We start from the raw sequence: 121,896 nt of genomic DNA, 5'->3' as shown, positions 1-121,896 counted from the left end.
TACATAAATATGAATATTAACATACTAGGGTAGTAGAAGTGGTAGCTGTGGGAACTGACATTTCTATAGTACCTTAAGGTTTACAAAGCATTTTACATACATTACCATATTTTATCCTTATAGCAGTTTCATGAGGTAAATACCTCATTGTATTCTTATCCCCATTTTATAGATGAAGAAACTGAAGTTCAGAGAAATTAAGTAGAGTGGTATCTCCTTAGTGGATTGTAAGCCACTTGAGGTAAAGGATTATTTTTCTGTTGTTTTTTTTTAAAAGACTGTTTCTCCCTCTCTCTCCCAAGATGTAAGTACAGGTGTTTCTCACTGGGTCACCGTTGGACCTGCCCCATTGCCACTATGCTCCAGTTCTCTCCTTAGGCAACCTGGTTCTGCCTTCCCTTTCCTGGAACTCACCATATTAATGCCAAACAGTGCAGACACACAATGAATGTAGCTCACTACAGCTCAGAACTTCTGAACTCCAGAGCTCTATGAACTTCAGCCTCCCTGGTAGCTGAGATTATGGGCATGTGCTACTATGCCCAGTTCATTTATTTATTAATTCTATTTATTCGTTTGTTTATTTTTCCTTTACAAGTCCTGCACCCTGCAGTGTGCCTTGCCTTAGCTGAATAAATGCAAGATAGATTTGGGCATGCAGAAAATGAAGAAGGGATTGGTCAGTAGTGATTCCTGTCTCTACAGACAGGACTGTTGCCATTCTGAGACAAATTGCCTTCACTCGGGGTATGCCCTTGACAGAGGTTAAAGACACTTCCAGTGATACCAATGATATTGTTCCTTATCCACATAAATGCACCTATTAATTATTCTCTGCTTAGAGACCTTACAATCTGACAGAAATCTATTTTTGCCGCCTGATTGGACATTATTTTTTTTTTGATTCCGCCAAATTGGCTCACACATGACTCTCTATGTCCTGTTTCTTTCTTTGCACTGGCTGTCCCCTGTGTCTGAATGCGTTGTTTTCTTACTTCTCTCTTGTAGAATCCTCCTCTTCCTTCAAGACACAGCCCAAGCACCACTTTCCAGACAAAATCTTTCCTTATCCCTTTAACACATAGTTCCCTCACAATCTGCTTCATTTTCCCAGCATGACTCTTTTTTTCAGACTTCTGCACCTTCTGACCATCTGTTATCCTACCCTGGAGAAACCTTGCCCTGAGGTCCACTCACTTGATTGATGACTTTCTATCTTAGACCACTGTTTCTTGTGGGGAACGGGGCAGACATGCTCACTTTACTCTAGTAAGACATACTTTCTGGACTTCTCTGTCCCTTTGTCAGCCACCTTGCCTTCTTCCTACACCCAACTTCCCTCTCTTCCTCTCTTATTTATCTTTCCCCATTAGAATGTAATCTCCTGGAGAGCAAGTACTATCTTATTTGCGTCTCTTTTATTCCCAGCACTTAGCACAATTCCTGGCACCGTAGGGTAAGTGTGTAATAAATGTGCTCTCTCTCACGTTCTCGCTCACTTTCTCTTTCTCACTTTCTCACTCTTTCTCTCTCTCACTTTCTCTTTCTCTCTCACTTTCTCTTTCATTCTCTCTTTCTCTCTCTCTGCCTCCCTCTCTGTCCCTCCCTGTTCCTCCTCTTCGTTCTCTCCTTTCTCTCAGTTTACCTATCTGCTACTTGTATTTGTATTTATTCTTTTTTTGTGCATTCTGTATATATTTAAATATTTATTTAATGCCTTCTCTATTAGAGGGTTAGCTCCTTGTGAGTTGGAATGACTTCATTTTTTTGTCTTTGTATTTCCACTGTAGCTCTTCATAAATGTTTATTGATTATTTGTTGCACAGTTTTTGACACAGAGGATGCATTTGCTCATTTCTCCAACTGGACTGTCACTCACAGGTAGCTATTTCCCATGTGGGAAATACAAGTGGGTTTTGTGTCCCATGAGGGAAAACGTCAAGTATGTGCTACTAATAAGGCATACCCCCAGCCTTAAGAAAAGACAATTCCACCTGTGGAAGGGAAAATGAGGGTACAATTTAGAATGAGAGCAAACATAAACTGAAAATCCAGGACAGGTCATCACTAGGATATCTGGACAGTCCAAGATCCATGAGACTGAGATTAATGGCAAGACCTATTGTTGGAGTAGCAATTCTGGACTAAGTAGCCTGAAACAGATAAGAAAGAAAAATTGCAAGGAGTATTAGGGAATCTTAAATGACTATTCTTTAGAGAAAAAAATTCTCTTTTTTTTCCTTTAGCTTCTTTCTTGGCCCACCTTTGCATGACACTGGTGCACATACTTGTGTGGTCATGAGTAGGGTGTCCTGACTCAGTCATACGAGGCAGGCCATGAACTTGAACCTCAGTGCCTGGGAGCTATCCACAGTTGTACTTTATTTGGCCATCAAGTGCTATTTGTGCCATCCCCCCTGGCTGGCTAGCATCACATGCCTGAATTGAAAACACCACAAGGACACCTTACGTTGAATGTGACAAATTGTTATTTGAACAGTTTGTTCAAGCTTAGACCTTGTTGAGTACACACTTTCTTTGAACACTAACCTGACCTCACACTGAGTTTCCTGCTTACCTCTTGAATCTCACAGGTTCCTTATTGCCAAACTACTCTTCTAGTTCCTGGACATGCCTCTTGCTGCAGGCTTTTATTGACTTTGTATTTCCTGCTCACGACTCTAAACCTCCACTTTTGTATGATCTGCTTCTTGCTTATCACAAAATTACAGAAACTAAGAGTTGGAAGGAACCTCACAGACCATCCAGTCCAAGAGGCATCACCTTTACAACCTTTGCACAAGGTCATTCAGACCTCTAGTGATGGGGTCCTTCTTGGGATGAGACTTTATGCCTAGAGAGTGTCTTTGCCCAGCCTTCTTGATGTTTTTCCAGGAACTCAAAGAGCACATCTACGAAGATGCCAAGCAGGTGGTTGAGGATACTGATGCATTGATAGAGGGGCTCCCCATACTCTTCAAAGCACAGATCCAATTCCATCTCCAAGCTGATCACTCATTCAAGAAACATTTAAGCTCTTACCATGTGTTAAGATACGAGCATACAAATACAAGGCAAAAGAAAGACAATTTCTGCCAATACATGAAAGGAAAAATGAGAAGGGGAAAATGTAGGTATTGTCAAGGTGACCTGGTGGCTGAGTCTGGAGAATGAGGGAAGATGGACTAAACCCTTAAAATGGGGGTTCTTGGAAGAATTTACCAATGGGAGAAGAGGCCTACGTGAGCTAGTGACATGGGGGATTCAAATCCCCAGCTTCTGCATAGTCAATACCCTGGGTATACCCTATCAGAAATATCATACAGATCGAGGGATCACCTTTGCAAACCATCATATGATAGCTGACTTACTATCTGAAGATAGCTGAAGAAAATTTAGGCATTTCAGAGACCCTGATATTTTAATGGATACTGATTTTTACTTGGGAAAACATTATCATACATAATATTTTTATCCTCCTAACTTTGGTCACTTTTCCTATTTCCATACACACACCCACACAGTGGAATATACACAGGTACAGACAGATGCAAACACATACACATATACATATGTTTGTTTATGTGTGTATACAACCATATATGTTTGGATATCTGTATACATACATACATATATATACACACATGTATGTATACATATCCCTACCTCATATGTGTGAATGGTGTGTGTGTCTGTGTGTGTTCCTTGTACCTGGGTATACAGGAAATGGATATATAGATATAGATATATACATACTCACATAATATGAGTGTATATATGTGCATGCGTATATATACACACATGCACACACATATATGGGATAAACACATGTAGCACTTATTATGTGGCAAGCTCTTTAAAAACATTGTCTCATCTGATCCAAACAAAACCCTTGAGATGTAGGTGCTGTTATTACACCCATTTTATAGTTAAGAAAACCGAGGCAAACAGAGTGTAAGTGATTTTCCCAGGGTCACATAGATATGAACTGTTTGAGGCTGGATATGAACTCAGGTCTTCCTGACTTCAGACCCAATGCCCTATCCATCGTGCCACCTAGTTTCCTGTATATATGTGTCTAGATGCATATGTGCATTTATATTTGTATATATGAACACATAAAATTTGATTATATACTCATGTTAACTCCCAAGTCCTTTTATAATTTAAAGGTTGCTTATTAGGTAAACAGAGTTTATTGTCAATAGAACTAGATTTGTACTGCTTTGGAAGTTATGAGCTACTCATCACTGAAGGTGCTGAAGCAGAGGTTGATAAATCACTTATTGGGAATATCACTGAAGGGCATTCATGCATGAGGGAGGAATTGGATTAGATAGCCTTTTAAATCCCTTCCAACTTCAATCTGCTCTGACTATGAAATTCCTTGGCATCACTTTTATATCTAAGAGAAATCATATTTTAATTTGATATATTTTAATTCTCACTCATCATCACTATAATAATTATAGTTAGTCCTTTTAGAATGGGATATTCCACAATTTATCTTAATCAAGACCAAATCTCATTTATAGCCATATGCTGCTGACCATGCACAGGTTGAACTGGTTAAAAAAATGTTTCTTTGCTAACTGAAACTGCCTGGGAATGTTACCCTACAGTTAATTTTTTACAAATTGTCAGGGTCATTAGTGATTCCCAAGTTGTGGCTTGAAACCATTTCCTGTACACCCAAATATAGCAAATTATAGGTGGCAAAAATGATGTCATTCTCTTTGGAAAAGAATTCTCAATTTCCCTCAAGTGGAGCAAGCTGCTATTATCCTTGATTTACCAGTGGGAAAATGGAAGAGGAGGTTTATGCCTTGTCCAAAGCAATTATCTAGGATTAGACAATTTCTGAATTCCTGATGGCTTCCTCAGGGCACAGATTCCTTGTTCTGCTGCCCTATACTTCATGCAGTGAGGATCAAGTTAAACAGGATATAATTAGGAATATATTTCCCATGCCTTTCCTCTTGTCTCACTCTCTTCTACTCCCCAGGCGGCATCTAGTCCCTGAGGCTCATGCCAACTTTCTCAGCTGTTGTCTTGTGTCTCTAGACAATTCTGCAGTCACTGTGATTTGGTCGAAAGAGTCCTATCCTGGAGTTGAAAGACACGAGTCTCAATTCCTACCACCCTGGCCATGGTGCATCCTTGGTAAGGGCTAGAAAGTGAGAGATCAATGAAAGCAGTCATGTTGACACTTGTCTGGTGTGGAACCATAGTGCTTCCTGGAGCACTAGATGCACCTGTTTTCTGTCTTGCTTCTCTGAAATCAGCTGCACTCCTGCTGTTGTTGCCAACAGACACAACATCATGAATCCTTCCTTGTTCACTCTGGCTGAATCCAGTGAGGAACCTGAAAATAAGAGTGTGTTATCATCAGACTTAAATTTGGAAGGGATGTTAGAAATCCTGTTATCCAGGCATCACCGTTTACACATGGTAAAATTTAGCCCAACAGAGGACGAATGACCTGGCCGAAGTCACACAGGTAGTGAACAGTAAAGATTGGTTTTGAAATCGGGTTCTCTGAGTTAATATCAAGAGTAGTGGTAATGGTATTGCAAATAACATTGAACTGGACTCAAAAGATTTGGGTTTTAGTCTTTGCTCTGCCATTGATTTGCTCTTCAATCTATTTAATTTTTTTTCCTAAATTGTTTCATCTGTAAAGTGGGGATGGTGATGAAGAAGAAGAAGATGATATCTTGCTGACGTAAAGATTTGTATATGAAAAATTCTTTCCAGCTCTAAAATCTATTTGAATAAAGATATTTTCAATATTCATATCTTAGAACACATTCATGAGCAAAGCCACTGTAGAGGAAATGATTCAGGAAGACAATGTTTTTGTGCCCCTTTAAATTTAGCAGCATATTAGAAGACCTTGAATCAAAGAAAACATATAGGATGTTATGGAATGGATGTCTGGTGGGTGGATGAAAGAGGAATATTTCTATTATTGTCTGAAATATCTCATTTTTCTGTTTCATGGCTCTTAGAGGCAGCTAGGTGCTATAGTGAATAAAATATTGGACTTGAAGTCAGGAAGGCCTGAGTTCAAAAACTTCTTTAGACATTACTAGCTATAGCCGTTACGTGACTTCTCTTCCTTAGTTTCCTCATCTATAAAATGAGGATAACAAGAGTACATACCTCTCAGGATATTCTGAGGTTCAAATGAGGGGCCAGACATAAAGGAATTAGGTATATTTGGGGATCAATTTACTTTTTCTTTCTAGTTTATTTGCCCTACCTACGTGAAAGCTGGGAATATTAATATTTAGTACTCCCTAAAGAGTGGCTATAAATTCACTCATCTCACTAATCAAAGTTATCTTTCCCCTACAAGTCACATGAGTATATGACAGCCCTCATAATATAAGTTTTAGTTCCTCTTATAAGCTCTAAAGCTCACAAGGCATCAAATATAGAATGGTTTTCATTTATGTAATAAAGATCACAGAAAGTACTCGTACCTAAGCACATAGCCAGTCAAGGTAGTCTCTCCATTTTTCAGTAGCCCTCGTCCTCCCACTAGGGACTTAGGACCTGGGGCTTTTTCTTCTTCAGGAGAGTGTTACAGCCTTTTTTTGGGAATGAAATAATCAGAGCCAATATACCTCTGGGTCATTGAATATCTTTGGGCCATTTAAGATTTTCTATTCTTTCCCTGTCAGTCCCTATCCAACATGCAAAAAAAAAAAAAGAGTTAGATAGATGTAAGAACCTCTTCTTTTCCTGCTCCACTGAGTCTCAAGTTTTGACATCTAACTTATGGGGAGTCCTTCCTTGTTTTCCCTCCTACTCTGTTTCTGAGTAGAGTACATCATACTTTGTCTTTTCTGAAGGCTTGGGTTTCTGAGGTTTGGAGACGGGATTTTTACTCTTTCCTGTTTGTTTTCCATACCTATTATTCTTCAGGAACTGGGTCAGAATGTGCCAATTAGCCTATGATTACCTTTAGAAAGTACTGGAAACAAAGTGAAAGAGGAGCAGTAGCTTCTCATACACAAATTGGGAAAACAGAAGGTTAAGGGGCTAACCCTGCAGTAATTTTGGAGATTCATATCTCTGCTTAATTCTTAACAATTAGCACTCAAAATGGAAAGAGCTGCCTTGAGTAAAGGAGTGTGCTAATCTTAAATTGCTGTAGAAACATTCACTATTAATTAATTGATTGGTAAATAGTTGGTTCCCATCCTGTGGAATTCTTTTAGCTAAGGCAGGTTGAACACATTGTAGAGATATGGAGGGTATTCTTAGGTATAGACTGTACTAGAAGACTTCTAAATTCTCTTCTGATTCTGAGATTCTGTAGAAACTAGGACTGTAAGGGTAGTGTGTGTGTATGTGTGTGTGTGTGTGTGTGTGATGCAGTTTCCATATGGGAGAGTTTATAGAACCTGCTTCTGGAAAGGCATGATGTTGTGTAATAGAAAGACCCTGTTCTCCAATTTGGAAACCATGGACATTCTGTAGTTAATCCTAACTACCTAAGGAGATGGAATATTAATCTGCTAAGTAACCAGAAGGGGCATGAATTCCTAAGGCACTCTTCAGATTGGCCTTTGTACTGTTTCTGGCCATTTTACTGACTATCAGCTGTTTAGGTGAGAGAGACGATACGTTGGTTCCTTCCCAATTGAGGCTGATATGAAGTCTATGAATACAAGTCTCTTTTTTTTCCTTTTCGCATTTGTTTTTTCCTGTTTTTGTGAACTTTGAAAGGTTAGAGGAACTTGAAGTATTAGAAGTCTGGGAGCTGGAATTTATTGGATGTGCTGGAATACAGACAGAGATGAGTTAAGTCCCCAGTGACCTGTCTGACCCAGTCCAGCTGTAGCCAAGATTCAGACTCATCCAGCTATCTCCATTTCTTATTTGGAAATGAATGTGATGGCTCAAAAGTTATGTAAAAACTTAAATTTGAACCTATTCTTCCCAAGGACTGAGTTGGTATAGAAGAGAATGTGCCTCCAGGTATTGGGGAGTGAGGTGGTGACGGATACTTATACTTCTGTTCTTGCTCTATCTTCAAAGTAAATATCCTTTTGTAAAGGCTTGGTGTTCAGTTTTGTCCAACTCTTTGTCTCTCCATTTGGGGTTTTCTTGGCAAAGATACTGGTGTGGTTTGCCATTTCCTTTCCCTGTTCATTTCACAGATGGAGAAACTGAGAAAAGCAGTCATTAAGTGACTTGCCCAGGGTCACACAGCTGGTAAGTGTCTGAGGCCAGATTTGAACTCAGGAAGATGACTCCAGGTCCAGCACTCTATCCACTGTTCCACCTAGTTGCCACTTGTAAAAGTTAAGTGATGTTAATTGGTTAAGTAGAACTGGGGTGCTAATCACTGGTGGGTAAGTAGGAGAGACATCTTGGAATGGGGACTTAATGACATTAGAAATACCCCAAATGTCTCAGAGACACCCTTAGAATCCTGAGGGCATGATGATAGGCTTCCTACTGGAAGAGGGAGTCCAGTATTCATTGCTATATGGATGTGAAGTAGCAATGGAAAGTTATCTCCTTGAGGGCAGGGGCTATTTGATTTTTGCTACAGGGCTTGGCATATAGCAAACACTTAATAAATGTTCGTTGATTAATAGAAATGTCAAAACTTAACAACATGCTATATGACCCAAAGGATCATAGGAAATTTGAAAGGAGGGGCACTGCCAATCCCCTGAGAGATACGAAAGGGGATTAATCTTCAAGGCAGTTGTTGAAAAGGGGAAATAGGGAGACACATGGAAGAGGGAACATTGTTGGAGCTACCTGAAGTATGTTGTTAAGGTCCACCATCCTTTTGCCTGATCTCTGAACATCTTGCTTTGTTATGTTTATTTACTTGATTTTTGTTTCCTGTTCTGTGTATACTTGACCTCAGACTAATAAATAGTTTCTTTGATCTTGTAGGGTCCTGAGTGATTTATCTAAGACAAACAGATTGAGGGACTTTTCCGGTACCTAAGGAAACTGGGGGTAGAAGCTGGCAGCAGCTTTTGGTTAGGGGGAACCCCTGACTCTTCATAGTAGAATCTGATCAAACTCTAGAAAAGATTATTAAATAAATCAACAGATGGAATAATCGAGGCATAGAAATGCAGGTTTCTGACTTGAATCACAGTATGTTGGAATTGGAAGGAACCTCAGAGGATATCTGTCCCAATCCATACCTTATCAAGAATTAAAATGAGGGGAGCCAACTATTTCTGGAAACCAATCTCTCTCATATTTGGATCATTCTAATTCTTAGTAAGAGAGTCCTTAGATTGAGCTCACCTATCTCTTTGCATTTGTCATCTTTTGTTTCTAGTTCTGCCTTCTAGGGCCAAGAAGAATAAATGGAATCCTTCCCTAACATAGCAGCCCTTCAAATAAATACTTGAAGGATTTTATTTACTCCTCTGAAGACTTCTCCACACTAAACATCCCCAGTTTTTTCAGCTGATTCTAATAAGGCATAGTCGGACTCTTGTTACCATCCTGGTGGCAATCTTCTAGGAACATTTTGTTTTAAAAATCTATTTGTATTGTTGTTGAGTCATTTCAGTTATGTCGGGACTTTTTGTGAATCCACTGAGGGTTTTCTTGGCAAAGATACTGAAGTAGTTTGTCATTTCCTTCTCCAGCTCATTTTACAGAGGAGGAAACTGAGACAAACAGTATTAAGTGACTTGTCTAGGTTTACATGGCTAGTAACTGTCTGAGGTCAGATTTGAACTCAAGAAGAGGAGTCTTCCTGACTCCAGGCCCAGTTCTCTATTCACTGAGCCACCTATCTGCCCACTTTGTCTATACTTTTCTTAACTTTGGTATAAAAAAATTAAAAACAGCAAGTGTCTGGCCTTGAGGCCGAAGGGCTACCCAAGTCTTTCCTTACCTGTCGCAGGTCTTTGGCTGGCCAAACCAGATAAACGTGTGAGAGAAGAGACTTTCCAGAGTTGAACAAGGGTTAGGCTTTATTCAGGGTCTTGGTTACATGTGCAGGGTGAATTCTTCCTCAGGAGAGAGGAATCCTCCTCCTCCCAAGGAGGCAAAGATTGTACAGTAAGAGAATGGGAGTGGGAGAGGGGAGGGACCTTCTGCCCTCTAAGGGCCCCTCAGCGCTAAGAGCACCTTCAGGCTTTCCTGACCCTACTTAAGCTCTCCCGCCGCATAGTTTGCACCTGAATACTATGCCTGCTCTCAGCCCTTAGCTAGACAACAACAGGTGTGCTCAGACCCTGGGCCAATCTCAAGGGTGGGATGCTCTCCCCAGCATGTATCCCACGGAGAAGAGGCAGAGATGCACGAGATAGCCCGTGTTTCATGCCTTAATTCCCAGCTATTCCCTGGAGGGCCTCATGAGAACTATGAGGTTTAGAAGTCCTTACCTTTTACCTGCCCGAGACTGTCCACGTGAGAACTGAGCTTACACCCCCAACAAGCAAGGACTCTAGGTATGGCTTTACCAAGGCATAGAAGAAATGGAACTATTAATTCCTTGTTTTGGACACTATATCTTTCTTTTTTAAAAAAAATTATTTCATTTGTTTTCAGTGTTCTACAATCACTTCCATGTATCTTAGATCTTTTCCCCTTCCTCCCCCTCTTTCCCATCTCTCTTCCCCCTCCCTCCCCAAGACAGCACGCAATCTTATATAGGTTCCACACATACATTCCTATTAAACACATTTTCACCTTAGTCATAATGAATAGAAAAATTAAAATGAATGGGAGAAACCATAAAAAAACAAAATATAATACAAAAGAAAATGGTCTGCTTCATTCTGCAATCCAATTCCATAGTTCTTTCTCTGGATGTGGAAGGCATTTTGCCTCAAAAGTCCATTGGGAATGTTTTAGGTCCTTGCATTGCTATGAAGTACTAAGTCTACCAGAAAAATTCCTCGCACACTGTGGTTGTTGCTGTGTACAAAGTTCTCCTGGTTCTGCTCCTTTCACTCAGCATCAGTTCATATAAGTCTTTCCAGGCCTCTCTGAAGTCTTTCTGTTCATCATTTCTTATAGCACAATAATATTCCATTGCATTCATATACCACAACTTGTTCATTCCCTAATTGATGGGCATCCCCTTGATTCCCAATTCTTGGCTACCACAAAGAGAGCTGCTATAAATATTTTTGTACATGTGGAACCTTTTCCTATTTTTATGATCTCTTTGGGATGCAGTCATAAAAGTGATATTGCTGGGTCAAAGAGTATGCACATTTTTGTAGTCCTTTGGCCATGGTTCCAAATTGCTCTCCAGAATGGTTGGATCAGCTCACAGCTCCACCAACAATGAATTAGTGTTCCAACTTTCCCACATCTTCTCCAACATTTATCTTCTTCTGGTTTTGTCACATTACATAATCTGACAAGTGTCATGTGGTACCTCACAGTTGTTTTGATTGGCATCTCTCTAATCAATAGTGATTTTTTCACTAGCATTTTTTCATATGACTATAGATAGCTTTAATTTCTTCCTCTGAAAACTACCTGTTCATATCCTTTGACCATTTATCAAATGGGGACACTATATCTTTCTTGATGAAGCATAGAATTGTACTAGATTGGGGATGGGTTAGGGTGGTTGTTATGTCCCACTGCTAATTCATATTGAGCTTGTAGTCCATCAGAACTCCCAGAATTTTTTTACACTTGCCCAGTCACATTTACCTACTCTGTACATACGTTGTGGGACTGTATATAGATACAAACATATCTCCATCTCTATCTATCTATCTATCTATCTATCTATCTATCTATCTATCTATCTATCTACCTACCTACCTATCTTATCCACCTGTATTACTTGTCTATCTACCTGTTTGATCTGTCTGCCTGCCTGCCTGCCTATCAGTCATATGTCTATCTATCTGCCCTGGTCATTTTATGCATCCATGAAAATGTTTAAGCACAGCCTCATCTGCTCAACAGCAATACATCTCATACCCCCTCCCCACAGTGTTCCCTCTCCTACAACTGGCCCATGAATAACTTCAAGCTAGAGAGCTTACCAAACTGTTGGCATCAATATTAGTAAGACAAAGGGGCAGCTGGATGGCACAGTGAATAGATGACCAGCCCTGGAGTCAGGAGACCTTCAGTTCATATCCAGTCTCAGACATTTGACACGTACTAGCTGTGTGACCTTGGGCAAGTCACTTAACCCCAATTGCCTTGCCTTCTCTCCTCTTAAAAAATATTAGAAAGATAATTTGATCTGGAATTAGATGACCAGTGTTCAAATTCTAGTGTTGGCACTTAGTGCCTGGGTAATCTTGGCAAGTGATAGTCTCCCTGGGCTTCATTTTCCCCTTTGGGTAAAAAGAGGTGATTGAACTAGAGAGCCACTGTGTTCCTTTCAGTTCTGTATCTTTGCCCTATGCATCCCAAACATAAACTTTGGGCCTCCTCCCCCAACCCTAACTATTGGCAGGTATGGTTCCCAGAATGGACTTCTTTTGATATTATAGTTACTGTCCTCTATGGTGTGTTTTCCCCAACATAATCACCAGTGATTAGCATACCAATTTTATTTAACCCATTGATATCTCCTTGATAACACTGAAAATCAATTATCTTTTGTAAAATTGGTCAGCAGGCATTTATAAGCATTTACTGTGTGCCAGGCTCTGTGCGAAGGGTAAGATATATACTGAAAAGATATAAAGAAAACCAAAGAATAATGACTTCTCAGACTGGAAGCACCCTTTCCTACATAAATAGCCCTTTGGTTCTTTGGGGAGAGCAGGCTCAAACCTAAAGAGAGTACAAAAAAAAAAAATTCCACCACTGAATTTACTTTTAGATGTAGTGTGGCTAATGGACACATTGCTGCTTTGTTTATGGTACACCTTGTCTTAACTGCTGGATTGATTGACTGTTGAGGTAAGTCAAGTAGGTTACTTTTCAGAGATAAAACTTTCCTGAGTTTAACTGCTGGATCTTTGTTGGTTCTTCTGATCTTTCAAAGCTCACAAAGTCTCAGTCTAGTTTAATGAATCCCTAGATAGTCACTCACCTACCAAGAGCAAAGAAAGACAACAGGGAAGGGAAGGAAAGGAAATGGAGAAAAAAGGGAAAGGAATAAGTATTTACATAGCACCTACTACATGCTAAGCGTCAAGTGTTAGGCCACTTCTCAGCCTAGATGGGCAGATTAGACCATTGATGCTACTACCTCTCTCTATCCTGACCAAGAAGTTTACAACAGTTCTTGTCTTCATCACCACAAGTAAAAGACAGAAGTTGAGTTCCTCCCATTTAGTTTTTTTTTTTTATGTACACTTATTTTCAGCTCCATAGACAAAGAAACATTTAGTCACCAGACAGTAAGTGGTCAGGAGACAGTCACAGAACACCTGTGCATGCTTTGAATTACAGGAAAAGTCCCTTCATTAAGTGTCATCACACAATTCCAGATGCAAGTTCAGTAAGTCTTCCATGTGAGTTGCAGCAGATAGGGCTCCTTGTGCATAGCAGGAGTCCTCAGCCCCCATTGGACAATCCCTTGTTATGCCTTCATTATATTCCATAGTAACCTTGGACACCATTGGGCAGCAAACAATAGACAAGACATTTTGGGAGATGTGCATTTCCAAAAGCCTATAAAGGCAAAGTACACATGAGATCATCTACTCCTTGAATGCCCAAGAAGGCTAAAACTATTTTCTGGGTTAAAAAAGGACCTGCTTTTTCCCACATGGCATTTCTTTGAGGAGAGATTGTTGCAATTTCTGGTCAGACCCTACCTGTAGTATTGTATCCAGTTTTAGGGACCTCCTGAAGGATATTGACAAGCTGGAGATCATCGAAATGGAGTTATTATTATTACATAATAATGAGTTATTATCACATGAAATAGACAAGAGATTCTATAATAAAGACAATTGACATTTACATATGTCTTAAGTTTTACAAAAGTCTCTTTTTCCCTTTATCTGCTCTAAATTTTATGTTATTCAAATGAACAAAAACCTTCCCCACCATTAGGGGGAAAATACCTTTGCAACAAATATGTATTGTCAGTCTAAACAAATCCTCACATTAGCCATGTCCCAAATGTATGTCTTACTCTGCCCCTTGAGTTAACTACTTCTGTTAGGAGGTGGGTGGCATTGTTCATCAACTGGCTTCTGGGATGGTAGTTGATCATTGTGATAATCAGTTCTTAGATCTTTTAAAGTTGTTTGCCCTTATAGTTGTTATTTTATTATATTGTTATAAGTTGTTCTGCTCTTTTCTCTGCCTTAGTTCTTCCAAATCTTTCCAGGTATCTCTAAAACCACTTTGTCATTTCCCATGGCACCATAGTATTCCATTCTCTGGAATTCACATACCATAATTCATATGCCATACACATGTACTATAATTAGATCAGCCATTCCAAAATTGATGGGCATCCACTGAGTTTCCAGGTCTTTTCCACCATAAAAAAAGTTGTTATAAGAATTTTTTTGTATATGGGCCTTTTTCTTCTGTCTTTGATCTCTTTGGGGTATAGGCTTAGTAGAGATGTTGCTGAGCCAAAGGGTATATAGTTTAGTGATTTTTGGGGTATCAATCCAAATTCTTTCTATAATGGCTTCACTAATTTACCATTCTACCACAAATTCATTTATATTCCTGTTTTCCTGTAGCTGCTCCAAAACTTACAACACAACTTTTTGGCAAAAATTGTCAATGTTGTGGGTTGAAAGATACAATCTTAGAGTTTCTTTAGTTTGCATTTCTCTTAATTATTAATGATATGGGAAATATTTTTCTGATGGCTATTGATAACTTGTGTTTCTTCTTTTACAAAGTCTTTTGCAAATATCCCATTCATTTCTCACAAGTGACAATGTGTCAATGTGAATAACAGTGATAAACTCTGTAGCTCAGATGATATAAGGATAGTAACAAAGGATTTGGACATAAGTGAAAGGCCATTGGAATTAGGAGATCTGAGGTTGGGGCTGGATCTGCCACTTATCAGCTGCGGGTGACTTACTAAACTTCTTTGGGTCTTATTTTCCTCCCCAATAAAATTAGGGGGTTCAATTAAGTTAGATTTTAGTTTCATTCTAAGAATCTTCAGTTTGTGACTCCATCACTCTGGACTGAAGGATTTAGAGAAGAGTTTTCAAAGGAGATAGAACTTAAGAAATGTCTTGAGAGTTCTTTTGTAAGAATTGACTTTGCCATTAGAGGAAATCTTGGTTTGAATCCTCATCTTGACTCTTACTAGCTATATTCAAGTCACTTGCCTTATAAGATTCTTAATTTTCTCATTTGTAAAATGATGGTGCTAGACTAGATGGCCTCTCTGTTGGCTTCCAATTCTAAATCTATGTTTCTATGACTTAAGTATAGGTATTATTTGCACTGACAGAGAGAATGGAGGAATGACTCTGATCTAAGGATATGTTGCATAGGCAAATGCATAGATAACTGGGAATAAGTAAGATATATGCTGGGGAAGCTGAGAAGACCTAGTTATAGTAGGGACATTCTCAAATATGGGAAGATGAGTTATGATAGCACTGGGGTTGGAATCAGGAGGACCTGAGTTCAAATCTGGCTTTAGATACTTACTAGTTGTGCAACCCTGAGCAAATCACTTAACCCTATTTGCTTCAGTTTGTTCATCTGTAAAAGATGAAGAAGGAAATGGAAAGCCACTCCAGTATCTTTGCCAAGAAAACCCCAAATGGTATCATAGAGAATTGGATACAACTGAAACAACTGAATGACAAAAAAAGTTAGGATAGGTTGGGTGGAACCAGTTAGTGAAGGACCTTGAATGCCCATCCTAGAAATAAATTATAATTATAACAATTTTATATATATATATATATATGAAATCAATTATATCTGTATCAATTGTATACATGCATGTATGCATCAGGAACTGTCTTTTAGCTAGGGAATTTTAGGAAGATTAATATGGTGGTGGTATGCAGGATATCGCTAAAGAGGTCTTATCAGACCCCATATAGACCTCTCAGTTTCTGTCCCATCAGAGTACAGGAAAAGAAGGTCCTGAAAATCAAACAATGAGCAGGCTAGGTAAAAGGGAAGGTGAGGGTGACAGGGAAAGAGGAACAGCAAAAGGAGGCTGAGGAGAAGGAAATCTGCCAGTTAATTGGTTCCATCAGTAATCAGAGCAGCACAAGGCTAATGATCTCTCTTGGTCTGCCTCATAAAGCTGTCCCAAGAGCCCTTACATAATCTCACATCTAAATATAAATCTCAGAGACTCACTAAGTGGGTTTCACAAGAATGTGAAGTTTGTTTTTAAAACTACTTTAAAAGCCTACGTCCTTAACGTACAGGGACCAGGAATAATTTACACACTCACTTGTGTGCGCACACATACACGCACATACACACATGTGGCCTAAAATTTGCCTGGGCATAAAAATAAATATGAGGTAGATTAAAAGCAAGATAGAATGTTCTCTGACTTTTTTCTCTTTTGTTTTCATGAAGATGTTGATTAAAACGTGAATAATGCTTTTATATGTATCTATCTATCATCTATCTATCTATCTATCTATCTATCTATCTATCTATCTATCTATCTATCTATCTATCCATCTATTTATCTATCTATGTTGGGGGAAAGGGAGTATTGACCTATGATTTTATCCATGTGGGGAAAGTTCTTTTGTTGATAGAAATTTACTGTTGGTTTATAACATAGTCTTAGAGAGTTTGAGGATATAGAATGTGATTCCATCTTTCTACCCAGAGATATAGAGGCAGAAAACTTGAACCAAGGTCTTTCTTATTCCAAGACTTACCCTCTATCCACTGAACTACATTGCCTATAGGTATTAGGCATACAAAGATAAAAATGAAATAGTCTCCTGCCCTCAGTCTACTGGCTTATGATGATATTGGGGAGATGGCCAGGGTAGAGAGTGGGGTGTGTAGGTGGCAAGAGAACAATACATACACAGATAAGTAAGGACAAATGTACACAAAGAAAATAATTTCAGAGCCCTAGAAATCAGCTGATTTGCCATAGGCTTTATGTACAAGATGGAACTTGATCTGAGCCTTGAAGGAAGCTGCAAGTTTCCCTTCCAACCTCATCACTCAACTGAAATTGAGAAGGGAGTGCATTACAGTCATGGGATACAGCTTATGCAAAGGTATGAAGACAGGAAGTAGAAAGATGTGTATAGGGAACAACAAATAGGACAGTATACCTGTATCTTAGAGTGAATTAGGGGGAATAATATACAGTAATCCTGGAAAGGTAGCGTGGAGCCAGACTATAAAGGGATTTAAATACTGTAAAGAAGAGTAGAAGAGTTTTATTTTACTCAAGGGGCAATAGTGGAGCTTCTTAAGCAGGGCCTAACTTGTGCATTAGGATTGTCAGTCTGGCAGTTGTGTGGAGGATGGATTTGAGAGTGGAGAGATTGGAGTTAGGAAACCAGTTAGAGAGCTACTGTAATTATCCAGATAAGAGGCAGTAAAGATGTGAATTAGATGTTGGCCATGTGAATAGAGAGAAGGGTATGGATGTGATGGATGCTGTGGAAATAAATTGACATGTCAGCAACTGTTTGGAGCTGAGAGATGAGAAAAATGTGTTGAAGATGATTTTGAAGTTGTGAACTTGGGTGATTGGAAGGATAATGGTCCCCTAAAGAGAAACAGAGAAGTTAGAAATAAAAGATGGTTTAGAGAGAAAGAAAATTAGTTCTCTTTTGGAAATGTTGGGTTTTATATATTTATGGGATATCTAGTAGGAAATGTCCAATGACCAGTTAATGATAGAGGATTGTATGTTGCTGAAGATACATTCCAGAGCTGGCTATATAAATCTGACTATATATATATATATATATATATATATATATATATATATATATATATATATATATATATATATATATATATATATATATATATGTATGTATGTATATATGTGTGTATATATATGTATTAGGCATAGAAATTATGTTTGAAGTAATAGGAACAGATGAGATCTATGAACAAAAAAGAGTCTAGAAAGAGAAAAATGAGAGGGCTCAAGATAGAGTCTTGGGGTAAACCCATGGCTAAGACTGAGACAGAGAAGATGATCCTACAAAGGAGACTCAGTAGTAGCTTCTTGGTGTGTAGGGAGAAAATCAAGAGACAGTTGTTATGTTTTACAAAAAACCTGGGGAATATCCAGAAATATCAGAATATCAAGAAGCAAGTGGTGGTCAGCATTGTCAGATGCTGTATGGAGATCAAGAAGGATACAAACTGAGAAGAGGCCATTGGATTTGACAGTTTAGAGATCATTGGCAACCTTGGAGAAAGCAATTGCATTTGAGTGATGAGGTTGGAACCTAGATTAAAATTAGTTGAAAAGTTAGTTTAAGAAGAGGAAGTAGAGGCAACCAGTTCAGGTAATTTTCTTTCTTTTTTTCTTTTCTTTTTTCTTTTTTTATTTAACTTTTAACATTCATTTTAACAAAATTTTGGGTTCCAAATTTTCTCCCCTTTTGTCGCCTCCTCCCACCCCAAAACACCGAGCATTCTAATTGCCCCTATCACCAATCTGCTCTCTCTTCTATCATCCCTCTCTGCCCTTGTCACCATCTTCTCTTTTGTCCTGTAGGGCCAGATAACTTTCTATACCCCTTTACCTGTATTTCTTATTTCCTAGTGGCAAGAACAGTACTCAAGAGTTGTTCCTAAAACTTTGAGTTCCAACTTCTTTACCTCCCTCCCTCCCTACCCCTTCCCTTTGGAAGGCAAGCAATTCAATATAGGCCAAATCTGTGTAGTTTTGCAAATGACTTCCATAATAGTTGTGTTGTATAAGACTAACTATATTTCCCACCATCCTATCCTGTCCCCCATTACTTCTATTCTCTCTTTTGATCCTATCCCTCCCCACGAGTGTCGACCTCAAATTGCTCCCTCCTCCCCAAGCCCTCCCTTCCATCATCCCCCCCACACTGCTTATCCCCTTATCCCCCACTTTCCTGTATTGTAAGATAGGTTTTCATACCAAAATGAATGTGCATTTTATTCCTTCCTTTAGTGGAATGTGATGAGAGTAGACTTCATGTTTTTCTCTCACCTCCCCTCTTTTTCCCTCCACTAAAAAGTCTTTTGCTTGCCTCTTTTATGAGAAGTAATTTGCCCCATTCCATTTCTCCCTTTCTCCTCCCAATATATTTCTCTCTCACTGCTTGATTTCATTTTTTTAAGATATGATCCCATCCTCTTCAATTCACTCTGTGCACTCTGTCTCTACATGTGTGTGCATGTGTGTGCATGTGTGTGTGTGTGTAATCCCACCCAGTACCCAGATACTGAAAAGTTTTAAGAGTTACAAATATTATCTTTCCATGTAGAAATGTAAACAGTTCAACTTTAGTAAGTCCCTTGTGACTTCTTTTTGCTGTTTACCTTTTCATGCTTCTCTTGATTCTTGTGTTTGAAAGTCAAATTTTCTTTTCAGCTCTGGTCTTTTCATCAAGAATGCCTGAAAGTCCTCTATTTAATTGAAAGACCAACTTTTCCCCTGAAGTATTATACTCAGTTTTGCTGGGTAGGTGATTCTTGGTTTTAGTCCTAGTTCCTTTGACTTCTGGAATATCCTATTCCACGCCCTTCAATTCCTTCATGTAGAAGCTGCTAGATCTTGTGTTATCCTGATTGTATTTCCACAATACTTGAGTTGTTTCTTTCTAGCTGCTTGCAATATTTTCTCCTTGACCTGGGAACTTTGGAATTTGGCCAGAGTGTTCGTAGGAGTTTCTCTTTTTGGATCTCTTTCAGGCAGTGTTCTGTGGATTCCTTGAATATTTATTTTGCCCTCTGGTTCTAGAATCTCAGGGCAGTTTTCCTTGATAATTTCATGAAAGATGATGTCTAGGCTCTTTTTTTGATCATGGCTTTCTGGTAGTCCCATAATTTTTAAATTGTCTCTCCTGGATCTATTTTCCAGGTCAGTTATTTTTGCAATGAGATATTTCACATTATCTTCCATTTTTTCATTCTTTTGGTTTTGTTTTGTGATTTCTTGGTTTCTCATAAAGTCATTAGCCTCCATCTGTTCCATTCTAATTTTGAAAGAGCTATTTTCTTTAGTGAGCTTTTGAACCTCCTTTTCCACTTGGCTAATTCTGCTTTTGAAAGCATTCTTCTACTCATTGGCTTTTTAAACCTCTTTTGCCAATTGAATTAGCCTATTTTTCAAGGTGTTATTTTCTTCAGCATTTTTTTGGGTCTCCTTTAGCAGGGTGCTGACCTGCTGTTCATGCTTTGCCTGCATGTCTCTCATTTCTCTTCCCAGCTTTTCCTCCACCTCTCTAACTTGATTTTCAAATTCCTTTTTGAGCTCTTCCATGGCCTGAGCCCATTGAGTGGGCTGGGATACAGAAGCCTTGACTTCTGTGTCTTTCCCTGATGGTAGGCATTGTTCTTCCTCATCAGCAAGGAAGGGAGGAAATACCTGTTCACCAAGAAAGTAACCTTCTATAGTCTTATTTCTTTTCCCTTTTCTGGGCATTTTCCCAGCCAGTGACTTGACTTCTGAGTATTCTCTTCACACCCACTTGGCCTCCAGATCCTCCCAGCCAGCACTTGGGGTCTGAGATTCAAATGCTGCTTCCCAGCCTCAGGGCTTTCAGCGGGGGCGGGCCTGGTATTCAGTGTGAGATCAAGTTCAGGTGCTCAAGTGGGGGCAGGGCTGCCTCACTGGCTCAGTTCCCTCAGGGGGTTTATGCAGAGACCTTCAACAATGGATTCAGGCTCCTGCCTGCTTGGGGAGCCCTGGGTCTGCTCCTGCCTCCACTGCTGCCTTCTGAGGGGGCCTCTCGACCCACCAGAGAGACTCTCTCACTGACCCCCATCATCTGGGAGTGGAGGGACCCATGCGGCTGCTGGAGATTCTGTCCCCGAAGCCCACTTGGATGTGCTCCTCTTGGCGCTGCGTGGCCAAGGAGGGCTGGGCTCTACTCTGGGTCTGCAGCACGAGGCACCTTTTGCAAGAGGTTTGCAGGCTCTCTGGAACAGAAATCTCCTCCGTTCCACCATTCTCTGGCCTCTGCTGCTCCAGAATTCGCCGGGAGTTCTTTTTTAAAGATATTCTATGGGCGGTGGGTTCGGAGCTAGTGTATGTGCGTCTTTCTACTCTGCCATCTTGGCTCCACCCCCCCAGGTAATTTTCTTTAAAGAGATTGACTAGGAAACAGAGAAACAAGGAAGATAGAATGATAACTTGAGAAGATGATTGGGTCAACTAAAATTTCCTCAAGGACCAGGGAGAATTGGAAATTTCTGTAGGGAACAGGGAATGAGTCAATAGATTTGGAGAGATTGAAAATTAGAGAAAGGGAAGATTGTGGGGGCTCACCTTTCGAAGACCTGATGAGATAATGGACCTATGTGGTGGTATTAGCCTCGGCAAAGTGAAAACTGCCTGTTCCTCAGAAATGATGTCAAAGGATTTCCAGATGTAAAATGGAAATAATGTGGTGTGGTGGAAGGGGTATTTGTGTTTAGAGTCACTTTGGAAGGCTTCAGCTATAGTACTGAAGAGACTACTGATTAGAGAAGAAAGCCATCAATTTGTGGATTTGCCGAGAAAAAAATTGGAAACCTTTTGATTGGAGGACCTCGTTTCAGATATCATCCTTCAGTGTGAAAGAGGCAAAGCCTCTCAGAGTAGTCTGTTTGTTTGTTTTCTGCCCACTATGGTTTGAAAGGGAAAAGTAGAGGCGAAAAGATAGGTTTTGCATCTGATTTGCTTTAAGCATATGTTTGAAACTGATTGGATGACTCAAAGTTCATTTGAATGAGAGGCTGACTGGGCTTTTCTGCATTTCCTAGAGAGCCAACCTGAGGAGTTCTATAATTCTCTTTGCTTAATGGAACTACTTATCAATATAATAATGTAACACTTTCTCAGTGCCCCTTTAAAAATGATTGTGAGTTAAAAGAACTTGCCATTTTGCTTCTTTAATCTGAGAGCAGAAGAGTAGATCTGTCTAGCTGAAGCGTGGCTGTAACTGGAATGGGAGCAGTCATCACAGAAATACCTTACTGTGATTCTGATTGTTCCTGAAGGGGTATTGGACATACAGGCTGGAAGTTCTAAGTTGAGCAGCCCTTAGCACGTGGGTTATCCTCACTTATATGTCTCTCAGGTTTCTCTGAGTATGTGACCATTCCCTTTAAAGGAAATTGATTTTGTTGGTGAGAAATTATGACCTAGGTTTATATGTGGACTGTGATGTATTGATTATTCAATATTAATTTGTTTATTGAGGAACTACAAATATTATTTATTTTACTTTATTAAGTATATGTTTTATGTTTGAGTTAATTGTATCATCATTTTGATTGATTTTGTATATATAAGAATGACAATAGTGGGGACCCAAGAGCTGTAGTGGTGAGTAGGGAGAGCATATTCTCTCCATTAGAGACAATGGAAGAACCCTTGGACAGTTTGAATTATAGCCACTTGGTGTTAGTTCTTTGTGAACTTAGCCAACTGCTATTGTGAGGGCAACTGAAGGTGAATCATTACATAGCATGAGAGTAGTAGCCTTGTCCCATGCTAGGGGTTATACTTGGAGCTTACTCCAGGTGCATCATGCTGGTGTTACTTTTGTACTGCCTTTCTCACTGGATGGTTTATTTTAAACATTAGCTATCCTTGCCAAATTTTAAAAAATATATAATATAACCTAGGGTTAATAAGAACAATGATAATAATTTCAAATATGTTTAGCAATTTGCAGTTTATAAAGTATCTTCATATCCCTTAGGTCAGTCTATTTTTGAATCAACAACACCTCAGTATTTATTCCATTTGCATGCTTGGTATTTTCCAAAAGAAATGACATTTCACATCATCTCCTGCAGTTGATTGTTCAACAGACTTTTATTGAGTACCTGCTATGTATAAACCAGCCTGCTAAAAACTGAGGAAGAACACATGTAGATAACAATGTAGGTCTTCAAAGAATCTACATCCTAGTTAAGGAGGCAATAAGGTAGGTATTATATACATAAAATACATAAAGTTTTTATGTATGTAAAAAACATTAACTACCAGTATATAAAGCAGTATGTGATGAACCAAGAGTGCTACTGATAATAAATGCTTTAAGAGTTCAGAGAAGGAAGAAATCAAAGTTGGCTCAGAATACTCAGGGAAGCCCTCATGGAGGAGGTATCTTTTCTGATAGTCCTTGGAGAGTGGATATATAGGTAGAGAAGTCATTTTATGTCAGGAACAGAATGCTCAATGGACCAGTGGTGTGGTTTGCTTTGCATACCATGAGTAGACCAGTTTGTCTGTAGGTGAGGGTTCATACAAAAAATGATAAGTCTGGATAGTCATATCCCCCTACTCTTCCATCTCTATTGGAAATACCTGCTAATTTGTCAAATAGGAATAGAGAGTTTACAGTTATTTATTGGCTTAAGGTTTACCGGTAATCTTTCTCTCACTAAAATTCTCTGAGGTAGGGCATTATATCCAATTTATCAGTATGAAAACTGAGATTCAGAGAGAGAAATTGATTTGCCTAAGGTTATACAGTTTGCATTTAGCTAACTTGGGATTTGAACTTATGTCTTCTGACTCCAAATTCTGTGCTTCTTCTGCTAGGCTATGTTTTCTCCTTTCTTTTGCCTCTAACCTCTTCCCTTCCTATGCTCTCTCACATAGTTGGCAACAGAGCTAATGATTTGCCCACCTTATGTGCCAGGTAAGCAATTAGGAGATTACACAGCATGCAATTCCGTGGTGCCAGTCTTCTAAGTGGTTTTCTAGCAACAGAACCTAACTCAGCCTGACCATATCAGATTTCAGTGATCATGACGGAAAGTAGGGGCCACCTTGTGGTCATGCCTCCATCTTGCCAACCATCTCTTTTTGGGGATAGGCATAAATAAACAGGGATACAAGGCAAGTTTTAGGCACCCTTGAATTTCAGTAGTAGTAGTAAAACAGTCCCCAGAGGTCATATAGTCCATCATTTCTTGTTATGCCTTAATCCACACTATCAAATCCCTAGCAGATAATCAATCACCTTTGTCTTGAACACCTCTAGGGCTGGAGAGCATCTGAATCTTTAGGGTATTCCATTCTCTTTTTGGATACATATAAACTGTTCATCTTGACCCTGTAGGGTAGAACTAGGAACAATGGGCAGATTTTAGCTCCCAGTAAGGAAAATCTCATATGCTACCTTCTGCAAGAAGACTTTTCTGGTTCTCTCAGTCATTAATACCTTCCCTTTTAAGGTGAACTCATATCTACTTGCACTTACCAGTAGAAATATATGTTGTCTTCCCCATTAGATTGTAAGCTCCTTGAAAGCAGGAATTGATCTTGGTTTTTCTTTTCATTCCCAGATCCTGGCACATAGTAAGAGGTAAATAAATGCTTCTTGGTTAATTGAAGTAGAATGAACTGTCTTAGGAAATGGAGTTCCCCATCACTGGAGGTCTTTTATTGTAGGTATGACTATTTGTCCAAGTTGTTGTAGAAGGATTTCTTGTTCAAGTATAGGTTAGTGTCGTTTCTGAGATTCCTTCAGACATGGAGATTTCATGCCTCTATAACTGCTGTCTGAGGCACATTTAATATGGGACACTGTCTCATTCTCTCCTCCCTCCACTCTTTTCATAGGGATGTGGAGAGAATAATGGATCAACTTAACCATGACTGACAGGAGGTCATTCCACTCCTCCTACTGTTTTCAATCATCTATTGTAACTTCTGGGGGCAATTCTCTTTACTCTTCTTGCGATTCTCTTTTTTGTAAAGTTTCTTTTTTCCTGTTGCTGGGATTTCTCTTCAAATTACAAAGAAATCCTAAAGTGAATGCTACACCATAGCTTCTAATCAAATCAATAGTGCTGGGGAAAATGGTAAAAGTGATTCTCTATAGCTGGAAGGGAACTTGAGAAATCATTTAATTCTACTCTCTTTATTTTTTACAGATGAGAAAACTGAAGTTCAAAGGTGATAAAATTGGTAGGTGGAAAAACTCAGGCCTCCCAATTCATAGTGCAGTGGTCTTTTGCCTACATTATAAAACCACTTTCATAGACGAGAGAATGTTAAAGTTGGAAAGGATCCTTAGTAGTTGAAGAATTAATTAATTCATCCATCCATCCATCCATCCATCCGTTCATCCGTCCATCCATCCATCACTAGGTGGTACAGTGAATAGCATGCCAGTGCTAGAGTCAGAAAGACTCTTCTTCGTGAGTTCAAATCTGACCTCAGACGCTTACTAGTTGTGTGAGCCTGGGTAAGTCCTGTAAGGTTGTTTGCTTCAATTCCTCATGTGTAGAATGAACTAGAGAAGGAAATGGCAAAACACTCCAGTATCTTTGCCAAGAAAACCCCAAAAAGAGATGGACATGATTGAAAAACAACTCAGCAATAAAATCCATTTATTTGTTGGTCTATTCTAACTGTATAATTTCCTTGACTTTTGTTTACTCTTTTGTTTGGATAGTGGGTTTACTTCTTATTCACTATTTATGATGGTCTTTTGTATAATCAGTGTTTATTGGGAAAGGACTAAGACAAAAAATATAAGCCAAAAGTGATTAACTCCACCATTAAGAGTGATCAGGGAAGCATCTTTTGTTCTGAATATATCATCTCCTGAGCTACCAATATTTTATGGGAGCATATAGCTACAATTCTTGCCCGATACTCATCTTAAAGACTGAAAGAAAGAGCTTGCAGCCTCAGTGGAACTCCTGGGCTTGCCTCTCCCTCCTCTGGCCCGCAGATAGCAAGATGGTCTTCCCAGACACTGCACTTGGCCTTCTCTCTGCAGAAGAAGATCAGGACTCAGATCGTATCAAATCATGCCACCAACAAGTCACACGTATATATTTAGAAAACTTATGTGAGCACAAAAATATTGCACATTGGTTCAGATTCATTCAATTTTAAAGGAGAACAAAAAGTTAAAAGAATTAAAAAGAAAGTAAAACTTCCAGGTCTTCAAGACAGAAGTGTTACTTCTTGGCTTATAAACTTATATAATGGACAGAAGTTCCTTAGAAAATGTTTACAAGTGATATTGACAGTTTCTTCAAAACAAACAAAAAAAAAGAGTGATAACAGATATTGGCTGGATAACAACTCTGAAACTGAACTTTACTACTTCTTTTTACATTTATTCTTTCTTTAATCTTGAAGTATACTACCCTTTATACAATATGTACTTTAAAAAGCTGTGTATAAATAAGAGTGTTACTTTGCTGTTTTGGTAAATCAAGTTTTTGAAGTACTCAGCAAAATTGTGAATGGAATGTAAACCATGGCCTAGGGCTGAGAGTTTAGTAATATAAGTGATGAGAAAGATTTTCCCCATTCATACAAAGGCGCATTCTTCCACAAGTTACTTAACTAACATTGGGAGCTGGCACACATACAGGGAGTACACCAAGGAACAGGTGTAACAGGACACAGTGGGTGAAACAGATGGCTTGGAACATGCATGGCTGGGATAACTCACATCTCCTCTGCTGTAGTGCTGCCAGTGTCATCGGGCTAGTCTCTGCCAGGTGTCTCCATGGAACTGATCTCTTATATTCTTAACTGGGCATCCATCCCTAGATGATGCTTTTCTCTGGTGCCATCTTCTGGTCATTACATGCAATGTAGCATCTTTGTTGAGCCACTGCTTTCTGATACCATTGGCTTTTCCCCCATCAAGATTCCTAATTTTTTTCTGTTATAGACCCTTTGGTAGTCTGATAAAGCCCATGGATCCCTTCTGAGTGTAATGTTTTTTAAATAATTGAAAGAAATGCTAAATTTCAATTAGAGGTTAGTCAAAATTGAGATATGTATGTATGTATGTATGTATGTGTATATATATATATATATATATATATATATATATACATATATATATGTATGTATTTTTCCCCATTCCAAGTTTATCCATTCCCTGAAATCTATCCACAGACCACTGCTGTGGGTTCCAGATTGGAACTTCTGTTATAGAGAGAAGGTTCTGTTAGTTTTCTAGATTGTGGCTCAAGGGAAATATGTTTAATTTTTTTTTAATTGGTGACTTTTCTCTTGTTGATTTTTTAATTGTTATTAAATAAAATATGCATTTAACAGAATTTGAGAAAAAGATACAAAATGAAAACAGTAATGTGCCACATACCAAAATAAAATACTAACAAAATATTACATAATTAAAGAGAACTGTATATTAAACTCAGTGCACAGCTGGTCATCTTCTAAGAAAAAGAAACGTAATCAGAGTAATGTCGAATTCTAGAGGTACTCCCATTCCCTTCATTAAAGGGAGGAAAGGGCCTCAGTTTGGAGTAAGAGGACCTGATTTTAGTTCTGTTTTGATGTAGACTGAGCTACTACCACCTACTCTCTAGTGGGAGAAACTTTTAGTCATTTGAAAGTCTGTTTTTGAGGTAATTTTCCTCTTATTCCTAGCTAGATTCTTTCAGCAAAAACTCTCATTTGAGTTATGGTCCTAAATTCCTTTTAATATCTGATATGACATCAAGTCCTAATTATGATCCAGGAAACTTTGATTAACAAATCTGCAAAAGATTTGGGTGGAGCTGGGGCAAGTGTCTTCTGCTAAATATTTTACAATTAACTCTCAGGGGAAAAAAGTAGACATGACACACGGTTGAGTTTAATCTGTGTTGTTAACATTTTCTGTTACTTTCTTAAGTTTAGATAATTGACAAAATGATAAATCAAACCCTGATTTGTAGGTTATGTCAATTTCTGAAGTGGCAAAAGTCACAATAAAAATTCCTCAATTCTTAAGAGTCTGAATGATCTAGCTTCTGCATTGTACTGAACTGGGGCAAGGAGAATATTTGCATCCCATATAAAGACCCTTATTGTCATGTAATCAGTTAAGGAGTAAGGCTGAAGAAGTCTAGGTGGAGCCAAAGAAGCTGGCAGTCTTTGTTCTACTTCTCTCCAGTAACCAAAATCACTGTAGGGGAAGAGAAGGGAACAGTATTTATTTAAGTATTTATTAAGCACCTACTATGTGCCAGGCACTGAACTAAATGCTTTACTATTAACTTACTTGATCATCACAATGAGGGAGCGGCAGGTGAGTCTTTTTCTTCTTCTTCAGATTTAAATGTATTCATTTATTTTTAGTTTTCAACATTCATTTGCATAAGATTTCGAGTTCCAGATTTTCTCCGCATTTCCCCTCCATCTCACCCTGAGATGACATGCATTCTGATTATCCCTTTCCCCAGTCTGCCCTCCCTTTTATCATTCCCCTTGCCATCCCCTTCCCCTTTACTTTCTTGAAGGTCAAGATGGATTTCTATACCCCATTGCTTGTACTCTGCTTCCTGCCTGGTGTGAAGGACCCTTCCTGTCAACTTGCAGGTTGTCTTGCACTGGGGATATTTTCACTCTGTCATCTTATGAGCCTCATAGCTCTAGAATTTGTGTAGAGTCGTTTTTTACAGGTATTTGGAGGACTTTGGGGGAGAGTTCAGGGAAGTCCTTGCTTTTACTCTGCCATCTTGGCTCTGCCTCTTCTTCTTCTTCTTCCTCTTCCTCTTCTTCTTCCTTCTTCCTTCTTCCTTCTTCCTTCTTTCTTCTTCTTCTTCTTCTTCTCCTTCTTCTTCTTCTTCTTCTTCTTCTTCTTCTTCTTCTTCTTCTTCTTCTTCTTCTTCTTCTTCTCCTCTTCCTCCTCCTCCTCCTCCTCCTGTTTTTTCTTCTTCTTCTCATTTTTCATTTGAGGAAACTGAAGCAGATGGAGATTAAGTGACTTGCCCAGGGTCAGCTAATTTAAACTCAGGTCTTCCCTACTTCAATTGCAATGTTCTATCCACTGCTCCCCCTAGCTGCCTACTCCTTACACATTTATTCTTCCTCTAGTTAAACTGTAAGAGTCATGCCTCTTCCATGTGAAAATTTTTCAAATACTTAGAGGGCTATAGTATCTTCTTTAAGCTTATTTCATGCTAAGCAGTCACAGTTCCCTCAACTCTTCCGTATATTTAATGGTTTCAAATCTCCTTCATTATTCTAGTTACCTTTTCTTGAAATATTTATAAATTTATAAAAATTTGGCATCCATACATGGACATACTCTTCTAAATGTGGTCTGACAGAGGAGAGGTCCAGCAGGACTATTGCTTGCTTTATATGGACCCTATAGTTTTGTGAATACAGTCAGAGTTCCTCTCAGCAATTTGGGCTATCATGCCACCAAGACTGACTGATGATGAACTTTATCTCTACTTTAGTACCCAAGCCTCCTTTACATAAATTGTTTTCCAGTTCTATATTCCCCATCTTCTACATATAGAGGGGTTTTTATAGGCCTCCTCCTGGTTCAGTTTAATCACAGCAACAACTTTGTGGGCAAGAGGCAGGAAGTATTCATTGTCTGGGGGACAACATTGAAGACCTGGTGGTAATGATGTCATGAACATCAACAATGAATGTGCATGTAAGGGAGAGGAGGAGGTGGGGAGAAGATGAAACTCTTGAAGAATTGCTTTTCTAGTAATTTTGTTAATGTCTCTCTCTAGGGCCCACTTTCTAGGGTCCATGTGAATAATTGGGATAGAGAAACTGGAAAATGAGATATTTTGCAAAGCTTCCTAGTATATAGAGGTGTAGCATATCTAATTTTTCTTTGTTCCTTTAATTTGTTTATGATACCAACATTTATGCATCCATTTAGAGCTTATCTTGGAATATGGGGACCATCTCCAATTGTCCTGACCTATATCTTGTCACTGGACCAGATGACTCCAGAGGAGAAAGTGAGGCTGGACTTCGTACACCCTCTCTCACTTAAATCCAATTCACTTGTAAGTCATGGCATCACCTTCTCAATGTCATGATCCCCTTCGAGAACAAAGGACAAACACCGACAATCTTGGAATATGGTGTGAGGTTCTGGTCTATATCTAAGTTCCTGCTAATCTGTTTTCCAGTTTTCTCCTAGTTTTTGTCAAATAATGAATTCTTTTCCAAGTAGTTGAGAGTCTTTAAATTTTTCGAAGGTAAGGTTATTGTGTTCATTTGCTTCTGTATGTGTATATTTACTGTTGTTTCATTGATTTACCTCTCTATTTATTAATCAATATCAAATCATTTTAATGATTACTCATTTATACCCCAATTTGAGATCTTGTACTGGGTCTCCTTCCTTCTCAATTTTTTTTTCATTATTTACCTTGAAATTCTTGGTCTTTTGTTCTTCAGATGAATTTCATTATTTTTTCTAGCTCTATATAAAGTAATCTTTGGTAGTTTCATTGATATGGCACAGTGTAAGTAAATTAATTTAGGAAATATTGCCATTTTATCATTTTGGTGTGGCCTACTCATGAGCAACCAATATTTCTCTAATTACTTAGGTCTATATGTATGTAAAAAGTGTTTTGGTCTTGTATTCATGTAGTTCTTATGTGAGTCCTGTCAGGTAGACTATCAAGTATCTTATAAATTCTATATTTATTTTAAATGGAATTTCCCTTTTCTTTTTCTTTGTGCTTAGTTTTATTGGTAGTCTACAGAATTCTTATGCATTAATGAGGATTAATTTTTATATCTTGAAGCTTGCTAAAGTTGTTAGTTGTTGCAATTAAGTTTTTAGTTGATTTTCTATGGTTCTCTTAATAAACCATCTTCAAAAAAAGTGATTGTTTTGTTTCCTCTTTGCTTACGTATATTCCCCTCTAAAAAAAATTTTTTTTTTGGGTTAGCTGTACAGCTAGCATTTCTAGGATTAGTAATAGTGATAATGGAAATTCTTGATTTGTTGTTGTTGCTCAGTAACTTTATTGGTGTTTGACTCTTCTTGACATCACTTGGGGTTTTCTTGGCAAAGATGCTAGAGTGGTTTGTCATTTTCTTCTCCAGTTCATTTTACAGATGAGGAAACTGAAGGAAATAGGGTTAAGTAACTTGCCTAGGCAACACAGTTAGTGAGTGTCTGAGACTAGATTTGAATTCTGGTCTTTCTGACTCTGGGCCTAGTGTTCTAGCCACTGTGTAACCTGATTTACCTTGATATTATTAGAAATAATACAATGTCTCCATTACATATAATTCTGACTCTTGGTTTTTAGATTATTCATAGTCATTTTGAATGAAACTTACATTTGTTATTTCCTATAAAGTTTTCATCTTCAAAGAGCTAGTTTTCAGTTTAGCTGATCAATTCTGTAATCTTTTTGATTTTCAGTTTTGTCTATTTCTCCTGTTAGTGTCAAAATTTCCTTTTTAGCTATTTTTTGTTGATTTCTAATTTTTAAAATTGCATTTTTAGTTTATTAATTTTTTTTCTATTTTGCAAATGTGACATGTGCTTTAGCTACAGACAAAAATTCTGGAATATAGTCTCATTATTATCTTTCTTTTATGAATAGTTATTAATTGGTCCTATGTATTGTTCTTGGACTCACTAATTCATGATGTCATTACTAAGTTTCCATTTTTCTGTAACTTGTTTGTGTTCCTTGTAATAATTACTTATTATTAAACTTATTCTTTTCAAATACTGCTTATCATCATGTTCTTGCATTGAACTTATTTACAAGTGACCTGAAACCATTTTTCATGTGATTGCAGATAGTTTGGAATTCTTTGGAAAATTATTTGGTCATGTCCTTTGACCACTTATTCGCTTGGGAATTCATTTCAGCTTTCGTATGGGTAGAATCCTAAGATTCCATTGTGTTGGAGAGAGACAGAACTGATAGACTGCTGGCTAGTTCCATGCCAGGGAGGAACTTACCTAGAGTTTAGTCTTGGTGGAGAAATCTTGCCTTCTTATAGCTTCCTATTTTATTTTTTAACAATATTATTTACCTTATTAAAATTAAAATATTAAAAATTAAAAATATTATTAAAATATTATTCAACATTCACCTTTACAAGACTTTGAGTTTTAACTTTTCCTTCCCTTCCTTTCCCTCCCCCCACTTCAAGATGGTGTGCAATCTGATATAGGCCATACATATACAATCGTATTAAACATATTTCCACATTAGTCATGTTGTAAAGAAGTAGAAAAAGCATGAGAAAAAAACACACAAAAAAGGAAAAATATTATGCTTTGGTCTGCATTCGAACTCCACAGTTCTCTCTCTGGATGTAGATAGCAGCTTCCATCATGAGTCCTTTGTAATTGTCTTAGACCATTGCCTTGAGGAGAAGAGCCAAGTCTATCAAAATTGGTCATTCGATGTTGTTGCTTCCTCTTTTAACTAAGTATTCTTACTAATTGGCTGCTCCCTGTTGGTTGGTAGGGTTTAAGTACAGTAAACCTTCTAAAGTACAGTAAAACCTTCTATTGTGAGGTAAAGCCCTTATCCCTCTGCTCTATTTACTCTCATCAACCAGGCCAGCTGCCACACCAGTATCACAGACCTCTCCTGCCAACCTCTTGAATTGTCTTACACTAGAAAAAATGTCTCACTCTGAACTTTTTTTGGTTCTGTTGTTCCAAAATTTGATTTGACAAGTTATTTTAAAGTTGTGTGGAGGAGAATGTCACCATGTCCTTTTCCAGTTCATTTTACAGATGAGGGAACTGAGCTAAACAGAGTTAAGTGACTTTCCCATGGTCACACAGACAGTAACTTAGGCCAAATTTGAACTCAGGTCTTCTTGACTCCAGGCCCAGCATCCATTGCATTACTTGGCCAATATCATTAGATCATACTATAAATCAGTTAGTGACACAGTATATAGATTACTAAGCTTAGAGTCAGAAAGGCCTGAGTTCACATCTGGTCTCAGATATTTACCAGTTGTGTGACACTGGGAAAAGTCACTTAAACAGTTTCCTCATCTCTGAAGTAAGCTGGAGAAGGAAATGGTAAGACCACTCTAGTAACTTTGCCAAGAAACCCCAAAAGGGGTCACTAAGAGTTGGATGTGACTGAAAATGACAAAAAAATAAATAATGTAATACCTCTTTATGATGAAACTACATAGCTGGAAGACTCCTGAATTCCTAATAGTTTTCTTTGTGTGTATTGTGTTATTGTGTGTGTGTATTTACATTTGTGTGTGTTTTGTGCATATGCAGTATGGATGGATTTGTGACCTAAGATTACTCCTCTGGGCTAAGCCTAACCTAGCCCACACCAATGACTTAGATGCAGGGGTTAATAACCAGTGAGGTACTCATGGACCATAAAATGCAATAACATAATTTTATTGATAAGAGGAAAAAAACACAATTTCCATAGTTAAAAATGATATTGAATTAAATGATATTTGACCAAATATCACCACTCCCTTCTTAACCACAGCAATCAGTCCCTCTAAGTCATGAAGATATTGCCAGCAGGGCAGTAGAAGTTTAGATAAAACCACTGACTCTAATTCTCCTTAGACTGGGCCCTTTATGTGTCAAGTGGTAAGGAAACCAAATGGTCTTCCTGCCCTACTTAAAAGACCAGTTCTGCTACATGATGTCAAGCTGCTTCCTAGTGGGTAAAGCAGTGGGTGGGGTTTCAAGGACCAAGGGCAAGAGAGAGTAACAGGGCAGGGGTAGAAGGGAGACAAGGAAGGAGTTTCTTCTCCATTCTCCCAGCAGCTACACTGGAAGAATAAGTGAGCTCCTAGCCACAATGGTACTAGACATAGCAGATTGTTTTCTCCTCTTCTGCTATGGTCCTTCAGCTATTTGCATCCTTGGTGGATCTGCCAAAAGGAGCAGCAGCTGAATGAGTCTTATCACAGCCTTATAGTGTTGTCAGCACATAACAGGTGTTGCTTCTAACTCAGACATTCCTTCCCTTTTCCTTTCTATCTCCCTAAGTTTGAGGTCACAGGGTTCTTCCATGGAGAAGACTGAAGGGAAATGTGAAAGCTGTCTTCATGTATTCAGAAGGGCTGCCATATGGTAGAGCAGGGCATCTTAACCTTTTTCTGTGTCATGGACTCCTTTTCAAAACAATGTTTTGAAGTCTATATTTCTAATTGCAGGAAAGAAATGCTAAATTTTAGTTAGAGTTTAGTGAAAAATAAAGATGTATTTTTTTTCCTTTCCAATTTCACAGATCCCCTGAAATCTATCCTTATAACCAAGGTCAAGAACACCTGTTTAGAGGAATTCACCTTATCCTCCTTGACTATTGTATCACACAGCCCTGACGGCCACTCTGAATATGCTGGCATGGTTCTGAATCTCAAAGTATAACAGACTCTCCATATAGTAGGCAGAAGAAAAACATTTATTCAGATTCCAGAAAAGTCAGATCCCAACACCAGATAGCCAAATCCATCATAGTAACCAAGAAGTCAGTACACATTAGCACTGCATGAGACAATGCCATTCCCAAGCCTCCATCCTCCCACCCCCCACACTACACTTCCTACAAGCAAACACTCACAAGACTAACTGTGCCAGCCTGTGTCCTCTCACTCCTAACTGCTCTCATCAATTCTTTCCAGATCTGCTCTACCCTTCCTGTTCCACCTGTTCAGCAAGCTCCTCCTACCACATGTGGTAGGCTTCCATGTGATTTAAGCAGGGCACATGGACCTTTTAATGGGTGGGAAAGGTCTTCAAATTAAGTACAAATACATTAACAATACAACCACAGAAGGAGAAACATATACACTGAGTTGGGTGTAGAAATCTGTCTTACCATACAGGTAAGGAGGGGAAGAGGATAAGGGAAACAGAGGATGGTGTGGGAGAGTAGATGGGTGATAAAAGGGAGGGAAGATTGGGGAAGGTAAAAATCAGAAGTAAAACATTTTTGAGAATGGATTAGGTGAAAGGAGAGACAAAGTAGGATAAACAGGGGCAAAATAGAATGGGGGGAAATACTTAGTAATCATTACTGGGAAAAAAATTTATACAGCAAGTTTCTCTCATAATGACCTCATTTCTCAAACATATAAAAAAGTAAATCAAATCTACAGAAATAAGAGTTATTCCTCAACTGATAAAAGGTCAAAGGACATGAACAGGCAGTTTTCAGATAAAGTAATCAAAGTTATCTGTAGTCATATGAAAAAATGCTCTAAATCACCATTGATTAGAGAAACGCAAATTAAAAGAACTCTAGACTCTCACCACATGCCTATCAGATTGGTTAATATGACGGAAAAGAAAAATGGCAAATGTTGGAGAGGATGTGGGAAAAATAAAACATAATGCCCCATTGATAAAGTAATATGCTGATTGAACCATTCTGAAGAACAATTTGGAACTATACTCAAAGGGTTGTAATGCCACTACTACATCTGTATCCCATAGAGATAAAAAACAAAATTATATACAAAAATATTTAGAATAGCTCTTTTAATGATGGCAAAGAATTAGAAAGAGAAGGAACGTCCATCAGTTGGAGAATGGTTGAACAAGTTGTTGTATATGATTGTGATGAAATACTATTGTGCTATAAGAAATGTTGAGTATGATGCTTTCAGAAAAACCTGGAAAGACATAAATGAACTGATGCAAAGTGAAATGAGCAGAAACAGGAGAACATTGTACACAGAAACAGCAATATTATATGATGATCTTCTGTGACTAGCTTAGCTATTCTCAGCAAAACAACAATCCAAGACAATTATAAAGAATTAAAATGAAAGGTGATGTCCATTTCCAGAGAAAAAACTGGTAGAGCCTGAATGCAAATTGAAGATACTTTTTCTTTATTTTTCTTTTTTTTGGGGGGGAGGGTGGTTTTCTTTAATAGTATGACTTACATGGAAATGTGCTTTGCATGGCTACACGTGTACAATCTATGTGAAATTGCTTCCCCTCTCAATGATGGAGGAGAGATGGGAAGGGAGGTGGGAGAGAATTTGGACTAAAAATTTGAAAGAAAAAATATTAAAATTGTTTTTACATATAATTGGGGTAAATAAAAGTAAATGAAAAATAATGTTAAGAAAAAAAGAAAGCCCCATGGACAATATTGGCTTGCCATGGTTCATGGGGTCATGAAGAGTCGAATATCGCTGAACAACTGAGTAACAAAAATAATCTGCGAATAGTCACAAATAGTAACTCACATTTCTGTAGTTTTAAATTATTTTTAAAAATTCTATTTTATTATAAACCAAATCATCAATAAACATTTCAATATACAAAATATGGATTGTGTATAAAAACATGAAACCATGTTGCATATTAAATGTTATTAGGTAGTAACAAAATTGTCTTATTTGTATCCGCTGAACTCCTTTTTTTCTATGCATTTTAAAACTTTTATCAGTGTTTTTTTCTTTCTTAAAAAATACTCCATAGTTATTGATTCAACCCCTTCTAAGCCCTCACTTGTAGCAAATTGAGTATAGTTCAGCAAAACATAAGCCATGTCTAAAAATGTATGTCTCATGCTACACACCTAGTCTATCACTTCTTTTCCAAGAGGTGGAAACATACTTCATTATTAGTCTCTCAAAGTAATATTTTGCCACTTTGTTAATCTCCATTATGACATCTTTCAAGTACATTTCCTTCACGTCATTGTGATCATCTCGTAAATTGTTCCTCTGGTTCTGCTGATTTCATTCTTTATCAATTCATATCAGTCTCCCTAAGTTTATGTGAATTCTTCACATTCAGAGGTTTATGGTTTATGGTTTACATAGTTATTCTCCCACAATGCACCTTGGGGGCCAGGGAGTTCAGGTCTTGGGATTACTTTATCTCAGTTTTACAAATGAGGAAACCAAGGCTCAGAAAGTTGAAGTAATTTGCCAATGACCACTTCACTAATATATATGTGTAGGAACCAGCATTACACACCAACTTTCCCGATTCTAAACCCAACACTCTTTCCATTATACTAGGTTACTGTAATAATGTGGTATTATTATTACTATTATTAGCCCTCTAAATACTTGGGTTTGGCTAACCACTGCGATTTTCCAATCAGTCAGAAGTTGCTGGAAAAAAAATGTTATTTTTAAATCCAAAGAAACTAGCCAGTGCCTCCTTGGGTTGATGACTAAAAATTGTCTGATTATAGAGAAAGGAAACATACTCAAAGTGGACAAGATGAGGTGTTTCCTCTTTGTTTGTTTGCTGTTTAATGGAAAGGGACTTTGCTTCAACCTGCCTTATGAAAAGTCCAATCACATTGGGGTGCTTTGCTGTGGGCTCTACTAATGCATATCAAACTCAGGGATGGTTTGATTGATATTAGTAATTTTCCTTGGAAATCAGCTATAATATTGGCAGCTCAGCTGGATGTACATTAAATCTTTTCCATGGAGTCTTTACACAGTGCCTTGAAAGAGAGTGATGGAGTTTGAAAAGAGGTGAGCACATCATAAATAGCTAGAAAGGAAATGTGTTTATTTTCGTTTTTTGTATGGCAGTACCTCCTGCTGTTTAGGAATGGTGAGCATTCATAAAATGACTTCATTTTGAACACTGGAACTTGCAATTTGTCTGCTACAAAATAACTGAACAGCCAAGAAACATACAAATGCAAATTCAACAAACATTTATTAAACGTTAAATTTGTACGAATTATGTATATGGAGAATGTTAGAGCTGAGTGGGACCTTAGAATAGAATGTTAGAACATTGAACGTACAATGTCACAGCTGGAAGGAGGATACTATATTAGAATACAGAACACAGCATGAAAGAAATGGAAGTGACCTAAAGAAAAATAATTTTAGAATATAGAATCATAGGAGAGCTAGAAAGGATCTAAGTGTAATAAATATGTCTTTTCTGGTCCACTTTCCCAGAGCCAGACCAGCTACATCTTCTGCCTCAGAATTTTAGTGGTGTGTGTATGTGTGTGTGTGTGTGTGTGTGTGTGTGTGTGTGTGTGTGTGTATGTGTGTGTGTGTGTGTGTATGTGTGTGTGTGTGTGTATGTGTGTGTGCATGTATGGGGTCAGTGAGTACTACCACCTCCAGGGTCAGGGATTACCAACTCTTTTTCAGGGCGGTGTATCCACTTTTGGTGTCCATCTGTTATATAACTTTCACTTGTGGCCCTTATGCCCCTTTGGGGCAGCTAGGTAGTGCAGTGGATAGAGCACCAATGCAGGAGTCAGGAGGACCTGAGTTCAAATCTCACCTCAGACACTTGGCACTCACTAGCTGTGTGACCTTGGGCAAGTCACTTAACCCCAGTTGCCTCATTCTGGGTCATCTCCAGTCATCCTGATGAATATCTGGTCACTGGATTCAGATGGCTCTGGAGGAGAAGTGAGGCTGGTGACCTGCATAGCCCTCCCTCACTCAAAACAAAGTACAAGTCATGTCATTATTTTTCTGATGGCATGGTCTTCTTCGGCAATGAAGGACAAACACACTTGTAGCTCTAAGAAGAGGTAGAATGGCTGAGGGTAACCAGTAGACCTTAACCCATCAATGAGTTAGGGGGATGTTTTCCCCAAGCATGTGAAGACTTCCTCTGGCAGAATGAGCATATGAGAACAAGCTGTTCCAATGACCATGAAGGTGGCCAAAGCAGGCCCGTGGAAAGCTTAGAGCTTGGTCAGACATAAAAGATGCCAAGGTCACCCACTGCATCTCAAGCCATTGCCAGTTGTCCTGACTTTTGTCTTGACCTTGGATTTTGATGAGAGAAAATGAGGCTGGCAATTCTTGTGTAACTGTCTCAATTAAATCCTTTTTATGAGCAAGTCAAGACATTATTCTATGAGGTCTTTAGTTCTCTCTGAAAAAGAAGAATGGGGAGAAGATTCTGGGACGATGGCAGAGTAGGTCAGAAAACTTTAGATTCTCCAAATTTCCTCACAAAAAAAGGCAGAACATTGCCTCAAAACTGCAGAAATAAACATGGCGTAAAGCAGTTCTCCTAAGACAATCTGACAATTCTAAGGAAAGACCCCACCTTCAGAGGCAGAGGTTCTGCTGGAATGAAATACAGACACCTTGAGGCCAATTCTGCAGAGTCAATAAGCAAGCCCTACAGACAGCTGGGTTGAAAGTCAGCCTCAATCTTAGAAACTTCCATTTTGCAGACAGTGTGGGGTTCTGATGGCTATGTAGGAGATTTAAGGACCTTCCACTGTCAAGGGATGTCAAGCACAGCTATGTTGACTAGATGTGTCCTGGGCTGTGGCTGTCAGAAGAAAGAACTAGCACACATTTGGTGAGTGCAGTAGTGAAGGGTGGGGACCCTGCTGGCTATGGGCACTTGCAGGAGAGCAGAGTCCTTGGTTTCAGTTCCAGGGTAGAGAGGAAAATGCAGTTTGCAGCCACCAGAGCAAGCTGAAGGAAGTAAAATCATTTGTGGGACAGTGTGGTGGAGAGTTCTAGCTGTGGCTTAAGAGAGTAGAGTAGAGCCCAAGGTTGAACCCAGAGACAGACCTCAGAAAATAACATGAAGAAGGACCTGAGGCTTGAGGCATCATTCCCTACACCTCAGGACTAGAACTTGATTGCATTAATAGCTGCTAAAAAATAAAATAAAACAAAATAAATAAATAAGAATGAGTAAGCAAAGAAAAATGAAACCAACCATAGATAGCTACTATGGGGATAGAGAAGATCTGGGTTCATATTCAGAGGAAGATAATGGAGTTAAAAAAGCCATTTCTTTGTTAATGGGAAACATCAAATAGTCCCAGTCACTAAAAGAGTTCTTGGAAGAACTTTAAAAGTATTTTTAAAAATCAAATAAAAGAGATTAAGGAAAAATTAGAAAAAAGTACAATCCAAGAAAATTGAGAAAATTAAGAAAAGAATGTCAACTAATTCGAAATAGAGACTCAAAAACTTAAGGAAGAAAATAATTCCTTGAAAACAAAAATTGGGCAAGGGAGGCTAATGATGTTCTAAGACACCAAGAAATCATAAAGCAAAATCAAAAGAATGGAGAAAATACAAGATAAGGTGAAACATCTCATCCAAAATATAACTCATTTGGAGAATAGATTGAGGGGAAATAATATAAGAATAGTTAGACTACCTGAGAATTAAGATTAAAAAAAAAATCTTGATATAATGTTACAAGAAATTATCAAGAAAAATTGTCCTGAAGTTCTTGAACAAGAAGGCAAAATAGAAATAGAATAAATTCATGGATTGCCACCTGAAAGAGAATCTAGGAGGAAAATTTACAGGACTATCATAGCCAAGTTTCAAAGCTCCTAGATTAAGGAGAAAATATTGTAATCAAAAAGAAAAAAAAAATCTAAATATCATGAGACTACAATAATGATTACATAAGACCTAGAAGCTACTATATTGAAGGACTGTAGGTCTTAAAATACTGTATTTCATAGTACAAAAGAGCTGGCATTATGACCAAAAGTAACTTGCCCAGCAAAACTAAACAATAACCTGAATTTAAAAAATTGAACATTTAATGGACTAAAAGTTTTCAGTTCTTTTGTGACATAAACCCCAGAACCTAAGGGAAAATTTGATCAATTATAAGGGATGCAATTAGGCTAAATTGTTTACTTTATATATATGAAGATATTAGCAGTACTTTTATGATTGTCATTATCTGGGTTGTTTGAAAAAAGATGGGCTGAGCTGAGTATGATGGAGTGATTCTAAAAAAAGAAAACTGTAGGGAGAGATAAAGAGGAGTAATTATCTTATACAAATGAGGCATACAGGGAAAAATTATTACAGAAGAACTACTATGAGGAGGGCAAGTAGTGCTGGACCTTACTCTTATTGGGAATAGGGTGAGGGGAGAGGATAAAAAAGGAACTTTTGAATAGAAGGACAAGGTGGTGGGTAGAAGTAAAGCAGAGAAATCAGGAGAGACAAGGTAAATAGGGTGAGAAGGATAGTGAGGAAAACTAGGAAGGAGAAAAATACACAAATAATTGTATGTTAGAATGTTAATGGGATGAATTTACCCACAAAACAGAAATGGATAGCAGATTTAAAAAATTCAATCCAACAAAAATTTGAATTTCAGGAAACATAAAAATGAGAGATACACACAAAGATAAATGGCAGGAGTAGAAGTTATTATGTAAAAAAAGCAGGGATATTAATCATTACATCAGACAAAATTGAAGTTAAAATATATTTAATCAAAAGTGAAAAATAGAGAAATTACAATATGTGTCAGCAACATTATTCAATATTGTTTAGAGCATTTAAAATACCTAGACCATATAAAATACTTGAGAGTATACCTTCCAAAACAGACACAGGAACTATATAAACATAAACATAAAAATACTTTTTATAGAAATAAACTCAAATATAAATAATTGAATAAAATTGAATGAACCATAATGTGTTGTTCATGGGTACATAAAGCCAATATAATTTTTAAAATGACAATTTTACCTAATTTATTTATTCAATGTCATCCCAATTAAATTGCTAAAAAAAATTATTTTACAGAGTTTGAAAAAATAGTAAAGTTCATTTGGAAGAGCAAAAGGTCAGGAACCTCAAAGAAACAAGGAAAAAAGATGTAAAAGAAACAGATTCAGAAGTATCAGACCTTAAACTTTATCATAAGGGAGAGCATTGTTGAACCATAAAAAGTACAATTTTTATTATTTTAAACTAAAATTTTCTTGCATAAATAAAACCTATGTAGCCAAGATAGAAGGCATGCAGAAAATTGGGGGGGGGGGGAAATTTTCACAGATAATCTCTCAGATAGGATGTGATTGGATTGGAATATTGCTATGGTGTAGGAAATGATGAGAGCTAGTTGATTTAGAAAAACATGGGAAGGCTTGATCCTATGAGGGAAGATACTATCCACTTTTAGAGAAATAGATGATAGGAAGAAATAAGCATAGTACAGTCTTACATATATGTGTATGAGTATATAAGTCTATTTATGTGTATGTTTATAGATATCCATGCATATATACACCTATACATATGTGTATATGTATATGTGTGTGTATATACATATGAGCATAAATGTATGTTTGTGTATATATATATATATCTATATATGATACCTACTTACCTACCTACATACATAAGTGCGTGTATCCATGCTTAATTGTAGCCTTCTTTGTGGTGGAGGGGAAGGAAGAGAAAAATAAAGCAAAATTTCACAGCAGAGAACACAAGAAAATCAATAAGGAAGAGAGGAAAATCTGGGCAGCTTTGAAAATAATGTGTGGTATTTATTATATAGGTTTTCTTGAAGTCAGCTGTGTACATGGCAATGTTTACTTTTTCTTTTCTCATTTTGTATTTAAGTTTAGCTTAAAAAGATTTACCAAAAAAATCCAAAAGAAAACAAAACAGAAAGAATGAATAACGACACTATCCACTCAAGCTTCCACTAGCTGTACTCCCAGTGATTAGTGCCCCAATTCCATTTTACTACTTAGCATCAATTAGTTTTTACAAAGGGATATTATTAATGAAGGCAGTAATTAGCAAAATGAACAAGAACAAAGGTCCATACATTATCTCCTCCCAGAACCTTGAAAGGCAAACTACCCTCTATATCTCCTTGATGTCTGGGGAGTAGTCTGAATTTTTACATAGCACTATTTCTGTTCAGTTCATATCTGAATGTAGTTTGTTTGCTGTGTGAGTTCCTCTGTTGGACTGGGTCCAGAAGTCATTTCTGAAGAAGACATTCTGTTACTCAGGGCATCAAATCTACATTCACTGTTTCTGGAATCCAGGCTCTCAGTGAGATTCCGGGAATCTGGGGCATCCGCTTGATAATATTCTCACTCGTTACATTATTAGACTCCACTTCAGGGATGGTAGCTCTCATCACCTTCATTTTCTAATTATTTTATGATGGCTATTTGGGTAAAATACCTTAAAAGTCTATGACAGGACTTGGACTTGCTTATTGGAATGGTAAAGACTATCCATGCCTGGGATATGTCCAGATGAGCTTGACATTTCCTAAGGAAGTTGTTGGGGTCAGTAGAAAAGTGGACGTTGTACCTGTAGTCTGGTCAGACCCTCCAAAACTCATGGAAGTGTCAGAGTTGATTGGAAGGATGCTTGTATCTTATTTTACTGTTATCTCATTTGGCCACATTTTGTTCTATGTTCATGCTATTGAAATGCCTGTTTGTTAATTGTTATGCATATTTGCTTCTATTTAGAGTTATTATGTTTTTTATAAAAAGGCCAACTAATAATGTTATTGTTGCTGCTGGTTCACTTTGTTTTGTTAGTTATCCTTGTTTCTTCCTGACTGTTACATATTACCAGCATGCATATACTTAAAAAATATGCATTGTATGTGTTATATGCACATGCAATTAGACATGTTATCACTGTATATCTTTCCAGGTGATACTCTCTGTGTAGTGCCATGTCTCCTGTATGTACACTTAATGTACATTTACTTTATTTTATTTTCAACAGTACTGAACATTGGTTTCCTGGGAATCGTTCTTTCAAAATGCTGATGTTTGTGTTTATACTGCGAAGTTACAGGTTTTGAACTTGCCCCAGCTGATCTTTGCAAGGGATCACAGAGACTGACAGCCCAGGGGAGGAATGTAACCTGAATCACAAAGCCCGTTAGTATGAGACTCTCTCTTCATTGATGGAGATCAATGCCTTGAACATGAAGTGGAGGACAGACTTGGTGAGAGTGGGAAGAGAGGAGATATTTGGTTTCTTCAGATTCTTCGGGCTCTTCAGGATTCCAGCTCTGAGAGAAAAGATACATGAAATTCCAACCTCTCTTTAGGGCCACAAAGGAAGAGAGACTATGGGAAAATGGCCAACATGCAAAATTGTGGTACTGTTCTTATTCTTGGATTGCTACAGTAGAGACTTTGGGGAAATTCCCCTTGAAGTGAGATCTGGAACTCTATTGGTTGGGCTTAGTTGTCTTGCTCCCAATGGGAGAGTTCTTTCACTCTGTACTGTCTAGCTTTTTTTATATATATATATTCATATGAATACTTTCTGATTTCTGTTTTTTTATTAACTTGGATAAATGGGTTTATTTGCGAAGAAAACAACACAACAAAACACAGAACAAAGCAAACAGGAAACCCAACTACGTTGTCTCTCAGACATTAGTCATAGAATAAATCCATGGGTTGGTACTTGAAAAGGCTTCATTTGGCAGGATCTGCCAGAGTCTGAGCTACACTGGTAGACTCTTGAGAACATAGGGTCCCTTAAAACCACAATGAAGCATCTGGGGAAGTCTTAAGGCCTCACAGGGCCATCATATCATACTGTCTTAAGTTCTGGTTATTCATAGAGTCCAAAGGGTGGTTTTGGAAGTTGCCTGAGGTGTCACTGTGTCCAACTTCCTGTTTGCTACATTCAAGTACATGTCATATTTCCCCAACTAGATGCTAAGTACCTTGATAGTCAGGACTTTGTCATTTCCCTTTGTATCTTCCTCATAGGCATTCATTAAATATTTGTTGATTTATGATATGAAATCAAATCATTCTCTTGGAGCAGTGGAGCTGTTGTGCTGCACTGTCCTCTAGTGGCTATAGCTTAAATGACAAACCATAAATTCCCTGTCGTTCATTTTTCTCAATCTCTCAAGGTGGGGATTCAGCATTACTGGCAAGTACCTGCTTATTAGAAGAAGAGACTCCTAGGATCTAGTGTTATGTCATCACCACCACCATTACCACTATCATTGTGTAAAATACTTAAAATTTGTGTGACCTGAGGCAAATCATTTAACCTCTTTGCATTTTTGTTTCTTTACCTGTAATTTTTGGGGGGAAGAGCAAAGTTTGACTAGGTGATCTCCAACGTTCCTTCTGGTCCCAAAGTCTTAAATTTCTCTAATCTCATGACCACTGTGAAAAGGAGGTTCTTCCCCTGCCCCACCTCACATTCCCTAACCACCACTCTCTTTTTTTTCAGGACATTTTTCCATCTTTCTTTAGGTCTCCAGGGCTTCTGTATTCCCCTAAAATTTCCAGATTTCTTTCCTATTCCCTGCCCCCCAGGTTCTAACTCTAGCTGTGCCTCTAGCTTGCCATATCTCTTTGGGTCAATAATATAACCTTTCTGGGCATCTGTGTCTTCCTCTGTCAATTGAGGGGTTGGGACCAGAAGTTGGCTGCTTTTTTCAAATGTTGGGTGCTAATGTTTTCAATTATAAGGTTGCCACTCCAGACTCTAAGCATTTCCCTGACTACGTTCCACTTGTATTGATCCTTAGCTCTGATCAACTGGGGAAAGTCTCGTTTGACCTAGTTCAACCTCCATACTTTTGTTCACATGATTCCCCCCTAACCTGGGATGAGTGTTCATCTCAGCCAATGTTCATCTCTGCCAAGCTATAGGGAGCCCTTTGTAACTGTAAAGTATCACAGATCTATGTCTCTTTAGGGATTCTTTTCATTGTTGTGCAAATCTTATCTATCCTTCCAGAAAGATTGGGAGTTAAGGAGATGTGGGTTTTGGTCTTGTCTCTGTGAGTAACCAGTGACCCCCTGTGTGACCTGAGACTAGTCACTCCCTTTCTTTTGGTCTCAATTTCATCATTGGTCTGGCACTAGTTTCCTAAAGGGAGACAATTTACTTGATACCATTTATTGGAGAAGGATGAGAACTTCTAGTAGGCTTACCCTAAAACTGAAAGACTAAAGTTATTCCATGAAGGGTTGGGGATAGGGTGGGAAGAGAGTGATGTCTGGACTTTGCTCACCTCTCCATTTCCATGAGTTGTTTTCACAGTACAGATGTCATGCAAAGGAGAATTTTTGTTTAGCAGGTTTGAACCCAGCCTTCCCCATTTGTTTACCTTGGGAGTGGGGGTGGGGAAGGGGAGGAGATGTAGCTTTTACTTGGCTATTTGAATACTCTTTTAAAAAAAATTTATTCATGAGTTCCAATGAATCTTTTGCATTTTATCTATTTTCTGCTACAGGCTACTCCTTATATTACTCAATACCCATATTATATATTAAAGATCTATGTAAGATTTGAGAATGCCAATTGCTTCCTTTTGGGGTTCCCTAAGCAAGAAACATTCATATTCATTATTTTAGACATTTTCCTGGAGGATTCTGGGAGGGAGTAATAGCTAAAGAGAGAAACTGAAGCTTTGAGATAAGGCACTCATTGAATCCAGTCCCTGTGAACCCAGTGTCTATGAAGTGTCCTGGGATATTGGACAAAATCTAAAGTTCCCTGAAAACTAATCTGCATTTTCTGCCTCTCCCGTCTCCTGATAATTTGGTCTAAGTGCAGTAATGGTCCTGAAAGTTCTACTTCATCATTCATTGACTCATAAAATGTTAGAACTGGAAGGAATTTCAGAGCTCATTTAGGTGAGCATGAACTGTCCTCTAGAAGAAAGTAATGGAGGAAATAACCTAGCTCAAGTCTCTCTTCTTCTATGAATTTATTTAATTTTTTTTTAATTTATGGAATAAAATAAGCATTTTCTTAACAGTAGAATAAAAAGATGATTGCACATGAAATTGCAAATCTATTATGAACAACTTGCTAATTCCTTTTAGATATAGAATAAAATTATAATGTAAATTTCTTCTTTTTTTCTTTTTTTTCTTCTTCCCAAAGTCTTCCTTGGACACTAGCTTCAGTGATTTCTTCCTTCTTTTAATTCAAGTCATAAGATGCATGCTATAATTATATACGATCTAATAACTGCTTCATATATATATTACTTCTGTCTTCCTGATGAGTTTGTTAGCTCCTTGAGAACAGGGGCTTACTCTCTCTACACCCCCCAGTATAGTGCAAGGAATATGAGAACAGATCAACAGAATCACAAAATCTCAGGGTTGGAAAGGACCATAAAGGTCATCTAATTTAAGCTCTATCAGAAGAGTGAATTCCTTTTCCTTCAAGGGTTCTTAATGTTATGGACCCCTTTGGCAGTCTTGTGAAACTCCTTTGACAATTCAGTGAAACCCCTACTCCGGATAATGTTTTTAAATGCATAAAATAAAATATATAGGATTATAAGGAAAACCAATTATAATGAAATACAATTATATATACATAGTACACACTACACACACACAAACACACACACACATATGTTCAGGGACCCTGCTTTAAGATCTCTTGCTCTAAAGCATTCTAAACAAGTAATTATATTGTCTCTGTTGATCCAGAGACAGGCTGTTCCCTCCCTTGTAAGACTACTGCACTGGTATGACTAGAGCTTATGCTTTCCCCTCAAATCTAGCTGATATAGAACCTAACTGTGTCCTGTAATCAATACTAATTTTTTTTCAGTATGTAGTTATGTTTATCCTTTCAAAGAGGTTTTGTTTTAGGTGGGCAGTCAATAAGTTGATTCTAGGATTGCATGAGTATGATAATATGTTAAGATCATAGAATTTAGAATTGGACAGGATCTTGGAGACCAGTCTCATCAGTCCAAGCAGTCACTCAATCAGCAAGCTTTTATTAAATGCCTACTGTGTGTCAGGCTAGGCATAGGGGACACAAAGAAAAAGTGAAACTTTTCTCAAGGAGCTTATACTCTATTGGCAAAGACAGCAATGCATATATAAATGCATCCTAAATAGACGTGTTTTTAAAATTTTGATAGTTTGGGGAGGAAGGACATTGGCAGTTATGAGAAAGGTAGGGAAGATTCGTGTAGAAGGTGGGATGTGAAATGAGTCCCAACGGAAATCAAAGATTCTTTGAGGTAGAGATAAGGACAGAAAACATTCATTACACGAGTATGGGAAGATAGATAGGAAATGGAATTCTATGTGTGAAGCAGATTAAGAAGGCCATGGTAGCTGGTCTAGAAAGTGTGAAGGACTGCAGTGAAATTATAGTGAATGACAATGAAATTGGAGAGATAGGTTGAAGACAGGTTGTGAAGTTTAAAATTAGAACACAGGTTCTTCTATTGATTTTATCCTAGAACCAATAGGGAACTGCTCATTTTACAGAAAAAGAAACTGATTCCCAAGAGGGGAAATGGTTTGGCACAGGTCATATGAAATAGTAAATAACAAAGCCAAGCAAAGGCTTATCATATTGCAGTGAGTTGGTGAGGCCTTTTGTCCCTGCAATTAATGGATGTCCCACTATGGGAGGCAGAATGGGCTCCTTATTTTCTTTCTTAGTCCTTAGACCAAAATGAAATTCTGGTATGTGAGTGATGAACTAAAAAAAAAAAAAAAAATAGATAGATCCCAACAACTCTGTTCCTTTGCCATGTGAAGGCACCATTATCATTATGTTGTTTTTCTCTCAGCAGACTCTAGTTCTGCTGAAGACTTATCACTCCCCTCTAGTGATTTCTGATGAAACCAAGTACTACATTCTTTACTCCTATTAATGTCATGTTTTATAGTTAGTCTTTCACTCCTGTTTTCTTTCAACAATTCACTGGGGCTGGGTTATCCATGAAATGCCCTTACAGTTGTATTACAAATTGTATTTTCCAAAGTGCACTCACGTGGTAGTGTAGTGGAAAGAGCCCCAGAGTTACCATGTGAACACCTGAGTTTGAGCTCTAGCATTTATTTCAGAATGGTATAACCTAGGGCAAATCATTTCACGGTTTCATACATCTAGGGCTGGAAATAAAGTCTAGCCAAGGCAAGGAACATTTACTGAGCACTTGCTATGTGCCCAGCACTGTGCTAAGCAGTGGGAATACAAATACAATCAGAAAGAAAGAAATAGGGGGGCGGAGCCAAGATGGTGGAATAGAAAGACACACATACTCTAGCTCTGAACCCACAGCGCATAAAATATCTGTAAAGAAGAACTCCCAACAAATTCTGGAGCAGCAGAAGCCACAGAACAATGGAGCAGATGAGATTTCTGTTCCAGAGAGCCCTGAAAACTTCTAGCAAAAGGTCCTTAACGCTGCAGACCCGGAGCTGACCCCAGCCCTGCCTTGGCCGTGCAGCACCGAGAGGAGCAGATCCAAGTGGGCTTCAGGGACAGAATCTCCAGCAGCCACGCGGGTCCCTCCACACACGGGTCCCAAAGGTTGGTGAGAGGGTCTTCTCGGCTTGCCGAGAAGGGAGTGGGGTGCCCCCATAACTCAGGCCCCCTCAGGAAGCAGCAGCAGAGGCGGCACCAGACAAGGGCTCCCCAAGCAGGCAGGAGCCTGGATCCATTGTTGAAGGTCTCTGCATAAACCCCCTGAGGGAACTGAACTAGTGAGGTGGCCCTGCCCCCACCTGAGCACCTGAACTTAATCTCACACTGAATAGCAGCCCTGCCCCCGTCAAAAGCCTTGAGGCTGGGAAGCAGCATTTGAATCTCAGACCCCAAGAGCTGGCTGGGAGGATCTGGAGGCCAAGTCCTCCAGAATATTCAGAAGTCAAGTCACTGGCTGGGAAAATGCCCAGAAAAGGGAAAAAAAATAAGACTATAAAAGGTTACTTTCTTGGTGAACAGGTATTTCCTCCCTTCCTTTCTGATAAGGAAGAACAATGCTTACCATCAGGGAAAGACACAGAAGTCAAGGCTTCTGTATCCCAGCCCACTCAATGGGCTCAGGCCATGGAAGAGCTCAAAAAGGATTTTGAAAATCAAGTCAGAGAGGTGGAGGAAAAACTGGGAAGAGAAATGAGAGACATGAAAGTAAAGCATGAAAAACAAATAAACACCCTGCCAAAGGAGACCCCCAAAAATGCTGAAGAAAATAAAACCTTGAAAAATAGGCTAACTCAATTGGCAAAAGAGGTTCAAAAAGCCAATGAGTAGAAGAATGCTTTCAAAAGCAGAATTAGCCAAATGGAAAAGGAGATTCAAAAGCTCACTGAAGAAAAGAGTTCTTTCAAAATTAGAATGGAACAGATGGAAGCCAATGACTTTACGAGAAACCAAGAAATCACAAAACAAAACCAAAAGAATGAAAAAATGGAAGATAATGTGAAATATCTCATTGCAAAAATAACTGACCTGGAAAATAGATCCAGGAGAGATCATTTAAAAATTATGGGACTACCTGAAAGCCATGATCAAAAAAAGAGCCTAGACATCATCTTTCATGAAATTATCAAGGAAAACTGCCCTGAGATTCTAGAACCAGAGGGCAAAATAAGTATTCAAGGAATCCACAGATCACCGCCTGAAAGAGATCCAAAAAGAGAAACTCCTAGGAACATTGTGGCCAAATTCCAGAGTTCCCAGGTCAAGGAGAAAATATTGCAAGCAGCTAGAAAGAAACAATTCAAGTATTGTGGAAATACAATCAAGTTAACACAAGATCTAGCAGCTTCTACATTAAGGGATAGAAGGGCGTGGAATAGGATATTCCAGAAGTCAAAGGAACTAGGACTAAAACCAAGAATCACCTACCCAGCAAAACTGAGTATAATACTTCAGGGGAAAAATTGGTCTTTCAATGAAATAGAGGACTTTCAAGCATTCTTGATGAAAAGACCAGAGCTGAAAAGAAAATTTGACTTTCAAACACAAGAATGAAGAGAACCATGAAAAGGTAAACAGCAAAGAGAAGTCATAAGGGACTTACTAAAGTTGAACTGTTTACATTCCTACATGGAAAGACAATATTTGTAACTCTTGAAACTTTTCAGTATCTGGGTACTGGGTGGGATTACACACACACACATGCACACACACATGCACACACACATAGAGGCAGAGTGCACAGCGTGAATTGAAGAGGATGGGATCATATCTTAAAAAAATGAAATCAAGCAGTGAGAGAGAAATATATTTGGAGGAGAAAGGGAGAAATGGAATGGGGCAAATTATCTCTCACAAAAGAGGCAAGCAAAAGACTTATTAGTGGAGGGAAAAAGAGGGGAGGTGAGAGAAAAACATGAAGTTTACTCTCATCACATTCCACTAAAGGAAGGAATAAAATGCACACTCATTTCGGTATGAAAACCTATCTTACAATACAGGAAAGTGGGGGATAAGGGGATAAGCAGGGTGGGGGGGATGATGGAAGGGAAGGCATGGGGAGGAGGGAGCAATTTGAGGTCGACACTCGTGGGGAAGGATAGGATCAAAAGAGAGAATAGAAGTAATGGGGGACAGGATAGGATGGAGGGAAATATAGTTAGTCTTATACAACACAACTATTTATGGAAGTCATCTGCAAAACTACACAGATTTGGCCTATATTGAATTGCTTGCCTTCCAAAGGGAAGGGGTGGGGGGGGAGGGAGGTAAAGAAGTTGGAACCCAAAGTGTTAGGAACAACTGTCGAATAATGTTCTTGCCACTAGGAAATAAGAAATACAGGTAAAGGGGTATAGGAAGTTATTTGGCCCTACAGGACAAAAGAGAAGATGGAGACAAGGGCAGAGAGGGATGATAGAAGAGAGAGCAGATTGGTAATAGGGGCAATCAGAATGCTTGGTGGTTTGGGGTGGGGGAGGGGACAAAAGGGGAGAAAATTTGGAACCCAAAATTTTGTGAAAATGAATGTTAAAAGTTAAATAAATAAATAAATAAACAAACAAATAAATAAACAAACAAATGCATAAATAAATAAATAAATAAAAGAAATAGTCCCTTCCCTCCAGAAGCTTACATTACAATTCTTTTAACACATAAAATGAAGCTGAAAAGTACAGGGAGGGCCTGTGAAAGAAAGTTGAAGAATCAGGAGGGCAGCCTGGAGAAGAATGGGGACAAAGCCTGCGCATTCTCCTTCAAATAGAGATTCCAGGAGGAACTAGTCAATCCGATGAGGAAACCACAGGAGTGGACAATATTTCCAGTGTGAGAAGAGGAGGGGTGTAGTGAACTTCCAGTGTGGGGAAACTCAGAGGTCATCAATCCCTTCATTTTATAGTTAGGGAATCTCAGGGAGAGGGAGTGACTTGCCCCGTATCTCCTGGGTTGTAGGTATCAGAGCTAGAGTTTGAAATTAGTTTCTCTGTCTCCAAAGACATTTGAAATTCAAAGCACTTCCCATTGTAGTACCCATAGGGATGTAATATTTGCTCTACTTATCTCGTAAGGTTGTTCCTGTTTTACATGCTCCATCAAAGGATAAAAGTCTTACTCTTTTGTCTCATCATGGTGTGCAAGTGGCCCTGGGCTCATAGAATCACAGAATTTGGGAGTTGGAAGAAATATCATTACCCAGGGGTATGCTGGTAAATATTTAACAACTGGTTTTCCAAAAAAAAAATCTGACATTAATATTAACATCTGTATCATTGTTTAAAAAGTCCAGACAATCAACAAAATAATCAATCAAGACCTGTTTTTTAGCATTTATTAATTTTCAAGGTATGAATGGTCATACCCAAAACTTAACAGTTGGCTGTCCCAAGCTTGTTTCAGTTGGCTTCAGCAGACATATATGGGTTCATGTGGCATCAATCCCTTTTTAGAACAATGGTTTTAGAGGGGGGTAGAACCAAAATGGTGGAATGTAGTCAGCAACTCAACTGAACTCTCCTAACATTCCCCTCCAAACAACTTTAATTCCTCAAATTGAATGCTGGAAAAGAAGAATCAACAAAAAGCCAGAGAAAAATTTTTTCTCACCTCAAGATAACTCAGGGAATTGACAGTAGAGGTCTGTGACACTGGAGTAGGAGCAGACCCAGAGCATAGCAGCAGCACCAGTGGTGGGGTTTGGAGGTGTCTGTGACTGTGGCTGCAGCCACAGCAGAGACAGTGAGGGGGTCAGACAACTGGTCAGAAAGAGACTACAGTGGACCATTTACTGGCATTGGTATAGCTAGTGCTGAATGGTAACTCTATTGACCATAAGCAAATTTGAGTCACAGTGCTGGGATGGAGAGGAACACTTTTGGTCCATCACAAGGAAGTAGGGGCCCTGCTCACAGTTCCAGGGCATAGATGAGTGCTAGTGCTAGTGTTTGTAGCTGCAGGGGAGCAGGGTTCCTTCCTAGGTAAAGACCAGAGGAGTAGTGACTACACCTCTCCTCAGATCACAACATTTAGGAAGTAGTGAAAGCTTTCAGATCTCTAGAACTAGTTCTGAAAATGGCAGCATAAAAGATAGTGCCTAGGTGAGCAGAGCACAAATTTACATAAAGTTCAAAGTTATGAAATAGGTTGGAAAAATGAGCAAACAATGACATAAGAACTTGACCATAAAAAGCTTCTATAGTGGTCAGGAAGGCCAAAATTGTAAACTCAAAAGAAGACAACAATGTGAAAGCAGCTACAAGCAAAATCTTAAAGAAAAATGCTAATTGGATCCTGGAACAGTTAAAGAAAGAGATAAGAATGGTAGAGGAAAAATTAGGAAAAGGAATGATAGTGATGCAAAAAAAATCATAAAAAACAATTAACAGCTTGGTTAAAAAAAGGCACACAAAACAATGAAGAAAATAGCACTTTAAAAAACAGAATTGGCCTAATGGTAAAAGAGGCACAAGAATTCATTAAAGAAAAGGATGCTTTAAAAAGTAGAATAGGCCAAATGGAGAAGAAGGTACAAAAATTCACTGAAGAAAAGAATTACTTAAAAATTGAATTGGCTAAATGGAAAAAGAGATACAAAAGCTCACTGAAGTAAGTAATTCCTTAAAAGGTAAAACTAGGCAAGTGGAAGATAAAGACTCCATGAAACATCAAGAAACAAATAAAAGCAAAGTCAAAGGAATGAAAAAATAGGAGAAAATATGAAATATCTCATTAGAAAAACTGCCCTGGAAAATAGATGGAGGAGAGCTAGTTTAAAAATTATTGGACTCTCTGAAAGCTATGACCCAGACATCCTCTTTCAAGAAATTATCAAGGATAACTTCTCTGATATTTTAGAACTAGGGAGTAAAATAGAAATCAAAAGAATTCACCACTCACCTCCTGAAAGAGATCACGAGATGAAAACTCTCAGAAATATTCTAGCCAAATACCAAGTCAAGGAGAAAATACCGTAAGCAGCCAGAAACAAACAATTCAAATCACAATGAGCCACAGTCAGGATCATATAAGATTTAACAGCTTCCATGTTAAAGGAACAGAGTGATTAGAATATGATATTCCAGAAGACAAAGGAGATAGGATTACAACCAAGAGGAACCTACCCAGCAAAACTGAGTATAATCCTTCAGGGGAAAGTGATATTTAATAAAATAGAGAACTTTCAAGTATTCCTGATGAAAAGAACTGAATAGAAAATTTGACATCCAAACAGAAGGATCAAGAGAAGCATAAAAAAGGTAAAATGAAAGAATAATTACAAGGGACTCAATAAAGGTAAACTCTTTATATTCCCATATGGAAAAATACATGTAATGCCTAAAAACTTTATCATTATCAGTTAGAATGAGTTTACATAGACAGAGGACATGGGGGTGAGTTGATTATGGTGGGACGAACTCCAAAATAAAATGAAGGTGTGAGAAAGAGGGATGCACTGGAGGAAAGGACAAGTAGAATGGGGGAAACAATTCTCACATAAAAGAGGCATACAAGGAAAAACTTTTATAGTGGAGGGGGAAATGGGGGTTGTTGGTGGGTAATAGTTGAAACATTCTCATTGAAATTGATTTAAAGAGGGAAGAAGACACACTCAATTGAGTATAGAAATCTGTTTTATCAATAGAGAAATAAGAGGGCAAGGGGAGAACAGATATTGGTGCTGTGATAAAAGGGAGGCAGTGATCAGAAGCAAAATAGATTTTTGAGGAGGAAATAGGATAAAAATAGAGAGAGAAGGATAAACAGAAGAATAGGATGGAGGGATATACATAGTAATCATAAGTATAAATGTGGATGAGATGAGCTCACCCTTTAAAACAGAAGGAGAGAGCAGAATAAAGTAAAAACCAAAATCTGATATATTTTTTTTAAAAGAGACACATTTGAAACAGAGAGATACATATAGAGTCAAAGGGCTGGAGAAGAATCCCTTATGCTTTAGTTGAAGTAAAAAAAGGGAGATGTAGCAATCATGATCTCAGACAAAACAAAAGCAATAATAGACATAATTTAAAAAGATAATCAAGAAAGTGACATTTTGCTAAAAGGCACCACAGACAATGAAGTAATATAAAAAGTATATAGCAAGTTTCTCTGATAAAGGTCTCATTTCTCAAAGATATAGGGAATTGAATAAAATTTATAAAAATAAAAGCCATTCCTCAATTGATAAACAAAGGATATGAACAGGCAGTTTTCAGGAGAAGAAATCAAAACTATCTATAGTCATATAAAATTGCTCTAAATCACTATTTATTAGAGAAATGCAAATTAAAACAACTCACACCTATCAGAAATGACAAATGTTGGAATGGATTCAGGAGTATATTGGAGCCAGCTCTGACTGGCTGATGAGAATTGATTGTTGAATTTTCAATTTATACCTTGTAAATTGGCAAAGACTTAATTTATTGTAATTAATTATCATTATCAATTTAAATTAATCAGGGTTTAATTTATTGTTTCATTGATAGCTTAGATTTAAGAAAGTGAAAATGGAGAAAATGTTTTTTCAGATTAAATTTAAAAGGGTGTTCTGAGAACTAATTGTTTAACATTTTTCCAGCATGCCTCTATTTAGAGGGCACCTCAGAAGTCATCTAGTTCAACACTCTCATTTTACTGATGTGGGAACTGAAGCCCAGAGAGGATGCTGCAGTTCACACAGCTATAATGTACTTAATGTGAGATTAGAACACACTCTTCTTGCATTCAAATTCTATTCACCGCACTATGCTGCCTCAGCTCCTGGAGGGTGAAGAAGTTCTTTTCCCATTCTTAAAGGCTACATCTCAGAACCAAGTAAATAAAACTTTGAGCAAGGTCCTGGTGATAGACTGGATTTGTGCCAAGCACCAACTGAACTTGAGTAAGGAGAGGCTTATCACTCCCTCTCTCTCTCCTTCTCTCTCCCTCTCTCTCTCTCTCTCTCTTTGTTTCTGCCTCTTTGTCTCTCTCTGTCTGCCTCTGTCTCTCTTTGTCTGTCTCTGTTTCTCTCTCTGTCTCTGTCTGTCTCTCTGTCTGTCTGTCTGTCTGTCTCTCTCACACACACACACACACACACACACACACACACACACACACACACACACACACATTGCAATGAAACAGAAGAATAAATCCAGGTCTATATTTTAGCAACATCTACAGATACTAATTTAACTGTTGGCAAACTAAATGTCAATTTTTTTCCCCAGTGATAAATAGATCGACATACTACTGGAGAGTGAACCATATCAATATAGGCCACTTATTTCTTGTGTGTGACCTTGGCCACTGATCTCTGTGCCTTGGTTTTCTCTGCTGTAAAATGAGCAGGGCTCCTTGACAGCTAACATTTGCATAGTCCTTTTCTTTTAAGGTTAAGGTTTGCAAAGAATTTTACATATACTATCTTCCCACAGCAACTCTGTGAAATAGGTGCTATTATTATCTCCATTTTTACAGATGAGAAAACTGTGGCGGAGACAGATTAAGTGGCTTAATCTAAGTCACACGGTTAGTAAGTGTCTAAAGAAAGATTTGAACTCGTCTTCCTGACTCTAAGCCCAGTACTTTGTCTAGCAACTTATTCTAAGGCTATATCTCTGAGCCTATGAATCTATGATATTTTTTGCTATAAATGAAAGTAGAAAACAAAGAAGTTGCAGCTAAATGGAAAAACACTACACAGATTCTTCCAAGAGAGCAAAAATAAGCATTTTCAAGAATACTGTGGAGACAGCATAGTGCAATGGAAAGAGTACGGCATTTAGAGTCAGAGACTCTGGATTCAAATCCCATCTCTACCTCTTTCTACTCTCTGTCCTTGGGTAAGTCATTTAACGTCTCTAGATCTCAGTTTCTTAATCTGCAAAAGGAGGTTGGATCACTACAATACTTTCCAAATATAAGACTGTGATCCTGTGTAATTTTTTGAATTACTTTTTATAAAGTAAAAAGCAAACATCCTTTCTTGGTCATCTCATCTTGTTGAAGACCTTGGAGATAGAATTCCCAAATTGGGCAAGGATTTGGATAACAAGACACTTTTAATGTCTTTTTTAACTCTGAGATTCAATGAAATGTTGCTCCAAAGCTTCAAGTATTATCATCTTTTCCTCTATTTTGAAAAACTTCAATCTGAATTAAATGCTTAAATATGATTTTAAAATGTTTTAATGCTCCCAAAGTCTCTTAATTGTATATCCCCTTTTAAAAAAATAATAACTTGTAAAACAATTTTTAATATTTGTTTTTAAAATTTTGAATTCCAATATCTTCTCTTCCTTCCCTCCCGTATACCCTCATTGAGAAGGTAAGTATTTGATATATGTTATACTGGTGCAGTTATACGAAACATATTTCCCTATTGTTCATCTTTTACTTTCAAAGAGGACCACTGACAAATCTTGACTTGAGCATGAATTGGATTTAAACAAGGCAGAGTTACATAGTATCAGTCTCATTCTCTCTTCCTAAATCATCAAAATCCAATGGCAGGATAAAAGTCAAGACAACTGATGATGGCCCAGGACGCAGTGGATGACCTTGGTGTCTTTGATGTCTGACCAAACTCTAAGCACTTCACAGTCACCTTGCCAGTGGAACAAATTGTTCTCATCCACCCATTCCACTAGGGGAAATCTTCATATGCTTGAAGTAGACATTTTTATAATTCACCAACAGGCACAAGACCTGTCAATTACCCTCAACTGGTTTAGCTTATCTGTTGAGTCAGTTTTACTGGGTGTGACTGCTGCACATGCTACAGTTTCTTGGAGCTATAGGCCTGAGTTGGATGACAGGTGGACATCAAAGATGGATGAGCAGCCATGAAAAAGGTTTGGCAAACCCTCCTATCAGAGGTGCTAGTACTTTTTGAAAACCCCATACACTCAGCTAGGTAGCACAATGGGTAGAACCTGAAGTAAAATCTGGCGTCAGATGCTTACTAGCTGTGTGGCTGGGGAAAAGTCACTTAACCTTGTTTACCTTAGTTTCCTCATCCGTAAAATGAGCTTGGAGAAGAAAATGGTAAACTACTCCAGTATCTTTGCCAAGGAAACCCCAGGTCATGAAAAGTTGGACTTTTGAAAGTTTGTGACTGAATGACAATAAATTGTTGGAAGGTGTTTATTTTTTAAAATTTTCATGTTAGTAATGTTAAAGAAAACACAGAGAACCCCCACAATAAAGTGAAAGTAATATGTGCATATTCTTTGATTCAATGATATCCCTGCTAGGGTTTGTACTTCAAAGAAATAAAAAAATAAAAGATAGATGGAAAAGGATTCATATGTATGAAAATATTTATAGCTGTTCTTTTTGTAGTGGTGGAAATGGAAAGAAAAGATACCCATTAATTTTGGAATGACTGAACAAATTAAGGTATAAAAATATAATTGAATAATATTATGCCTTAAGAAATGACAAAGAGATGGTTTCAAAGAAACTTGAGAAGATTTGTATGAATTAATACAGAAAGAAGAACAACTGTGATACACTGTGATAACTTTACAAATGAAATGGAAGTTTGGCTCATGGTTAGACCATCCAATATGGTGTCAAGTAAGGGAATTGCTTTGGGGAGACTGGTGGAGTGGAACGTGTACTTATTATAGGTTGGCCTGCTCCGTGATTAGAAGCAACCTGTTTCTATTGACTACATATCTATAATTGTTGGTATGTTTAATATGGCTTTACTCAGGTGCAGTGAGGCTTTTACAGAGTCACATCTTAGAGTGAAAGTGACTCACTCACATTAGCGAGACTGTATGCTAAGGAGAGGGTTCTCGGGTCTTCTTTTCCTGCCTCTCACTCTGATGCCATGTAGTCCTGAAACAGGACTGAATTTTTGGCTTTTTTGTTTATTCTTTTCTATTCTAGATAAAGGGAGTGGAGCCTCTGATCCAGCTTGGAGTGTGAGCCAAAGACATGTAGAAGTACAGAAATCCAGGCTAGATATTGCAGCTAGTCCAGGAATGATACCCTTGGGATCAGAGGTCCTAGGATTCCAGCTTAGAAGAAGCTGGCATTTAAATTTGGTGGGAATAATGTAGAAATTGAACTAAACTGTGAGGTTAATTTAACTTTTCCTTCCTCTTGGCTCCTCTCCCTCACCCCAAGAGGCTGAGGTGGTGGTGATAGCAAATCATGCCTCCAAGGTGTTGAGGAAAATGTTTGTATATTTGATCTCACTGTCTTCGAAACAAATATCTCTTTGTAAAAGCTAATTTAATGTTAGGCATTTAAATGAAACTGGGATGTTAGTCACTGGACCTCTAAAATGTTGCTAGCCTAGCCAGTGGGACCTTGAGCAGATGAAAAGAGACTCCCAATCCCTTTAGAGTACTAGAGAACCACGGGATTGAGGGGATTGAAATGTTAACAGTTCCTACCTTGAATGACTGGGGTAAGAGTAAACCATGTTATATTTTCTTTTTCACTAAAGTCTCTTTCAGTTTTCTTTTTTGCTCTTTTTTACTCCCTTCCCCCCAACCTCCCAACCCTAGAGAAGGTTGGCATTAGACACAAATATGTCAATTATTTATGTGTGCATATGCATACATACATACATATATATATATAAATAAATATATATGAAATCATCCTATACAGACTTCTATTTATTCATTTTCTCTGGATGTAGACAATGTCTTCATATGTCCTTTGCAGTTAATTTGGGTATTTATACTTGCCAAAATGAATTATTTGCTCGAGGTTGGTCTTAAAACAATACTGTTGGTATACAATGTTCTCTTGGTTCTGCTCATATTGCTCTTGTTATTTCATGAGAGTTTATCCATGTTTTTCTAAGATTATCAAGCTCATTGTTTCTTAGAGCACATTAGTAACCATGTTACATTAAAAAGAAACCTTGAAAGATTCATGATGCAAAGCAATGATCAATCACAACTCCACAAGACTGATGACACATTTCCTGATGGGAGGATGATGGACTCAAGATGTAGAGTTAGACATGTGTGATAATTATAATTATTATATTGTTTGATATTAGAGTTATAATGATAGGACTCCGTAATACAATCACTTAGGATCAATAAACCTAATGCCCATAAAGAACATTTTCATTGACCTTCATTTTTTAAGAGGACTAGTGACATCATGGGGTGATGTCTTGACTTGCTATGAATTGGATTTAAGTGAAATAGAGTTGCCCACAGTCATTAGTCTAATTGTTTTTTTGTAAGTCACTAAAGCCCAGTGGAAACTGGAAATAGTTTCCACTATTCTGGAAATCTGAGTATTTTTAGTCAGGCAAAGAGAATTATTGGGAGGTGGGGAGAGACATGATAGCTAAAACAGTCTTGTGGAAATCATTCTCATTTTGTTTCATCCAAGAGGACAAACAAGCAATACATGCTTGTCATGGAATCGCATACTTCAATTTGTTGTAAAGAGCTTAACTTTCTACTTGTTAGTACTGTCCTCAATCAATTAATGACTACTTAGAGAAAAATGGCAGAGTGTTTGCCATTTAGAGGGAATGGTCAGGATGACTGGTGGTTGTCCAGGATGCAGTTGATGCCCTCGGTATCTTCAATGTCTTATCAAATAGTACTTTTTCAGTTGCCTTCATGGCCATTCAAATGAATTGTTCTCATCTGCTTATTCGACTAGGGGAAGTCTTCACATACTTGGGGTAGATATGTCCCTAATGTGTTTGTGGCCTGCCAGTTATCCTAGTTTAGCCCATTTTCTTAAATAATTTTATTGAAGTGTGGCTGCTCTGAAAACTATGGCTTCTTGGAGCCATAGATGAGAGTTGGGTGAATCAGATGGGTACCAAAGGTGGATGAGCAGCCCTGAAAAGGGCTCAGGATGCAAATCCCCAGACAAGAGGTACTAGTCCTCCATGAACACCCCATATACTCCATAAATCAAATAAGTAAAGACAGAGAAAAGGGTGTAGTTCTCACCTGTTCTAACCTCTGTTAACTTTTTGTTAAGTGATTAATGCTCTCAGCTTCTGATCATATAAAACTCCTGGCCAATTGCAGGAGTCTATGAGTAATTTTGCTGCCTCACAGAGATAATTCAAGTTGCTGTCACTTTTTTAGGTCATCTCTGACTCTTCATGGTCACATTTTTTGGGTTTTTTTGGCAGAAATACTGAAATGATTTGCTATTTCTTTCTCCAGCTCATTTTGCAGAAGGGGAACTGAGACAAGGAGAATTCAGTGACTTGCCCAGGTCACATGGCTAGTAAGTGTCTGAGGCTAGATATGAACTCAAGAAGATGAATCTTCCTGATTCCAGTACCAGCAGTCTATTTACTTTTCTACTTACCTACCAGGCAACTCAAACTCTTTCTCAATTCCTTGTCCCTTTCTGTATCCTGGAACCTTTCTGTATCCAAGCTTCACTTAAGCCTGTTATCCATGACCCTGAGAATTTCTCTACCACATTTGGTCTGATTAGAAATGCCCTTTCCCACATCTGACCCTGATTACTTGTTTTCCACAAAGTCCATTTTTAGGTATATAACTTCTATGCTTAGACACCATCTTTGAACATATTCTCTTCCATGCTCCTTAGGCTCAATGAGTTTCTTGCATCTGTGAGGAAAAATCTCTGTCTGTCTGTCTATACAGTCATATATGTGTATATACACTTCCCTCCTTTCAGTTTTACATAAAAGTAAAGTTCATGTTTGTTTCAGTTTCCTCTGAATTCCCTAACCCAGGTCTTTGCTTTAACCTGCTCTGAGGGCAAATAAAACAATATACATTTTTTCATGAAAATTTTGTAGATTTGTTTTGTTGGACTATTCTTGTTTTTACAAATAGTTTTTCTTTTTCTTTGTTAATTGGGGAGGATTTGAGAGGGAGACTGAAGCTAGAAATAGGATTAACAAAAAATAAAAAATAGGTCATTGAAGCATGTTTTTAAAAGCAAAGAAGAGAACAGAAGGAAGTTCAGAAAAAATAAACAAACAGGACAGTTTTGAAAGCATTATGTTGAATTTATTATATACTTTTTTTAAAAAAGAGAAAACTGTACATAATAGATCCATATTTTCATAGCAAGTCCTCCTTGTCTTTTCTATTTTGTATATGAAAATTTTTTGATGTTTGCTTAATTCAGAATGAATATAAAATTAAAAAAATCATATTCCTTTTGTGAAAATGTCAGGACTTAGAACTTCTATAGTTTTTGGCACCAGGAGAAGGGCCGTTGAAAGAGTAAGCTTCCACAAAAGTATGAAACAAAGGAGAATAATGAAAACATTTTAAAAAATAGGCACTGGCAGAAATGTTAACAAAAACCAATTTAAGGTTGACAGAATGGCCTAGAGTGAAATGTGAATGTGAAATGTCTCATTATTGAGTCATGAGATACTTTAAACAGAAAACTATATTTTTATTGGCCAATTTTATTATCTAGGGATTTGGAGGTTGGGGAAAAAATAGGATAATGTATTAGGGTTTGCCTTCTGTTCTTCTACCAAGTATACATAGACTGGTGGTAGAATATTTGAGGCCTTAACATGGTTCTCATGTAGCATATTTAGGACTATGTGTTGCAATTTGTACTACTGGGGCCCCTAAAATGATCATAAGGTACATAAAAATGGAGTGGGTCATAGAGGGACCATTCCCTCTAAATGGCAAACACTCTGCCATTTTTCTCTAGGTAGTCACAGTACTAACAGTAGAAAGTTAAGTTCTTACAGCAAATTGACGTATGCAATTCCACGACAAGCATGTATTGCTTCTTTGTCCTCTTGGATGAAACAAAATGAGACTGATTTCCACAAGACTGTTTTAGCTATCATGTCTCTCCCCACCTCCCAATAATCCTCTTTGCTTGACTAAAAGTACTCAAATTTTCAGCTGACAGTTGAATGCTTAAACTCTAGTTTCTTCACCATGCTGATTACCTTTCTCTGGGAAAATGCCCATTTGTTCACATTCCTGCTTGAATGTCAATTCAAGCCAACTAAACATTTATTAAGTACCTACTAAGTGCCCAAGTACTGGGCTAAACTCTGGGGATACAAAAATAATAAAAGCCAGTCCCTGCTTTCAGGAGACTTATATTCTAAGGGGAGGAGACACGCAAATAACTATGTACAAACAAAATGCATAGAGGATAGACTGGAAATAATCAGCAGAAGGAAGGTATTGTCAATAAAGAGGGATCAGAAAAAGATTTTTAAGAATGGCAAGATTTTAGGTAAGACTTGAAGGAGGCAAAGGAAGGCAAGAGGCAGAGACAAGGAAGTAGAGAATTCCAGGCGTTGGGTACAGTAAGTGAAAATTCGGAAATCAGGAGCTGGACTGTCCTGTTTAAAGTAAAGTAAGGAGCCCAGTGGCACTGGATATCATGAAGTATGTGATGCAGGGAGGGAGATGGTAGGAGTAAGGAGACTGACCATGTTTTGGGGAGCTTTAAAAGCTAAATAGGATTTTAGCATTAATCCTAGAAGCAATGAGGAGACAGTGGAGTTGAAAGAATAAAAGGGGTGGTATAGTCAAACTTGTGCTTTAGAAGGAATATTTTGACAGCTAAGTAGAAGACAGACTGGAGTGGGGAGATCCTAGACCAGTGTGAGGTGATATCAGAAGAAGAGAAAAGGAGTATGAATGCAAAATGTTACTTAGGTAAAATCAATAGGACTTGGCAACTGATTGGATATGGAGGAGTGAGAGAGAGTGAGGTGTCGAGGATGACACCAAGATTGTGAACCCTGGTTATTGGGAGGACAGCAGTATCCTCAATAATAAAATGGACATTAGAAAGAAGGGAAGATTTAGGGGGAAAGAATATGTGTTCAGTTTTGTTAAGATGTTGAGATACCCTGTTTTCCAGAGCTAAGACCCAACAAGTAGGTTTTGCCCTGAGCTTTACATAACAACAATTCTTTGTGCTCACCCGTTGGATGATCTCAGCCACAGCAAAATCCCAGAATTGTTTCACACCGGTATCAGTGGTCTTCGAGCTTGACAAGCACCTGTAGCATCAGTGTTCTGGTCATGAAGCCCTGCTATGAGTTATACTTGTTGCATTGTTACTGTTACCTCTCAATCTTGTGTAGCTCACTGTGTAGCCACAGGTATAAATATTGAGATCTCTCCACACTGCTTCAGCACCTCCATCTAGGGACAGGGTTCTAGCACATATATCCTTACTTGCAAGCCATTTTCATTACTCTGAAAATAATTATACTTCTGTTTGACTCCTGACCCCTCTGTTTCTAGCCTGCTTTGTTTGTTTCCAGGTTAGAGACCAGTTCTGGTCTGGTTGACAGTTTTGCTCATGTCAGATTTAAGATTAGGTAGTTGGAAATGTGAGAATGTCTTTCCTTAGATGAACACAGTGCTTCAGATGTCTGAGTAAAACAGAATATGTTGAGATCATCATTTTTTTGTTTTTGATACTTTGTTTCTATTGGATTTTAAGTTCTTTGAGGGCAGGAATTGGATTTTTTTTGTCACTTTCTGTTTCCCCAGTGCTTTATTTCATAGTGCCTGGCATGTAGTAGGTGCTTAATAAATTTTATTGATTGATTATTGATTATCAAAGCACCAAAAAATCATATTAGTCTTTTTGGTTCTCATGTCACAATATTAAATTTATTGAGCTTGTAGTCCACTAAAATCCTCATATTCTTTTCACACAAATCATGTGGTACAATGAAAAATGTGCAGGTTCTGGGGTCAGAAGACTTGAGACTAAATCCTCTCTCTACCACTTTTTACTCAGATAGCTCCAGTGTTCAATTTCTTCATCTGTAAAAGGAGGGCATTCAGCTAGGTGACCTTTAAAGAATCTTCCATGTATAAATCTATGATCTTATGTCTCTCTTATTCTGACCTTGTGCATTTGATTCTTTGACCCCCCCCCAAGAAAAGGGATTTTTATTTTCTTCTACTAACTCTTCTCATTTAATTCAGCTCATAATTCTAGTTTATTCAGATATTTTTGGATCCTGAACATGTCAACCATTCTACTCAGCTTTGCGTCATTGGCAAATTTGACAAGCACACCATCTGTGCTTTCATCTAAGTTATTGACAAAAATGATAGATACCACATGGCAAAGGACAGATTCATGGAGCACGCTATCCCTTCCAGCTCAAATTTATCCATTAATAACTATTCTTTGAGTTCAGTTACTTAATCAGTCCTGCGGAACCAGGGATGGGAAGAAAAAGGCATAGGGAAAAGGAATCTGTACTTTCATGAGATTCAGGACTGGAAAGAACTTCAGTGATTATTTAGTCTAAATTCCTAGTTGTTTAGATAAAGAAAGTAAGACCCAGAGAAGTGAAGGTGGGGGAAGAGGCACCTATACCGTGTATATGGTATTGAAAAGGGTAGACAGGTACTAAAAGGATGGGTAGATGTGATTGCTAAGCCACTTCCAGTAATCTTTGAAAGATAAAGGAGAATGGGGTAAGTACTTCAATGATGAGGAAGTTCAATATTCAAATTCAAAAAATAAGTTTTACTATGATGGTTGGAATGTTGGCTAAGATTATCAGCTTTAACTCCCTCTCCTCTCTGTTTCTATTGTCTCCCAAAGGCTTATTAAAATGTCAAGGTAGGAAAGAAGTGAATGGAATTCAGTCAGCTGACTTCAACTGAGATCAAGGGCTGAAGACGTTCCTTTGAGATGGGTGGTGCAGTGGGTAGAGTGCTGGGCCTGGCATCAGGAAGACTCCTCTTCTTCAGTTCAAATATGACCTCAGACACTTAACAGCTGCGTGACCCTGGCCAAGTTACTTAGCCACAATTCCCTCATCTGGAAAATGACCTCAAGAAAAAACAACTGGCTAACTACTCTAGTTAATCTTTACAAAAAGGATCCCAAATGTGTCCATGGAAAGTTGAACATGACTGATACAATTGAACAACTAAAAGTAGAAAAATGTCACAGTTGTCTGAATATACTTTTTGTTTACCAGCCAGTTAGATTTGTCATGTAGATTAAAGATAGTAGAAAAAGTGTTGACTAGTCTTAAAGTATGTTCTTGTCAGTCTCACTCTAAGAGGTAAGAGATACTTCTCTGTAGTAGAAGAAACAGTGAAATTATGAAACAGGACTTCTGTATATTGACACGTAAAGCAGATAGCAGCAACATGGCAGAAAGAAAACAAAGACCTTCGTATGTTTCAGTGGAAGACCGAGTAGTGAAGCAATGATATAGGAGCTCTGGGACCATGAAAACTTGGACAATAGAGGTTTTATCATCTGTAATAAAAGTCAGACTAAAGCCACCATTTTTTTTCTCACCTTAGGGTATTTTAAAGGAATATGTTCTCTTTTTCATTAGTGTATGACTTTCAGAGATTATTCTCACTTACCTAATTTTAGAATGTATTATTAAAGAAATATTCAGTGTACATTCAGAAAAGGGAGTGATTATCACAAAAAATTGGCAAGGCTTCATCAATAACAGCCTATTCTAGGCCAACTTAATTTCCTTTTATGAGAGAGTTATTAAACTAGTTAATCAAAGGATAATGGTTTTCCAGATTTAAGCAAAGCTTTTGATAAACTCTCTCATGTTATTTCTCTTGACAAGAAGGTGGACTTGACAATAGTACAGTTAGGTGATGTAAAACTTGTAGAATTACTAGACTAAAAAAATGATTATTAATAACTTGAAAAATCTGGAAAGAGGAATCTAGTTAAGTACTCTAATGATCTATAGCTGACATTTTTAGCACAATATCAAATAAGATGTGTGATAATGGATAGTTTTGCTTTAACTTTGATATTATTAGAAAGTCCTCTAGTGTTTTTTCTTTATATATAATGCTACCTTTTGATTATAGATTGATATTATTTACCACATTAAAGAATGATTTATTTATTTCTATGCTTCTTAATGTCTTTAACAGAAGTGAATGTTGTATTTGATCAAAAGATTTTCTGCATCTATTGCTTTAATCATGTGATATATATTGTTTTTGTTATATTTTTCCTAACATTAAACCAACTTTACATTCTTGGATCATAGTATGTAATTTTTATAATATGTTGTTATATCATCCTCATTAATATTATATTCAATATTTTTGAGTTCATATTTATTAGGAGTATAGATTTGTGATTTTATTTCTATGCTTGCCTCTTTCTGGCTTAGGAATCAAGACCTTATTTGCATCATAGGGTCAAGCAGTTTGTCGATAAACATTTATTAAGGGCCTACAATGTGCCAGGCACTGTGCTAAGTGTGGAGTGTGCCAAAAGAGGCAAAAGACAGTTAGTTAATCCCCTCAAAAAGTTTATAATCTAATGAGGGAGATAATAGGCAAACAAATGTGTACAAATAAACTATACACAGATAAACAGGAGAAATTAAAAGAGAGAAGACATTAAAATTAAGAGGTGTTGGGACAGATTTTCTGAAAAGATGAATTTTAACCAGGATTTAAAAGAAACCAGGAGAGCCAGTAGGTACAGATGAGGAATGATAACATTCCAGACATGGGAAACAGCCCCCAAAAGAAATTTCATAGGATCCATTTTATTTCTACTTTTCCAAACAGCTTTTGTAACATTGGAATTAGTTGTTCTTAGAATGATTGATAACATTGACTCGCATGTCCATCTGGTCCTTGTGTTTTTTTCTTTTGGAGTTCATTTATGGTTTATTAAATTTCTTTTTATGAAATTGGGTTACTTAACACTCTCTATTCCTTCTTTTATTGATCTACATGTCATATTTTTATAAATGTGCATTCATTTTATTGAATTAATCAGTTTAGTTAGGATATAATTGTGCAAAATATTTTCTAATTATTTTCTTTGCTTCATTTATTATGAAGCTTCTAAAAATATTTAATTACTGGTAAATTGATTTTCCTCTGTCTTTAAAAAAAATAGATTAACTAAAGGTCTATTTATTTAAAAATGGTTCCTAAATCTATTTTTCAATCAATTTTATATATACATATACTCATATATGCTAAATGCTTCAATTTTTGGATTTCTGCTTTGGTAGTTCAATTAATTTTTTTATATGCTACTTTTCTAGGTTAAAGCTCCCATCCCTTTCCATTGATCTGGTTGCTCTTTTTTGATGATGAAAGTGTTCAGAGACATATTCCCCCTTTCGTTTGTTCTGGCTCAATCCCAAATTTTGCTTCTTTGTCTCATTGCTGTCATATTATTTGTTGAAATAATACGCTGTTTCTATAAATTTTTAACCAACAAGTCTTTGAACAAAAGTATATATTTGCCATTTGAATTTAAATATCTTATTCAGTTTTTTTTATTTATTACAGTTTTTACTGCATTATGGTTAGCAAGAATGTGTTAATATTTATACTTTCCTACATTTGTTCATGAAGTTTTTATATCATAACATATGGGCAGTTTTTATAGGTACCATGGATACACCTCCTGCTATTCCAATTCAGTAATCATCAAAGATTTATGATATCTAATTTCTCTACAATTATATTCAGGTCCTTACCTTTTCTTCTTGAATATCAATTTGTTGGTTTTATCTAAGTCTGAAAGAAACACATTGAAATACCCCCAAGTCATAATTATGCTCTCTATTTCTTCCTGTAATTTGATTATTTTCATTTTAGTACTTAAATTCCATTCTGTTGGTATATATGTATGTATAGCATTGATATAATTTAACTGTCTGCAATGCCTTTAAGAATATTATTAATCTCAATGGTATGGCAGTGATTGTTAAACATTAAAAAATAATAATAAAAAATAAAAAAAATTTAAAAAGAATATTATTGTTTCTCTATCTTTTTTAATCTGTCTGTACTTACTATTGTCTTATCTGACATTATGATTGCTACTCATGCTTCTTCGACTTTGTCTTAAGCTTAATAAACTATCCTTTAGTCCTTCATTTTATCTCTTTACTAATTCTTGTTTCAATTATGTTTCTTCTAAATAACATTGTTGAATTCTGCTGTATAATCTGTTCTGCTATTTTCTGCTTTATGGGTGATTTCATTTCTTTCACTTTAATGCTTATAATAGTTACTTGTATATTTTCTGCCACCATAACCTTTTCATTCTCCCTTATTTATTTTCTTCTCCTCTCTTTATAAAGAAGAAGGAAGAAGTAAAAGAGAAGGAATGTGATCAACACTAGTGATTCATAATTAAAGCCGTCTCCTTCCATTACATGGGCCCTCCTCTCTTTCCTTTGCCCACATTTCAGTCACTGATTTTTAGTCTTATTCCCCCTTTTCATCCTCCTATTATCTAGCCTACAAGATTGAAATTTGTTTTGCTTCTAACCTTCCTTTTAAATACCTTTCTCTCATTTCCCAATCCCTTACTTTTTCCTCCTTAGTTTCTCTACCATATTCTGCATGTTCAGCCCTCCTTTATTCAGTTCAGACAAGAATGAGGTTCATGTGATATCTGCCCATCCCATACTCTATATTTATGTCTTCTTATTGAACATTCTGATTATGAAAAAAATACTGTCATCCCACTTCATCTCCATTTCTTCTCTAGTTTTTTTCATTTCCCCCTACCTTTTCTTTCTTCTCTTAAGAATATCAAGACAGAACAAAATCACCTCAGGCCCTCTGTTTTATCTAACATCATTTTTGCCCCTTGAAGAGATGAAAGCTCTTTTGGTTCACTTCTTTTGCCCCTTATTATAATTTAAGCATTTTATCATTATTTAGATCTTTTTAATTTCTCAGTTGTATTTACCTTTCTAGGTTTCTCTTGACTTTTGGTTTGCATTTCAAAGTTTATATTCAGCTTTAGTTTTTTTCATCAGGAATGATTAAAAAGCATTTATTCCATTAAAATTCTATTTTTTTCCCCTTGTGGGACTATGCTTAGGTTTGTAATATGAATTATTCTTTGTTCTAAACCTTTTTTTAAAACTTTTAGCATGCTGTATCAGAAGATTTTCTTTCTCTTATAATAGTATTTGTCTGCAAAGTATTCTGCAGTATTGACTGTCCTTGTTACTTGACCTCTTTCTTTTTGACTGTCAATTTTTTTCCCTTTTGACCTTCAACCTCTGGATTTTGGTTACAAAATCTCTGGGATTGTTCATTTGGGAATTTTTTTGAATGAGATGACCTACAGATTCTTTCTCTTTTTACTTTGTCTTCTAGTTTTAATAGATTTTTACAGTCCATTAATAATATCCTGAAAATGCTTTTCTACCTCTATTTGCTAAGGGTGCCTCCTCCTCCTACTTTTCTCCCTCCTTTGCTCCTTCTAGCCACTGCCATCCCATCTACTTCAGTGTCTGTAGCCACCCAGAGGATGGCCAGCACAGTTTGGACTGCCTTGTCCTCAAAGCAGCCAGAAGTCTAAAATATTCAGAGGTCCTAAAACATAGAGGACGCTGACAACAAAGAAACTGAACTTAATACAAGGGAAGGTGGCCTAGCTCTACCAGATCTAAAACTGTATTATAAAGCAGCAATCATCAAAACTACTTGGTTCTCACTAAAAAAGTACAGTGGTGAATCAGTGGAATAAGTTAGGTACACATGACATGGTAATCAATGACTACAGTAACCAACTGTTTGACAAACTCAAAGACTCTGGCTTCTGGGATAAGAAGTTACTATTTGACAAAAACTGCTGGTAAAACTGGAAAATAGTATTGCAAAAACTAGGCATAGACCAATATCTTACACCATATACCAAAATAAAGACAAAATGGGTTCATGATTTAGATATAAAGGCTGATGCTATAAGCAATCTGGGAGGGCAGGGAAGAACTTGTCAGATTTGTGGAGAATGAATGAATTTATGACCAAACAAGAGACAGAGAACATTATGAAATGCAAAATGGAAAATTTTGATTACACTAAATTAAAAAATTTTTGCACAAAGTCAATGCAACCAAAATAAAAGGGAAGCAAAAAGCTGGGAAACAATTTTTTACAACCAGTGTTTTAGATAAAGGTTTCATCTCTAAAATATATAGAGAACTGAGTCAGATTTATAGGAATACAAGTCATTCCCCAAGTCATAAGTGCTCAAAGGATATGAACAAGCAGTTTTCAGATGAAGAAATTAAAGCTATCTATAGTCATATGAAAAAATGTTCTAAATCACTATTGATTAGAGAGATGAAAATTAAAACAGTTCTGAGGTACCACATCACATCAGATTGCTTAACATGAAAAAAATAGGAAAATAATAAATGTTGGAAAAGATGTGGAAAAATTGGAACACTAATGAATGCATTAGCATCGATGGAACTGATCTAACCATTCTGGAGAGCAATTTGGAACTATGCCCAAAGGGCTATAAAACTGTGGATACCTTTGATCCAGCAGTCCCACTACTAGGTCTGTATTCCAAAGAGATCATTAAAAAGAGAATACACAAAAATATTTATAGCATCTCTTTTTGTAGTGGTCAAGAACTGGAAATTAAAGGATGCCCATCAGTTGGGGAATGGCTGAACAAGTTGTGGTATATGAATGTAATGGAATACTGTTGTTCAATAATGATGAGCAAGTGGATTTCAGAAAAACCTGGAAAGACTTGGATGAAATGATACTGAGTGAAGTGAGCAGAACCTGGTAAACACTGTACACTGTAAGAGCAACGTTGTGTGATGACTGACTTTGATAAACTTAACTCTCTTCAGCAAAGTAGTGATCTAAGACAATTCCAAAAGAGTCATAATGGAAAATGCTATCCACATCCAGAGAAAGAACTATGGAATCTGAATGCAGATTGAAGCATACTATTTTTTTCTCTCTCTCCTTTTGTTCTTTATTTTTCATGGTTTTCCCCTTTTGCTTTGATTTTTCTTTCACAACATGACTAATGTGGAAATATGTTTAAGATGACTGTACATGTATAGCCTATATCAGATTGCATGCTGTCTTGGGAAGGGGGAGGAGAAGAAGATGGGAAAAATTAGAACTTAAAATCTTATAAAAGTGAATGTTGAAAACTATAAATAAATAAATAATAAATATTTTTTTAAAAAATGAAAAAAAAGAAACAGAATTTAACCAACAAGATATGCAGTGCATTAAAGAAGAGGAAAAAGAAAAGGTGATGCAAACAGCAAAACTCATCAGGTGACAGCTCTGGAAGAAAGATTGCATAGTTTAGTGGGGACATCAACTGGATACTTGAAAAACTTGCCTAATGCAATTAAGGTATACATGAATGCCCTAAAAAACCAATCAGGTGAAACGTGCACAGATAGAAGTCACATACTATGATCAAGTTCATGCTGTAGAAAGTATACTGTACTTTACTAGCCGCTTTTTGATGAGAGAAGTGAATCATCCATGAAACTTGTGAACCTACAAAAGAAGGATGAGAATGGAAATCAGATAATGATAAAAAAGATTTCAGAGGAAAGAAAAGAGAAAGCTAAGATTGAAAGAGAGAAAAAAAAGATGAAGAAAAAGAAAACCCTAAAAGAATTCCTGACTTTGGGTTTATTGGTTTTATTTTTTTAAAATGCTGAATTGCTCAGTGATAAGGTTCAGGAACATGATGAAACTATTCTGAAGCACTTGAAAGATCCTGGTCAAACTATGAGTTTTATGTTGGAATTTTACTTTGAATCCAGTGACTATTTCCAAATGAAGTATTGATAAAGACACTGATATGTGGTCAGAACCAGATGATTTTTTTTTGAATTCTTTTTTTTTTTTATTTAACTTTTAACATTTATTTTCACACAATTTTGGGTTACAAATTTTCTCCCCTTTTATCCCCTCCCCCCCCAAACCCGAGCTTTCTAATTGCCCCTGTGACCTATCTGCTCTCTCCTCTATCCTCCCTCCCTGCCCTTGTCTCCGTCTTCTCTTTTGTCCTGTAGGGCCAGATAGCTTTCTTGACCCCTTAACCTGTATTTCTTGTTACCCAGTGGTAAGAACATTACATTTGGTCCTAACACTTTGAGTTCCAACTTCTTTAGCTCTCTCCCTCTCCACCCCTTCCCCTTGGAAGACAGGCAATTCAATATAGGCCATATCTGTTTAGTTTTGCAAATGATTTCCATACTAGTTGTGTTGTATAGGACTAACTATATTTCCCTCCATCCTATCCTGTCCCCCTTTACTTCTGTTTTCTTATGGTCCTTTCCCTCCCCATGAGTGTCGACCTCGTATTGCATTCTCCTCCCCATGCCCTCCCCTCCATCCTCCCCCCCACCCTGCTTGTGCCCCTGTCCCCCACTCTCCTGTATTATGAGATAGGTTTTCCTATCAAAATGAGTGTGCATTATATTCTTTCCTTTAGTGGAATGTGATGAGAGTAGACCTCATGTTTTTCTCTTGCCTCCCCTCTTTATCCCACCACTAATAAGTCTTTTGCTTGCCTCTTTTATGAGAGATAATTTGCCCCATATAACTTCTCCCTTTCTCCTCCCAATATTTCTCTCTCATTGCTTGATTTCATTTTTTTTTTTAAGATATGATCCCATCCTCTTCAATTCACTCTGTGCACTCTGTCTCTATGTATGTGTGTGTGTGTGCATGTGTGTGTGTGTGTACTCCCACCCAGTACCCAGATACTGAAATGTTTCAAGAGTTACAAATATTGTCTTTCCATGTAGGAATGTAAACAGTTCAACTTTAGTAAGTCCCTTATGACTTCTCTTTGCTGTTCACCTTTTCATGGTTCTCTTCATTCTTGTGTTAGAAAGTCAAATTTTCTTTCCAGCTCTGGTCTTTTCATCAGGAAAATTTGAAAGTCCTCTATTTCATTGAAAGACCATTTTTTCTCCTGAAGTATTATACTCAGTTTTGCTGGGTAGGTGATTCTTGGCTTCAGTCCTAGTTCCTTTGACTTCTGGAATATCCTATTCCATTCCCTTCTATCCCTCAATGTAGAGGGTGCCAGATCTTGTGCTATCCTGATTGTATTTCCACAATACTTGAATTGTTTCTTTCTAGCTGCTTGCAATATTTTCTCTTTCACCTGGGAATTCTGGAATTTGGCCACAATGCTCCTAGGAGTTTCTCTTTTTGGATCTCTTTCATGTGGTGTTCTGCGGATTCCTTGAATATTTATTTTGCCTTCTGGTTCTAGAATCTCAGGGCAGTTTTCCTTGATAATTTCATGGAAGATGATGTCTAGGCTTTTCTTTTGATCATGGTTTTCAGGTAGTCCCAGAATTTTTACATTGTCTCTCCTGATTCTATTTTCCAGGTCAGTTGTTTTTCCAATAAGATATTTCACATTATCTTCCATTTTTCGAATCTGCGTGGTATGTTCTGAGATATCTGTCTTTCTCAAAAAGTCCTTAGCGTCCATCCGTACCATTCCAGATTTGAAAGATCTATTTTCTTCAGTGAGCTTTTGAATCTCTTTTTCCATTTGGTTAATTCTGCTTTTGACAGCATTCTTCTCCTCATTGGCCTCTTGCACCTCCCTTGCCAGCTGAGTTAGGCTAGTTCTCAAGGTGCCAATTTCTTCAAGATTTTTTTGGTTCTCCTTTAGCAGGGAGCTGATCTGCTTTTCATGCTTCTCTCTCATCCCTCTCATTTCCCTTCCCAGTCTTTCCTCCACCTCTCTAACTTGATTTTCAAAATTCCTCTTGGGCTCTTCCATGGCCCGAGCCCACTGGATAGGCTGGGACACAGAATCCTCGATTTCTGTGTCTTTGCCTGATGGCAAGCATTGTTCCTCCCCATCAGAAAGGAAGGGAGGAAGTGTCTTTTCTCCGATAAAGTACCCTTCAATGGTTTTATTTCTTTTCCCTTTTCTTGGCATTCTCCGCCACCAGTGACCTGACCTCTGAATGTTCTCCTCACAGCCACCTCGCCTCCTGGTCCTCCCAGCCAGCGTTTGGGGACTGAGATTCAAATGCTGCTTCCCGCCTTAGGGTTTTTGGCGGGGGCAGGGCTGCTATTCAGTGTTAAATTAAGTTCAGGTGCTGAGGTCAGGGGCAGGGCCGCCTCTCTGGCTCAGTTCCCTCAGGGGGTTTATGCACAGACCTTCCGCGATGGATCCAGGCTCCCGCCCGTTTGGGGAGCCCCTGTCTGTAGCCGCCTCTCAGCTTCTATCTCCTGGGGGGGCCTGAGCTGTGGGGGCACCCCACTCCCCTCTCAACCCACCAAAGAGACTCTCTCACCTACCCCCGTCAGTCACCTGTTGGTGGGGGAGGTTGTGCTGCCACTGAAGATCCCGTCTCTGGAGCCTTCTCAGATCTGTGCCTCTCGGAGCCGCGGCCGCCGCCGGAGGTCTGGGCTGGGCTCTGCGTCTGCAGCACAACGGACCTTTTGCGAGAGGTTTGCAGGTCCCTCTGTGGGTGGGGGGACCTGCGTGGCCGCTGGAGATCCTGTCCCCGTAGCCCTCTCGGATCTTTTCCTCATGGTGTCGTGGCTGCGGCAGGGCTGCTCTCTGCTCCCTGTCCCGGTGCCCAGTCCACGGCGCGAAGGACCCCCCTGTGAGAGGTTTGCAGGTCTCTCCGGAGCAGAAATCTCCCTCGCTCCAATATTCCGTAGTCTCTGGGTGCAGAATTCGCCCTGGCTTGGTCCCCTCTAGCCGTTCTGTGGTTTGTGGGTTCGGAGCTATGTGTATGTGCATCTTTCTACTTCGCCATCTTGGCTCCGCTGCCCACCAGATGATTCTTTGAAATTATGAAGTGCACAGGGAGTCAGATAGATTGGAAAAAAGAAAAAAAATGTTTCTTTGAAAACTAGAAGAAACAAACGCAAGGGATAGAACACAGTTTGAACTGTGATAGAGATAGTTTCCAATGATTCTTTCTTCAGTTTCTTTCTCTTCCTGTAGTTCTTGGAGGTGGAGACTTGGATAATAATGTGGAAGTTATCATTTCTACAAAACTGGTCACTTTTTATGCGACCATATAGCCCAAGATTAGTATTATACTTCAGCGGAGAATCTATTGAAGAAGACGGTGATAGTTATGATGAAGAAAGTAAAGAGATCAATGATGAGGGAGGAAAAGAAGAAGCTGACAAGGACAATGATCCAGAATATGACTTGAAATAAAAACCCAGCAGAGTTAAAGCAACAATGAGGCAGCATGCATACTATTTGGGCAGCTAGATCACACAGGAGCTAGAGAGCTGGACTTAGAGTCAGGAGGACCTGAGTTCAGATTTGGCCTCAGACACTTAGTAGCTGTAAGTCCCTGGGTAAAACCTCCGTTTACCTTAGTTTTTTTCTCTGTCATTTGGGGCTAATAATAGAAACTACCTTGCAGGATTGTTGTTAGGACCAATGATGTAATGATAATAAAGCTCTTAGTATAGTTTGGCACATAATAAACAGTACATAAATATTAAACTATTATGTGGCTTTAAGGATTACCTGTACTATCATCGCCTAAAAATAGCTATGCCTTACAGCCTTATGTTTTGTATTTCCTTGGTAGAATCAAGTAAACGTTTTTGTGAATCAAAAAAAAGAAAAGAAAAAAGAGCATTTACTAATCAGTATAAAAAAAGAAAATTTACTAATCAGATGTGTAGTGCGTAGTGATCCCTCTAAGGCAGGTTCATTGCTACATCATTTGGTTTTTGTGTCTTGTCACGTAGCTATTAGAATGCAGCTGTGAGTATTATCCAAACTATTCCTTGAGAGCAGTCTTGGTTTACATAAAAGAAGTCCTGAAACACCAACCAAAGTATTTTTGCAGCCCAGTAGTTGAATGGGTTGGTCTGCTTGCACTAGCAGATGTACCAGCATGACTTTGTTAGAGAAATGCATACTAACTAGGAGACAATGCATTTTGATATTTGATTTAAGAATAGACTAGGATGTAGTTAAGAATTTCCAGTAAGACCAAATCTAACATTTGTAAATGTCTGCTTGTTTATGAATTTTTATATATTAGTGTAACATAGTGACCTACAAAGAAACTCACTCATTCTATTAAGTTTATTATTTACCAGTGGGGTATGAATAAAACTTAGTATTTTCAGAAATTAGTGTCTGATTACATTTGCATACTTGTACATTCAAACATAGAGTATCTTTTCTATTTTTTTGTGGTATCGTGGCATACCTTCCCTGAAAATAAGCACTTTTATAACTTGATTAGCCCCTTTTAAGTTCTTTTATTTCTGCTTAAAAAATACCAATCAGAGTTTCAGTTCTCACTAAATAATGATAATGTCTTAATCATACACACTTAGAAATCTACATGGGTAGTTGTAACTAATGGACATTATTTGGGAGAAGAGACCGGACTTTAAAAAAACCTCAATTGGGAAATGTCTGAACAAGTTGTGGCATATGATTTTTTATGAAATACTATTACTCTATAAGAAATGATGAAGGTTTCAGAAAAACCTGGGAAAACATATGAACTAATGCAAAGTGAAGGGAGCAGAACTAGGAGAACATTGTATATAGTAAATGTAATATTGCAATGAATATCAACTGTGAAGGACTTCAGCTACTCTGATCAATATAATCAGGTGAGACAATTCTGTAGAACTCCTGATGAAAAATGTTATCTATCTCCAGAGAAGGAATTGATGAACTGAGTGCAGATTGAAGCATATTGCTTTTTTACCTTCTTTATGTCTTGCTTTTCCCCCAATATAGCTAATATAGAAATGTTTTGCATGACTTCACATTTATGATGGCAATCATCTTGCTCTCCTCAATGGTTAAGGAGGGATTTAAGGAGGGAGAGAATTTGGAACTCAAAGCAGAAAAACAAAGAATGTTTACAAAATAAGGTGCTTCATAAAAAAACAATGAAACAGAGAAGTCCTGCATCTACTAATATGCAAGTGTAAATCAACTAGTGATAAAATGTTTAATCATAATAACCTTTTAAAATCATTACTGCTGAAGTTTAATTTATTACACTCTTGGGGTTGGAGCTAGGAAAAGGGCTATTATAATTTTCATTGCTTAATATGTGAATATATTATTTACTCATACCTCATTCTACCCACATATTTAAATGGGCAGTATTGTTTATTTAACTACCTCACAAGAGTGTTGGGGTTTATTAAGTAACATGTAAAAATTGTTCTTTGGTCATTAAGGGTCAGAAATTTTAACCTAAAAAGCTACTTTCCTGAAATATGATATCCACATCTTCTGTATAGTCATAATTTTCAGGGAGATCAATGAGTCTTAAATCTCCTTGAGGTCCTTTCCAGGTCAGGTATTTTTATTAGTAGAAACCTTGTATTTTCTTCATTGTTCACTTTTAAAAATTCTCCTAATTTACTTATTTTCTTATGGAGTCATTCTATGTTGTTTGCTCTATTCTAATTTTTAGGGAGTTCATTACTTGGGTAAATTTTTCCACATTCTATTCTAAGTCATTTTATTCTCGTTCCAATTTTCCCCCAGTCTTTAATTTTTAACTTTGTGTGGGTGTTACAAATGCATTTCCTATAAATGACATATTTCACTTTTAATTTCATTCTTTAACCTCTTGCTTACTACTTTCCAGCTACTTATGTAGTTTTTTGGGGGAAGTTATTTGTTTCTCTGCCATTCTGTTTGTAGTTATTTTGGAGTTTTTCTCTTCTTTTGATGTATCGTTTGACTGATACATTATTTTTGTAGAATTTAATGTTTTCTTCTGTTTATTCATATTTCCAGACTCAGTTCCTGATTTGGGACATTGTGCCAGGATTGGGCTCCATCCCCTGTACACACTTAAATGAGATGGTCAGGCCCAGTGTGGATCTGACCTGGAGTACTTAGACTCCTGCCACTGACTTCCACCTCCCTGGTTTGCCTAAGCTCAAAGTGTTTCTGGATTTCTTATCCCCTGGATCATCTGGCTTCAAAGAGCTGCACTCTTCAGTGCCTTGTGAAGTGTTTTGTCATAACCTGCCCTCCTCCACCACTCCTTACTCTTCATCATGGGGCCAAGTCTAACTAACTCTATGTATTTTGTCAGGATGGCACAGTGAACAGTAAAATTTAGAAGCAAGGATACCAAAGTTCAAGTCCTGCCTCATATACTCCCTAGTTGTATGATTTAAGTCATTTAACCTCTTTATGTGTCAGTTTCCTCATCTGTAAAATGTAGATAAAATAGCATCTACTTCACACAGTTGTTTTGAGGGTAAATGACTTCACAAATATAATGTGCTTTGGAAGCTTTAAAGTGTTGTAGAAATATTGGCTAACTATCTCTCTTCCCCTCTACAAAGCACTGTAGACTTCAGGGTTGTCTTGAGTATCTCATATCTGAGTATACTCTTGGCTCATTTCCCCATCATTCCTATGTCCTTGATCAGATCAATCAGAACACTGTGGGTATCTGAGAGTCCTAGAATTTCCCTACTCATGAACTATAGACTTTGTGCCTCTGATTATAGATTCTTCAGATTCCCCAGAACATCACTGTTTCATGCTGTCAGGTTTCTGGGTCATTTACTCCAGTTTTCACTGACTGTTCTGGTGGGATTGCTTTACTAGTGTCTTCAGGCTTCTGACTTCCTTTTGTGTAGTCCTGGACCAGAGTAAGTGGTCTATTATACTTTCTCTCTGTGTCATTTCTGTATACTTTTTCTCTTGATTGTTATTTCACCTAGTGCTCTTTTTATATCTTTGCCCAAGTAGATGCAGGAGGACTGAGTTCCTCTGTGACTTTTCACCATACCATCTTTATTAGAAGTTCAGTCATTCCTTTATTAATATAGTCCAAGATTGCATTAGTTTTCTGTGGTCACCCCACTAGACGGCTGACTCATGTGGTGTCTGCAGTATATCTAAATACACATCTTTTTGAGACAAACTGATGTGACTCCTTCATCCTGCACTTAGGAAGTTGAGCCTTTGGACTCAAGTGTAGGATTTTGTATTTATTCCTACTGAATATCATCTTATTTGATTCAGCCTAGTGCTTCTATCAAGATCATTTTGAATGCTGCCACCCAATATGTTAGTTATCTATCCCATTTCTAGATTCTTCACAAACTGGATGATTGTACCGTCATGCAAGCTAATATATTAATTACCAGAACCAATGCTTAAAAAGGTCTCAATAGGTTAGAACATTAGATGAATCTAACAAGATGAAATTTCAACAAATATTTATTATCCAACAACAAAATTGAGCTGTCATTGAAACTAGAGGGATATGGATTCAAGTCCTGCTTTTGACACATACTGGCTTTGTTTATTTTGCTTCTCAGTACTCTAGGAAACTCTTTACAACTATAAGTTATAGAAAAAGTAACAATCTGGATCAGTAGAAGGCAGTTTCCTCACTAGAGGTTCCCCTCTCTGGGGTCCCTATTCCTATACAAGGTAATACAGCATAATTTCATTAAGAAAAGAGGTAACAACTGTGGTGATAAGGAAAGGACTCACGTCAGCTCCGGCATATGAGTCATGCCTTCAAGCAAGCTAGGGACTGTGAGAGACAAATGGCAGGAATGAGAACATTTCAGACAATGTGGCTGATATACAAAAGCATAAAGGTAGGAGATGTACTCTCATATTTGAGAATAGCTAATGCATCAATATGATTAGAATAGAGAGTTAATAGATGAATAAATGAACTAACAAACATTTATCAATGCCTTCTATGTTTCAGGCACCAGGCACATAATATAAAATGAATGTAAAGGAAAGTAAGAGCCTTATGGTAGCCAGGCCAAGGAGTTCATATTTTTTTCTAAGACAAGAAGGCACCATTGAAAATTTTGGATGCAGGTGGTTACATGATGAGTTCTATGCCAAAGAAATATAATTTTAATAGCATAATGAATGACATATTAGAAAATGGAGAGACTCCTGGCAAGGATACCAACTCAGAAGTTACTGCAATTGTCCAGATTACAGACAATGAAGTCCTGACCTGAGGTAGTACCTGTGTGAGTGGAGAAAAGGGGAACAAATGTAAAAGAGTACAGAAGTAGGCTGATTGAGTTTAAAGGGTGAAAGACAGGCAAAACTGAAGGATGACTCCTAGGATGCAGAACTGATTGACTGGAAGGATAATGATGTCAATAACCTAAGCAGGGAAATTTCGAGAAAGGAATAGATTGGGAGGGAAAATGAGTCCTATTTTGGAATCATTAAAATATTTATTAAGCACTCATCATGTGGCAAGTACTACATTAAATACTGGGGTATATAAATAAAAAAGTGAAGACAATCTCTACTCTCAGCAGTTTATATTCTAACAGTAGGAGAATGTATATGGGGAAGTTGGAATCAGGGAAAGAAATTTTATTTTGGAAAGATTTCAGGGTGGTGAGTTGAGCCACAGAAAGCATGTAGTACATACCCTTTATAGGGGCTATGAGAGAATTGATTCAGTTATGGTTTCAGATCTGGAAAGGAGGTGGACTAGAATTAGAACTAGGAAAGAGTAGTATAATAGATGCCAAAGGAAGCAAATACCCAGTAGCGTAAAAAATGATAGTAATATCCAAAGTTTAAAAGAGATCAGAATGACTGGGGAAAGAGAATAGATTTTTTAATAGGATAAATGAATTTAATTTTGCCCTTGGGTTCAAAAAATTAACCTAACAAGGACAAGATGGTAGAAGCTTTTCCAGAAAGCAGTTCATTTAGAAAAACAGACTTGGGGGCTTTAGTTGACTGCAGGCTCAATAAGAACCAGTATGAGAAATCTAAGTTCATCTTAGGATGCTTTGAGGGCAGGGGCTATCTTTTGCTTCTCTTTGTATCTCCAGTGCTTGGCACAATGCCTGGCACATACTAGTTGCTAAAAAAATTTGATTTATTGTCTTTCTTTGGATTCCCAGTGCTTAGCACAATGACAGGCAAATAATAGGCACTTAATAAATGTTGATTGCTTGGGAGAGAAAGAGGCAGAGAGACAGAAAGAGAGAGAGAGAGACAGACAGACAGGCAGAGACAATGAGACAGAGAGAGACAGATAAGGAGAGATGTAGAGCATCCAGGCAGATGATGGTCTCACTGTGTAACACTATCTGGACTATATGTTAGGTTCCTGGTGCTACATTTTGGGATAGGCACTGATATATTGGACAGCATTCAGAGGAAAGTGGCCAGAGTGATAAATGGCCTTGAAATCCTTCCAAATGAACATCTGTTAAAGGAACTGAGGCTGTTTAGCCTGGAGACTTAGTAGGGACATGAGAAATGTCTACAAGTATTTGAAGGGCTATCATGTGAGGCAGTTAAGTGGCATAGTGATTAGCGGGTTCAAATCTTGCCTCAGACACTTATTGCCTATGTGACCCTGGGCAAGTCACTTTACCTCTTCAAGTTTCCACAAGCTATCTCCTAGGATTTTTGTGAGGATTGATGAAATAACATAAGTTAAACACTTTGGAGGGGACAGAGCCAAGATGGTGGAGTAGAAAGACCCACATACACTAACTCTTCCCCCACAGCCCATAAAATACCTGTAAAGAAAGACTCTCAACAAATTCTAGAGCAGCAGAAGTCACAGAACAATGGCGTGGAGGAGATTTCCAGCCCAGGGTGACCTAGAAGGCCAATGGGGAAACTTTTGTCGCACTGGATACAGAGCAGAGCCCAGCCCAACTGGGTCTGGAAGGAGGACCTGAGCAGGCCTCAGGGGCAGAATCCTCATAGGCTGTAGCAGCGGTTTGCAGACCTCTTAACCCACAAGAGCCAAAGGTCAGTGAGAGGGTTTTTCAGCTGGCTGAGAAGGGAGAAGGGCCTTCCCATAGCTCCAGTCTGAGGCAGCGGTGGCAGAGGCCGCATAGGGTGGGTGGCAGCAGCTCCCACAGCAGCCCCTACAGCAGCCCACATCCATTGTTGGATCTTAAAACCTCTGGGGGCACTGAGCAGCTGATTTTGCCTCAGCCCTGTGTAGAGCCCTTGCCCCTACCTAATGCTGCTGGGGGATTTGAGTAGCTGATCTTTATCTCACACTGAACAGCAGCCCTGCCCCCGTAGCTTATCTAAATCTCAGCCCCCAGTGCTGGCTTGGTGGAACTGAAGGCCAGATGACTGTGGAGAGGAAACTCTACTACTCAGATTCTGGGCACAAAAATTTCTGGGTGCTCCCAGACCAGTGTACATGCTTGATTGTGCCATCTTAGAGCAACTGAGATCTTATAGATACCCAGAGTACACCCTACCCTTGACAAAGGATGCAAAAGTCAAGTAACTGGTTGGGAAAATGCCCAAAAAAGGGAAAAAAATAAGACTATAGAAGGTTACTTTCTTGGTGAACAGATATCTTCTCCTATCCTTTTGGATGAGGAAGAAAGATGCTTGCCATCAGGGAAAGACATAAACACTTCGCAGACCTTCAGGAGCTATATAAATGCTAGCTATTATCTTAGTACAGGATTTAGATTTTTTTTTTTCTGTTTGACTTTTACCAGGAGCAATGGATGGAAACTTCCGAGAGGTAGATATAGGCTTGAAGTAGAGGAACATTTTCTAAAAAGTTGAGCTAGCCAAAGGTGGAATGGGTAGCTTTGGAAAGTGGTGAGTTGTTCTTCACTGGAAGTCTTCAAACAAAATGCTTGATGGCTCATTGTAAAATCAACTGTTGGGACCTTCTGAGATAAGGGTAGGATTACATGAACTATGAGTTCCCTTTGAACTCCACGGTTCTGTGACTCCCTAAAAGGCCTTGCCCACTGTCTAACAATGGGAAAATGACAGAGCTGGGATTCAAACCTAGGTCATTTGATTACAAATATAATACTCTTTCTGTTGTACATCTTGAAGTTTTTGGGTATTCAGAAGTAACGACCTTTGATAGTAAAAGTTTTGTAGACTTCTAAAAATTTCTCATGGACTACTGTTAGACCATGAATGTGGCTGGGAACCAGAATGAGTATTAGTAATGGCCAACATTTATATAGCCCTTAAACTTTTACAAAGCATTTTCTTAATCAGTGTAGCAGAGGAAAGATAACTGAAGACACATAAATAAGAAACAGACTTAAGGAAAAAAACCCCAATTAGGTTCAAGGCAGCTAATAGCCTGAAAGTCAACAGGGGTAGTCTGAAGGAACTGGGGCATTGTTTATTCCAACCTTGTATATAAGACTGTTTTCGGTGAACAGTTTTCCCACAATCTTTTCCCTCCCAAACTTTTCTCCCTAAAACCTGCTCCCTACAGCACATTTTTACACTCTCCCGTAAACATCCTTTGCACATTCTTCCTCAGCCCCTTAACTGAAATTTCTTTCAAGCCATAAAATAAGTGCCTCCCCTGCTAAGTCCTATTGAGGTATTTCAGATGACGTTAATAATAACAAAATACTTTTATAGATAGTGTATTTGGTCTCATTTAATCCTTATAGCAACCTTGTGGAATAGGTAGTCCAAGTATTAGTAATTCCATCTAATCGATAGTTCTAGGCTCAGAGATTAGATATGACTTGCCCAAAGTCACCCATTGCTCAAGGATCTGATTCAGTATTTACACCAATTCTCTTACCTCTGATATTCTAGTCACTGTACCATGTTGTTTTTCAGTTCTGCCTACATTGAGCTTTCTAGCTCCTGGAATTAGCCACTTCCTGTCAATCACATAAAATTTTTTGTGAAAGAATGGTCTGAATAAATTTTTGTTGGGGAAAATAGACACTTTGAGGGAATTGGGGGCCAGCTTTGGGGGAGAAGCACCACTGACATGAGGGAAACTGTCCAGAATAAGAAAATTGGCAGCAATGAGGCCAAAATCCAAATTCAAATTCTTTTTTTTATCCCCCAAAGGCTGCTAGAGTCTTGTCTGGTGTAGACAAGAAATACTATGGTAAGCTAAGGAAAGAAGGTGAGAGAAAGGAGAGATCAGTGTAGATTAGAGTCCCAGCAGAATGATGAAGTAGAGGGAGGCTTGTGTAGGAGTCAGGAGACCTGGGTTCTAGAGTAGGCTCTGCCATTAACCTCCAGTGTGACTTAGGGAAATCACTTTCTCTCTAGTACTCGGGTTTATTTTCCCTAAAATGAGGGGTTGAATCAGATTTTTCAAGTTCCTTCTAGTTCTATGACTTTGGTACCTACTTGGAGAAGGCTTCATGGAGGAAGTAGGACACTGGAGATGAGTCTTGGTGGAAGGGTTGGGTTTGAACAAGCTTGTTTAGTAATCTGAGTTCTGCATCGGTGCCCCAAGTGTTTAAAGAGCCAGAGAAAGTGTTCCAGTGCATTGGGCAGACCCTCCGTGGGCAGAGCCAAACATAAAACCTGATGGGAAGCATAAATGGGCTGCTTTTTATCAACGAAGAGAATGAAGAGTATTGAGGACCTGAAGCATCAGAGGATATCAGCACTTCGGCCAAGAGTGTACAATGTAATTGAGCAGGAAGACATGTTTAACAATAATGTTTCCAGCTTGCCTGGATCAGAAAGCAATCCTTTGAGAACTTAATCTCCTTATCCCTTAATCCCCTGGCTTTCACTGTTCCCGATTGGTAGTTTTCTTTATAACCCATTACATCTGGGGTTGTTTCTAGCTGCTTCACTTCTGCTCCATCCCATCTCCAGCTGCCATGAAGCTGCATGTATACTCTCTCTCTCTCCTCCTCACCCCTTTCTGGCTATGGAACCATAATCAAATCAAGTGTCACCCTCTATCAATCTTCTCCTCTAGGGCTACACTCCCCATCCCTTTTACTTTCTGGTCTAAAATATCCTGCCCTGGACACCACTCTATTATATGTGTGTGTGTTTGTCCTTTGTTGCTGAAGATCACACCATCAGAGAAATGATGACACGACTTGCACTTGACTTTGTTCTGAGTGAGGGAGCGCTTTCAGATGGCTCTGGAGGAGAAGTGAGGCTGGTGACCTGCACAGCCCTCCCTCACTGAAAACAAAGTCAAGTGTAAGTCATGTCATTATTTCTCTAATGGCATGGTCTTCTTATATGTACTATCTCCTATCAGAAAGAAACTTCTTGAAACAGGGATTTTCTTTGCCTTTGTGGTTGCCATCCCCAGAGCTTAGCACACAATGATAAGTGTTTAACGTAACACATATTTAATAATAACTTTTTCATTAATTCATTCAGATCACATTCATATAATCTGAGGCAAGATGTAAAGTTTTGATTATGGTATATAGCCTAGTTGGGGGATGATACATACAAAATAATACATTACAGGTCAATAAAAGAATAATAAGGGGTAGGGTCAATTAGCACCAGATTACCTGGGTTTATATCTTGATCTTTATGAACTTGGACAAATCATTTCATCTTCACTTTTCCTCTAGATTAGAGGATGTCTTCCAGCTCTAAATATATCACTCTATGCTATGTGAAATCAGAGGGAGGGAAAGATGAATAGTGATTGACTAGGTTTATCAGGAAAGTCTGCCTGGAAGATGTGACATGTGAGTTGGTTTTTAAAACATGGGCTGGGTTTCAGCTAAAGGGGACTGTGAAAACTTGTAAGCACACAGCTAGGAAATGGAGGTGGATAAGTTCAGTTTTCCCTGGTTTTACCAGACCACATCCGGAGTTTTTGTGTTCAGTTTTGGTCTGTACTTTAAATGATTGGAGCATATCCAGAGAAGGTAAGCAAAGATGAAAAACCTGGAGTATTCATTGGAGAGACTGGGCACGTTTAACCTGGAGAAGAGGAAACCTAAGGGAGACACAATCAATGTCTTCAATTACTTGAAAAGTTGAAGACGGATTAGATTTATTCTGCTTGGTCTAATAGACAAAATCAGCAGCAGATGGGCAGAGATTGTAGAGGGAGGGGAGAAGATGGGGAAAAGAGGGTGATAACAGACATTTATATAGCTCCTATTATGTTCCAGGCACTCAGTTTCATACACAGAAACCTTCAATGGATTCCAATGGATCAATGGATCCCTATGCTCCAAACTTAGTTCGTTACTATTTCATTTGATCTTCACAACAATCCTGCAAAGTAGGTGCTATTATTATCTCCATTTGGCAGTTGAGGAAACTGAGGCAGACAATTAAAATGAAGTGCCTAGGATCCCACAACTAGTAAGTGTTTGAACTGAGTCTAACTTCCTAACTCCAGGCCCAATGCTCTATCTGTTCTGCCACCGAGGGGCAGATTTTGGGTTGATATGAAGAAAAATTTCCCAAGGTGATAGAGGTTTCTTATAACCAGAAGTATTGTCTGAGCTAGATGATCTCTGAGGTACTGTCCAACCCTGAGATTCTATGAATCCACATTTAGTCTAGGAAATAGCATAAGCCAAAGCATGGGCAGGGGAGTAGAATGTGAGCTGGCACGTAGTAGGAACTATACTTACTGTTGGAAAATTATAGAGCTTTCTAATCCAGAATATGTTCCCTGGCTACCACTTTCTTATACTTACTGTGTCTGCATCTATATCACCTAGTAGAATGCCTTATACATAGGAGGTATTTGTCAAAGCTATGGTTTGGATAATGGCAAGAGACCTAGTTGTTTGGAATATAGGTTAAATGAAGGAGAGCAGTGTGAGAAAATAACTCAGTAAACATTTGTTAAGTACCTATTATATGCCAGGCACTGTACCAAGCACCAGAAATACAAAAAGAAGCAAAAGAAAGTCCCTAACCTCAAGGAGCCTTCATTTTAAGCCATGAAACATTAAGTGGCATCACAATGTGGAGGGTCTTGAATATGCAAAACTAATGAGTGTATCTCATGCCCTGCAGTCAGTGGGCAGTTTGTTTCTGGATCTCAGAAGAAAGGTCAAAGCTAGAGATATAGGCTTGGGCATTTTTGGTGTAGAGGTGGTATTTGAAAACATGGAATTGAATGAGTTTGAGAAAAGGGGAGATTGTACAGTAGAAGAACAGAGGAGAGGGCCAAGTATAGAAGCTGAAAGAAGGACATTCCATGGTCTTCTAAATCTTTTTGTTTCCTTTCCCCCTCCCAGTTCTAGTCCCTTCTTTCTGGGAGCATCTCCAGTTTTCCCTGTGTGTATTTTGAATGTACAAAGTTATTTGCATGTTGTCCTTCTTTGACTGTGAGTTCCTTGTGGTGGGGACTGTCTTTGACTTCATATCATCAGTGTTTAACATATATTAACCACATACTTAATAAATAATTGTGGATTGACTGGCCCAGAGCTTAGGCCTAAGGATTTTTCTTCAGAAAAAAATCCCTGCAGTTTAAAAAAAATAAAAAGAAAAGCTTTGTTTCAATCTTTTCCCTTTGGAAAATAACCCAATCACTAGCCAACATTATTAAAAGGATGCAGGCTGTCTGAAGCTGTCTTCTCTCCATTTGCCACTAGGCTGTGCTGTTGGTTTATACTCTTTCTTTCATGTTGTAGGCTTGCCCTGATGATACATTATTCAATAGGATGGTTACTATTGGTGGTAGATACAACTTGTATAATGTCACTAGAAAATGATCAATAATTAATGGAACAACAATAGATAATTAGCTCTGTTTTACCTTACTGAGAGCTTTTCTGCCTGCCTTGAAGGAAACTTGAAGGAAAGAGGCCCTCTTCCCAGTGTTCCTTGCAAATCTCTCAAGATGCAGATTATCTGAAATGTGAGGAGGCAATGCAGTCACTAGTGATTGAAAAGCAAAATGCCTTCATCCAACTCCACATTTAATAGTCGGGATGGGTGAAAGGGACTCTTAGGGTTTCAGTTCTGTAATTTAAGCTGCCCTTTTCACTTTCACAATATGTGATGGTATAATTCAATAGATTCACATTGAATCACAGTTTCTTCCCCATGTCCCTCAGGTTTTGCAAAGAGGTTATCTGTGTGATAAGGCAAGAGTCAGGCAGAATTGTAAGGTGGGTCAAGTTCTTCTTTGGAGCCAGACAGTCCTTCCACCATCTCTTTTTGCCTCTGTTCTTACTGGTTCTACTTGCTAGTTCTTCATTAACTAACCCCGACCCTAACCTGGAGAGCTACATTCAATGAAAAGAGTCCTGAATTTGGACTCAGACGAGACTGAGGGTTAAATCCCAGCTGTTACTGTGCAAATCACTTCTCTGAATCTTAGTTACCTCATCTCTTAAGTATATAAGAATAGGGGAATGAACCAGAAGACATCTGAGTAGAGCTATAACTAGCCTGAGTTTAATGGAGCTTTGTTCTTGGTGCAGATACATAGTGGGAAAAGGGATGGTGCTTCCTGAGACCACTGTACTTGTACCTCATTTTGTGTTAATTGGTTGGGGGGCACTGATGTGTGGTGTAGCTGGTCATCCTCTTTCTGAATTTACCCCTGATAAATTCTTCTGGTGCTACTGAACTGATGGACAGACTCTCCATTGCTCTGCTAAGTTCCCCTTACCCCATTTACCTTTGCCTCAGTTGAAAAAAAAATCCTAATTTGTGTTCTAAATTTGAGGTACTTTCCTATACTAAATTTATGATTTAATGATCCAGTTCTTTTCTCCCCAGGCAGTGTTTGGCCTTCCTGACTCACCTACTGGATGGGCATTCAAGATCAGATTTAAGTCTCATATGCCAGTTATTAGGTATATAACTTTAATCAAGCCATTTCACCGTTGCTGTTGTTCAGTCATTTCAGCTGTGTCTGACTCTGTGACCCCATTTGGGGTTTTCTTGGCAAAGATGCTTGAATGGTTTGCCAATTCCTTCTCCGGTTCGTTTTACAGATGAGGAAACTGAAGCAAGGTTTCAGTGACTTGCCCAGCCTCAGAGACCTAGCAAGTATCTGAGACGAGATCTGAACTGATTCCAGGCCTGGAGTCCAAGTAAATTGTGTGGTTTCTCATCTCTGCAACAGGAGTAACCACGCATGCATTGTTTAACTCATGAGATTATTTTAAATTTCAGAGAAAATAATATTAAATATTCTTGAGCTCAGCAAACTACAGCCTGGGGACCAAATGTATCCTGCCCTTGTTTTCTTACACATTGAAAAAAATACAACAAATCTTCATTTAAAATGTAAAATTCTCTCTTAGCTTGCATACTATTCAAAAACATTCTGTGGCCAGATTAGGGTCATAGTTTGCTGACCTCTGCCATATTCTGATAACTGTAAACAAATCCACATTATCATGGCCTTTATAAAGGGTTTGTTTAAAAACTATTCTCTTATTCCACTCACTATCTTTGTGAATTTCCAGACCTTAACTTCCTTCCCTGGCTTCTATTCCCTTATATGTGTTTTCCTTCTCATTAGAATGTAAATTCTTTGAACCCAGGATTATCTTACTTACTTGTATTTCGATCTCCAGAGCTTGGTAAGCACTTAATGATTTCATTCATACTGTTATGTGAAAACAGGTTGTAAGACAGTGAAGATAGAAATATTACAAAAATTTTCCCTTTCTTTATTCATTTCCTTTAGAATGTTATTCTCTTCTAGCTTCACCCCCAGAAAGATTCTAGATAAACAAATGCATAAAACAAGTGCTTACGGCTGATAATAGCTTTTCTCCACTCACATAGCCACAATCTTGGTGCAGGCCCTTATTACTTCTTGTCTGGACTATTACAATAACATGTGAATTGGCTTTCCTGCCTCAAGCCTTTTCCCCACTCCCCCCACACATCCTCAAGTAGCTACTAAAATGATTTTTCTAAAGGGATGGTCTGACCATGCCCCTTCTCGGCTCACACAGTCATCTCCACTTAGGTCATCATCTCCACCTACTCTTGACCTTGGATTCTGACCTTGAAAAACATCCTGGGCTCTAATTAGGAAGCTTTTGTCTTATATCACCTAGAACCAGATTCTTACCTTATTTCCTAGCTATTTCCTTGCCATGACCATACCTCCTTCTAGCTCCCCTTTATATGCTGTCTTCCCCCATTGGAGTGGGGAAATCCTTGTGGGTAGGAACTGTCCTTCTTGTTTATATTTGTATCCCTAGTGCTTAACGCAGTTCCTGACACATAGTAAATGTTTAGTATCTACCAATCTGTCTGTCTGTATCATCTACTGATTTCTCTATCCATCTATCCATCCATCTATCATCTATCTATCTATCTATCTATCTATCTATCTATCTATCTATCTATCTATCTATCTATCTATCATCTATCTGTCTGTCTGTTTAATCTCAATAATCTCCAGTTCCCTATTACCTCTAGGATAAAATATAAACTCCTCCCTTTTGCATTCAGAGTTCTTTATGATCTGGCCCCTTCCTATTTTTCCTGTCTCCTTACACATGATTTCTTTCCACATACCCCACATACACATTGGCCTATTTGCCTTCCTTCCATCTGCTGGCCTTGGTACTAGCTGCACTATCTCTCAGGAATGTGCTGCCTCTTCATTTCTGTCTCTTTGAATCCCTGGCTTCTGTTAAGGCTCAGCCCCAGCATCATCTTCCATAGAAAACCTTTCCTCACTCCCCTTCCACTCTCTTGTCCCCTAGTACCTTCCCTCTCTTCTTTATATATATTTTATATTTATATTTTCTCCCTTATTAGGATGTAAGCTCCTTGAGGGTAAGGACTCTTTTTTTCCCTTTGTGAGCACAATGACTGACACACAGTAAGTCCTTAATAAATGTTTGTTGATTGCCTAGTTGATTTCAGAGTTATTTGTGTTTTGATAGTTATCTTATGTAAGACTTTTAACCTAAAGAAATGAATTCCCAAAGGTAGAATTTTCAGTAGCAGCAATAGCAACTGTGTGTGTGTGTGTGTGTGTGTGTGTGTGTGTGTGTATTTGTGTGCAGATGCATGTGTGTGCAATTTTGGGACTGTGGGATTTTCTTTTCATTCAAATCGTACCATGCAAAGGTCTTCCTTTTCTTATTATGTGAGATGGCTTGGGGAAAGAGCAATGCCCTTAGACTGACAAAAATTAAGTTTGAATCACAGCTCCTTGATTTACTACCTGTGTGGTCCTGACAGAATCACTCAGGATCATAATGCCTGTCCTCTCAGACTCATAGGGTTGTCGTGAAATTCAAATGACCTAATAGATGTGAATGCTCTTTGTAATCATAAAACATTAGATGAATGTAAAGAATGATGACAATGATGATGACAATTAAGGTCTTACTCTAGGCTGAACTTATTCCTCATATAAGACATGCTTACTCAGTGTAGCAAGATTGGAATGAAAAAACAATCAACCAACCAGCCTGGTTAGGAGTATAGTTCTATCGCTTCCTAGTCCCAGTGGGACATGGGATCCTAAATCACTTAGGATCACAGTTATAGAACTGAAAGAAGCCTTGGAAGTCATCTACGCCATCTTCCTCTATTACTAATGAAGAAATGTCATCTAAGAGAAGTAAAGTGCTTGGCCTAGTATCTATCATGCAGCGGGGAAGTAGCAGGGATGGGATTTGAACTGAGGGCCTAGAACTCTAAGTTTAGCCTTTTCCCCACTGTGTCACACTGCTACCTCAGTCTCTCTGGATCTCAGTTTATTGATCTATAAAATGAGAGGATTAGACCAAATGACTTCTAAGGTCCCTTACATCACTCCTTCTTTGATGCCCAAAGCTGTAAATTCTTAATCCTGGCTGGAGACTTTTTTTTTTTTAATTTGGAATACAGACTCCATGTTCTCTTTGTAATTTTCTTGAAAGTTAAACTTTTCTATCTGCAAAGGAGTATTAAAAATCCCTTCTTAAAGCTTCAAAATGTTTCTTCCTAGCAACTAGATATCAGAAAGCGCATGTTCCAAGTGAAAATGACTGATAAACATCAAAAAGGGCTCTATATCAGATAATAAAACCCAACCAGAAAGTCTCTCTCTGAAACCTCTGTGCTGTTACTTGAGATGCTGACACTTGCTTAAAAGGCAGCTTCCTTAGATACTCAACAGTGTAGGGAACTATGAATAATAATATAGAAAGAATTAATAACAGCTTATATTTATGTAGAGTTTTATGGTTCATAGAATTTATCTCATTCAGTCCTCCCAGCAACTTTGTGAGGTAGTCAGTGCAGGGATCATCCCCTTCGTTTTACAGATAAGGAAAATGAGGCTTAGGGAAATAAATGAGACCTGCCCAAGGTCCCATGGATAGCATATGATGGACTCAAGAATTGAACCCAGGACCTTTAGTTCCAAGTCTGTGTTACTTTCTGTTATGCTAGATGGGACCACTTCCTGTTTGAGATGGGTTACAGACAATTCAGCACTTAGTTCACATGTCATCTCCCATAGGATGGGTTTTCTGTATATCTTAGCCATTAGTGTTCTCCCTTTCCTCTTCAAATTATTAAAAGCACACTTTAAAAAAAACCGTGTTGTAGTCTTCCAGGAGAATGTAACCTCCTTTAGGACAAGGGCTGGTTTTCGCTAGCACCTTGCACAGTTCTTTGCACATAATAGGTGCTTAGTAAATGCTTGGCCTCTGTATTGTTAATGTACTTTTGCAAAATGGGCTAATGTATTTTTGCATAAGAGAAGATCTCTCCCATGCATTAATAGGTCCATGTGACCTCCTTAAGTTATATGGAAGCCTGATTCACAAAAGTCTAAGTCACATGGAACAGGAAGGGTGGAACAGGAAGCAGGAAGAGATTGGGCTAGAGCAAAGCTGATAGGAAATTTGGTGAGATAGCAGTCTGAGCTAGAAAAGATATAGGCAAGCAGGCAGGTGGCTAGTGTGAGTGAGAGAGCCTGCTTGTGATTTGTTTAATGGAGCTGGTTTACGGGAAGCCTACCCGACTTGGGGCTGGTGTTGCCTTCTATGTTGCTATTGTATATAGATTTCTTTGTTACTATGATGGATTTGGCTTTATGGTGTCTGAATAAATGTTTTGGTTCTGTCTTCCATGTGGAGAGTCTGTTGTATTTAGCAATTCAGAAATGTGCTGGCATATTCATGCTGCCATAGGCACAGTGAATATTGCCTTGGTGCTACAGTTTCCTTCAAGTCTCAGGTAAATCTCATCTTCTTTGAGAAATCTGTTTGCCTTTAATACTAGTGCTTTCCCTCTATTGACTAGCCTCAATTTATCCTATATATAGCTCATTCATACCTAGTTGTTTTCATGTTGTGCTCCACATTAGACTGAGAGCTTCTTGAGAGCAGGGATTGTCTTTTCCAGTGATTTGCATATTACCTGGCACAAATTGCATGTTTAATAAAGCTCATTGACTGACTAACTGAAGGAAATGATGAGGAGATACCCAAGACAATGCCAGACAGATGTGATAAAGAACACAAATTGAATTTTTTATTACATTTTAAGTTCCAAACTGTCTATCTTCCTTCCTCCCCATTCTGCACCATTACAAAACAAGTAGACACAATTCTTCTCCCCAAGGAGTTAACAGTTTAATTGGGGATAGAAAGAGCATAAAGAACTGCCTATTGGTTTTTTGAAACTGAATCTCCTTCAGGCATTTCAAACTCAAGGTATCCAAACCAGCAACTGGTATCTTTCTCCCCTCAAAACCACTCTTTTAGACTTTCCTATCTGTGCTGAGGATTCTACTATCCTTTCAATCCACCCAGGTGTACAACCTAGGAGTCACTGTTGACTCCTCACTTTCCCTCATTCCATATAAACAGTGAGTTGCCACCTCTCATCAATTCTATGTCCACAACATCTCCCGCACATACCTTTCTCTATTCATATAGCCACTGCCATTTCATATCTGTATAATGCATCTTCTGGATGACTGCAGTAACCTCCTAATTGATCTCCCTGCCTCCAGGCTCTTCCATCTCTAATCCATGTTCCACATAATCGCCAAAATGATTTTTGTAAAGTACAGGTCTGATGGTGTCATTCTCTTACTCAACAAACTCCAATAGTTTCCTATTACCTTTAGGATTAAATTTAAAACAAACAAACCCTAACCATCCTCTGTACCATTCAAACATGATTCCACACTTCCTTTCCAACCTTATAATACACATTGGTCTCCTTCAATCAGATGAAACTGGTTTTCTTGCCCTTCCTCCCACATGGCACTCCATTGTCCATCCTTCTTTGTGGTTTCACAGGCTCTCTTTCTTTCCTTGAATGCTTTCCCTCCTCTCCTCTGTCTCTTAGAATTCCCCGTGTCCTTCAAAGCTCAGATTAAGTACCATTTACAATGAAGCCTTTCCTCACCCTTCTAGTGCTTAGTGCCTTCCTCTAAAGATTACCTTGCATTAATTGTGTATGCATGTAAAAATATATATGCATATATGTGTGGTATGTATATATGTACATAGATGTATACATGTGTGTATGTTATCTCCCTCAAAAGCATAATCTCCTTGAAGTGAGGGACTGTTACATTGTTAAATCTATTTCTGTAGCAGCTAATACTGTGTCTGGCACATAGCTGGCCCTCAATTAAATGTTTGTTAAATTATTTATTGGATTATCTTTATTTGTTCTGTGTCTTATCCTTTTCTGGACTGTGTAAGTTTCATGAGGTCATTGACTTTTCTAAAATTTGTACTGAGAGAAATGGTTATTTCTCCCTTATATTAATAACCAATTAATATTTTGGAGGTTCAGGATTTTTTACCTTCCTATTTACACATTTTCTACTTTGTTATATCAGCCTCTAAAGAATAAGGAGGATGATGAGATTAGATTTAATATTCTCCTCAGTCTTGTTCCCCACCCAACTGGGGAAGCTTAGTTCTGATTAAAGAGTAAAAAGAATCTGATCTAGACAAATTCCACCCAGTTCTACTCAGGCTTGGGGTTTGGGGGGTAGATCCTTTGTCTAGATTTTGAGACTAGTGGTGGCAAAATCAAAGTTATACCACCCCCAGTCCCTCATTACAATAGGTCTACCTCTCATTATATTATTCATTCTCTCTTTAATTGTTAACCAATTAGAATTGATTGCCAACTGTCAGGAACACCTGCTCTTCCAAGGGCATATAAATGTCAAAAGGCCTCCAGGAGGAGGTCTTTGGTTTACCAGAGAAGGCCAAATGACCATTTATTTATCAATGATTCACTAGCCATAATTAATAAAATGATTACTTACCCAGAAGTTATGTCCCTAGGATTTTTTGTACATTGCAACGCCCCCTCCCTCACCAATCTGCATACAATAAGTGCTTATATTGTGCATGCTGACTTGAACTGACTTGGACTGTAATCTTATGTCTATGAATCAGTTGAGAACAACCCAAGACAGGAAATGGGTAACACAATAAATTTGATAATGATCAGGAAAAGCAGTGATCGCACCCAATAGACTCAGAAAGCCTGGGTTCTAATTTTACTGAACCTCTTGCTGTGTGACCTTGGACAAATCACTTAATCTCTTTAAGCCCCAGTTCCTTAATTTATAAAATTAGAGCTCAGTATAATAACAGACATTTACACAGTTCTTTAAAATTAGCAGTTCTCTTTTTATACAATATCTCAACTGAATCTCATAGCAACTCATCGAGGTAGGTACTATATGAATTATTATCCACAATTTACAGACAAGGAAGCTGAGACATAGAGAGGGGATGACTTATTCCAAGGCAGGTAGGTGGCACAATGGATATAGTGTTGGCACTGGAATCAGGAAGATTTGAATTCAAAATCTGACCTCAGACTCTTACTGGACATGTGACTCTGGACAAGTCATTCAACCCTATTTGCCTCAGTTTCTCATCTGTAAAAAGAGTTGGAGAAGGAAATGGCAAACCACTCCAGTATCTTTGCCCACAAAGACTCACATGGGGTTGCAAAGAGTCCAATACAGCTAATTGACACAACAACAAGAAGACTTACCCATATTTACACAAACAGTAATTATCTAATAAGATGATCTTCGAAACTGAGTCTTCTGTACTCCAGGGTTCTACTGTTTATGCCATATTATCTCATAGAGTTCTTATTTCATGGTGGTATAAGATATGTAAAACTCTCTTCAATAATAAAATATCATGTAAAAATAAACAATGCTGAGTAGTATGATGACAGTAATGTGCAGGTAATGCCTGGAAGAGGAAGGAGGTGAGCTCAGTCTTTGAGAGATGAATAGGATTTGAAGTCACCGAGGAGTCTAGTGAGTTAACAATCACTGATTAAATGTTTACTACGTGCCAGCCCCTTTGCTAAGCACCCCTGTTCGAAGAAAGGCAAATACAGCCCCAGCTGACAAGGAATTCAACTTCTAATGGGGAGACAACATGCAAACAATTAGGTACATACAAGATATATATGAGGTAAATGGAAGGTAATCTCAGAGGGAAGGATCTAGTAGTAGCGAGAGAACATTAAGGAGAGAAGGCAGTCATGGGAAGTCTTCTGAAGAATGAGGGATTTGATCTTAGTCCTATCCTTGTGAATCAGGTATTAAAGCCAGGATACAAAAAGCCCTGAATGTAATGAACCCAGAGTCTACTCCTGGGAGATAGGCAGGACAAGATCTATTTCAAGGTAGTGTGTAATAGGTGGGAAGCAAGTGATACAGCTTTGTTGTTCAGTTGGGTCTGACTCTTTGTGATCCCATACGGAGTTTTCTTGGAAGAGATACTAGAGTGGTTTGTCACATCCTTCTCCAGCTCATTTTACAGATGAGGAAACTGAGGCAAACAGGGTTAAGTGACTTGCCAAGGGTCACACAGGTAGTAAGTTTCTTAGACCAGATTTCAACTGAGGAAGAGGAGTCTTCCTGACTCTAGGTCATGCACTGTATCTATTGCCCTGGTGATATAGTTGGTTGGTGCTATAGAAGGTCAAAGAAGAGAGAGATGATTGTGGGCAGGGATAATTAGAAGAGGTTTTATGGGGTCAGAGGAATCTGTAGGGCAGAGCCTTAAAGGCTCCATAGGATTCAGCTAGGCTGGGCAATGGGAAGATGCTGGCCCTGGAGTCAGGAGTACCTGTGTTCCACTTCGGTCTCAGAACATTTGCAAGTTGTGTGATCCTGGGCAAGTTACTTAATCTGTCTCAGTTTCTTCATCTGTATAATGAGGATAATAAAAGCATATGCCTCTCAGGGTTGTTGTGAAGATAAAAAGAGATAATATTTATACAATGCTTTGCAAAACTTAAAGAGCAGTATAACTACTAACTATTGCTATTTGGATAGTCAAAAAGGAGAAGGAAAAGCATTCGAAGGGGGAATGGCTTGAGCAAAGGTGAAGAGGTAGGACATTGAAGTTGTATTTTGGGGAATGTTGAATAGGCTTATTTGGCTGGAATGAAAGGTTCCTATAGGGAAGTGGTAGGACAGAAGTCTGGATTTGTGCGTAAAGTCAGTTTATGGAGGGTCTTAAATGCTCGGCTAAAAAATTTAGACTATCCTTGAGGTTATGGGAAGCTGTTGAAAGCTTTTGAGCTGGGCAGTGACATGATTAAAATACCTAAGGGAGATGATAATCATCATAATCTCAATAATCCCTTACAAAGCAGGGATTTCTGATTTTTCATTTGCAGGCAGGAGATGCATTGAATTGTCACTATTACAGGTTATAGAAGAGAAGAGAGTGAAAAATCTGTAGCTTCAAACCAAAGTGAACATGCCTGGGGGCTTATGTGCACTTGGAGCTGGAGTATATTTGTTTGTCCTAATGTTGCTGCTTTGGGGTTCTGTTGGCTTTGTGATTTCACCCATTTGGGTGCTCCTTTGATTGATGTCAATAATACATGATAAGACAATACCTTGTATTTATATAAATGTATATATATAAACATATGTATATAAATATAAAAATAAGGTTTACAAAACACCTTATAAATATTATCTTACAACAACACCTGGGAAGTAGGAGCTATTATAATTCTTATTTTGCAGATTAGGAAACTGAGGGAGGCAGAAGTTAAGTGACTTGTCTAGTCATATAGCTAGCAAGTGTTAGAGGCAGGATTTGAATATAGGTCTAAAATACTCCAAGTCAGGTGCTCTATCCACAGAGTGACATAGTTACTTCCTATAACACAAATACAAATTCTTGACACCCTCTTCCATGAGATTCTTCTCTGTATTTTCACATAAATCTGTGACAGATCCACCCTCGTCATTGAACACCACCTGTCCTCTGGTTATTTTAATATATTATGGGACCAATGTCCCATTGAGTTGTCTATGTATTCTGTACCTTTCTTGTTCCATCTTCTGTTCTCATTAAATATATTCCCAATAGAGTCTTTGTCTTTTTCATCATTAAAAAATAAGATACTGTAAAAAATAAGACACTTTTAAAAGTGCTTTCCCAGCCATGATCTTATTATTGAGCCAGTGAGGACATGGTCAGAGGCCATTTACACAGGATGACTTGAGATTTTGAGGACCACTGCTGACCCATGGGGCACTATATTATTGGACTTCAGGGTCATATAATGTGTCCATTACAGCTCCTCAGCCTTCTCTTACAAACACTCAGAGCCAAGCAATTCCCTCTCTGCAAATCATTTTCTCACAGCCAACGCTTTGCTTTCTCTCACTCACACTGAATGAGATCATCTCTAGTCACAGCTGTCCACAGAGAATCCGAATGGCAGGCTTTGCAAGTCACAATTGCAAGTCACAATTCCCTTCCTTTCTTTGGGTTTCAAAAGCAATAACCAATTAAAAAACCCTGCTGGTTTCCTTTGTTATGAAACTGAATACTCATATTGGTTAGATAGTCTCAAAATTCACCTGGTCTCTGCCAAGGTCTGCACTGCAGTTTTAATAAGTATGTTTACTTGTTCAAATTCCTTTCACAATTGTTATAATGGGGATAGGACAAAAATGATGTTGGGATGAATAATAAAGACCACAGATTTAGAGATGAAAAGAACCTTAGAGATTCTCTAGATCAACTGCCTGATTTTACAGATGAGGGAACTAGCTTACAGAGATTAAAGGTCACACAGATCACCAGTTATCATAGAACTAGCTAAATCCTTCTTGCTTCTTAATCAAGTGTTCAAAAAGTTGCTAGGCAGGCATGGAAGAGAATGAGGTGGGGATGGAATATGTTGAGTGAAGGAAAAATAGGGAAATTACTCAGCTTCTGAGTCCAGAAATGAAATTTCAGACTTTCTTGAGTTGAAAAACCTTAGAGATTATCTTGTCCAATTTGTATCCCAAACAGGAACTCCTTCTATAGTACTATTGATAAGCCTCTGGTTGAACAGTCCCTTTCACTGGGTGCTCACTTCTTCTTGAGGCAAACCATTCTGTTTTTGAAAAAACTACGATTATTAGGAATGTTACCCTTAAATTCATCTTGTTGCACCTGGTAGTATACTCCAATTTGTAGAAAATGGTTCTTAGGTTCAAGGTACTCTGCAAATTTACATCCATAAAAAAATTCCTTCTCTCTCTCTCTCTGTGTCTCTCTCTCTCTCTCTCTGTCTCTCCCTCATTTATTTTTAGCATTCTTAAAAATTTTTTTGAGTTCCAAATTCCTTTTCTCCTTCCAGACTCTCCCCTAGCCATTGAGAAAACAAGCACATATATGCGAAATCATGCAAAACATATTGCCATATTGGCCAGGTCACAAAAAGCAAGAAAATAGATGGTAAGAAAATTATATTTCAATTTGCTCTCAGAGTTCATTAATTCTCTCTCTCTCAAGGTGGTTAGCATTTTTCATCATTAGTCCTTCAGAACTGTCTGGAATCATTGCATTGATCAGAGTAGCCAACTCTTTCACAGTTGATCATCATAATAATATTGCTGTTACTATATATGATGATTTCCTGCTTCTGCTTCCTTCACTTTGCTTCAGTTCATGTAAGTTTTCCTATGTTTTTCTGAAACCATCTCTTTCATCATTTTTTAATGCATAGTTGTATTCCATTACTATCACATACCACAACCTGTTCAGCCAATTCCCCACAAAACCATATCTGAAAAACTGATATGTTTACTTTTAGCAGTCAACAAAATGTGAAATTAGCTCAAACCAAAGGCATTCAATGAAATGGCATAGCAGGAAAAGTAGCAATGCAACATTGCTTCCCTCCCATCTCCCAAACTGAGGCACACATAGAGAATATATGTAGCCAGAACATACATATAGGAATCATATATGGTCAGGTCAACTTTGACCTAATGGGGCACCAATAACTTCTAATGTTGTCACCATTTTGCTCTATCTGGCCTTCTTCTTGCTGGTTCTATAGACTCTACTGGATGTTTGAACAAATGAGTAGTCCCCACCACTTCCAGGGTTTGGCCCAAATGAAATTCTTCCTCTAAATGAGCTCATGTTGTCATGTTCTTTTAGCTTAAAGCCCATATGCTTTTCCAACTGTTTTAGAGGCAAAAACTCTTTTAGAGGCAAAAACATCTCCTTTGTGTCTTCTGACATATTCCCTCAGTCTTGATTACTGAATTCTCTTATTTTCCTAAGAGGAGATTCTTACCCACTAGTACAAAGGTTTTTGGAATGAAAACTAGATTGCTTTCAGCTAGCTAATGCCTTCAGGCTTAGACTTTTCTTTGAACTACTTACTCTTCCTAGTCCAGGGACTTGTGTTCCTTTGTCAGGGACCTTATCCTACTTTACAGTAAACATTCTATATACCTCTAAATTCTGAAGGCCTGACTGTAAGTCAGATAATAGCTATTGACTCAACTATAATGCATAACTTTACTCACTTTTACATCCATAAACCCCTTCTACTGTCCCACTTGTATGAGTGGAAAGGTGAAGAAAAAGGCACCAAGATCAGGTAAGTCCACATTACTAGTTTTTTCACAAATAGATATAGCCAGCCCAAAGTCTCCTACAAACCTACCTACCTAAAATTTCCACCCAAAGCTCCCAGGTCTTCCATTTGGAGAGAACTGCCCATTTTCTCTCTACAATTCTTATTCTGGTGAGTCTGTGTCCCTCTCCCTGATTTGAATAGAGAAACTGGGATATGCATGGTATGTTTTGGGGATAAATGAAGAAGTGCCTAGTAAGAACGAAGTGTGCATGTTGGATAAGGGGAGAAATGAAGTTGAAAAAAAAAACCCTTGCTTATCCTTTTTATTGCTCCTGGGGCATTCGAACAGAGATCTCCCTTCTGACTGACATAGATCCATTAATGATAAGTCTTTGGGTCGATCATTCAGCTAGTTCTATATGTACTTAGCTACCACCTTAAAAGTAACTCACATATCCCCATCTTTTCCAAATGAGTAACATGGACAACTTTGTCAAAGACCTTGCATTTTCACTGGCTGTTCCCTATTCCTGGAATGCTCTCTTTTTTCATTTCTTCCTCTTGGCTTCTATTATGCTTCAGTTAAAATTCCAAGTCTTTCCCAATCACTCTTTTCTAGTGCCTTCTCTCCATTGATTATTTCTAATTTATCCTGTATATAGATGGTTTTACATAATTAATTGCAAATTGTTTCCTCCATTAGGCTGTGAGGTCCCTGTGGGCCGAGACTCTCTTTTACCTTTCTTTTATCACATTGTTTGGCACAGAGTAGAGGATTCATAAATAACTATTAACTGACTGCTCAGATAAAGGTATACTACATCTAAGCCATTTGCTGGTTTAGTAACTCTATACAAAAGGGGGCAGGGGAGGAAATTAGGAAAGAGCAAAACACATTGTGATACAACAATATAATAGAATATTACTTCTAGGTAAGGACATTAAAGAATTCAGAGAAGTGTGGGAAGACTTACAGGAACTGGTATCGAGTGAAGTCAATAGAATCAGGCGAATAATACACACGTTGGCTACAACGATGCAAAGAGAAAGAAAATAACAATAATAAAACTGAATGCTGTGTAATTATAATGTCTAGTCTTGTCTGAGAAGGAAAAAGGAGAAAACACACTTTCCTCTTTTTTTATTTTAGAATTGGGGGCCTATGGGTAAAAAACCATGAAATATATCATCCAGCTTGATCAAGTGTTGGTTGGTTTTGCTGAGTTCTTCCTCCCCTACTCCTCCCCTGCTCCTTATTACAAGGGAGGACTCTCTTGGTAAGGGAGAGGGGTAGCGATTTATTTGTGAATTAAGGTGATATAAAAACAAAATATATGAATACTTTTTTTTTAAAGAAAAAGCTATAGAATCTCAGTACTGAAAGGGACTTTACAGGTAGAAAACAAAGACTTTCCATACATACTCTCACTTGAGGCCTCCTAGAATATTGTGTTCGTCCTTCGTTGCCAAAGAAGACCATGCCATTAGAGAAATGATGACATGGCTTGCACTTGACTTTGCTTTTTTGAACTTGTCTTGTAAAGGGAGGGACTGTACTGTAAGGAGGACTCAGACAGTTCTTGTTCTGAATCATGGTGATTGGGAAATTTGGGTTGAGGTTGAGAGGTAATATGGAAGTAGAGAAAGCGTTGGGTTTGGCAGCATAGCATGTGGGTCACATCCCAGCTCTGCTGCTTCCAACTCCTGTGTGATGTTGGGTACTCACTTTATGCCTCCAGGTTTCTACTTCTTCATGTGAATGATAATAGTCGACATTTATGTGGAACTTTAAGTCTGTGATTCCCGTTATGCCCATCATCTCATTTGAACCTCATGACAACTTAAATGAGTACTGTAAGAACTTATTTTAAAGTATATTTTGAAGATGAGGAAACCAAAACAGATAGAGACTAAGTGAGTTACTCATGTCTTTACCAAGAAAATCCCAAATGGAGCCACGAGGAGTCAGATATGACTGAAAAATACTGAGCAACAACAACTGAGCAATCCTAGTTCTGGATTCTATGAACTGCATCTTAGAAACAGAGTCTTTGCAAGACCTCAGATTTCATTTACGCAAGCCTTTTCCTGAAGCAAGAGTCCCCTATCATAAATACTGAGTGGTCAATGTTGGCCTCACCCTTTTCCAATTCATCATTTCTAATCTGACTAGTTTTATTAATCCTTTTTGCCCAAAGATGACTCGACAACTAGAGTTGTCATAGTTTTCAAGATGGTTATTACTAATTAGCCAGGCAATAGCCTGTCCTTGTCCCTTAGTTGATTGGTAATTTACTCAGCAGGGCCTGAAAGATACAGACATCTGCTCCTTCCTCCCCTTCTACATGTACTTTGATGATAACACAGAAGAGGATTGTAAGTAGCATCTAAATTTGTAAAATCTCTGCCACTGGAATGCCAGAGCAAATGTGAACATGATGAAATCCTCAGTCTGCTGTTTAGGGTTTCCCTTGCCACTTCAGTAGTCACACGGTAGAGGAAGAATTTCCATTTGGGAGCTAGCATCCCTAAATGGAGCAGTGTCCTTGAATGTCCCTGTGGATTTATGACCCTGCCTTGAGAAATTTGAGACATTTTGGTTATCTGCCATTGCTGTTATATATAGGGAAGAACACTAGTCTTAGAATCAATCATGTAATTCATGTACAACATATATGTACATATACGTATATTTATACATATTTGTATCTATATATTCCATACATCCCTAGTATTGCAGAAATTCTACTTCATTTTACAGATGAGAAAACTGAGGCAAGCAGCATGAAGTGACTTGCTCATGGTCCCACAGCTACTAAGTGTCTGAGGCTGGATATGAACTCAACTCCCTCTCAAGTCAATATCTCCCACTTCTGAATAACTCCTGATGTGCAGCCTAAATTGTCCTCTTTATGATTTCTGCCCATTACATCCCAGGTCATTGCCAGTCATCTCGAATTTTGTCCTGCTGCTGGACTTTGATGGCTCTGGAATAATGAGGCTGATGATTTTGTGCAACTGCTCACTTAAAAACAATTCATGCATGAGTGAAGACATCACCACTTGATATTACTGTTTTTCTACCTGCTTTGGTTTCCTCATCTTTAAAATGGACTTTAAAATAAGTACTTACAGTACTTATTTAAGTTGTAATGAGGTTCAGATGAGATAAAGCAACCCATTGCTCTTGGTTCTGTCTTCTGAGGCAAAACAGAGACTCAATATGAGTTAGAAGAGAGCAGTATGCTCATAATGAGGTTGTAGTCCACTAAGATCTCTAGATCTTTCTCAGATGTTATCTAATTATATTTTGTCCATCTTCTACTTGTGATTGCACCCAGTGTACTTTTACTTTACATTTATTTGCCCTTATTAAATTTCACTAGATTAGATTCAGTCCAATGCTGTAGTCTATCAAGATTATTTTGGATCCTTACTGGCATCTAGTGTGTCAGCTGCCCCTTCCAGATTTATATAGGGCTCAGTCTAAAGACCTGTCACGTTTTTATGAAACCATTAATAGTGAAATTTTTGAATATGACCATCCAATCAGCTAAGTGGAACAGTGGATAGAGCATCAGGCCTGGAGTCAAGAAGATCTGAGTTCAAATTTGGTGTCAGACACTTACTAGCTACATCACCCTATTTGACTCAGTTTTATCATCTGTAAAATGAATCAGAGAAGGAAATGGCAAGCCATTCTAGTATCTTTGTCAGGAAAACCCCTTGGGGACATGAAGAGTTAGTTAGATATCACTGGACCAACTCAACAACAACATCCAATCAAGTCTTAATCTATCTAATTGTATTATTTTCTAGGCCAGGTGTGGGGAACTTGTAGCCTTGAGGTCACATGTGATCTTCTAGGTCCTCAACTGTAGCCCTTTGATTGAATCTAAACTTCACAGAAGTTCTTTGTAGTTTGGATTCAATCAAAGGGTCACAGTTGAGGAACTAGAGGACCACATGTGGCCTTGAGGCTTCAGGTTCCCCATTCCTGTTCTAGATAATATCTCTTTATCTTTGTTGCAAGAATAGTATGAGATACTTTATCAAATACTTTGCTGAAATCTAAGTAAATTATTTACATAATATTTCTCTCATCTATCAATTAAATAATCAGGTCAAAAAAGGAAATGAGATTAGCCTAGTATGACTTATTCTTTATGGGCCCATAATGGGTCTCTGTAATCACCATTTCCCTTTCTTGATGTTCCCTAATAACTCTTTAGTGATCTATTTTAGAATTTTCTCAGAAACTGAAATCAAGCTCATTGGCCTATAGTTTACAGACTCCATTCTCTTCCTTTCTTGAAAATGGTATCTTCATGTTAGCCTAGGACACAGTATGGTGTCATAATAACGATTATTATCATCATTAATAGTAACTGACATTTAGATATCATTTTAAGGTTTTTTTCTCCTCTCATTTTCTGTAATCTCTTAAATATCACTGACAATGACTCAATAAATCATGTTTACAAGTTCTTTCGGGACTTGAGGATATAGATCATTGGGCCAGGTCATTTGGATTCATGAAGAATAAATGGATGCTTTCTTACTTATCATAGGTACTACCTTCTTTCAGCTAGTGTAAGGAACTGTGGGGTTTGGAATCAGAGGACCTAGCTTCGACTCTTGACTCTATTACTACTTACCTGTCAAATAACATATGAAACTTTGCATCAGGAAGACATGAACTCAAGGTCTACTTCTGACATTCATAGTTATGCAACTATAGGCAAAGCATTTAAGCTTTCTGAGTTTCAGGTCTCTTGTCCAAGCATATATAGCTGTTGTTCAGTCATTTCAATGTGTTCAATTCTATGGTACCATTTGGGGTTTTCTTTGTAAACATACTAGAGTGATTTGTCAGTTCTCCCCCAGTTCATTTGACAGATGAGAAAACTGAGGCAAATAGCATGAAGTGACTTGCCCATGGTCCCACAGCTAGTAAGTGTCTGAGGCTGGATAGGAACTCAACTCTTTCTGACTGCCTGCTAGTAAGTTGTAAATGGTAAGGCTCAGTATGTTGCGATAATAATAATAATTATTATAATTAATAATAAGTGACATTTATATATCATTTTAAGGTTTTCAAGGCACTTTTTAATACATTCATTTTCATTACATTTATATATCCATTTCATATTCAAAATATAAATTTATATATGCATTTTCATTAAATCCTCAAAGTAGCCCTAGAATGCAATTGCTACTATTATCATCCCCTTTTACAGGTAAGAAAACCTAAACCCAGAGAGGTGATTGACTTGCCCATGGACACACATCTAATACCAGAGGTGGAATTTGAATCCATAGCTCTTTAGCTTCATATGTAATACTCTCTCCATTACACTATGCTGCCTCTGGTACAGTGGAAATATCACAAGACTTTCAACCAGGAGAGACACAGGCTTAAATCCTGCTTCTGGCACTTCAGTGTGAATTTGGGTTAGTCACTTAAACTTTCTGAGCCTTGGTAGCCTCATTTAGAAAATGGAGAAAATGATACCTTAGTGCCTTCTTCAAAGGGTTGCTGTGAAGCTCAAATGAAATAATGTGGGTAAAATCCTTCAGAACTTGGAAGTTTTATATAATTAGCAATAATTTTTATTACTATTATTATCACTACCACCACCACCACCATCATCATCATCATTTCTGGGCTTCCATTTCTCTTTTGTAAAACAAGGGAAAGAAGGAGCTGAGTTGAGTTGCCCAACTAGAAATAAAGGAAATAGCTTAAACGGTCTCTGAATTCCACAGAATGACTAATGGCTAATATAGTACAAACCTTGTTGTTCTAACAGGTGAGTTTGCCTTCAGTAATCATGATTCAGTCTCCCTTATAAAGGCCTTAGGAGTGAAGGGCTGACAAGACAAACCATGTCCATTTCTTACTTCTTCAGGTCTTGTGGTGCTCCAGGTACATTACGAGCATTAAACTTGGAAGTACAGTTCCTTAACCACCAGTTCTACCAAAATAAGGCAGAGACATACAAAGAAACAAAACCCCAAAACAAACAAAAAAACTGATCAAAAAAATCCCCAAGCCACATCCACCAATAACACAAAAATAATTCATCTGGATTGTCTGTGTCAGACACCAGAAGCATTCCAGAGAAGTTAGCAGAGGATCGATTTGGTCCACAAATGCTCGAGCTGCCCAAAGCCTCTTAAGACAGAGTGGGTTTGGTCATATGTGCTGGGCAGCAGCCTCTAGTTTCTCTTCAGTTGCTGTATGGTCCCTTGCCACTTACCAACTTTTCTCAGCAAGAGTAGGTTCAAGGATTTGAAAAAGAAAGCAAAAAAAGAAACAAAAAAGAAAAACCCAAACAAAACAACAACACAAAAGCCATCACAATGAACAATGTTGTTGCTTAGAGTTGCTCAGAGTTCAGAAGGCTGGCCCAGTTTTCCTTTGGGGAGTCATGTTGTGGGAGATCATGCAGCAAGCTGGGGAAAATGATTTGCTCACAAAGAAGTCATTTTTGGTGAAGAAACTTTTTATAGTTGTTACTTCTTTGTTTTGAAATAGAGAAAGCAAAGCAAGTCAGGCAGTGATGAGGGACTAGCAATGGAGAGAGGCTTCTGAAGCAGGAAGGAGGAGGCATAAACAAGCCAGTCCCAGAATATCGAAACAGGGAAGGCACCTTAGAGATCCTTTTGACTAGGTGTTCTAAAACTGTTTGGTTTTGGTACCCCTTTATGCTCTCAAAAATTATTGCATGCACATGACTATGGTGAAAATGCATTCAATAGGAATGTATGTGTAGAACCTATATAAAATTGTATGCTATCTTGGGGAGGGAGGGGGAAGGAGAGGGAGGGAGGGAAAAAAATCTAAGCTGTATGGTCATGATTATAGAACACTGAAAATAAAAAATAAAAATATGGAAAAAAATAAAGTGATAAGTAACATCTAAAAAAAATTATTGCATACCCCTTCCCTCAAGAGCTTTTGTTTTAAATATCTATTGATATTTACCATATTAGAAATTATTATGTTTTAATATTATCATGAAAATGATAATATTATCATATTATCATGAGACCCCCTGATAGGGTCTCAAGGACCTCTGGGAGTCCCATATTTTGAGACCACCCTTTTGATAACCATTGATTTAGTCCAGCCCTCTCATTTTATAGCTGAGGAAAGCATGTACCAAAGAGATAAAGATATTGTTCAAGGTCATATAGCTAGTGGTAATAGCAGTAGTAGTAGTAGTAGTAGTAGTAGTAGTAGTAGTAGTAGTAGTAGTAGTAGTAGTAGTAGTAGTAGTAGTGGTGGTGGTGGTGGTAGCAGCAGCAGTAGCAGTAGCAGTAGTAATGTTCAGTTGTTTAAGTTGCGTACAACTCTTTGTGATCCCATTTAAGATTTTCTTGCCAATGATACTAGATGGTTTGCCATTTCCTTCTCCAGCTCATTTTTACAGATGAGAAAATTGAGGCAAGTAGGGTTAAGTGACTTGCCCAGGATTACACAGCTAGTAAGTGTTTGAGGTCAAATTTGAACTCAGGTCTTCTTGACTCAATGCCAGGTGCTCTATTCACTGTGCCAACTAACTGCCCCTTAGTAGGAGTAGTATACAGCAAAGACATGATTTGAGTCTACATCTTCTGAGTCTTGTTATTAGCTGTTTTGAAATATTTAATACTAATAGCTAGCATTTATATAGCACTTACTTTGTGCCAGGCATTTTGCAAAGCGCTTTACAATTGTTACATCATTTTATCTGCCCAAGAGCCCTGGAACAATAGGTGCTATTGCTATTCTGATTTTACAGATGAGGAAACTGAGGCAAACAGGGTTAAAGTGACTTGCTAAGGGTCACACAGCTAGTAAGCGTTTGAGGCTGTACCTGAACTCACATCTTTCTGACTCTGGACCTGGCACTATATCCTCTGTGCCAAATATATGAAGAGCCACTGTGTGGAGGAGAGTTTGGTAATGTTGCATTTCTGGCCACAGAGGGCAGAAAGAAGAGTAATGAACTGAAGTGATAAAGAGGTACATTTAAGCTTGATGTCAGGATTAACCTTCCTAACAATTCAAGCATCTGAAAGTGACACAGGCTGCCTTTTGAGGTTGTGAGCTCCCTCTCAATAGAGATCTTCAAGCATTAAAGACTCCTTAGGCATTCCATAATAGGTATTCCTTTTGGGTATGGATGGATTAGATGGCCTTTGTAGTTTATTTTAACTTTTAGACTGTAGATTCAATGTTCTTCACCAGACAAGAAACACAGGCTTGACTTTCTCTTACTCTGGATAACATCAATCAACAAACAATAATTAATCAAATTCTTCATATACCTTTGCTACAAACTCACTGTATGACCTTAACCTATATGTTTTTGGACCATAGGTATGTACCTTGTAATCCTTGTGTGAAATGGTCTTTCCTGATATGGAGAACTGAGGGATACGTTGAGGACAACACATTCAGTAAAAATACATGGCATTTATAGAGTGTTCTAAGGTTTGCAAAGTGCTTTGTAAATATTATACTATTTTATTCTCATCATAGGAGGTAAGTGCTATTAATATTCCCATTTTACATCTGAGGAAACTGAAGCGCAGAGAAGTTAAGTAACTTGTCCAGGATCATACACCTAATAAGTGCCTGAGGCCAAATTTGAACTCAGGCCTTCCTCACTCAAACTTCTGTGGTCTATATATTGAATCACCTAGCTGCTACCCATCAGTGCTCTTCTACCTATAATGGATGCAGAGACCTTGTCCCAATTCTACCTCTAATCAGCCATATGACCTTACACAAGCTGCTTCTCACACAATCACAGGATCATATCATCATATCATGGGAAAAGACCACAAAAGGTCTCTAGTCCAACCTATACCTGAGTGGTAATCTGCTTTAGAGAATCTCTGACAAATCATCCAGCTCCTGCTTGAAGACTACAGTGGGCCTCAAGTTCCTGAGAACAAAAACCAGGGCAGAAATCCCAAACCAAAGGGGAGCCTAAAGTTCACTCTCTTTGAACCTGAAGAGTCTCCCAGCAGTCTAATAGTGGCACATTAATAGTTCCAACAATGGTCTACTGAAACTCCAGACTAGGACCAAGCTGACAGACCCAAAGCTGGGTCAAGAACTTGCAGAGCTCAGACCAGGAAGGTAGTGAGTAGCCTTTTCTCAGGATCATGTCACTTTGGGAGCACTGAAAACTTTCAGGTCTGCTCTCTGCTCCCTCTTTCAGAGATTGCTTTGCTTTTGTCTAATTTTATATTCTTAATCTATTTTCTCTCATATTTTTTCCCTTTCCATTATCCCCTTTCTCTTCTGTTTCCCAGTTGAATGAAATGTTTTTCTGTACCCAAGTCTTGTGTGTGTGTGTGTGTGTGTGTGTGTGTGTGTGTATGTGTCTATGTTCTTTTCTTTTCTGCTTTGCTTCTTACTCATGATGATCACCCTTTTCCTGGCTTTTAAAGTAGATCTCTGCTTCTGGGGCACAACGGGCTCTGTCTCACAGTCTTGTGCCTTGAACTTGTGGTTTTGTGTGCTGTGGCCTCTGGTTCTTTCAGCTAGACGCTAAATTGCTACAGCTTCCCTGGTGCTTAACTGGCTGATGTGAGAAAGCAGAGACCAGGTGAAGTCTTTCTGAGTTTCTCTGGAGTTGCCCTGGAGCTAGCTGTGTTAAGAGTGGGAGAGGGGTGGTCTGACTACAGCAGGTCTCCTCTACTGAGCTAGAGAGCATCAGGCTCAGCAGTTGGTGATCCCATCTACACTAGTGTCTTCCTGATTTCCCTGGGGTGCTGAGGCACACTTGAGGTCCTAGTGTTGGTGGCTGTGGGCTCTACCCACTCCCCTGGGGCTCAAGATCTCCTCCTAGTTTGCTGATATGGGGCTGTCTGGGACAGCTCTGGTCTTGCATTGGTCCCCTTCAGCCACAGCAAGGAGGACCCTCTTTAGCGATTTTCCTAGCCTCACATGCTAAGAGACTGTTTACCCCTCCAGCTGATCCTACTGCATGTGGTCTTTACTTTGACCCGTTCAGATGCGAGAGAGATTCAGGCATTGTCTGCATCCTGCCTCCTTCTTTTATACGTTTCTACTTACACGTTCAATTCATATGAGATACCTTTCCCCATTTACACTCTCATTTCCCCTCTCTCAGTGTACTCCTCTCCCCTGCCCTTTTCTTTTTAAATAATCCTAGATTCTCTCTCAAATTAGATTCCTTCTCTGTTGTTCAGTCATGGCTGACTCTTCATGACCCCATAGACCATAGTTGTCCATGGAGTTTTCTTGGTAAAGAGACTGGAGTGTTTTGTCATTTCCTTCTCCAGTGGATCTACTGAATTCCTTTGTCAGGCAAACAGAGGTTAAGTGACTTGCCCAAGGTCAAATAGCTAGGAAGTGTCTGAGACTAGATTTGAATTCAGGTTTTTCTGACTTCAGAAACAGAGCACTATCCACTGAGTCAGTCTCCAGCTATCTCAGATTCCCTCTATGACCCCTAACAATGATGTAGTTCTGAGAGACTATAAATGTCATCTCCCCATATAACACTACAAATAGTTTAACCTTGTTTAGTCCCTTATGATTAGATACTCATACTTACCTTTTTATGCTTCTAGTGACTCCTGTGTTTTTACATCAAAGTTTCTACTTAATTCTTGTGTTTTCATCAGAAAAGCTTGGAAATCCTCTATTTCATTAAAAGTTCATCCCCCTGCCCCCAGGATTATGTTTAGTTTTTCTGAGTCGATTACTCTTGATTATATGTTTAAATCTTTTGTTTTGAGTGATCTTAACTGTGGATCCTTGGTACTTGGGTTCATGTTTTCTAGCTGCTTTTGGAGTTTTTTTCTTTGACCTGAGAGCTCTGGATTTTGTCTATAAAGTTCCTGAGAATTTTCATTTTGGGATTTATTTCAGGAAGTGACTGGTGGATTTTTTCAATATCTATTTTGCTCTCTGGCTCTAAGACTTCTGGGCAATTATTTTTCTGTTAAAATTTCTGAAGTAGGATGTCTTAGCTTTTTTGTTCTCCTTTTGGCCATGGATTTCAGGTAATCCAGTAGTTCTTAAAGAATCTTTTGTCAACTCCCCTTCCCCCAAGGTCAATTGTTTTTTACTGTGAAATACTCCACATTTTCTTCTATTATTTAGTATTTTAATTTTGTTCTAATATTTCTTGATGTTATAGGGAGTCATTAGCTTCAGCTTGACTGATTCTGCTTTTCAGATTCAAATTCTCATTTTCTTGGGTAAGGTTTCATATCCCTTGTTCTAAAATGTTAATTCTTTTTCCATAGCTTTCCCTCATAGTTCCCACTGGTTTTTAAAATCGTTTTTAACTCTTTTAAAAACTCTAGCTTAACTCATCAAGGGATTCTCATTGGACTTGTGTCCAAGCTGCATTTTTCTTTGAGGCTTCATTTAAAGATTCTCTTCTTCAGGTCTGGGTTTGTGTCTTGAGTTTCCCTGTCACCACAACAGCTCTTTGTGGTGGAATTCTCTTATGTTTGCACATTCTTCCAGCTTACTTCATTGAACCTTATGTTAGTGCTGGACTCTGAGTGCTCCTAGGAGGAATGTCTAGTCTGAGCTTCCATCTTCTTATATCCTGCTGCTTTTACAGCTCAGATTGGGCACCTAAGAGCTTTCAGTGCTCCCAAAGTGACATGGTTCTGAGCAAAGGCTGCTCACTACCTTCCAGGTCTGAGCTCTGCAAGTTCCTGACCCAAATTTGGTCTGTCAGCTTGGTCCTAGTTTGAAGTTTCAGTCGACCATTGTTAGGGCTATTAATGTGCTGCTATTAGTCTGCTGGGAGACTCTTTAGGTCCAGAGAGAGTGAACTTCAGGACCTCATTTGGTCTAGGACTTCTGGCTTCCTTGCTGGCTTCCACCCTGGGCTGTCAGCCAGGACAAGTCTCTGCTCTACTCCAGGGATCAGAGCCACACGAGTGCTGTTTATTTCCAGAACTTGTTTCTTGATTAGTACACAACTAGGACCCACACTCATCTCTACTCCTCTGGAACTGTTTGTCTCTGCCCTGAATTTTTGTCCTGAAACTAGGTAGGGCCAACAATACAGCTGCCAGATGGCTCTCATTTTTGCACTCTACACTGCTTCAGGAATTCCCTGGGATCTCTTTTTGCCCAATGCTTTATGCCCCATTACCCAATCTTGGCTCTCTTTTGATTCTTGGGTTCTGGAATGCTCTACCTGGTCTTCCCCTGACCAGATCTGGCCCTCAGTGTCTCTACTGTACCCATTGTCCTCAGTGTCTCCAGACCTCTCTATATCCCTAAACCCCTTAGGCTTGAGGAAAATCTAACTGTGACTTTTTCTTGGATTTGCTGATCAGAATTTGGTCTAATTAATCTTCTAGATCTGTTTAGAGGTGGTTGGTGGACAAGCTAAGCTATACTGTTTTCTCTTATTCTGCCATCTTGACCCTGCCTCTAATTCCTTCATTTTACAGAGAAGGAACCTGAGGCCCACTGCAGTCTTCAAGCAGGGGCTGGATGATTTGTTAGGGATGTTGTAAAAGGGATTACTGTTCAGGTATAGGTTGGACTAGAGGCCCTTTGTGGTCCTTTCTGATGCTATGATCCTGTGATTGTGTGGGAAGTGCCTTGTGTAAGGTCATACAGCTGGTTAGAGGTAGGATTGGGACAAGGTCTTCTGCATCCTTCTCTACCCTAGGTCCTGAAGTCTTTTTCCTGGGTTCAGTGAAAGAAGTGGGAGCTGAATGTATTGTGCTTATGTTGAAAATCAGTTATTTTTCTCTTTCATCACCCACATAGTGAATCATCATGAGATAATCAGCAGATGGAGGGAAGGATGATAGTCAAGAATTTGCTTGCATTATTACTATTTGGTACAATGGATGGAGTAGGAACTTAAAGTCAGTCAGTCAATCAACATTTATTAAGTGCCTATTATGTACCAGGTACTATGCCAAGTATTGGGGATGTAAAAATAGACAAAGATAATTGCCCTCAAGGAGATTACAATTGAATGAGGAAGATAATGAGTAAAGAAATATGTACAAAAATAAGCTATATAAAAAATGTATAGGAAATAATTAAAAGAGAGGAGGTATTAGAATTAAGAGGTTTTGAGAAGGGCTTTGTGTACAAGATGGGATTTTAGTTAGAACCTGAAGGAAGCCAGGGGGAGTAGGGGGGAGAGATGAGGAAGAGAGAGGAATAGTGTTCCAGGAATGAAGGCTAGCCAAAAAAAAAAAAGCCTAGTCACAAAAGACTCCTTTCCAGTAAAAGATCACAGCATGATAGGATCACAGATTTAGGGAGAGACTGGACCAATGGCTTTATATATAGACCATATGGTACAGTGAAAAGGGCACAGGCTCTGGGGTCAGAAAACTTGTGTTCAAATACTGCTCCTGTGACCTTGGGCGAGCTACTTAACCTTACTGGAACTCGGTTTCCACATCTGTAAAATGAAGGGATTGGATCAGATGCCATTTAAGTTCTCCTTCAGCTCCCAATCTGACCCAGAGAGATTAAGTCATTTGCCCATAGTCATACAGGCTATAAATTGTAGAACTAGGATTTGAACCCAGGTCCTCTTCCCCCAAAACCAATGCATATTCATCAGGAGAGAAGATAACAGAGCTCTGAAGTGAACTTGTAAATCAAAGGGTAAGGATGACAGGATTTCCAGGCACTTAGCTTCACTGAATCTCAAGCAGAGTGCTTTCATGCAGAAACAACCCTGGGACCTCACTACTCAAATGTTTTTATTTCGTCCTTCACTGGCCCCATCTCCCTACTGGAACCACGAGGTAAATCAGATTTGTTAAATGTTACTTGTGGATGAATGTTATTAAAAACCTGCTGGGCCTTACGGAAATCCCTGTGGAAAACAAACAAACACACTACTGCACGTATGATTTAGGAACTGGGCGCCTCATAGATTATCTCGGGTGTCTCTGTTTGTCTGGCTTTGTTTATTATTATTGAGGGCATTTGCATGAAAACAGAATTTTCTGAGCCTTTGGAGCTCCCTGTTTCCTGCTGCTTATTCTCACCTGAAGTCATAATTCTCCATTTGTGACACAATAATCATCTCCTTGGCGGCTAATTACGGGCCATATGCTCCTGGGGCTGCTGTGCCGGAAAGGCATAGGAACATACTCCAGTGCCTGACTCTGATCCCCATCTTCCCCCCTCCACCATTCACAGCCTTCCTGACTTCCTTTGCCTGGAGACCCAGCTCACAGAGACTCTGACTACTGCCCTGACTCCCAGGGTTCCCTCTGCTCAGTCTAGCTCCCACATGGCGTGATCATCTCAGTTTACCAATGGCAATGATTGAACTTTACGAGGCTGCCATGAAATGAACGTGCTGGAGTCTTAGGTGAAGACAGAAGGGCAACAGACAGCAAAGCGGCAAGCAGCATCTGGAACTTGTGCAGCTGCATTTAGAAAGAGTGAAGGGAGGGGATATGTGCTCGCATTCCACTTGCAAAGTCAGGGCATCCAGGTTTTTGTCTTGGATCTCTAATGCTTAGTAGCTCTGTGATACTGGGAAGTTACTTCTCTTTGAACCTCACTTTTCTCTACTATAAAATGAGGCTGTTTGGTTGGATGATTTGTAAGGTCAATATTCTATAGAGAAAAAGGTTCAAGAACCTCACCTTTTGGGTTCACTTAAGGACATAACAATTCCTCTGGATTATATAGATATCTGAAGATGATTTGATATTTCTGGACCCCAATCTTAAGATCTGATGCTTAAAAGTATGATTGGTGGCTGGCACTTATATATTTCTTAGAGTTAAATTCTTCCTTCTGTCTCCTCCATGAAGGTTTTCCAATTTTTTATATTGAACATTTCAATGGAATATTTGGTAGAAAGCTCACTGGACTTAGAAGATAGGATAGACTTTTATCCTTATCTGATAAATAAGGCAACTGAGGCTCAGAGAAACTTGCCAAAAGTGACATAGTGAGCATGTGAGGCAGAATGAGATTCCAAGAAAGAAATTCAATGTTGAAAGGGGACTGAGAAGTCATCTAGTCCAACATATACTCAGCCACAATGAATGGAGCTAACATTTAACATGACCAGATACCTTCTTTGCTTGAGTTATAGAATCAATCATCCAAGATTTGAACAAAGTTTGAATGAAGTATAGGTTCCTCTACTTAATCTTTCTATTGAATCAGTCCATTAAAGGAATGATTCTTAAATTAGGTATTAATAGGTCCCAGACAATTAGCCAAAGATGTAAACCAGGGTATGAAAAAGTTTATAATCCATTTAGGAAAAGTGAGAATCAACTTCAAGAAGTGAAGCACTTAGAGACATTGCTGAAATCAGATAATGGTACATAAGACGTACAATGGAGTTGGTTGGAAGAATTAGACACCCATATATCAGAGAAGGAATTCCAGCAGTAAGGAATGTCAAGCTTTGGGAATACACTGTGGGAACAGACTATTATGCTTCTAACTTCAGGGTAGCAAAGGAATTGGGAAGATTGAATTTCTTTTCTCCTCCACTTCTTCCACTTTTGAGAAAAGGACAACATCATGAACTTTGAAAGGCCATCAAAGTTGGCAGCAGTGTCCCAGGAGCTGCAGTTAGAAAAGTCATCTTCAGTACTCTGCAGTGACACTGATCTTTTGAGACTAGCAGAGAGCTTTACTCACCTAAGGAAAGCATTGTGAGGAAGGGAGGAAATGACTTTCAACAAATAAGGACTTCTTTTTCGTTGTGCTTTCTAGGACTAAGCCCACTGTTTCCAATGACCTAATGTGTGCAAGGGGAGAGTGTGGCCTCCATTTTTGGGAGGGATGTTTCTATTTCAACTGTTCTTACTATAATGCTTTAGCAATTTTCCCTTTGCAAGAGCTAATTAAATATGTATGCTGGTAATCAATGTGAAGCACACCTCTTATGGTTTGTGAGTGGTTATATTGGAAACCCCCCAAACCCTCAGGATAACCCCTAAAATTATGAATGATATGAGAGTGATTACCACCTGAGGACCCAATCTGCCAGTGTTTGTGAGATTTGGGAAGCAATCCTAGAAAGAGCACTAAATCAGAGCTCTCTTTAGAACATAGTTAAACAGTAGTCAACAAGCTTTACTTAACCTGAAGACTTTTCTTTTTGAGACTTAAGCCTCCTGACTCTAAGTCAAGTGATTTTTATACCATAACATCTGTCTTGTTTATATGTTATCAGTATGGGTAATATTTTTCATTTGTATTTCATTTTTAATGGACTTCTCCATTAGATTAGACTTAAGCACAGTGGTTTCAGCAGTCCTATCTTCTTCATTTAAAACCACCAGATGTGTTTGTTTTCCCCCCACTAATTCACTTTTTGGTCCACATATATACAATACGCAATTTTTATCAGTGTAGTCAGTCAACTACAAATGTTTATTATGTGTTTGTACTTTACAGACACTGTGTGTGTAGTGGAAACTCCTCTACCAAGGCATATTGACACTTATTTGTAACTTAATAGTCTGTAAGTGTAAGCAATGTGGGATTTCTTTTTGTTTTTGTTGTTTTTCTGGAGTTCTGTTTCCTAGACTCAGGCTAAACTGTAAACATCTGTAGGATTAACCTCCTTTGAACCCTGATAATTCACAGATGTGCTGAGTCATGTAAGTTTTGCACCTTCTGAGTCTGAGCCAATCAGGGGCTGAGTCTTTGTAACATATTCTGGGAGAATGACATTTTGCTGTGGGGGCTCGTTCATGAGAAGGACCTTTTGATTCCCTGGACTGGACTCTGGGTAGCCATTTTTTAAGAGCCCCATGATTACTCAGATGTTCACGCTGTTCCAGTCTGATGGTGTATGTAGGTGGTTGTGTTACTTTGTTCAGATAGCTGGAGCCCTGTCTGTTGAATCTCTGTATTAATTACTCTGCTTGTATTTTCTATACTCAATTTTCTACTTATCTGCAATTAAAGTAAGATTGTTGACCGCTTTAAAGCTATCTTTCCTTTAGAAAAGCAGATCAAAGAACCTGTGCTAGCAGCCCACCCTGTGTGCTAGTATATTTGCTAATACATAGTCATAGATTCCTGCATGGAACAATGGAAGTTTAAATGACTTTCCTGTGATCACACAGCTAGCTTGTGTTATTGGAAGGACCTTATCCTTGGTTTTATTGTTAGCCCTTTATCTATTCACTGACACTTTGACTCTTTTGATCATAGAATAGCATATGTTATCAAGTATATCCCTTCTATAATATATAAAAAGTGGCCATACACCTTCCACTTGAATATCCCTAGTGCTCAGAAGTTTTTGGACAGCTCTAATTGTAAATAAGTTTTTTTTTTATATGAAAAATTACCTCTTGGATACTTCCATTAGTTGCTATTTGATCTCTCATTTAGGTCTCTACAGAATAAATTTAATCCATGAGTGTGAAGAAGAACATGAAGGCCAGTGTCACTGGACCACAGAGTAAGTGAAGAGGAGAAAAATGTAAGACTAGGCAGGTGCCATTCCATTATTATGAATCGTCAGTACCTAGTAGAATGCCTAGTATGGTGGCTGGCACCTAGCAAGCATTTAATAAATATTTTATGATTAATAAGGTACCCATGCAGCCACACTAATATCTTTAGACAAATATTTTTTCTTATTGAAGTAATTAGTACTGTCAGAATTTCATGTTTATGTTGTCTCTTGAGATGACACTTCCTGGAGAATCTTAAGTTAGATGATTCCATCTATCCTTTCTCTGAACTCCATGAAATATGCTCAATTCTCCCAGTTCCTATCTTTTCTAATTCATTCATTCATTCATTCATTCATTCATTCATTCATTCATTCATTCATTGTTTACTGAGTATTCCCAGGGCCCTTGCTCAAGGACAGATACTAAGAAAATTCTTAGAAGCAGTCACTCCCTTGATGGAGCAGTTGAAGGGGCAAAACCTATGCTTGAAAAAAGGGGAGAGATAAGATAGATAAGGCAATGAGAAAGAGTGGATGAGACAACAGAATGCTACAGAAACACCATTCTAGAATAAGAGGAGGATATGAAGGTTTTATTCTTCTTCTATGTGTGGGGCTGGCACTTTCCTTTGAATTAGAAGTTTACAGATTCTAGGGGAGGAGCAGATCACTATTTGTGAGTCTCCAAGCTGCTTGCATGAGGATGTGATTCTGAGGGTTTGTACGTTACGAGAGGGGAGGAAGGAGACATTCATTGTGAGGGCTTTATATACTGTGAGCTTAGAACACACTACATCTGTGTCTTAATAAAGATGATCCAATTGTCTATAAAACTGCCTCAAGTTTCATTTCAAAGCTAGAGAGATAAAAAATTCCTCTACTTTTCTTGTGGATTTTTACCTGTTCAGCTCCAATGATGTCTTCATGAGTTCAGGGACAAATTCTATTTACTTGAAGAGGGAAGTGGGGAGAGGGGAAAAACAAGTAGAACTATAAATCATTGGGAGGCAGTGGAGGGAAAGAAATATCCAGGCATGCAAAAGTTTGTGTGAGTATGGCATAAGTATTGGACTTTGAGTCAAGAAGACCTGAATTTGAATTCCAGCTCACATCCTTACTAGCTATATGACCATGGACATTCTTTGCTTTCATCTTCAGTTTCCTCAACTGTAAAATGGGGATATTAATACTTACTGTAACAATTCAATGAATTTATATGTATAAAATACTTTGCAAACCTTAAAACACAGTATACATGTCTAACAATAACAACAATACTTTCTTCCTTAGGCTTGCTCATCGTTAGAGCAAGTATATTCACCTTGGTTGAAGAGGTTTAAATACTACCTTCTCCATAAAGTCACCCTTGTTTTCCTCGCTCAATAAAAAGTTTTCCCCTTGATTTCATGTCATGCTTTGGTTTACACCTCAACACTTAGCATATATTATAAGGATTTGAGTGATGCAGGTGTGTATTATTCCTTCCCTAGCATAATAAGTTGTTGAGTCTTTTCTGTCATGTCCTACTGTCTGACCCCATTTTGGGGTTTTCTTGGCAAAGATACTGGAGTGATTTGCTACTTCTTTCACCTCATTTTACAGATGAAGAAATGGAGGCTACCAAGTAACTTAAGTAACTTGCTCAGTAAGTGTCTGAGACCAGATTTGAACTGAGGAAGATCAAGCTTCTGGCTTGGAGCTCTATCCACTGTGCCACCTGGCTCTCTATAAAAGCCCCTTTTTCAGGAAATTGGAATGTGGCTGGGTTTGATTCCTGTAGGGAAGGACTAAATCCTCAAGGTATTCTGATTCAAAGATTATAAGTGGCAGCATGTCACTGGACTTGGATTCCAGAAAAGTTGGGCTTCTACACTTACTAGCTTTGTGACCCTGGGGTAAATTATTTAACTTCTTTTTGTCTCAGTTTTCTCAACTAAAATGGGGGTAGGGTGGCGCTAGATTCAAGGACTTCTAAGTTCCCTTCCAACTCTACATCTATGACCCTATGAGATTGTGTCTGAAAAGAGAGTCCCAAAATTATTCATTTTATCTTTTGGGATTCATTCTAGTCCTTATTTGATCAAGAACTTGCCCCCCACATCCATAGGTATAATAGTTGTTTTTTCATTAATCTGCTTATGATATGATCTTTATTTTTAGGCAAGGGTATGCTGGAGCCTGCAGGAATTGGTTCTACTGAGCATTGAAATATTCAGTGTGAGCATTTATACCTCAGAAATCAGCAAACACAACTAATCATGACCTCATTTGTTGTTTGTTGCTTGTGTAGACTAAGGAAGTGATGGAGAAAATGTCAAACATGTAGATAAAACTTATAAGTGTACATCACGGTATTCAGGTTATATACTCATTTGGAGCTTCTATTTGTATAAGCTGGCTATTTATTATGACATTTGTTTTTTCTTTTCTTTTCAATGAGATAGAGGCGGGAGGGATAGAAAGATAGATTTCTATTAATTTTTTTTAAAAGAGGTATGGGAGAGTACTATGGAATGCTACATGCACTTTCAAATGAGATTACCATATTATTTATTAGTATTTTTAACTTTTATTTTGTTATAAGAGGTTTCTCATGAAATAGAAGAAATCTGTAAATATTTGTAATATAAAACTAAAGATACTGATTAAGCAAAAAAGTGAAAGAAAAAGGAAGGAAATCAAGTCTCCTCTCCCTATCCTGAAGACAAGGGGGAGCTGTGTAAGTGGATAAGTATTAAAACATATGGTTGAGGGGGTGGGAAGTGGGAAGGGGGAAGTTGTGAGATGTTCCATTGCTGGGACCCATTTGGATTGCACGTTGGAAGATCTTACCATGACCTCTCAGAATATTTGCTTGGTTCTCATGAGTTTTCAGCTCAGCCCCGTCCTTTTAGAAATAGTCACATCTCCTATAATACTTGAATGAGAATATATTGAGGATTTCCACCCTATCCAGCAGGCTTCCATCTTAGCTTTACTCCAACTTCTTGAATACTTAGACTGTAACTATATGGAGACCAGGACAATATTTGAATCTAAATATTGTTTTTAACAGTGCTAAAGAAATATATGCAGGAGAAGTGAATCGAAAATTTAGATGAAAATGAAGCAGTGGGATGTAGGGTAGAACATCTTCTGACTGTTCTCAGAATGTGTCTAGCACTTTTTCTGACTCCAAGCTTTTAATGTACCTGTGTAAATTCTATCCATCCTTTAGCATCTAACCCCTGTTTTTCCTTCTTTAAACAAGTGGGAGATGCAAAGTTTAAGTGGGCAGCCAAGGGGTGCAGTGTATAGAGTGCCAGGCTTGGAATGAGAAAGGTTCTTCTTCCTGAGTTCAAATCTGGGCTCAGATCCTTATTAGCTGTGAGACCCTGGGTAAGTCACTTAACCCTGTTTGCTTCATTTTCC

General features: G+C 38.3%; 1 pseudogene; it reads left to right on the top strand.

The window, feature by feature from the left end:
- The first annotated feature begins 20,882 nt into the window (after positions 1 to 20,882).
- LOC140502296 (nucleosome assembly protein 1-like 1 pseudogene) lies at positions 20,883 to 72,309 on the top strand (annotated as a pseudogene).
- Positions 72,310 to 121,896: the final 49,587 nt, after the last annotated feature.

Source organism: Notamacropus eugenii, chromosome 4, assembly GCF_028372415.1.
Source record: "Notamacropus eugenii isolate mMacEug1 chromosome 4, mMacEug1.pri_v2, whole genome shotgun sequence".
NCBI lineage: Eukaryota > Metazoa > Chordata > Mammalia > Diprotodontia > Macropodidae > Notamacropus > Notamacropus eugenii.
This window is presented reverse-complemented; position numbering and strand designations above follow the sequence as displayed.